At 36.0% G+C, this 123,392-nt stretch overlaps 1 protein-coding gene across 2 annotated transcripts; it reads left to right on the forward strand.

Moving 5' to 3' along the window:
• Positions 1–10,923: 10,923 nt before the first annotated feature.
• LOC145263832 (histone acetyltransferase KAT2A-like) lies at positions 10,924–121,657 on the forward strand. 2 transcript variants are annotated; one of them, XM_080120897.1, is made up of 17 exons: positions 10,924–11,608; positions 49,002–49,125; positions 51,946–52,091; positions 56,140–56,229; positions 56,404–56,585; positions 58,542–58,733; positions 61,972–62,051; positions 66,751–66,906; positions 68,450–68,592; positions 96,284–96,492; positions 100,108–100,234; positions 101,484–101,594; positions 105,546–105,689; positions 106,724–106,869; positions 108,826–108,892; positions 111,742–111,826; positions 120,806–121,657. In XM_080120897.1, exons 1-17 carry the CDS (start codon positions 11,267–11,269, stop codon positions 120,997–120,999), a joined length of 2,538 nt encoding a protein of 845 aa, XP_079977023.1. In that variant the 5' UTR covers positions 10,924–11,266; the 3' UTR covers positions 121,000–121,657. The 2 variants fall into 2 exon arrangements, with proteins under 2 accessions (XP_079977023.1, XP_079977024.1); XM_080120898.1 differs by lacking the exons at positions 96,284–96,492; positions 100,108–100,234; positions 101,484–101,594; ... (3 more) ...; positions 111,742–111,826; positions 120,806–121,657 and adding an exon at positions 75,371–76,397.
• The last annotated feature ends 1,735 nt before the right edge of the window (positions 121,658–123,392 follow it).

The raw sequence follows: 123,392 nt of genomic DNA on the forward strand, positions 1-123,392 counted from the left end.
CAGCACCTTCTCGTCGTTGACTTTCACACGTCTATCTTGTATGACACACACCTGGCTTCCCTCTTCGACTACGTGGTGTATTTTTCTCTCCATTTCTTCAAACTTATGCATACTTGCTAATTTGCATACATGCTTTAATGGATGCTGTTGCTAATATTTTCCTTAGCCAGCTATCCTTTGGCTGCTATTGATATTTTCACACATGCCCATACATGCACTGTTACAAAAGAAACGTTGTCCAACATCACAACTCAAAGTCTATTAACCTATACTATTGTAATCAAATGTACTGAAATTAGAAGAAAAAGCATATAAAATATTACACAGGTATACACCTCCACTTGACAATAAAAATAAAATCAGATCATTTACAAATTTTTTTTTTTTACATAGAAGTCACAACTTATTAAGGCCCGGAAGCCACTCGAAAGCCATTCATTCATACCGATGGGGTTGAGAGTGTTGATGATGTAAAGATAGAAGCTTGGTTTTAAATGCATTAAAATTAACCAGCCACCTCTTTCTCCATTGTACTGCGTGCTCAATACCAGAGAATAGAGTATCAGAGAGAACTTGATCATTTACGGCCTTTCAAGTGCCACCATAGATGGTAGTGACGTAAGCATAAATGTCTACCAATGATCGTAGGATGTGATTTTGAAGATAATTGATGTAGATCAGGAAGATAGTTGGGCCCAGGATGGGTACCTGAGAGACTCTAGCATTAATACTGTGAGCTTCCAATTTCTGCCCATCAACCACTACTCTTATGAACCCATCAGAGAGAAAGTCGTTCTTTTTTTTTTTTTTTTTTTGCATCCAAAACTATTGAAACGCATTTCGTTCCTATATTCCCATTTCGCAATTTTTGGTTTCCGCGTGATGTTAGCATCGGTCGGCCATCTTGGCTATTCAACCTACCAAAGCCCATATTGTCCAAAACATAATACGAAAATAAGAAGATAACTGTAAATTTAGGCACTATCAGGGTTCGAGGTGATAGCATGAAAAGATGTTTGTTTTTTTATGTGTGGCAGAGAAATTATCTCCTTCTCGTGAGTTTGTTGCCATTTGGAAAGAAGAAGAACGACAACAACAACATTCTTGTATTCTTATTGCGGACGATTATCTTTTTTAGTTGTTGTTTCACAACGTTTCGGCCAACTATTCCTCAGGCCTTCGTCAAGTAGTAACCGCGATGGGATAGGAACTCTGAATCTCTGAACTGCATCCTCAGTAATTACTGCCTTCCATAGTTGTTGTCGTCTCACCACGTTTTGGCCAAGTAAGCCTCTTGCCGGCTTTCGGTAGGACTGAAATCTGTGGCACAGTGGATGGAGACGTTGAATCTCTACGGTTCCAGGTGAGCATTGTCTGAAGAGAGCGGTTTCAATCCTACCCAAAGCCAGCAAGAGGCTTACTTGGCCAAAATGTGGTGAGACGACAACAACTATGGATGGCAGTAATTGCTGAGAATGCAGTTAGAAGATTCGGATTCCTATCCCGCCGTGGTTACCACCTGATGAAGGCCAGAGGAATAGTTGACCGAAATGTCGTAAAACAACAACTAAAAAGATGAGGATAATAGTCCGCAAAAAATAAATTAATAAATAAATTAATAAATAATACTCATCTCAATAATGAATTCCAATTAAAATAATATAAACAACATTCTTGTCTTGTTTTTGTTGTTCTTTTTCTTCTCATATGAGCGAGTTGTGAAAGAGAAAAAGCCAAGTACAACTCTGAGAGTCAAGAAGTGTTCCAACCTTTTTTTTTTTCTTTTTCTGCTTTCAGAAGAAGCGAATGCTTTTGTCGTGGGAGAAACACAAACTCAACTTCAACATCATTTGTTCTCAACTCAAAAGAATTTACGGGACTAAAAATAGGAATTAATTCTCAGGAAAAAAAAAAATTTCTTGGTCACAAAAACCTATATTATATTTTTATATAATAGAATAGCCTGGGTGCCCGGCATTGCCCGGGTGTTTGTAGGTGTGTAAAAAAAAAAAAAAAAGTTGTAGTAGGCAGGCAGGCTCAAACCCATGACGCAAAGGTGGAAAAGAAAGTGAAAGAAAACCTGACATCTTACCGCTACGCCATGACACGACAGGAAGTGTTAAGCATTCAAAGTAAATGTAGTCAATCAAAAAGATGACTTGCAAAAATGGCGTTGCTTTTAAATCTCCCACGAAGTTCGTTTTTAAAAAGCAGCTAGGCCAAAAAAGGGGGCACTCTGGCAGTATTTAAATAAATAGTAATTGTCTAAGTATAAAGGGTTTCCCCTACATTAACCAAGGACCAATTCCAGAACAGATACTACTCGGCTCGAGGGCCAGGCATTTGAATTCAAATAGTATCACTTCATTTATACGCAAAAGACAAGCAAACAGCTGACAAGACGGGACAGTGGGAATTTTTTAACTCAATCAAAAAAAAGATAGAGACAATGTCCATTTGCGGATCTGAGATATTATGATCTAGAAAGTATGCGAAAACTTCTCCTGGAATCTAATCGATTCGAGAACTCCCATCCAAAAAGCCTTTCATGGACATACATAAACGGGCATTCCTATTTTGCCTTTTATATATTAGAAGTTAATAAGTAGATTGGTTTTACAACTACTCCACTATCCCACCACCTCATCATGCACCGTGTAAACTCTAGCTTAATTTACCAGTATTTACAAAACCATAAATATTCTCCCTCTTGCCTTTGATTTTAGACAATTTTTAGTTAATAACATAAAATTAATACAATCTGAAGTCAATTAAAAGGAAATTTTAAAATAACTTGGAGATATTTTTATCAAAATGCAGCCAAAAAAATAACTAAATAATGTTTAATTATTTAATTTTGTCTTATGCTTTCCTTCTTCTGTGTGCTTAGCATCAGATAAAATTTCTAGAGAGCTTTTTTTGCAAGGATAAAATTTCCACAAGAGCTTTTTTTCATCTGTGGAACACACACACACACACACACAAAACCTTTTCTAGATAAGTAGAAGAGTAACTTTTCTTGCTTTTGGTAACATTTATTTGTTGTATATTTGTTTTTATGCTTCTTTTTTTGTTCTTTTCAGTTTGTTGTCTAGAGATGAATAAATGCACAAAAGGAAAACATCCTACAGCAAATTTAGAAAGCCATTCTTAACAGAGAGAGAGAGAGAGAGAGAGAGAGAGAGAGAGAGAAAGAGAGAGAGAGAGAGAGAGATAAGGGACTTTGTTGACTCGTCTCTTGCGTGGAAGTAACTCTCTTAAAATAAAAATTTGCTTGTGCATGTTAAAATGTACAAGTGTTGAGCCATCCCCTTAAGTAATCGGTCCTGGTTATGACCTAAAACTATATCCGATGAAGAGGCCCAACCTTGCGGGCCTTGGGGAGTGTGGAGCCACTCTTTAATTGCCATTGCTCCCAGGTCCACTCTGACCTGGAGTGGTAGTACCTGTTAGAGATGAAAAAGAGTTTTTACTGAGTATCGAATCTATATAAATCCTGGAAATGAAAAAAAATTTTCAGTGAGTAGCTGATCTGTATAAGCTTTGAATTTCAAAAGTTTGCAGACAAAGAGCAAAAAATCTTTCTTGTGTGGACATGAAAAATTATGTGCGGGAATTCTAAAAGATTCAGTATTTTGTGGAGTGATTCCGGTTTCTGAGGTCCTGGATATGACCTAAAACTATATCCAATGGTGAGGCCCCAGCTTGCGGGCCTTGGGGAGTGTGGAGCCACCCTTTAATTGCCATTGCTCCCAGGTCCACTCTGACCCGGAGTGGTAGTACCTGTTAGGGTGTTGGAATTTTTTTTGTACCAATAATGGTGCATCCCCCCTGTTTACATTTATTATTGTTTATCTGGTTCTTATCTATGATTTTTGTGTTTTGTATCCATTATGATTTTTAGTTTCGTATATTTTCGGTTTGTACGAAACTCCCTTTAATTTGGAGAAAAGGGAAATGCTAGCTCTGTGGTGACGTCACGAGCCCAGTGCGTATTTCGTGCTCTTTTGAAATTCTGCTGACATGGAAAGTGAACGTGTTCATTGCCCAGCGCTGAAAATGGAATTTTGAAGAGCCTCCTTCAAAGAAGAAAACCCGGCAAGAAATTAATACCCAGCTGTAACGAGACAAACTTCTGAAAATTAACTACGTGGCTGCGGTTTTGCACATATTTATTTTATTATTATTTTACAAGGAGTGGAATTATTTTACAGAAAATACCTTTTATGTGACAAGGAATTTAGGAATTTCCTATCCGGACAAGCGACGAGGTCTTGCTCCTGTAATACATGTGTGTCTCTACGGTTTGCATGCGAACATGGAGGGGAAGGAAGTTCTAAAAGGACTTTAAACAAAAAAAAGAAAAAGGCACGCGCCTGACTGGCTTTCAGTTGTGAGTACGCTCCTAAAATTAATTTCATATGCGAGTGTGATTAGGAGATACTACTATTTTGTACATTATTGTTGTATTCGTTTATGGATACACACAACTTCTTTATAAGAACCAGTGTTGTTGTTTTTTTCATTACATGTTACTCTTTTCATAATATGTTACCTTGACATTTCTTAAGTTAAATACCCGCAAAGGGAAAAATTTGCAACTTATTGTAAATAAAGTTTCTTCTTCATTTCAAAGCAAGACATTTATATTTTATTCTTTACCCCCTCCCCCTATTTTGTTTCATGCTTTTTTTTTCAGCTTAGTTACTTTAGCGTCGAATTTATCAGGAAGCAAGATAAATTCTGACATTTTGCAAATTTTTTCGTTTATTTAAAAGTAGTTTAGAAAATTTCTGCTTTTATTTGTGGGCATTTTGCAAATTGTTTTCCGACATTTTTCAAATTTTTCTTTGTTTAAAAGTAGTTGGAAAATTTCTGCTTTTATTTGAAAGCATTAGGCAAATTTTGTCCCCATATTAAATGCATTTTGCGAATTTATTATTCCCTTTTTCGGAACGCTTTGAAAGTAAAGTATATTCCCTTTTCATCGAGATACTTTCAGTAAATGCATTTTGTAAACATTGTCTCTATATTAAATACATTTAGCAATTTTTTACCCCCTCCCCCTATTTTGTTTCATGCTTTTTTTTCAGCTTAGTTACTTTAGCGTCGAATTTATCAGGAAGCAAGATAAATTCCGACAAGGGTCCCAACTATGGGTTAAATAGAATCCGACTTAAAAAACAAATATACTCCATTAAAAATCGTTCCTCAAAGTAACTAGATTCGGCATTAAATAACCTGAAAAAGGTTGATATGCCGTAAAACAAAAACAACCAACAACTAACCGGTTTCTGATTGGTTGCTAGCAGAATGTGGCTCCATTTGATTGATCAGTTCCTTTCGCCAGTGTCTATAAGTAGAACCTTTCAATTTTCTTTAATCATAACCTCTTATCATATCAAAAATATTGCAGTACTTATTAACCTTACCCTTGAGTTACTTTTGGTCTTTATAAGTGATGAACCATTAACAAACGCAAAAATATCAAATTATTTAATCTTGTCCTGTGGTGATTCGTTGTTTATTCTTGATTCTCTGCAACTTAAAATTCTTTCTCTACAAAAAATTAGTCGGCGATAGACACATAGAAATATTTCTACATTTAGAATTAATTTTATTTGTTAACAGACGATAAACTACTCTATCAATATTTTAAATGCAATATGCAGAAAAGATAAACTCCAATGCATTCCTTAGATATCAGTTGTACTCTGGGTGCATGTGATACTATTGGGGAAGCAACCCTCTAAGCACTAACATCCACATCTTAGTTGTCTGTTGAGATCATATTTATTAGTCGCTTGATCAATTCAACTTTCCTATCTCTTCTGAGCCACAACCTGCCTTCAACTGTCCTCAACTCTCGCAAGCTTAAGACTGTCCATAAACTATCCCTAACTGTCGTAAACTGTAAACTGTAGCAAAACTCACTAAACTGTTCACTTCTATCACATGCTCAGCTCACCTGAGAAGATAGCCTCTGATTGAGCAAACCAATACTGAAAGTTGAATGCTTGGATCAATCAGCGCTGAGTTTATAAACCAAAGCCAGATTGAAAATCGTAAACCACAAACTGATGTTGATGATGATGTTGATGATGATGATGATGATGATGATGATGATGATGATGATGAGGAGGAGGAGGAGGAGGAGGAGGAGGAGGAGGAGGAGTGGAGATGAAAAAATGGGTTCTTTACAAGAATACCCAATGCAAAAGAAAATGGTTAGACCGAAACCAAAGTCTACATCCTGTCCCAAACCAAGATTACACCCAAAGAAGGTTACATTCTCTTTATGGTGGAACATGAGAGGAATGATTCATTATGAGTTACTAAAGCGTAACTAAACGATCACAGCAGTAAAATATTCTTCATGGCTTGATGATCTAAGAACTGCTCTATCAAAAAAAAAAAAAATGGCCAGCATTATTCAATAGGAAAGGAATAGTGCTTCAACATGATAATGAGAGACCTCACATAGCGAGAGTCACTCAAGAAAAAAGTCATGAGTTCCAATTGAAAAGTTTTGCCTCATCCGCCTTATTCACCTACCATCCTACTACCATCTTTTCTGGTCCTTGCAGAATCACTTAAGCAATGAAATTTATGAAAATGACGACCAACTAAAATATGACCTGACTTTGTTTTTCTCTAAAAAACCAACAAAATGTTTGAAGAAGGCATCAAGAAGTTAAGTTAATCGTTGGACAGAAGTCATAGAAAATGAGTTACATTTTTATAAAGATTGAAAATGTTGTAATGTGAATATTTCAGATGAAATAAATTTGTTGGATAAAAAGCAACATTCTTTCCAACCTGATATATATATGAATTTAGGAAAACTCGTCCCCGGAAAACTTGTTCATTTTTGCTAGGTAGGAAAAGAGGCCTGATTCTGAGCATTACTAGAATGTAATCAAACAATCACAGCAATAAAATATTGTTGGCAGATGGATGATCTGAAAACTGTTCAATCAAAAAACAGCCCATATTACTTAATGGGAAGGGTATGATACCTCAGTATGATAACACGAAACCTCACACAGCAAGAGTCACTCAGGAAAAGGTTGTGGCTTTCAATTGAGAAATTTCGTCTCATCCACCTCATTCATCTGATATTGTCCCATCCGACTACCATCTTTTCCGTCCTTGCAGAATCACTTAAACAATGGAATTTATGAAAATGACGGCTAACTAAAAAATGACCTGAAAATTAAAGAGATTTTTTTGAAGAAGGCATCAAGAAGCAGGTTGATCGTTGGACAGAAGTCATAGAAAATGAGTTAGATTAAAAATGTTGTAATTTAAATATTTCAGGTGAAATGAATTTGTTGGATAAAAACAACATTGCTTTTTTTCCAACCTGATCAAAATAAATAAATGACCTAGATGTGTTTTATACTGTTTTGCTTGTTATCTTTGCTTTTTAGTGAAACTGGTTCTCCCAAACCTCATTCTTTGAATCATTTTCTGAATAAAAAGAAAAACCATTACACTATTTTCACACATTTCAATTTGAAAATTTTTCATTAAAATTTTTGATTTTATATAAGAGCTCCATAAGCTGGATAAAAAAACTTTGGTGGACCGGATTTGACCTGCAGGCCGTAGTTTGGAGACCCCTATTATAAGGTGATATAATATATTATGTATTTGCTTTACAGACTCGTATGCCACATTTTCGCAAAGAGAATCTCATGCCATATGCAAGTACTATTTCTTTGATACTTCTTACAGTATCGATCTGTTTCTCACTACTTATGTAACTTTCACTGTAAATAAATGTATATCGGTTGTATATTATAACCTTGGCGAACTTGTGTATTCATTTTTGGCTCAGAGGACCAAGCGATCTATTTCCATTATCCTCTACATAGTGGGTGACTAAAAGAAACTGATCTGGACATGTTCGATACTGTTTACACATTAGCTTTGCTTTTCATTGAATCTGGTTCTCCCAAACCTCATTCTTTTAATCATTTTCTGAACAAAAAGAAAAACCATCACACTATTTTCACACATTTCAATTTAAAAAATTTTTTTCATTAATATTTTTACATCTATAATATAAATCTCACCTGTCTGTTTAAATGTATGTTTGGTAATAGGCAGGCAGGCTCAAACCCATACCACATAGAGGAAAAGAATGTGAAAAAAAAAACGTGATGTCTTTGCTGTTGCACCCATCACCAAATCGGAAGTAACGTAGGTTTAAATTGAAAAGAGGGTTGACTTTCGAAAATATTGTCGAAAGAAGCGACCCCTTCTTGTAGCAAAGTGCCCACTTGAGGGTTAAGGAATTAATGTTTTTGGTCAATTTTTCGATATTTGTCGTCCAAAGGGTCAGGCTTCAAAACGATACCGATATTGTGAAAATCTGTTGTCTCTGTCAAAAGTTTTAGGCAGACATACATACATACATTTAAACAGACAAGTGAGATTTACATTATAGACTAGCATCGCTACTCGGCGTTGCCTGGGTGAGGAAAGGTCGTATTAAGAATATTGAGCAATACAGCCCTAAAAAAATGTTTCAATGAAAATAGCAGTGAGTGTCCGTGCGATTGCAAAAAAAAAAAAAAATAAATAAATTAGCTGCAGCAGGCAGGCTCGAACCTGTAACGCGAAAGAGGAAAAGGAGGTGAAAAAAACCTGACATGTTAGTTGTCTCAGCCACGGTGACTTATGATGTTACAGGCTTTCGAAATAACGTTTTATAAGCATACGTTGAGATTGGTAGGCATATGACTTGCAAAACTATTGAAACAAAAAGTGACTCCTAAAAGGGAAAATATATGTGTGTGTGTGCCAAAACTTTTGGCAGACACATCGAACCATGACAAAATTAGTATTGCTAGAAAGATCAATCTCTCAGATGAAAAATATCTAAAAATTGGCAAAAAGATTAATTCTATGCTGGTCAACTGGGCTGTTTTTTGCAAGAAGGGGTCATTTACTCTAGAACTTTTCTCAGAAACTACTGAGCCGATCTGACTGAAATTTTGTATGGGCCTTTGTTATGATGAGGTGCAGCGAATTAAGTATTATGGTATTTGTCTGAGGCTCAATTATGGATTAATAGGAATTATTTAATACAAAAATAAGAACAACTTTAACCATATTCAAACATCAATATTAAAAAGGCAAATTAAAATGTTATAGCCTTTTAACTTGAATGAATGCTTTATAAGCATTCATTCTAAGTCAACAAGCTATAACTTTTTAACGGCCTAAACAGTCTTCTATATTATACTTATCTGTCTCTCTATTTGCCTGTCTAACATGTTGTATGCTCAGTTGTAAATGAGACAAAGAATAGGAAAGAACTTCAACTCATTATTTTTTTGTACAACGAAATTCATTTCCTCATTGTTACGACCGTGATGTCACCCACGTCTCGAACATAATTCATGCTTGTAACGTGATCTCAAACGTTATTCAAAAACGTCATTTACACCTCTAATGTGATCTCCTTTTTAAAGTCTTTTTTTTTTACCTTCAAGTCACGTCATTCCACATGCATTTGCATAAGTGCATTCATGCTTTGTTTCTCTTATTTGTTCCACTTTTTAGCTTATTTTTAATGACGGAAAAATCTCATTATATTAATAATCCAATATAATTTATTTTTATGCAACTACGTACTGTCACTAAAGATAAATTGATTTATAATATTCTACTTAATAAATAAAAAAAGAAAAAGAATCGAAAATATTTATGCGATTTAAACTAGTCCAATATTTATGCGATTAAAACTAGTCCAATCGATTTTTATTGGAAAATTGATTTTTCCATTTTTTAATAAAAAGATATTCATTTATAAATGAATGTTAATAAACATTTATTTATAATTGAATATCTTTTCTTTTTTTTTTTAATTCAATTTTCACTCCAAACAAGGCACAGTGCCACTTTGAAGTAGGGAGCTACTATTGAAGACATATGTTGCAGGGATATTATGAAAGGAGATGAGCAGCAAGATGTCTGTTCACATTACACTTGAACTTCTGCATGTCAGTACAGTTGGGGAAGCACAATCTCGGAAGAGAGTTCCAAAGTCTAGCAGTTCTAGGAAAGAAACTATTGGAGTAGAAGGCTTTCTTACACCTAGGGATCTTTATTGTGTAGGGGAGGGTGTTAGCTGCTTGTCGGGTTTGTAGAGTTTGTCAGGAGTATTTATATTGCATCCCTTTGCCTGTTCTACCAGTACTTTAATGGTGAATGCTTTAAGAACTACAGGTACTTGTACCCCCTTGATGTAAATACCTCCGACAAGCAGCTAACTCCCACTCCTTCACAGTAGAGATCCCTAGGTGTAAGAAAGCCTTTTACTCCAATAGTTTCTTTCCCAGAACTGCTAGACTTTGGAACTCCCCTCCAGGATTGTGCTTCCCTAACTGTACTGACATGCAGAAGTTCAAGTGTAATGTGAACAGACATCTTGCTACTCATCTCCTTTCATAATACCCCTGCAACTTATGTCCTCGATAGTAGCGCCCTACTTCAAAGTGTCACTGTACCTTGTTTGGGGTGAAAATTGAATTTAAAAAACAATTGTCCCTCGGACTTAGAGTTAGTGGTTAAAACAAAATTAGAATTGCCTGGAAACTAATAATCATTTCACTATAAATTTATATACGAAACTGGCCTCCCTTCCACTGTAAATTCTATTTTCTCATCTTTTCTACTAGTTTTTCAGGCTGGTCACACGTAATCGCTTAAAAAAATAAAATTTCATTTTTTTTAGGAGAGTGTTAATTTACCTTATTTTCTAACAAAAAATAATTACTGGAAAAGACGAAAACATCTGTGCGCAATCAAAGTAAAAAAAAAAAGAAAAGAAAAAAGATACGAAAAGGAATTCCCGGGTAACGCCGAGTAGTTACATATAGTAATTATAATAATTTAGCTGCATCTAGCGATTGCTGCGTTCGCAAGTGGTGGAAAGCAAAAGGGGAGATAATCGCGTTGTTAATGCGAGTTATCGTTCTTGACTTGCGCCGCTGCTAAATCGAGAAAAGAACAAAGCAATTTCTGGGGGTCGCACGCGTTTTTTCTATAATCTGGTCCTCGACAATAACAAAAACAAACAACAATAAAAACAAAAGACAAGCCACCCAGCCGGAAACAGGACCATTCAGCGACAAACAAGGACCATACAGACACCCGCAGCTCAACCGATGATCCGTTCTTACAAACTCGAACACAATATCTTCTTTTTTCCAATGCGGCCTTACAAGCGAACGTGAGAATAGGTTCAAACATGGCGTCCACCAATGGCGACACAAGTATTAACTCTGCACCGACTTCTGCTTCTTCGACTTCGTCTAATTTCTCGTCTGTGGTGTCGTCGTCGTCCCTAGCCGTTTCGCAAACGTCGGCTCCCGACCCGAGTCTCCTTTCGAACTCGTCGGTCGTCGTGTCCAGCGGTGAACCTTCATGTCTGACGAGCTCGGCCGGTAGTCGCCAGGGCTGCCAGCCGACGGCTACGGGAGAGATGAGTCGCTCCAACAATCTACAGAGGATTGCACAGAAAAAGGCCCAAGTCCGAAATCACCCAAGACCAAAGAAGCTGGAAAAATTGGCAGTTTATTCATCGTGCAAGGTAACCCGCAAACGTTTTTAAATTAAAATAAATTATTCATATTTAAATCGTCTACGAGTTGCTTGGTTGTGTAAAAAAATAAATAAAAGATTAACAATTTCGTTTCGTTTATTTAAAAAAAAAAAAAAAAAACAACGAAACGAAATTGTTATTGTTTTAAAACTTTAAAATCTCACATCCTGCGAATTATTTTATTAAACGACTTCGTGCTTAATTAGAATTAAACCTTTTTTTTTTTTTTTTTTATGAATAAATTGGCGAAAAAAAAACTGTATGATGTACGTACACCAGTGACGGAACGAAAATGTCATATTCCAAAAATCACGTAAATTGCTCAAGTAGTTATATAAAATAATTTTTTATGATTCTTAATCGTAGATTGATCTCGATAGTACTAATTCAATTGTCTCCTCCTTTATTTATAAAACATGGCGGATCAAAATAATGTCTCGTTTCGTCATAAAATCTAATTTTCTTAGTAAAAAAAAAAAAAAAAATAAAAACAAACAAAACACTTTATCAGTCAAAGTTAACTAAAGACGCCTCTACATTTTTTCGATAACTCGACAACTTTTAAAGGTTTTTGGGTATGCTGAACACGAATATCGCAGGGAAAATTAACGCAGACAAATAGTTTTCGAGATATAAATACCTATCGTAATTTCTAGTAGTTTGAATTGGCTGCCATCCTTGTTGTTTCAATGAAATGGGATAGTGAGCATGCGATGTGTGTAAAGTCTACGAGATGCAAACGTTTATCCAACGTCATTTCTTTCGGAATACCCCCCCCCCCAAAAAAAAAATTAGTAAATCAGAATAAAAATAGGTAAACTTTTTTACTTACTTTTTCCACCTTAACAATCATTTTTTAAGTAACAATTTTATAGATTTTCGGGTATGCTGAAAATGAATGTCGCAGTTAAAGTTGCTGCAAACAAGTAATTTTCCAGATATTAGGCAATGTATTTCCTTATGTTAAGACAGGTTCACATATTTATACGTGTAAGCGTCCAAACTATGCGCGCACAAAAATGGCCACCTGTCTTAACATAAGGAATTACATTGCTTAATATTCGGAAAACTGCAGTAAATTCAAATTCGATATTCGTTTTCAGCATACTTGAAAACAACCTATAAAAGTCGTCGTTTTAAAGGTGATTGTTAGCGTTGAAAGTAACTAAAAATTTACCTAAAAACAATTGGTTTTGGTGTTATCTTTACGATTTCTGTTTCCATTTCATTTCCGGTTGCCTCCCCCGTATGTTAAGATTTTTTTTTTTTTTTTTTGTCCAAATATTAACGTTATTATTTAGGAAAGTCCTTAACATAGTGAGAGGTGGGGGGCTTCCTGTACCTATTCTATACTTTCATCTAACAATTTAATAAGCGAAAGATAATGTAAAAAACTCAATTAAAAACGAAGGAGCAACCGGAAGTGAAGAGGAAACAATGATCGGAAAGGCAACCAAAATAACTAATAAAAATCAAATCGTATTTATAAATTTTAAAAATAATAATGCTGAATCTTGAACTATTCAGCTTTCAGATGTCCATCCATCATTGAAACTAAAATCATCTTAATCAAATTAGTTGCAATTTTATTAACCTGTTGGTGGGGTTATGTCCAAAAATTCAGTACGCAAAATTAAGACGTTGTAAGTGACTCAGTGACTTCACTGACTCGGTTTACCTAAATATGCAATGGAAATTGGTAAACATTAAACGAAATACGAAACTATTTGGAAATAATTTATTTCCAAAAAATATTTTAGTTTTAACACTTTCGTGTGCTATCATGAAACAAAAAAAATAAACTTTCATTTTTTTATATTTCTATAAATAGTTTTGTTTTGTTTTTGTTTTAACACTCGTTATCACAAAAAAAAACCAAAAAACTGAGAAATTTTATTTACTATTTTCGGTAAATTTTCAGATTAGGCCCACCGCAACAATTTTCTTCTAAATGATGACTTTTATAGATTTTAGATTATGCTGAATACGAAAATCGCATTGAAAGTTTGCAGAAATAAGTAGTTATCGAGATGTAAAAAGTTGTATTATTGTATATGCGGCCATTTTTACGCGCGTGCGCGCGCCATAAACAAATCTACTCATCTATGACTGACATTGCACGCGCATAAAAAAGATGGCCGCCGAAAAATACAATGCATAATAAAACTTTTTATATCTCGATAACTAATTATTTCTGCAAAATTTCAATGCAATTTTCGTAGTCAGCATAGTCGAAAACCATTAAAAGTTGTCATTTAAAAGAAAATTGTGGAGGTGGACCTAATCTAAAAAAATATCGTATTTTTATTTTTTAACTTATCACGAAAAAAAATTAGGGGTTGTGTCGCTATACACATAGATTCGAAAAAAGTGATAAAAAAAAAGCATATAACAAATAAATGTTATCAAAGGCAAGATAAGTTACTCTTCTACCTATCTGCAAAAGTTTTTAGTGTTTTTACTCACTTTAAAACGTGTAATCGCTTCGAAAATCATACAGTTTATCGATATATTTTGAAAAAGCAAGATGGCGATGTGGCACATACCCCTAACACGAAACTGCGAATAAAATATAAAAAAAACTCGTAATTTCTTTTTTAAAAGTGGGTTGTTTATTTTCTTTATGGATTATACTTCCAAAATAAACTATTAAAGTTGTTTTAAAAGTAATAGAAATATTATTTTTTATTTTTTAAAAAACTAATGAATTTTACGAATTCAAAATTTTTCTATTGATTCTATTTTTACAATATTTTCAGGGTCAATGTGAAATTTTATGCTCTTTCCAATAAACCGAATATAATATTTTAGACAAACGTTTTTTTTTTTTAATTCACGCCCCCCACCCCATTTTCAAGTTTCTAATAAAAAGTAAATAATTAATTTACTCACCAAAGTGTTATATATCACAAATTGAAGAAAAAAGGTCAATAATATATTCAAATTTAAAACAACAAAAAAGTAGTGTTTTTTTTTTTTTTTTTTTTTTTTTTTAGAAATTTACCTGTAAAGTTCGAAGTTGAAAACCTTTTTTTTTTTTTTTTAAACGACGTTATTTGTTTTTTCTTTTCTTTTTTTTTTTTTTAATGAAACCTTAGTCCTTGCTCCTTTAATTGAAAAAAAAAATTAGGGCTTGAATTACATTTTTCGAGTAGTTATAAGCTTGGAAAGACAGGGGGTCAAATAATTCATGCCTCCCATTTTGAAATGTCTATTAAAAAGTAAATAATTAATTTACTCACCAAAGTGTTATATATCACAAATTGAAGAGAAAAGGTCAATAAATAATATATTCAAATTTAAAACAAAAGTAGTGTTTTTTAGAAATTTACCTGTAAAGTCCCAAAGTTTAAAACCTTCAAAAAAAAACAAAAAAAAAAACACGTTGTTTTTTTTTTTTTTAATGAAACCTTGGTCCTTGCTCCTTTTAATTGAAAAAAAAAAATAGGGCTTGAATTACATTTTTCGAGGAGTTATAAGCTTGGAAAGACGGGGTGGAATTATTCACTATTTTTCACGAAATTTCTGACACGTGCTCGCTGTTGAATACGGTAAGTTTGGGAAGATGAGTTCAAATTAAATAATTATTCAAAATACTGTTAGAAACTCACTCAATATATGTTACCGTTACTAACAGTATTTGTGTAATTTAGTTTGAACTCATTTTCCCAAACTTAACGTATTCAACAGCGAGCACACACACCGCCATTTTGCTTTTTCAAATATACCGATAAACACTATGATTTTCAAACACGTTTTAAAACTTTTGCAGATAGGTAGAAAAGTAACTTATCTTGCCTTTGATAACATTTATTTGTTATATATTTGTTTTTTGACAACTTTTTCGAATCTGTGTTAACTGAGAAATTTTATTTACATTTCTTTCTTTTTTTTTTGTTGCTGTTTTAACACTTGTTATCATGAAAAAAAAAAAAAGAACCTGAGAAATTTTATTTGTCTTTTTGAAATAATGCTTATTTGAAATAAAATGTGAAAGAAACAAGTTATTTCTTTCACAAGTTTTATCACATGATTTTGTCCTGAGTTTTTTTTTTTATTAACACTTCTGGTGCTATCAAAAATAAAATAAAACTTAAACATTTATATACAAAAAAAAAGTTTCTTTGTGGAAATTTTAAATCATTTTCATGTGAATAAATTAAATATTTAGAAAAATAGTTATAGAAATGTAAAAAATGAAAGTTTTTTTTTTTTTTTTTAATTCGTTTTGTTAAAACAAGAAATGGTTCCATATGGTTTCGTTTTTCGTTTCGTGCTTAGTGACTTGCATTTCATATTTAGGTAAACTGAGCCCAATCTCAGCGTCTTAACTTCGTGTACTGCATTTTTTTTAGCATAACACAATTGGATTCAATTAATAATTTAATGACCAAACATTGCCATAGTTAGCTTTAAAATCAAAATGCAATGCTATTAAAATCCTTATCAAAATCCATTACATAATTTCTATTCTATACAACAAGCCAAAAAAAAAAAAAGAGAGAAAATGTCTAAAATTCATGTTTAAGGAGAAATTGAAATTCAGGTAATCTGACTAAATTCATGACTATGGATCCAATTTAATGCAAATCTGAAATATTTTAAATACGAGGTTGTTTCCATATGCACCTTTAAAAAGAAACTGGAATTTGGGAAATGTATTTTTAAATTTCACAATCGGATATCTCTGAATTTTCAGAGTTGCTATCATTTTTTTTCTTCTTTTGCATAAAAATTGTAACTAAAGCGAAATTCGAAATTTTTTATATTGAATATCAAGGCAAACTAATGATCTCTACTTAATTGTCATGTTATAGTAATAAGCATATCCAAAAACGACGAAAAACGATAAGGTAGAAAAAATTATTTTTTTTAAATATGTCGTATTAAGAAAAAAATGTTACGTACTTTTCATGTCGAAAATAGTAATATATCAAGAAATTACGAAAGTAGAACTGCTATTAGGGTTTTAGTGAAATAATCACTTAGACAACAAATATTGCAGCCATGATCAAGTAATTATAATATTCGTTCTGAGTTATGTCCCTTGTGTGTAGATTCTTACTGTCTACTTTTATAACGTATAAGAAACATCCAATTTCACTAATTTTTCGTAAAAATTACTTTGAACTATAAATAACTTTCTACTCAATAAATTTTCGTGATTTTAAATTTTTTTTTATATAGTACTATTTTCGACATGGCAATTAAGTACGTAATATTGTTTTTGTGGTGTTGCTGAAAACGGCATATCATTTATAAAAATCGATTTGCCGACTCTTTAACAAGCATCAAAAGATTAAAAGATCACGTGCTTTTTTTTTAGCGTGCTTTTAAAGCTTGACACTTCCGGCCAGATTCAAATTCCGTGTTATTTTTATTTTTTTACCTCTACTCATAAACTGTTCATACTTTCACCATTTCGCCTCTGTGATTTTTTTAGACTATTAATCGAATATTTGTTGAAATAAAAATTCGAAAAATATAAAATAAAATTAAGTTTTAAAAATCCTATTAAAAAAAATTAATGACGGACGAACTCGTATTCACTAAAAGGCAATTTATGATCATTTTGCAGTATAGGAAACAAGACGAAAAAGTGGTCAAAACAACAAATATATAACAATCAAATGTTACCAAAGGCAAGATAAGTTACTCTTTTACCTATCTGGATAAGATTTTTTTAATGTTTTAACTAATTTTAAAACATTTCAGTTTAAAACAGAAGTAGTGCCGAATCTTAAGTTAGAACACAAAAAAAAAAAAAAAAAAATGGCCGACATGAGATGGTCATCAGTGGATTCTTGATAATTGCTCAAAAATCGAAAAGTAAAGTACTAGTAGAAACCCACTCAATAAATGTCACTGGGTCTGTATGTATCTATTTTCGTTCTCTCTCTCTCTCTCTCTCTCTCTTTTATATATATATATATATATATATATATATATATATATATATATATATATATATATATATATATAAATTCCGGAAAACTGGTCTCTTATTGAATAAATATCGATTGAAAACACATTTTATAACCGTTCTTGAGGGAGATATTGTCTTTAAAAGAGAATACACAACCCATAATATTTATTTTTTAAGTTTTAGTTTTCTACCTAGCTTTGAAAGTTTTTGGTCTTTCAACTTATTTTAAAGAGTTTATTAAGTTAAAAAAAAAAAAAGAAAGTAATGTCGAGTGTTACTTATGAACAAAAAATGTCCAACATGAGAGGATCACGCCACGTCTTAGGAGGATAATTGCTCAAAAATAGAAAATTAAAGAAAATATTAAGGTAGATATAGTTTTAAAACGAGCCCCCCCCCCCCCCAAAAAAAAAAAGAAAATAAATCTGTATATTTTTAGGTAATAATGCACATCCCATAATATTTTTTAAAATATTTTACATGTTTTTAAAAAAATTAAATTGATTTTTCTAAGTTTTCGTTTTCTACCTAGCTTTATAAGTTTTTGGTGTTTAAACTTATTTTAAAGAGTTTATTTAATTAAAAAGAAATAAGAAGTAATGTCAGACCCGACATAACTTAGTAAATAATTTTTAACAAAAAATGTCCGAAAATTAAAGAAAATACTGAGGTAGATATAGTTTTAAAACGAGCCTCCCACCTCCAAAAGAAAATAAATTTGTATATTTTAAAGTACTGCACAAGTAGGTGTGTCAGAAATTTCGTGAAAAATATTGAATAATTCCACCCCATCTTTCCAAGCTTATAACTACTCAAAAAATGTAATTCAAGCCTTAATTTTTTATTTTTATTTTTTTCAGTTAAAGGATCAAGGTTTCATTAAAAATAAACAAAAGAAAAAACAAACCACGTGGTTTAAAAAAAGGTTTTAAACTTTGAACTTTAAAGATAAATTTCTAAAAAACACTACTTTTTTTTGTTTTAAATTTGAATATATTATTTATTGACCTTTTCTCTTCAATTGTGATATATAAAACTTTGGTGAGTAAATTAATTATTTACTTTTTAATAGACACTTGAAAATGGGGTGGGGGCGTGAATTTAAAAAAAACGTTTGTCTAAAATATTATATTCGGTTTAGTGGAAAGAGCATAAAATTTCACTTTGACCCTGAAAATATTGTAAAAATAGAATCAATAGAAAAATTTTGATGGATTTTAAAAGTTTAATAATTGAAAAATATTAAGTTCGTAAAATTCATTACTGTTTTTTAAAAAATAATATTTCTATTACTTTTTATACAACTTTAATAGTTTATTTTGGAAGTATAATCCATAAAGAAAATAAACAACCCACTTTTAAAAGAGAAATTACGAGTTTTTTATATTTTATTCGCAGTTTCGTGTTAGGGGTGTCAAAAATTCCTACAAAAATTCTGATACAACTACTGCACAAGTGCCCCCGAAATGACTTTTAAACGATACCCTCCTCTCCCGATGTTAAAATGGCTTTCGAAATAACGTTATTATTTCAGCGCGGTACCAAAATTACATAAGACCGTGTTTTCTTTGTTGTTTTGTAATAACACAAGAATTATTTAAACTGAATTAATTCTTCTAAATAAAATAATTGCTTTCTTTGATAATACGTGTTTTCCTTTATTTTTGTTTTGTAATGACACAAAAAGTGTTAAAACTAGAGTATTTTTTAAATAAATATTTGGTTTCGTTTTTCGTATCTTGACTCCGTAATCAAGTTTATTTTTTTAAGCAAGAGTTAAAAATAATTAAAAAATATTATGGGGGTGCATCTCCTTCAAAAACGGTAATAAAATGTGTTTTTAATCGATATTTATTCAATAAGGAACCAATTTTCTTACCTAGTAAAAGGGGGGGGGGGGTTCCGGGGACGAGTTTTCCGGGCACTATAATATATATATATATATATGTGTGTGTGTGTGTGTATCAATTTTTGTAGGAATTTTTGACACCCCCTCACACGAAACTACGAATAAAATATAAAAAAAACTCGTAATTTCTCTTTTAAAAGTGGGTTGTTTATTTTCTTTATGGATTATACTTCCAAAATAAACTATTAAAGTTGTATAAAAAGTAATAGAAATATTATTTTTTATTTAAAAAAAAACAAAAAAAAAACAAACAGTAATGAAATTAATTGAATTTTACGAGTTCAGTATTTTTCAATTTTTAAACTTCAAAAATCAATCAAAATTTTTCTATTGATTCTATTTTTACGATATTTTCAGGGTCAATGTGAAATTTTCTGCTCTTTCCAATAAACTGAATATAATATTTTAGACAAACGTGTTTTTAAAAATTCACGTCCCCCTCCCCATTTTGAAATGTCTATTAAAAAGTAAATAATTTGTGCCAAAGTTTTATATATCACAAATTGAAGATAAAAGATCAATAAATAATATATTCTTACTTAAAACAAAAAAAAAAAAAGTTTTTTGAAATTTATCTGTAAAATCCGAAGTTTAAAACCTTTTTTTTTTTTTTTTTTTTTTTTTAATGAAACCTTGGTCCTTGCCCTTTTAATTGAAAAAAAATTAGGGTTTGAATTACATTTTTCGATTAGTTATAAGCTTGGAAAGACGGGGTCGAATTGTTCAATATTTTTCACAAAGTTTCTGACACACACATATATATATATATATATATATATATATATATATAATGGGGTAGTTAAAGGAATAGAATAAGATCAGTTCTTTAAGAGGAAACTTATCAGGAAAATACAAAGCTCAACAAATATTTTTTAAGCTTATATAGAAATCGATAAAGGAAGAAAGCGAAAATATATATATATATATATATATATATATATTTATTTATTTATTCATTTGTTAAAAAAGGATATACATCAAATTAGGGGTGTTAGGTAAGTGAGAACTCTTTATATCACATGGTATAAAGAGTAGCGAAGATGCTAGGTAACATAATAGGGATGCAATGACTAGCAATAGTTACATTAGGAACGGTATAAAATATTTAGGCTGAAATTGGGAAATTATATTGATCTGTGATATAGAAGTATAGTTTTTATTATATAATTCAGGTATATTGTATATCTGTCATAGCAGGAGTATGTGGACAGTATATGTGCTTAAATTTTTGGAGAGAATATAGGGTAAGTTACTTGAAAGGGGGTTCTCATTTAATCAATTATGTAGATGAGTTGTAGCTATGGAGGGGGTATATATATGAGATACAGGGTTTATGCTATGCCAGTATATTTTAGATGGGGTATCTGAAATTGTAAACAGTATTTGAAAGATGTAAATTAGGAATAATAGTAATTGGTGCCTTGACAGGGGGGGGGCTGTAAATTCACCCTTGTCTGTTTGTTTGTTCGCACTTTTCTCAATAGCTACGCCTTGGAATTTTTAAAAATCTTGCAGAAAGTTCACAATATCATTTCGATGATAGTGAACTGAAGCAACAGTCTGCAAAAGGTTGTTAAACCTATTCCTTCTAAAACTTGTTATGCTAGAATTTTATGACTGAAGGTGACAATAGGCTTCCCAAGAGGCTCTGCCTCCATTTTTTTTTCATCACCTTTTGGTCCCAACACATAACAAGCAGTTCTGATAAAGCAATATGCTGCATTTTCTGAACTTAAAGAAAACCTTTTGAATTTTTCAAGACCATCTCTTCCGATTTTCTCATTCAGATGTTGTTCCCATTTTCTAAAGACTTTTTCGGATTCAGAACTGAGGCCAAGAAAAGTGAGCATTACTATGCAAAAACTCCATGTTTTCATCAATGCCAAGTGTATTCCTCTGTATGTTGAAGGCTTTGTTGAATGACTTCATGACACTTGTTCTGTTACTCATAAGACTAGTCAGATTCTGTAACATGGACCGGAATACAGTATCCACTTTACAATATATTGTTTGGCGAGAACATGCCTTTGTCAGCATACCTTAAAGGTGATCGCTCTGATGGCAGGTCCTTTGAATCTATAACTGTGAAACATTTCTTTTCTCGGCCTGATTAAGAAAATAAAATTTCATCTGTTGAATTTTCAACTCCTTTTTCTCTTTTTTGCTTTTCTTGCGAAGTTGTTTTGAATTGAAAAGGAGAGTTTGGGTCTTTTTGAGTTTTAGTTTCAACTTAAAAATTTGTTTTAACAATATTTGATTGGGCAATCTTTCCATCTTTTCTTTCTTACTCAATCTTGTTCTCCATCTTTTCAAACACTTGTAAAATGCTGAGTGTCTAATTTTTGAAAGCTCCTGGTTTCTTTGCTGCAGGTTAGTCAAGGTACTTTCAAGTTTAATTTGAATTTCCTCATATTGCTGTTGTAATAATGACAACAAATCTCTATTTTGTCTTAGCTCTTCATTTTTCTGCTGCAAATCGTCATTTAGAAAACCACTCTTAACATGTGAATGAAAGGGTGTGTTTGTGTTGTTTTTTCTTTTTAATTATGTACTTTCAGCTAACAATTTAATAAATTATACAAAAATGTTAAAACAAGAGAAAACAATATAAACTTATGAAGTGAACTAACATGTGGAAGAGGTGTGTTTTTTTTTTTTTTGTTTAGTTTAGTCTGTACTTTTGGTACTTATGCACTGAGCGAACCGTGTTGAAATATTTAGAAAACCATGCTTAACATGGAGAGTGGAGGGTGTTTTGCAATGCTTTTGAACTTTCAACTAACAATTTAATATAAAAAGTTATCGTAATACTTTAATTTAACTTGAAAATACTATTTAAAAATAGCGCGGTTCGCTAAGTGAATAAGCACCATACTTTAATCTATAGACGGCAATAGTTTTTTACACTTATTCAAACTTTAATTTTATGCAGTCGCATGCCTTGAATTAAATATCTACTATGCACCATATCATTTTCAAATAAATACAAAATGCTAGAATCGTGCCATTCAATTTTCTCCTCGTCTATCATTTTTTTATACTCCTTTGCCAAGTTTGTTTACTTTCAGGAAACTGGGTTAAAACGCAGAATAAATGAATATTTCGATACTCAAACGTGTTAAAATTAAATTACTAGTTTTATAAATGGTTTATTTTAAATACTCCCTATTTGTTTCCCCTCTAAAATGATACCATATTAATTTAATTTTTGAAAAAAATCCAAAATATCACTCATTTGTTTACGTTAAAAAGCTGAACACGTACTAACTACATGTTGCAAAATACTTCTGAATTTTTAAAATATTCAAACGTAATTTTTATGAATTAATGTACAGAGATGGTTTCTTATTGCTTATATTGAAATTGAAGCAGTATAGTTACCTCAAAGTCAAACAATTTTCATCCATTGACACGCTCATTTTCGCCGTGTTCATGGTTCACACAATTTTGTCCAAAAGACTAGGTGCAGCAATTTTCTTTCGCCTTGCGCATTTTTGCGAATAAAGCTAGGTACAATTTCTTGGCATCATTTTATAAGAAATTGAATAAACTTCAATTTAATATCACATTTGCCATGGTTATTGTGAATAGTTAATTCACTAGAAGCAAATTAAATGAGAAAATTTTTTAAAAGCAATTAAACATATTTTTTTTTTTTTTTCTTTTTTAATATTTGTTGTAATTTTTATATGTAAATAAAGATCATTCTTCACTTAATTTGATGCTGTTTTTATAGTTTTTTGTATTGGTTGAACGGCAAAAATTTGTGAGTTTTAAATAAGGGGTATGATTTTCTTGATTTTTAAAAAAAAATTAGCAGCTAGCATTTCATATCAAAATTTTATCGCTTTTGTTGGTGCTATTAAAATAAATCAGTAAAATTTGAACTTCTGTTCAATAAATACAAAATAAACACCACACAAAAGAGAAAGGTTTGCTCTTTCATGGAATATATATTTTATCCAAAAGCAAATTCAACCAAATGAAATACAGGTTGGTGAACATAACCTAAATTTGACCATTTTTTTTTTTTTTTTTTTTTTTTTTTTTACAAATTCCACTCATTTTTCATGCTGCTGCCGGTACCTAATATAAAAGCATAAGAATTATAGAGTAATAACTGGGCTTTGAAATACCATGGTATAAAGTGTTCTCAATTACCTAATGCCTCTAATTGATATATACCCATTTTTGAATGAGTCTATATACATATTATATATATATATATATATATATATATATATATATATATATATATATATATATATATATATATATATATATATATATAATTTTTTTTTTTTTTTTTTTTTTTTTTTTTTTTTTTTTTTTTTTTTTTTTTTTTTTACCCCCAAACAAGGCACGTTGCCATTTTGATGTAGGGAGCTACTATCAGGGACATAAGCTACAGGAGTACTATGTAGGGAGTTGGACAGCAAGATGTCAGTCCACATTACACTTGAACTTCTGCATGTTGGTACAGTTGGAAGCAGGGACCCGGAAGGGGATTCCAAAGTCTAGCGGTTCTGGGGAAGAAACTACTGGAGTAGAAGGCTCTTACATCTAGGGATCTCTACTGTGAAGGGGTGGGATTTAGCTGTTTGTTGGGGGTATTTACATCGAGGGGGTACAAGTGCTTGCAGTTCGTCAGAGCAAGGACCGTTAAAATACTTATATATATATATATATATATATATATATATATATATATATAAAATTTCAAATTTTAGTCATTCAATAAATTTCGAAATTTATGACGTGATTTGGTTATCTTTCAAATCAAAAGATTTTTATTATTCTATGTAAGACAAAGAATACATTTGAAATATTAACTCTTGCATATCGAGCAATTGTTATTTAGGTGGGATAGTATTTATAGAATATTACTGCCAATAATATTTTGTAAAACTTATAATCATAGGTTTCCATACTAGTTGATTGTTAGATAATTTTATTCACCTCAGACAATGCACATTGCCACTGATATATGTAAACGGCCACTGTGAATTAGTGGTCAACTTTTAGGAGCATCATAATTGGGGAGTTGTGCAACAAGATGTTTGTTCACATTACATTTAGGTTTCTGCATGTTGGTACAGTTGGAGAAAGGAGATAATTCCAATGGCAAGTGGTTCAAGGAAAGAAAAATTAAAATAGAAAGCTTTCTGGCATCTGAAAACCTCTACAGTGAAGGGATGAGATTTTGTTGCTTGTCTGGATTATTTGTGTTGAGGGGGCACATGTATAGCAAGTTCATTGGAGCATATTCTGTTGAAATACTTGTTCTTGATTTGTAAGCCATGTTTAGTTTCAGAACAGTTTCCGATGGTTAGTTGTTCTATACAAGTCTTGGAGATAATGAGTTCTCAGTGGACAGCTGTTCTGTACAAGTTCCGGACTTTATACTTTTGTAGTCAAAGAACAAAAGATTCTTCCCATGTTGACACGAAGAAAACATATGCAAGGGTGCTAAAGAAAAGATCTAATTTTTTTTTTGAGCGATTTTGGTTTCTGATTGGTTGGAAGCAGAATGTGAATTAATTTGATTTGTCAGTTCCTAGCAGCAGCGTTTATAAATAGAATCTCCCAACTGTGAGAGACTATACCCTACCCCCCATTACGAGCCAAAAATATTGCAACACTTGTAAAACAAGCACATGGATGCAACATGACAGTGATGTGACAGGGGCTTGAACTTGATAGACAGTGCGGGACCTATTAGGTTATAAACTTTTTTCCAGCATTTCCTTTTCGGTTGTGTAGATCTCTACTTAGTGTCAATCAGTGCTCTGCTTGCGTATGTTACTGGTCTGCCTTGTTGTAGTAATTTCCTTTTCAATTTGTGTATTTCTTTGCTCAGTGTCAATAAAAATTAAAAAAAAAAAAAATCACTTGCATGTCATGAGGAGGTTAATTGGAGGAGGGTTAATTTCGCTTTTGATTTGCGAAACCTAGGGGGACACTCTTGACTCGAGCTTTATACCTCCTGCATACAGGAAGTGATTTGCTTATGCATTGGTTTCTGGTTATTTGAGAGCATCACTTCCTTCTATGCATGTCTTTGAGAAAATTCTGATGACGGTTATACTTCTAGAGGACCTTTTTGTTAACTAAACCAGCGTTTATGCAGTTTAGTTTATAGTTTTGTGTTATTTGACCCCTGACAGTTGAGGTCGCGATTTACTGATATTTCACAATCTTTGCACCAGATTGAATGGAATTTGGATTATTCAGGAGCACAGCTCAACTAGAACTTGTTTACATTGGACTTGAAGGCTACCATGTTGTAAGCGGCTGGGAAACAGGCCAATGGAACAGTGTTCCACAGGTAGGCAGTTCTATGAAAGAAGCTTTGTTCATGGAATCTGCATTTAGATTTAGACACAGATAGAGAGTGGGAAAAATTGTTGATAATGATTGTAGCTAGTCGGGTGTTTTTTGTGAAAGTTTGGCTAGGTGGGATCATAGATTGGAGCTCAGATGAGCACTTGCCATGAAAATAATGATAGACCAGAGACAGGCTTGCAGTGTCTCTTCTGTGGAAAAGAGGTTACAGAGAAGAGAAAAGGGGTATCACCTATTAAGTGATTCCGATACATGTTACTGGTTTGCTTTGTAGTAATACTTCCCCAAGTCCCTCCGTGCTGGGGTTATGCTCTATTGCGAGAGCTGCTTTCAGATCAGTGCAGGTGAGAACTGGTGCTTCTGTAAACATTGCATTCATTTCCATAAATACAGTATTGCACGATTGAGACAATATCCAGGAAACATGATTGTATGTCCGTTGCCGTATCGACTCCATGGTCAACAGTCTTTCACCTTGCAAGGTGAAATATGAAGCTTCTGGTAGTCTTCTTCATTTCTGCTTCTTTTACCTCTGCCGAAGAGTTTTTCATTCGAGTTTGTGTACAATCTAATGTCTCCATTACTTGACCAATCGTTACCAAATTTGACCAAAATGTCTGTTATAGCATTATTTAGAACTGCTTTAATTTGGTGATACCAAAGAAAAAAGGAAAGGCATAATTTTTGGCTATAGGTTAAGTTTTGTTCATTGTAGAGACTCTCTGTTTGGTCCATACTGTAGCTAATTAAGTCCCATATCTTTCATGACCTTGACCTTTGAAAAGTTGTCAAAATGAAATTATGGAATTTTTGTTTTTGAATTTATCAAATTTAATGTATGAATCTGATCGTCTTTGATAACAATAACCACGTTGCAAAAATTCAACCTGATCAGATAGTTTTTTTTTTTAAATATTTATCAACGTTTCTATGGCATAACTTTGAATAGTTCATACAATATGCAAGAATAAGGCCTAGATAAAACATTGGCCCATCCTTACGTTGTCAGACAGAGGTATACAGTTTTATGACTGACATGTTCTTGTCTCTGTTTAGGTTCATTCCTTTTTCCCAACACCGTTATAGAAGTTGCGTCATAGTCTGCAGATGCTTGGTCTTCTGAACAAAATGTGATATTATTAAGCACACATGCAACTCTGTCTAAATCAGAGGTGTGCAACAGGCAGTCCGTGGACCACAACCTGTTAATGTGGTCCTCAGATAGTTTGTTTTTGCTTTTTTTTAATTACACACTTTAATCTCGATTTATTTTTATTTTTTTAATACCGAAATATAACTGTATGGCATAATCACGTTAAAACACTGGTTCTCACCAGATCACTGAAATGAAGCAACGATGAGCCTGGCCAGTACCAGATGAGTGAATATTGGGAAGGCTCGGCACTATATGTACTGTGCCGAGTCATAGAATTTCCAGGTTGGTATCTGGAGACACATTTAACTCATTATGGGAGATGCACACCCCCAATCAAGACGGAAAGCAATGGAAAACTACTGTCTTTACTCGTCTTCCTGAGGTTACCATGGCTCTACAATTTGGAGTGCTGTGGTCGCTGACACTGTTAAAACAGGACCACTGATGTATGTAATACTAGTTTTATTGTTTGGGAATTGACCTCACAAAATATCATTTTTATTCACAATATTACTTAATTATTTAACACTAGTTTTATGTCGACATAAGAGTTCATTTTTTCACGGTAACTGGCCCGCATTGTTGTTACAAAGTTCAAATGTGGCCCAATATTAGAAAATGTTGCACAACCCGACGGTCTAAAGGATCTAGAATTTAATGGAGATGTTTTTTGAAATATCTGAGAACTTACACAAATTCCGAAGAGGAGTATTGACTAAATCCTTTTCAGAAAGTTGTAAGGAGTCTTGACTAGCATCACTTGCTACAGGATGGAACGATAAAGTTGTCACCCTAAAGAAAACAATGCTACAGCTTTATTTTTAAACTTTTATTGAAAAAATAACTTGATTATGTAGTAGAGCTGACATCTATTAAATGTGATCATCTTCAGCCTCAATCACTGCCTCTGTATGAGTCTGGAACTGGGGGCATGCTATTTCCACAAGTGCCGGTGGATGATGGCGATAAGGCTGGCTTTGGTGTTTTTTCTTTTTTTTCTTTTTTTTTTTTTTTTTTTTTATTACATTTTCACCCCAAACAAGGCACATTGCCACTTTGGTGTAGGGGGCTACTATCAGGGGAAACATCTACTGGGGTACTATGTAGGGATTAGGGCAGCGAGATGTTGGTTCACGTTGCACTTGAACTTATGCATGTCAGTACAGTTGGGTAAGCAGTGACCTGGAATGGAATTCCAAAGTCTAGCAGTTCTGGGGAAGAACTACTGGAGTAGAAAGATCTTTTACATCTAGGGATCTCTACAGTGTGGGGGTGGGATTTTGCAGCTTGTCGGGTCTGTCGAGGGTGTTCACGTTGTGGGGGCACAAGTGCTTGCAGTTCTTCAGAGCATTCACCATTATAATACTTGTAGAACAGGCAGAGGGATGCAACGTTTCGACGATGGGACAGAGGCTGAAGTTTAGATGCCAGTTTAGGGCCTATCAGATTTGCGACTCTCTTTTGAACCCTGTCAAGGAGCGAGAGACTAGTAGCCGATGCACCGGCCCAAATATGACAGCAATACTCCATACATGGGCGAATAGTGGCCTTATAGAGGTACAGGATACTTTCGGGTGTTAAAAGTTTTCTAGCACGGTAGAGAGAGCCCACCTTCCTTGCAGCGGCCCTGGCAATGCCCTCGATGTAATTGTTCCAACTCATGTTTCCTGTGAACGTTAGGCCAAGGAGCTTGAGAGACGTACTCTCAGAGGTGGCATTGAACGTTACCATCCATTTTTGTCCCCATTCCACTACTGATTGGAGGTCATCCTCTAGTGTTTCTGCGATTACTTTAGATATATGTTCGTTTGTTTTCCTGTCGTGCCTGCTATAGTGTGGTGTCATCAGCATATATACCCATCTCAGAGGCAATCTTGTCGGGGAGGTCATTTATGAATATCAGGAACAATAGAGGTCCAAGGATAGATCCTTGGGGCACTCCCGCATTTATATCATATTGTTTAGATGTACGACCGTCGAGGACAACCTGGATTTTTCTCTTATCTAAGAAGGATTTAATTATGTTAAGTATTCTACCAGTGATACCGTAAGATCTAATCTTCCTGAGGAGACCCTCATGCCATACCCTGTCAAAAGCTTTAGATATATCTAGAGCTACCGCTCTGCCCTCTCCGGCTTTGTCCAGTGAATGGTATATGCGTTCAGAGATTACAGTGAGGATGTCTGCCGTTGTCTAAATCCATATTGATGGTCGGTCAGAAGTTTAGCATCTGTAAGGTGCTGGACTAGAGCATGGTTAATTAAGGTCTCAAATATTTTGGCAAAAGGTGGGAGGAGGCTAATAGGGCGATAATTTAATGGGTCAGTTCTTTCGCCAGAATTCTTGAATACTGGTACTACAGAAGCAGTTTTCCAACAGCTCGGAAAGCAAGATTCATTAAGGCATTTGTTGTAGAGTTTGGAGAGAACTGGAGCTACTTCGGCTGAGCACTTTTTTAATAGCACAGCTGGGATGAGGTCGGGTCCACATGCTTTGGAAGTGTCAAGGTTTTTTATGATAGCATGCACCTGAGCAGGGGTGATTTTCAGATCGTCTAGCGTGGCGTCTGTCCGCATAGGAAATTGAGGTAGGGGGTGGTTTAGAGGGTCCAGTATGGAGTTTGAGGCAAACCGACTGGCAAGCATGTTAGCCTTCTCGGTTGCTGAGCAAAGAACCTCGTGATTGTTGGTTAGTGGGGGAATTGTTGATTGCCCATTATTTACTACACTGTTATAGATTTTCCAGAAGTCACGAGTTCCTAGTTTTTGTGCTTCGATGCGTTTTTTAGTGGTTTCCGTAAATTCCCTCTTAGCTGTCGCTATTTCTTTCTTAACGTTACTTCTAGCTTCTATGTACTTCTGTCTGTTTGAACTGGACTTATGTCGATTAAACCTGCGGAATGCATGCTGCCTTTGAGCAATGGCAGTTGCGCAAGTCGAAGTAAACCATTGGGGAGAGTGGGGCTTGCTATAGAATTTCCGCATGGGAACATGCGCTTCGATTGCAGTTTTGAACCATTCAGTGGTCTCGGTTGCACACTGTTCAGCAGGAAGAGAAAAAATATTTCCCCATGGGGCGTCTCTGATAAGATCTCTGATAGCTTCCCAGTCAGCCTTTTTATAATATCTCGTTGTTTTGAGCACTGGCTCTTCAGTTTTGGGTCTAGAGTTTAGGGCGATTTCAACCATTATCACCGCATGATCAGCGTTCCCAAGTGGGCTGTCGGCTTTCGTTACACAATCATCAGGAACTGTGGTCAAAAACAGATCTAATAGTGATGCGTGTTGTTCTTCCTGATCAGGGAAGCGGGTTGGAAAAGTAACAATTTGCGATAGGGAGTGAGATACAGAGAAGCTATGAGTTGCGCTGCCTGCTGCATCTGTGTAAGTAGAGAATCCAAGCCAGTTTTTGTGATGGACATTAAAGTCGCCAAATACATGTACTTGGGCGCTAGTGTCGAAGGAGAGTGCTGTGTCTATGCTGTCAGATACTTTGTTTATTATGGTGCAGGTCTTGGGTCGAGGGAGAGCGGTAGAGAAAGTAAAAGTAGCTAATGTTGTGTTGCTTGATTAGTCTAAAGCACATAAAGGCTTGATCATCCGTTTCTAGGTTTGTTTCTCTAGTCAAGGGAAGGGTATTACGAATGTAAACTCCAAGTCCGTGCATATGTCTGTCAGAGTCCTTACGGCAGAGTGGGAGATATCCAGAGGAGGTCATGTTGGTGATGTTCTCAATGTATGACCAAACGAAATAGTCCAGCGGGTTCAGGTCGGGGGAAGAGAAAGCCAGTGAAAGAAGAGTACAAAGTCGTAGCACTCCTGAAGTAATTTTATTGTTCCACCTTGCAGTATACTCATGCAACATCTACCATGGTAGATTATTTTTTGCTTGTTAATTTTGTCAGAACTTCTTCTTTGGTAGTTGGTCTCCCTCCTGCTTCAGTGCTTTGTTTATTGGTCTTGGATTAATGCAGATACAAATATCTCCTGACTTTTTTTGTTTCTTGGTTCATTGTCAGACGTGCTAAATATTGTATTCTTAATTTCTCTGTTACTCGAGGGATTCTTAATACTGGTATACAAGCAATATGGGGTGTTAAGATGGAGCCCATTTGTAGATCCTCCTAACCATGCAGTAATCCTAGTTCAGTGTTAAAAACATTTAACCAGCAGAGCGTTACTATCAATTCCGTGAAGAGTCTATCAGGTATGTGTCAAGTGTGATGATGTATGGAAGTAAAACCTGGCTAGTGAGAGTTGAGGACATGCGTTGTTGCATGGAAAGAAATTATATGAGATTGATGCAATGGATGTTTTTTTTGTTTTTGTTTTTTTTTTTGTTTTTTTTTTTACATAGGCATCACCACTTACCAAGGCCCAGAGGCCACTCGAGGATAAGGGTTAGAGAGTGTACAGTAGTCAATTGGACATTATAGTAATCAGTAGTAATGGAAATTCAGTAAATTTGTTAACTTAAGTGGAACGGCTCATCAAGAACTTGTTTACATTGAACTTGAAGACAACCATATTGTACCTATTTACAATGCCTCCCCACAGGACAGAGTTAGACACCAGAGTCGTTTTTTAACGTGGAGAAAAGGTACAAAAATAAAAAATTGCCTCAGTTGTGAAGGGCTGCTCCTCCACCAAAAGAGAACAAGAAATGGAAGTGCAGCATCTGAAGAACAGATGGTATTTATTTGCTCCCCCACCGAGCAAATTAGGCACAAGGCCAATTTTTAATGTGAGGAGTGAAGGGAGGGAGAAGGGAAAAAGGGGACCAGCTCCCGAGAGGTGGGAAATGGGAGTTGGTTAAAGGTCAGACATGTGGGGTTGCCCCCACATCTGGTCTTTGCTAGTCATAGCTAGTAGCATCTGAAGAACAGGTACTACACTTTGAGATATTAAATCTTTTATTCATGTTAAAAAAATACAGAAAAAAAAATCAACGATGAACAAAAAACTTAGGCACATGGCCAACTCAAAAGGGGGGATTTTGGGGGTCGTTGGTCATCCTTGTCACTCCAGAACTAAACAAAGTCAAAAGTTTCTCCCAGCTAGTATCTTCTTTCACCATAATACCGCATTCACCCTTTCATATTGGGGGACGTCCTAGTAACTCCCAATTTTTAAAACATTTTTTATTGACGTGTAAAAACAAAAAAGATAACAATAAAATGGTAACAATAATTCATTTGTGTCGAGGGAGGGGGAAGAAAAAACAAAAGGTGATTAGTAGGACCCTCCCAACCCCGTCTAGTTGATAGACTGCCCGTTCCACTAGGTTTGTAAAAGGAACCTCGCTTCTGCGGGTCAGTCTCTAGGTGGGGATGCCCTCTAGATGGGGGTGAATGGAGAAAAGAAAATTTTGTGGGTAAGGGATGGAGGTTAGTTTGTATTTCTTTTTCTCCAAGATGGGTAAAATTTAGAGGAAGGGGTGAAAACAAAAATTGCAGGTAAGAGGGGATGGGGATCTTGGAGGCTTCCTAATCGGGGAGGGATGGAACACACACTCAGCTAGCTGAGAGACTACTTGTTTAATTTAACTTTACAGAACTGCGCGTTCCACACCTAGGCGGGGAACACGTATTCAAATTTGGCTCCTCTTCGTACACACAGACTTGCCACATGTATCCATCTTCTGTCAAATGCCGCGCGATGCAGCCTTCTTCTATCACATCTGATCTTCACCCGTAGTTGGTGTTTAAAGAACGCGATCAGATCTTGATCAGAAAAAGACAACACCCCCCGGCAACCTTGCAGACGCGACGTCCAAATCACCATTCTCGCCACGGCCAGAATCGTAACGTAGACCATTTGTCTTTCCCGGTCCCACGGCGGCCTCACGTTGTCCACAACATTGGATACAGTAATTGGGCGAGGATGCTCAGGATCGATGCGAGCCGTCACCCCACTGACATACGACCAGTACTGGCGGAGTTCGCGGCAATCGAAGAAAGCGTGATCCGTAGTTTCCACAGCCGTTGTCCCACAACGGGGACAATCAGGCGACTCCAGAAACCCAGAACTGCATTGTATGTTGTTGAGTGGAAGTGCATTTCGGGCCAATCGCCAGGTCAGAGAGAACTCCGAATTGTTCAGATGACTCGAACCTGGCGCCCAGCTCCACGCGGAGCGGATCTCACTCTGCTGCCACCCCAAACGCGCGCATAGCGGGTCGTCAACGGCCCCCTTCACTAGATCCCTGTGGAGTTCCCTACGGGTAGCAGTCACAAGGTCACTGGACCTTGGTAGTCGTTTTAGCGCGGCTCGGCACTCTTTCATGTAGGCAGATTCTCCCCGCGGCCTGCGACGGCTCTCGATGGAAGGGTCGAGAACGAGGTCGGGGAAGGCGGCAGTAACCACGGGGTGCCACGGTTGGTCCTCCTGCATATAGTGGCTCAGGAAGGCCAGCCTCTCAGCATCTCGATGACACTTCAAGTCCGGCATTCCCAAGCCTCCCTCACACGGACGTTGAATACAGACCTGTCTGCTCACCCAGTGTCTTCCTCTGTCCCAAAGGAGCGAGGACAAGAGTTCGACAAGAGCTTTTAGGTGTTGTGCAGGCAGGGGAAGTACGGCCAGTCGGTAAAGGATGAGAGGAAAGACGTAAGTGGCGCACGCCTCAGCTCTACCCTTTAAGGAAAGTTTCCTAGGAAGCCACGAATTGACTGCAGCCTCCACCTTTGACCGTACCTCCAACCAATTCTTGTCAAGCTGGAGACCCGGTCCGAACCACACGCCGAGGATCCGGACCGGGCCATCTGTCCAGCTGAAGGGCGCAGGGAGGTTTGCGTTGCCACTCCATGCGCCCAACTGCAGTCCTACCGACTTGTTGCGGTTTATCTTGGCCCCTGTAATTCTTTCGTACTGTGTGAGTGCCTCCGACACGACCTCAATGTCTCTGAAGCCCGACACGAAGATCGTGACATCATCGGCGAACGCGGATACCTTGGCAGCTGAGCCGCCAGGCAGAGCCATTCCGCGCAGGGCCGAATTTGCCTCCCCATGTCTCAGCTTGCGGAGAAGAGGCTCCAAAGCCAGGACATAAAGCAGGGGCGACAGCGGACAACCCTGACGAACCGACCGAGAGATAACAAAGGGTTTCGAGCGCTTTCCGTTGACTTGCACGACAGCCATGGGCTGTCGATAGATTATGGAGATCCACTTGCAAAAGTCCGGTTTAAAACCGGCGGCCTCTAAGACAGATGCCAGGAAACGATGGTCGACCCTATCGAAAGCTTTGGACTGATCTAAGTTTATCAGCGCGCCTTCGTGTCGTCATCTATTCCCCCCTCTAGGATCATGCGGATCAGGTGCAAGTTGTTCTGAATCGATCTCCCCTTCACAGCGTAGTTCTGTTCCGGTTCAACCAACTCGTCGATAACAACCTGCAGCCGATTCGACAGGACCTTGGCCAAAATCTTCAACTCTGTGTTTAGCAGAGTTATGGGCCTGTAGTCGTCTAACTCTTCCCCTCCATGCCCATCACCTTTCTTCAGCAATGTGATCACTCCCTTGGTCACCTGCCCTGGGATGGATCCCTGAGCAAACCAATGGTTGAACATATCCGTCAGAAGAGGCAGAAACATGGGCGACAGCCTCAAGTACAGTTCGTATGGCAGACCATCAAGTCCTGGCGATCTGTCACAGCTGACCTGCTTCAGCGCAGTAAAGACCTCCTGCTCCGTCACCCGGCCCTCGCAACCAGCCGCTCTAGCCGCCTCGAGGCGGGGAGAGTCGGCCAAATAGTCGCTAAACTCAAGGACCGGAAGATCGGGCTGCTGCGTAAAACGCTCCTCGAAATGTTCTCGAAACCCCTCGCAGATCTCCCGAGTCGATTCCAGGGTGCGTCCATTCGGATGTTTGATTTTTGCAATGTATTTGTCCGAGCCACGCCTAGAAACCTCACGGCGCACGTCTGCATCAGAATTGACTGCTTCGTTGCCTATCTTTCTAAGCCTAGCTCTAACTACTTGGCCTTCGTAACGCTCGCTAGTCTCGCGTAGAAGGTCCTGCTTAGCTAGTTCCTGACTAACCCTATCACCCTCCCCCGTAGCCTGGGCTAGTTTCTGCTCTAGCTTCTTCTTCGTCTTGGCCTCATCTAGTGCGAGGCGCTGGGCATACTTGACGGAGAAGCTTCTGATCTTGGCTTTGAGACCTAACCACCACTTACTCCCGGTAACCGCCCCCACTAGTGCCTTTTTAATCAATTCTCTTAACTGATCTTGGAAGTCTTGTATCTCCAGAAGGGAGGTGTTTAACTTCCAGTACCCCGCTAACTTAGGCCTATTTCCTAGCTTCAGCCGGGCCATAACTAATTTATGGTCCGTCTGGCCTAGCCAAGTGAACGTGGGACAAGATAAGAAGTCTACTTCGCCTCTCCTAACTAACATCCTGTCCAAATAAGTATTTGGATAGGAGGAAACACTATTGGTCCACGTCCACATCTCCCGCCCTGGATGCTCGAACCGAAACCTGTCGACCAGACCGCATCTAGCCATCAGATCAGCCAGGCTGGACTCGCATCTCTCCGATCCTCTAGCTCCGCCTCCTACCTTATCTATGTCGGGGTCTAAGATGGAATTCCAATCCCCCATTAGCACAACCCGCTTCCGACAATCTACAAACGCGTCAAGCTGACTGAAGAATGAGACCCTCTCACGAGCGGTGCTGGGCGCATGAACCGCAATCACCCGAAACACAGAATCTTTTACGGCAACATCGGCCACAACCAGCCTACCCACCGCATCTCTATGGACAATGTCGACCGTCGCCGACAGGGTACATTTAACCAACACGGAAACTCCCTTCCCCCGCGGGCTGCCATATGCTGAGAAAACCTCAAAGTCTCGGGCCAGCACCTGACAGTCCACAGAGGAAACGAAATGCGTCTCCTGAATCGCAGCAACATCCACTCCCAGGGACAAGAGGTCGTGCCGGAGGCGAGCCGCCCGGCCCGATGATCTCAAGCCCCTCGCATTCAGACTAGCCAAATTCAAAGCCATGGTACCTACCTTAAGGTGTGTTACACTCAGCTCCGAAGTCAGCCGGGGAAAGGACACCGACGTTGTGTGCAATGCTCAAGGTGGTCAGGTTTTTCATGTCCTGACCTTCTCTCACAATGCCGCCGACATCCAAAGGGTAAGTCAATTTAAGGGCCCTATAGAGTGACGGATGGACCAACACTGGGACCCTTCCCTTGCATTGTTTTGCGAGTTCCTCAAGGGAAGGGTCATTTTTCCTAATCAGTTCAATTCCCGGACCAGCCCCTTCAGCGGCTTCCAGCATTGTCCACACGTTGGTTTTGCAGGCCTCAGGAAGCCTGACGAAAGTTGTTAGCCGTGGGGCGTCCGGGAAATTAGAGGGGACGTTAACGTCTTTTCCCCCTATCTGTTGGAAGTCCAGCAGAGGTTTTAAATTTTTTCTCTGCCGGTGTGGTAAGCCCATTGCCACAGACAGGGGGTCTACAAAACAAAGTTCCTCTCTCGTTTTGAGGGCGAGAGTCCCTGTTGGAGTGAGTCCGTAAGTGGGAGAATCTGAAGGGTCTCTCCCCCTCCCGGGTTCATTCTTTTCTTTCTGGGATGGCGGCTCAATTTGCATTGGTGTGGGGACGAGTGTCTGTGTGGTGTCTGGTGTTGGTGTTGGTGTGGTGTCTGGTGTTGGTGTTGGTGCGGTGTCTGGTGTTGGTGCCGTGTCTGGTGTTGGTGCCGTGTCTGGTGTTGGTGTTGGTGCAGTTTCTGGTGTTGGTGCAGTGTCTGGTGTTGGTGCGGTGTCTGATGTTGGTGTTGGTGTTAGTGCGGTGTCTAGTGTTGGTGCAGTATGTGGTATGGGGGTGGAAGTGGGTTGTGTTGTTGTTAGAGGTGGTGTATGCTCACAGGGAGTGGGGGCTGCCTTTTCTTCCCCTTTCCTTTTCTTTTTTATTCTTTTGAATGAACCGGGGAGTGGTGAGGTTGAGTTCCTCTCCCTCTCACTAGCAGATTCATCCTCAGAGGAGCAGTGTTTTCTTCGCTTGATCCCCGTCTCAATTGGTGTGGGGACCGTTGGTTGTTGCTGCTCCTCTAGTTGTTGTTTCTCCGGTTGGTGCTGTTGCTTTTCTGGTTGCTGCAGCCGTTTTTGTTGCTGCTGCTGCTGTTCTGGCTGTTGCTGCTGCTGCTGTTTTTGTTGTTGCCGCTGTTTTCGTGGCATTGGTTGTGGCATTGGCCGCGGCAGCTGATGTTGTTGCTGCGGCTGGTTCAATGGCTGGTTTGGCTGCTGCTGCTGTGTCTGCTGCCATGGCTGTTGCTGCGGCTGTTGTGGAGGCTGCTGTTGTTGTTGCTGCCTCAGTTGTTGGGTTGGTTGTGGGACGGTGGCAGATGGGATTGTGGGCTTCCATTTCCGCCTCATTACCGTGATCCATTCCTCCCCTTTGGCCTCCTGCACAGTTTTGGGTTTCCTCGGTGCTGGGGTTGGTGCTCCGGTTGCAGGAGTTGTGACAGCCTGTTTGGACACTGGTGCTGTCTCAGAGGTTGGGACCGCCTTTAGTGTCACTTGAGTAGGAGTTGACCTTTGAGGGCAGCTCTTGGCCATGTGACCCTGTTTTTGGCAGAACCAGCAGTGCGGATGACGCCCCTCCACTACTACTGTCATAGTTGCCTCCTTAAATGTCAGCTGTGCTGGTATCGCCTGGAAGCCTTCTTTCTTTAGCCTCATGGCCACAGTGTAGCTGCCCAAGTGCATGCCGGTTTTCGACCGCACTGGGGTTATTTTTTCCACCTCGCCGAACTGTGTGAAGAAGGATCCCAGGATTTCTGCTGATATTTGCATAGGTACATTGAATACCTGCACCCGGGTCCTTGTCCTGCCCTGGTATTCGGGCTTTAGTTTTATTCTCCCATACTTAATTTCCTGTAGGGAGAGTCTCTCCGCATCTTCCTTGGTGGGTAGGAGGATGTCCCACATGGCGTAGCTCCTCTGGTACAGGTATAATACCGGGATGTTTAGCTTGTGTAGGAGCCCTGCCATGTCTTCCTTTTTCATCCCTAGGAGGCGGTTTTCCGGCATATCCGAGATGATGAGGGAGAGCACTCTGTCTTCAATTGCCTCCCAAGCGCCTGGCACTGGTTTAATTTCTGCCCCCTCTATGTATTGTCTGTACTTGGTCAAGTACAAGTCTCTATACTCTTGAGGGGACAGTTGCTTCTCTACAGTCTTCCCCCATGCCGACCCTCTTGTTGGTGTTGGATCTTTGGTGAGGTTGGACTGTTTTTGCTGTTCCTTGGCGGAAGGGTTGCTATTTTGAGGGGCATTTTCCTTTCCGCTTTCCTTTGGGACCGACTCTCCCTGCTCTATACTTCTTCCAGGAAATACTTCCCTTTTTGGGGAGTCGGCCTCCTGGGGAGCATTGTCCTCTTTATTGTCCTTGGGAGCTTTTGCCCCTTTTGTTTTGGGGAGGTCTAGGCTGTATGCCCCCTCGTTTTCTTGATTTGCTCCCCTTTTGGGGCAGTAGCCCTCCTGGGGAGCACTGTCTCTCTTATCGTCCTTTGGGGCTACTGCCTCTTGATTTTTGTTGTCGGAACGGGATGCCCTGTCCAACATTGTTTTTTCTCCCCTTTGTGGGGAGTCGCCCTCTTGGGGAGCTGCTGGTGAGTTTTCTCCCTTCTGGGGGGCGTCCTTCGGTTTAGTGTCCGGGCGGTATGCCCCGTTGCTTTTTGCTTCCCCTGTTGGGGAGTCGTCCTCTTGGGGAGCAGTTTTTCTTGTGGTAGCCCCCTGGCTGGGGGTATCGGTATTGGTGGTCCCCGGGCTGGGGGTGTCCATTTTTGAAAAAAGCTCTCTTCCCTGTATAATTCACCAAAATGAGTGACGTGGAGTCGGCGTCCAAAGTGGGAGCCGACTTTGGCGCCAAAAAGAAGTGGCGCCAAAGGCGGCAAGAGGGGAGATAGAACTGAGAGAGGGAGTGGGAAGTTAGTGGAGGGAAGAGAGAAAGTGTTTCCGACCCTCCCTCGCGGGAAGGTCGTAAATTATCAGCTCGGATCCCCCCGTGAGGGGGGAGAGCAGAGAAAGACAGACCAAGTGGGGGTGCGGACAGAACGCTACCCAACAAGCTCGCCGGGCACGAGAATGTGTCGCCAGAACAACACTGCCTATCGCTGTGTATGTATCAGAGAAAAGATACTACACTTTGATCTTGTTTATATATTTTATTGAGAAAGAAAAAATTGAACATAAAAAACGTACAAAAAATTCAATTCAACAAAATTAGGCACAAGGCCCTACAAGAAATTGGGAGGGGGAGGGTACAGGGTCTTTTTGACTATGTAACAGATGAGACTTTGAAGTCTTACTATTGACTGGCAACATTTACCAAAATACTTCAATCACTCTGTGGATCCTAATCTAACTAATAACCCCAGCGTTCAATGTAAAATTTAACTATGTACAATTTGTATATTCATTTCTGTATGTTGTGTTATTTTTTTTTTTTTTTTTTTTTTTTTTTTGTGTGTGTGTATGTGTGAGAAAATAAAGTTCGATTTCATTAGAAAGAGTTCTTGAATTAATTGGCATAAAATGTTCGTGGAGTGGGAAAAAACTAATGAAAATGTTCATTTCAAAAATAAGGAAAAAACTACTAATGTGTTGTTAGTAAGACCCCCCTGTACTATTCTATGTGGCTAGATCCCCCACTGTTTTCCGGGGAACCGAAAACAAGCAGAGCATCCCTAATGGGGTTTGGGGAAGTGGCCTTAATGGAGGTGGGAGAAAATAAAGCAACGGATGGAGGGGGTAGGAAGGTGACCTCTGAGTAGGGGGATGACCGGGGGCATCAGAAAATAAAGATGAGGAGCAGGGGGGTTGGGCAGACTCAGAGGTTCTCTAATACCAAAAAATAAAATCAGGAACAGGATCTCATTTGTACCACCAGTCAAGAGTTACTTTACTGAACTTATAATGCTAACCTAGGCGGGATGGGTTCCGTAGGACCCAGCACCGCCCATGCCATGCCTAAGGAGGGAACACGTATTGAAACTTGGCTCCTCGACGGATGCACAAACTAGTGCTGTGCACCCACCTCTTGTCAAATTCCACTCTAGGCAACCTCTTCCAATCGCATCTGATCTTTACTTTAAGCAAATGTTTAAAGTAAACGATCAGATCCCGATCAGGAACAGATGTCCCTTCGTGGACCAACTTGAGGCGCGCGATCCAAATGGTCATGCGCGCTACTGCTAGGATCGCCAGGAAAACCAAACTTTCCTCCCTGGGGAACGGCGGCTCCATGTTGTACACAAAAGTTCCTACGTCGAGATCGAGCAGACACTCGGCATCGATGCGAGCTGTTACCCCCTCGACGTACTTTAATAGGGGCTGTATCCGGCTGCAACTAAAAAACGCGTGCTCGATTGTTTCGGGCTCGCGTTCGTCACAGCACGGACAGAAGCGACTGGTATGTTCTTTATACCGGAAAAGTACGTCGAAGAGGGGCAGCGCATTTCGGACCAGTCGCCAAGTCAGGGAGAATTCCGAGTTATTCAGAACCTCCCGTCCCGGCGCCCAACACCATTGAGAACGGACAACCTCCATCGACCATCCCATCCGCCTACAAAGTGGATCCTTCGCGGTCCCCTCCACTAAATCCCGATACAGTTTCTTCCTTGGCTGATCGAGGACATTGGTCCCCGGCAAAGCTCTAAGAGCGGTTCGGCATTCGGAGAAGAACTTGGACTCCCCCTTCGGTCTACGACGACCTTCTACCGAAGGGTTGGGTTTGAGATTGGGAAACGAGTTCTCAACCACAGGGACCCAAGGAGCGTCTCCTTCAAGCGAACGACCCAGGAAAGCCAATCTCTCAGCGTTTCTATGACACAAGAGACTGGGCTGACCCAGGCCTCCCTCGCTCGGACTTTGAACACAGACCTCTCTGCAGACATAATGCTTACCCTCGTTCCACAAAAGTGAATCGAGGCGCCCTTGTAAGCGGGTTAGTCGTTCTGCAGGGAGAGGAAGTACAGACAAACGGTAAAGGATGAGCGGAAAGACGTATGTAGCACACGCCTCCGCCCGACCCTTCAAGGACAATTTCCTTCCAATCCAAGTCTTTACTGACGATTTGACCTTAGACTGTACTTCCGACCAATTCTTTTCCAGCTGAAGTCCCGGTCCAAACCAGACACCGAGAATGCGGACCGGTCCATCGGTCCAGCTGAAAATACCTGGAAGCGAGTTTACCCCGGTCCAGGCCCCCAACCGCAGGCCAACAGACTTGCTATGGTTGAAGATGGCCCCTGTTACTTCTTCGTATCGAGCGAGCGCCTCGACCACCGCTTGAACGTCCGTGAGGCAAGACACGAACACGGTGACGTCATCGGCGAACGCGGAAACCCTGGCTCGTGTGCCTCCAGGGAGAGCTATTCCGCGCAGGACTGGTGTAGCCGCCTCGTCCCTTAACTTGCGAAGGAGGGGTTCCAACGCCAGGACATACAACAGAGGCGACAGCGGACAACCCTGTCGCACCGACCGAGAGACAGCGAATGACTCCGACAGCTTACCGTTGATCTGCACCGCTACCGTCGGCCTGTCATACAGAACAAAGATCCACTTGCGGAAGTCCGGATTAAATCCGGCGGCCTCTAGCACAGATCCTAGGAACCGATGGTCGACCCTATCGAATGCCTTGGACTGATCCAAACTGATCAGCGCGGCTTCGGCGTCGTCTTCTGTCCCCTCTATGATCGAGCGTATCAAGTGCAAATTGTCTTGAATCGATCTCCCCTTCACAGCATAAGTCTGGTCCGGTTCGATCAAGTCAGTGATGACAACCTGCAAGCGATTCGCAAGAATCTTTGCCAAAATCTTTAACTCTGTGTTTAGCAGAGTCAAGGGCCTAAAATCATCAAAGTTTTCCCTCCCACCATGCCGTTGACCTTTCCTCAGCAATGTGATCACACCCTTGGTCACCTGTCCAGGGATGGAACCCTGGGCAAACCAATGGTTGAACATATCCTTCAGAATAGGGACCAACATGGGCGACAGCCTCAAGTAAAACTCGTAGGGTAAACCATCAAGCCCCGGGGATTTGTTATAGCCGACCTGCTTCAACGCAGTAATGACCTCATGTTCAGTAATAAGACCATCACAGCTAGCCGCCCGAGCCGCCGTGAGGCGGGGCGAGTCAGCCAAATAGCTGCCAAACTCATCAACCCTGAGTCCGGGTAGTTGGGTGAAGCGCACCGATAGATGCTCCCGAAACCCCTCGCAGATCTCCCGAGTCGATACTAAGGGGTGTCCTTCCAGGTTATGTACTTTACGAATGTACCCATCCGAACCGCGCCTTACGCTCAACAGCGTCAACATTCACAGCCTCGTTAGAAACTTTGTTTAACCTAGCCCTAACTACTTGACCTTCATACCGCTCGCTAGCCAAGCGGTTGAGATCTTGTTTAGCTAGTGCTAACTCTAGGGGGTCCTCCCCCTCCACCGCCCGGGTCAGCTTATCCTCTAAACGCTTCTTTGCCTTAGCCTTATCTATCGCGAGGCGTTGGCTATACTGGACAGAGAAGCGCCTAATTTTGGCCTTGAGACTAACCCACCACTTACTCCCTGTAACCGCCCCCACTAAAGCCCGCTGAATTAGCTCAGTGACCTTCAACCGGTAGTCCTCCAGCTCCAACAAGGTGCTGTTGAGCTTCCAGTATCCGGCCAGTTTAGGCCTAGCGCTTAAGCTCAAACGGGCCATAACAAGTTTATGGTCCGAGTGTCCTAGCAAGTGGAACGTGGGGCAAGATAGGAAGTCTACATCGCCTCTTCTAACTAACATCCGATCCAAGTAAGTGCTTGGATGGGAAGGCACTACAGGATGCCACGTCCACATCTCCCGCCCCGGATGATCCAGACGAAATCTGTCGACGAGATCGCACGAGGCCATCAGGTCAGACAGACTGCTGTCACACCACGCCGACCCGCTAGTCCCCCCGACCTTATCTATTTTGGGATCAAGGATTGCATTCCAATCCCCCATTAAAACTAACCGTTCCGGATCCACTAAGAAGCCCTCCAACCGTCGAAAAAAGGTTGCCCTCTCTACAGCAGCATTGGGAGCATAAACAGCAACAATCCGAAAAACACTACAATTAACAGCAACATCAACAACAAGCGCCCGCCCGTCCTCGCCTGCGTGAACAACATTCACCGACGCTGACAGGGTGCGACTCACTAGCAAGGAGATTCCACGACTATAGGTATTGCCATATGCTGAGTAGACATCGTAATCGTTTACCAGCACCTGACAATCCCCGTCACAAACAAAGTGGGTCTCCTGGATAGCGGCAATATCTACCTTGAGGGACACCAAGTCTCTCACAACGCGCGAGGCCTTGCTTCGACACCTGATGCCCCTCACATTCAATGTAGCCAAGTTCAAAGACATGATCACTTACCCTAAGCACTGTCACAGACGGGTCTGAAATCCTGGGCAGTGAGGACATGGCAGGCCTGGCCAAGGCTGCCGGTAAGTAAATCCGATGAAGGTGATCCATCCTTGGCCACGCCCCCCACGTCCAGGGGGAAGGTTAGTTTGAGTGCCCTGTATAGCGATGGGTATACATACATGGGGATTCTACCCTCACATTTAAAGAAAATGTTGGTCAGTGAAGGATGGTCCCTATCCACCAGCTGCTGGCCTGGGATCGCATTCTTCGCTGCCTTAATCATTGCCCACATTCCTCCAGTCCTAGCGTCCTTGTCGACCCTAACGAAAGTGGTCAACAAGGGAGCGTCCTTGAATTTAGTGGGGTCTGTTACTAGGTCTCCACCGACTTTTTCAAAGTTTTTAAGTTTATTGTACCGGACCTTCTGTTGTCCTTTAAGGTCCGGAGCCGGTTGGAGAGGGTCTGTTTCACAAATTCTGCTTCCTGGCAGGAAGGGGAGCTTTTTGGTCCGTTCAGTGCGGACTTTGGGAGTGGGGGAGGGGACCTCTTTTGGTTGATGGGGAGGCTGAGCGCTTGGGGAGGGGGTAGCCTGCTCGTTTTCTTCTTTTTGGCTCCTGTCACGGGATGAGGGGCGGGAAGAGTTTCTTGGGGCCTTTATAGGAGAGGGGGAAGGTTGTTCGGGTTGCTGGGGTGTTGGGATCACAGGGGGCTCATCCTGTGTTGTTGTTGCGAGGGAGTCCTTCTCAGTCTCAGTGGGGGTAGGAGGGTTTGCGCGTGTCTTGCGGCTTTTCCTCCTCCTGGCCCTCCTGATCTCTGTTGCGCTCAGGGCCATAGAGACTGTTGTTGTCTCTTCCTCTGCCTCTGACGCGGCCTCCTCCTCAGATTCTGGTAGTTTCCTCTTGTTTGAGGAGGAGGGAGTCTGTGTGTCCATTTTCTCCGTCTCGCTCTTCGGTTGTTCTTGGTCTTGGGTGACTGTCTGCAAGGATGGCTGTTTGTTGATCTTGCCTTTCTTTACGACCGTCACCCAGCCTGTCGGTGCCTCTGGAGGATTTGCGGCCGGCGCGGGAGCAGCGGCTTGATTTGTTGTCACGCTTGTTCCCGCCGCTTTTGTGGGCTTCTTCCCTCCATTCCTCTTCGGACAGTCCTTCGCCATATGCCCTTGTTGTGTGCACAGCCAGCAATGGGGCCTCCTCCCTTCCACTATAAGGGAGAGTGTCCACTCTCCGAACTTGAGTGTGGCTGGGATGGCGTAGAATCCAGCCTTGTCCAGGACCATCTGTACTTTGTAGTCCCCGGTCATGATGTTTCTTAATCCGCGGACCGGGGTGACTTCCTCTACGTCCCCATACTGGCTTAGGATAGCCCCCAGTTGTTTGGCCTCCATATAGCAGGGGACGTTTAGAGCAGAAACATTTGCTCTCCTCTTGTTCATATAGATGGGTTGGAGCTTTATGTTCCTGCTCTGATGGCAGGTCCTGGACAGCCTGACTGCGTCTTCGGAGGTGGGGAGCAGAACATCCCACTGTGCGTAACTCCTTCTACAGATGTAGTTGGCGGGAATGTTCTGTTCCAGCAACACGTTCATCATGGTGTCCTTGTTGACGCCCGTCAGACCCCTTGTCTTGGTGTCTGAAGTTATCAGCGAGAGCACTCTTTTCTCCAGAACTTCCACTTGACCCGGGAGGGGTTGGATGTTGTTCCCCTGGGTATACTCCTTGTAAGTGGAGTCGAAGAGTGCTCTGTAGTCTTCGGGCGTCAACTTCCCTTGCTGCTCTTTGGGGCCCCATGCCGGTCCTCCATCCTGGTGGGTGTCAGCTGGACTCGGGTTGGGGGGCGTAGCTGGTGTTGTGGGGCTCTCTCTTGTTATGGGCATTTTTGGCTTCGGAACTGGGCCGTTACCAGGCAAAGTAGGCCATTGTGTCCTTGGCGTTGTTTCGTCCTGGCTTGGTTTGCTCTCCGGGCCGCTCCCCTTTCTTATTTTCTTCCTTTGCTGGGTGGCTGTCCCCTTGGGGGATGGAGGTGTCTCCCCTTCTGGTGCCGTGTTCCCAGCTGGAGCCTTGGTGGGTACTGTCAAGGGTGTCTCTCCTTCCAGCTTGCTTTTGTTACCACTGGCCGGAGAGTCACCCCTTTTCCGTATTTGGTCCTCTTGGGGAGTGTTGGGGGGCCAATCACTGTCTTCCCCGCCGAATAGTGAGCAGATGGAGGCTATTACATCTTCGTCCAGCGCCTCGGTTTGGTCCGCGGTGCTGTTTTCCTCCTTTTCTGTTGGGGAGTCGCCCTTTGGGGGAGCGGGGGATGGGTTCCCCGGTCTTCCTCCCTTGGTTCTGCCGTCCTGGGGTGCAGCTGGTTGGCTGGGTTCTGCACTTTCCCCAGCTAGTGAGTTAACGGCAGCTTTTTCCGCTGGGTTGCCCTTGTGGGGAGCGGTTGCAGGTGCTTTTTGGGGGGTCGCCGCGGGCTGCGGCCCTACCCTCCCGCTTTCTTCCAAGGTCGCCGCGCGCCGGGGCCCTACCTTGTTTCCTGGCGCCGTCTCGCCGGGAGATGCATCAGCTCCCTCACATAGGGAGTCGTTAGCAGTTGAGATGCTGCGCATTTGGGGTGACGTACCCCTCCTGCCTGGCATCGTGGCGGTTGCACTGGCCGCTGGCGCGGACCAAAGTGTAGTGGGGGAAAAGAAAACCCAGGGGAATGGAGGGGGAGGAGCGGACTTTGAAGAAATTAGAGTTTTTGACTTCCCCTCACGGGGATGTCGGGTTAGCAGCTCAGATCCCCCCGCGAGGGGGGAGAGCAGAGAAGAAAGACGCAGTGGGTGCTAGCGGGTCAGAGTGCCGCGTCGCAATTAAGAGAGAGAGGGGATAGGCATCCCTGCCCACAGAGGGGAGCAGAAACGAAGCACCCGCCCTACCCCACGTCACCCTACCCATTAACTTACCCCAACGGAAGCGAGAAAGAGAACCCTGTCTGCTCGATCCACTGGGAGAGCAGCGAAGATAGACAAAGTTTGGGCCTGGCAGGTCAGAGTGCTGCTCAGGCAATTAAGTGTGGAGAAATTAGACCATCCCCTGTCTCTAGAGGGAAGAGACCGGAACGAAGAAGAAACGCATGCAAAAAAAAAACAACAAAAGCAGGTCTCAACTACCAGCTAGTGGTGTTGGTCCCGAGATTACTACACTTTGATCTTGACCAAAAGGCCAAGGCAAACAGAAGAGAGACCTAAAGTGGATCTAAGGCCACAACAAAACGCAGTATACATTGTTCAACACTGTTGGAAGATCATGTTGGATTTTCTGTTAATGTTTGTACTTAATGCTATTATTATTATTATTATTCTCTATATATATAATTATTTACTTGTTCGTATGTCCAGTGTCACAAAAAAAAACTATCATCATCGCAAACATTAATTAATGAGAAACGAATTACCTCCCTTTATAGTCGCCCTTTTATCAGTTAAAAATCATTAAAACTATTTCCTCTACAAATTAAAAACAAAAAAACTGGCTGTTTACAATTTCAAATTGGCTATTTAATTTTATAATTTTAAAAAGAAGTCATATTGAGAGGAGATTGTAAGTTTTTTTTATTATTATAGTTTCTTTTTAAAATTTAATAAAAAAAAAACGTGAAAATTTTTTTAAACGGTTTTCATTGGAAAAAAAGGGCCGCTAAGGGGTCAAAATTGAAAAATTGATACCGGGGAGTCATCGGATTTTTATCTGTTTAACTGTTTCATGACTGCGCATGCATGAATCGTTCACATGACAGCTTCCTAGTGTTAAGAATAAGTAGGTTTAAAAACACATTTAAAAGAGTGTGGAAAGCTAGTCTAATGGTTATACTTGACTCACTGTCTTTAGGTTTGGGTTTAGATCTCAGCTTGAGTTTTTTTTTTTTTACAAGAAGTGAACTGTTTAGAAAAACATAATACTTGCATGCACATGTCTCAGTTTCTTTTTGTTTTTATTTTACTTTATTTTTTTATTTATTTTTTTTTTTTTTGGTACTTGTACAGTTTAATAAAGACATTAAAAAATGAAAATATTGAAAAAAGGTTATATCGTACATATCTATTTTGGACTAATGATCTCCGAAAAAGATTTCACTTCATTTGATTGAGTAGTTTGTTTATTGTTGTTGTTGTTGTTTTTCTGTTAAAAAAAAACAAAAAAAAAACGTTTTTATGAGAGCGCAATGAAGGTAGCCATCTTTGAATTTTTTGAACACGCCACGGGGACATAACTCAGTTTAAAGTGCCGACATTCCTTCCCCATCTTTAATACTAGCTTTTCTTCCTAACAATTGAAACATGACTACCTTTTGCTTAGTATCATAACAAATTGTTTTTTTTGCTGTAAAAAAAAAAAAAAAAAAAAGAGTGATTTTTTTTTTTTTTTTTTTTTTTTTTTAAAAGGAATTTAACATTACAATCAATACCGGGCAGCGCTGGGTACATTTGCTAGTGTGTGTGTGTATATATATATATATATATATATAATTCAAGATTAAATAAACATATATATATATATATATATATATATATATAACATAGAGCGTGTGGGGGAAAAATAGCAACAGCAGCGAAGGATGGCTGGCTTTTGAAGAGAGTAGAAGCAGCAGCCGAAAATACGCATATGCAAATTAGGAAGCGTGTGCGAGAAGAAAAAGGGGAATAAAAAACAGAAAAAGGACACCACGTGCTCGAAACAGAAAACAAAGTCGACGTTGAAGAAAATGGACATGTCAAGTTGAAGGCGAGAAACGGTTGGCTACGGCTAGTGTGAGATTAGAGAAAAAAAGTGTACACCAGGCGAGATGGATAATGAGAAACTTTTAAATGGTGTCAACGCAGGAGAGTACAGTAACGAAAACTTATGTTAAAAAGAGAAAAATGCCAAACCAGATTTTTATTTATTTCTTCCCAGTTTTAATTTTATGAATTACTAAAGTAAAGTGTAATAACCACGTTACATAATAAACCGGTGTATTAACATAATTCTCAAGCATAACAACCTGGACTAAGTAAAGATTAGATACCCTGTAGCAAAAGACGAAGATTGGCGAACATTTCAAGTGACACTGGTTGTTCGACCTTGACGTTGCCGGTGGTTGTTTGTAAACGTGTCAAATAGCAGACATGGTCGAATGTTCGCGAGCAAGATTTTTTAAAATATATTTACAAAACTTGAAGATTTAAAAGAAAAAAATATATATTTACAAAACGTGTTTTTTAATATTAAATATTTACAAAACTTTTAAGGATATTAAAACTTTTTTCTATTTACATAAAACTTTTTAATGTAAGTAACAAAACGAACTTATTTAAACAAAATATATTTAAATAAATGTTTTGTAAATATATTTTAAAAAATCTTGCTGGCGAACATTCGACCATGTCTGCTATTTGATGTGTTTACAAACAACCACCGGCAATGTCAAGGTCGAACAACCGGTGTCACTTGAAATGTGCGCCAATCTTTGTCTTCTGTTACAGGGTATCTAATCCTTACTTGGGCCAACATTTTACTAAAATAAATGGAGTTATTAACTTGCTCCAAAATTGTTGATATGCCGTAAAACAATTTATCGATATGAGTTTGCAAAGGTGTTTGATTCATCTGAATTCATTTCTTATTTCTTTTCAGACTGAGGGCTGTAATTGCAATGGCTGGAAAAACCCGAACCCCCCTCCAACTCCACCAAGAGTGGATGTCTCTCAGCCTCTCGCCAGCCTCACTGACCCCTGCCGTAGCTGTAGTCACACTCTGGGTAAGTATTTTTTGGAGATTTTAATATCTGTAGCCTAACATCATTTCTAAAAAAAAAAAAAAAAAATTTGTAACTTTTCGTGAGGAATTCTTTTATTGCCACAGATTGCTTGTCTTAATTGACTAATGGATAGCGGCGTCTCTTTTTTTTTTTTTCTTTTTTTTTTTTCTTTTTTTCTTTTTTTTTTTCTTTTTTTCTTTTTTTTTTTTTTTTTTTTTTTTCTTTTCTGTTGTCGTGTAGTCAGATTTTGAAAAGAATTGAACTTAGATTTTTTAATCTCCAAAGACTAACGAATATAAGTTGAATATTTCCAAATCCTACAAGCCAAAATCAGAATATTTGTGAATCCCGGTATCCTGGGTCACAGTATTTGTGAATCGAGGGTCGCAATATTTAGAATCTGGGGAGCCTGGGTCAGATTATTTGCAGCCCTAAACAATGACGTATGCTCTTTGATGTCTCATTCTTTTAACTTCACTATGAAGTTATATATTACCATTGCAATGTAGTGCGGCGAGCAAAGATGAAGCTTAAAAAAAAAGATGTCCAAATCTTTTCAAATTGTTGATAAATTAAAATATAAAATTTAAAAATTTTTAATTTTATATTTTAATTTATTAACAATTTGAAGTTATTTTGGAGTGGAATTTGAACCTCATGTTCTATAATTATATAAAAAAAATAAATATATCAATTTATATATTTTAATTGGAATTCATTATTGAGATGAGTATTATTTATATTAATTTATTTATTGTGGACTATTATTCTCATCTTTATTGGTTGGGGCCCGTGGCGCAGTTGACAGAGATGTTGAATCTCTATGGTTCCAGATGAGCATTGTCTAAAGATAGTGGTTTCAATCCTACCCGAAGCCGGTCAGAGGCTTACTTGGTGAGACGACAACAACTCCAGATGGCAGTGATTGCTGAGAATGCAGTTAGGAGATTCGAAGTTCCTATCCATCACGGTTACCACCTGACGAAGGCCAGAGGAATAGTTGGCCGAAACGTTGTGAAACAACAACCAATAAAGATGAGAATAATTGTCCGCAATAAATAAATTAATATCAATATATGCTTATTAATAAACAGATTCACCAGACGTGTGTGTGTGTGTGTGTGTGTGTATATATATATATATATATATATATACACACACACATTCTTTTACCGGATGCATTACATAAACAAAGAAAATTGCTCCAGAGAAATGCCTACTTCGGGCCATTACCTTGTGATGTGGATTACTCAAAATACAGTTTGGATCATTTTACCACACTGCTATCAAAGACATTCACTTCGGATTTTACCATGCAATTTGGATGTGAATTTTTATATCCTTTTCATTAACTTCCCTCACTCTATGACATTTAAATAGTTAAACAACTTTTAATTGTAATTTTCCATGTGTCACTAACTTTAGCAAATAAGGTGTAAACCATTATAATTATTTGCTAATATCTTCTCCCCTGAAGAGATGGTAGACATCGAAATCCTATAGGATAAGGAGTTATAATATTTCAAATGTATTCATTGTCTTACATAGAATAATAAGAATCTTTTGATTTGAAATTCAAACATTTCACGTCATAAATTTTTAAATTCATTAAATGACTAAGATTTGATTTATTTGCTCTATCTTGTATATCGAGCAATTTTTATTTAGGTGGGATAGTACTTATAGAATATTACTGCCAATAATATTTTGTAAAACTTATAATCACAGGTTTCCATACCAGTTGATTGTTAGATAATTTTATTCTGAAGAATGTGTGTGTGTATATATATATATATATATATATATATATATAATGTACAATGTTGTTAAAGTAGTGCATATATAGACACTAATGTGTATCTTTACATGTATGTATAAAATAAATAACCGTCTATGTAACATTTTGCATATCAACATATAAATGTATCAATGCATATGCGTATATGCACATATAACATGTATCCATAAACAGTTCAATAAAACATGGCTGTTGGTAAATGAACTACTAACCCCAGAAAATACCTTATGCATACTTAGCACACAGACAAAGGGACATTGTATTCAATGGTTTCTTTTGTTCGCTGATGGTTTGCACTCAACTTGAAACTCTGTAATAAAGATTCTTTCAACTTCCAATGTATGATGCCGTTAAACACACAATAAATTCTTAAGCTTTAAGTATTTCTTTTTAATTCACTTCCATGTTCCATTGCAGTGCTAAGTTTTTGTTTACTAGTTTTTACATCTTGGGTTGTAATGATCTATTTGCTTCTCAGGACATACCAGAATGATCTATCACCAATCGAATATGTTAGTAACTGACTGTGATTTTACTTGTTACTTTTATCCAATTGTTTGTTTATTTATTTATTTTTTTGTTTCAAGTGAGTTTTTTGTTTTTGTTTTTGTTTCCAGAACCTGATTGTGTTATCGATTTGCATTTGCAAATAAGGCCAACTTTTTTTTATTACAAATTCTTCATTCAGATCGATTGCCATTTGTTTATAATTCCATTCTTGACACTTCTGTTTATTTTCCATTTGTTTCAAATATTTAACTTTTTTTTTTATTATTATTATTATGATTATTATTACAGACATTCCATTATCTGTCCAATATTTTTTAACCGTCCATTATTTGTTTAAAATATTTAATTTGTTTTTTTATTATTATTATTATAATTATTATTACAGACATTCCATTATGTGTACAATATTTAGCTATTCAAACTGCCTAGCTAAACTAGCTACCATACTCAATTATTATAGGGTCCCAATCTGTTGCAATATATCCTGTCATTTATTTCTCATCTTTTTTCAGGTGCTCACGTGTCTCATTTAGAGAATGTCGCCGAAGAAGAGCTGAACCGTTTGCTGCGGATTGTCGTTGATGTTGAAAATCTTTTCATGTGTGTCCATAAAGAGGAGGATTCGGAGACAAAAAGAGTTTATTTCCATTTATTTAAAGTAAGACTTGGCATTTCTTTCCATCGAGATTATAAAAGTCCAGTTAAGAGTACAGAATAGTTGAGAACTTATACGCCCCCCCCCACTTCCAAGACGCCAACACATAATTTTATACAAAATGCATTAGAGTAAAATTTATGTTTTACATATTAAACAATATGAACCACAATGAGCTGATTGATGAATTTGACAATTATTGACAAACTAGCAGGGAGTTCCAACATTGCCTGGAATTAAATGATGATCAATGAATGTTTCACACTCCCATAATTTTATTGTCATTGAAATCTGTGAAATCGCCCATTTTTCAATCAAATCGACTGATTGCCTGCTCTAATTGGAGACCCATCACTGTGCACTAGGAGGAAGCTTCACTTACCTCTCGTAGCGACTAAGTTCACAATACACTGTAGTCTACATTGCACTGTAGAGAACCTACTGTTGATTTTAATGGTCTGAATTAAAGTTTAAAATGCAAAAGTCAAGTATCATACTTCAGTTGTGCTCTAAAAAGAAACCTTTATTTCTAACACACCCCTGTCATATCAAAGAACTTACTGTTGATTTAACATGTGAAGCCTTTCGGCTGCTGTGGTAATAAAACTTTTCAAATGCACTTGTGATGTTAGGTTGTGTAAGGTGTTAACTTTGGTCAAAATCCCCGGTTCCTTCTTTCATTGAATTATTTTGATTATCAATACTTACCAAAGACGTTTCAATACAAAACCTATCTAAGAACACTACCAGGCACATAAAGTACCTTTGTGTAAAATTCCATAAAACTTGTCCGAGCTGTTTTGTAGTCAATAGAGAACGAACAAACATGCACACAAAGTTCCTTTTCTATAATAGAAGAGATAGATTACTATAAACAAAGGTACATATAACTTTGAATAAACAAAATCATAAAAAAATGAGATTAAATAAACGTCAATACGAAAAGAAAACTTAAGATAACTTGACGTTTTTTTTTTTTTTATAAAATCTATAAAACTAACTCGCATATTTAGCTTGAAAAATTAAAACGCTTTGAACAATTGTTTATAATTTTCTTAATGATGAAGAAATAGTTCTCAGTAAAATTTGATGCCACTTCTACACTATTGGGACGAGATTTTGTAGTCGAAAATGGAATATTTGAATAAAAAACAATGATTTCTACTGATTTTTTTTTTTTTTTTTTTTTTTTTTTTTTTGCCAATTCTAATAAGTTACAGGGGTAGTTTTTAAATTATGCAGTTGGAATTACCTCAATATTACTAAATTATTAAAAAAGAAAAAACAACTTTAATCGTGGTAGTAGGTGAAAAATTGCTGCCATCTTGGTTAAATCGAAACAGAAAATTACCTCCCCTTTGAACTCTCCTGTGTCATGAGGAATACATAGATACCATTGTTTTTATGTGAAGTTTAGTATTACAATTTCCGAAATTTCATCCCGATTGTATAGCAGCGCCAATTTGATTTTTGACTGTGATAGATATAGCCTTGAAAGAGCTATATAAACAAACAAAAATTTGTCCCTTGCTTTAAGTTAAATCCTTTTATTTAACAGATGTTAGGGAAAAAAATTGGCATTCACTGGCCCTTTATGATAATGGTCAGGGTACTTTCATAGTATAGGTGTCGAGGTTCACACATAGACAATCACTCTGACAAAATTTTGGCCATTTTGATGACTTTTTTGCTGTCGGATGTTCTCTGTAGCCCTAGGAAGTTCACCTTTTCTGGCCTTGCCTCCCAGCTTTCAAGAGGAGCGAGTTATCTGTGGCGCCGTCACTGGGGAATGCCGACTTGGCGACCCAGACTTATTTTTGCAGAGCCAGAGTGCTCCTGCTCTTGGCACGCTGGCCCATTTTCCCACCTTCCTTTCATGGTGAGAGAATGGTAAATATTGGCTCCTTTGTGGTAGGATCGAAGCGTAGTATCTAGTTGGATAGACACCTTTTAGGTATAGTGACACAGTGACCATTGACACCTATTTTTTTTTTTTTTTTTTGAATAGCATTGTGTCTGATTTGTTTAAAATGTAAATTTTTATGTTTTCTGCAAATAATTCAAAGTGTAGTATCTGTTTGATCTCTAGTACATTTTCTCAGACATTCTGTCCAAATTTCAGACGAGTAATGGAGTTAGCGCTGCTTTATTGTGACATTTTATTCTTCACTGTCTTGGAGTCTGGATTTTTTTTTTTTTTTTTTTTTTTTTTTTACTTCATCCCACAAAGGCAGATGGTCTCCCTTTTTGTTCCATATGTAATCAGCCATACCCAACTTATTGATTTTTCTGTGCATTATGCTTTCTGATATCCTTCTAGTCTTACTTTTAGTCGGCCACATCTCTTACATTCATATATTTTTCTATGCTTACATGGTATATACATACAGTTTTTGGCCATAATGTTTTTTTTGTAAGAGGCTCGACTCTGACAAAATGTTTTCGGAAAGTTAAGTGTTGTTGTGTTTTAACATTTGCATAATTAGGAAGCTGCTACCAATTCTTACACCTTACCACGTTCCTTCAAGATTCAATGCAGTTTTCTCAGTCTGCGTTTGCTCTGCTAATCTTGCATGGCAATAAGAAACGGGACCCAAACACTTCGAAACTGCAATGGCTTCGGTATAACAATCATGCTATGATCAGATCTATGTGCAGCTGCAAACTGCAAGAAAAGATGCCACGGCTGTGCTTTATTAGAAACTTGGTATTGATGGGATTATGGATGCCTTATGTGCTTGGCATCTCATATAAATAAAGCCTGGCATCTATGGCATCAACTTTGTTTTGACACCACGTGGCCCCAGCAAGAAATTACTGCTGGCCTCAATGTTGTGTCAGTTTTTCTCCATCTTTTGTTTTTATGATCGTATCGTCATAGTTTCTCACACTAGTGGCCATAGACAAGAGCACATGAGCTCAAAAATATAAACATGTAATAAAACACAGGTCACAAAAGAAAACACAAACTCTGATGCTTTACATATAGTCATTGAACTCTGGCGGCTGCGTGTGTGACATCCTTGACTCTCTAAATGCTAAGTTCCACATGTATGTTCTGTCGAAGCTGTCTGTTGATCAATTCATCTCTCAATCTGCTTTAAGCCACGATCTGTTTTCAACTGCATACTGACATCAAAGTCTAACTTACGACTCTCAACTCTTACTGTCATAAACTGTTTTTTTGTCCATAAATCATTTTTATTGTCGTTAAAACTCATCGACTTTCATACTCCATAGTTACTCTCCAAAATCTTAAAACTCCTTGTCAGTCCCTGCAAATCAAATCTAAATATATCTCGGATCCATTTTTACCATCACCTTGACCAACCATCGCATGTCAAGTTTCTTTTGTCTACCTTCCTATCTATTCTCTAGTGATAAATCATATTTCCTTAATTTTTATTTTATTTTTATTTTTTTGTTATACATCTTTCTTTTCTTTCCTACCTCCTAACATTTGAGGTAGACTATAGTATCGCATCATAACTTGTATTGATATCCCAGACATTTGAGTGTGTATTAGGCTGAGGAAGATGTAGTTTGAGTCCATAAGAAATAGTATAACTGCATTCAACATGACCGCAGGAAGGGCAGATGAAATATGTTGCCTGGTGTTCCCTAACTCGGTCTGGATACTTTGTAGCATCCTAAATACCCAAATTTGATAATAAAAAAAAAAAAAACACCATTACTGTTTGGCAATTATTAATCATTTGGGAATACCAGGCACTGTATGTAAGAAGACCTCGATGCCTCCTTGCTAGAACTGCAAAAATCTAGTTTTATCTCCTCTGATCAGGATATTCATATGATTTGGGATTGCTTGTGAATTTATTATTTTTATGACACTTTCTCCTTTGGAGGAAGTGGATTCAGCCTGCCTAGGGTGAATGCTACTGCATAAACCAATTACATGTTTTAGAAGTTTATAATTTATTTTAAAAAATGTCTCCATTATTTAATGCAAATTATATCTAGATTGATTGCTTGTAAACTATTAAATGTCTCTATAAGAATTTCTTTTTAAAAAGTTGTTCTTTTGTTTCAGCTTCTGCGTAAATGTATAATGAATATGTGTAAACCTAATATTGATATGGCGATTGGAACGCCTCCTTATGAGAAGCCCAGTATAGCAAAGGTAAGTTTGATGTTTTTATATATTTTTTTTTCCTCCCTTAATCTGCATGGTATTTTAAAAAAAAAAAATAAAATGAAAGATTTATATATAATGAAAATCAAAATTTTGGTTTGAGAGCTCTAATTTATTGTTTTTTATATATATATTTTATATAAATTTTTTCTTTGCTGACAGGGGGTGACTAATTTTGTGGTCTATAAGTTTGGTCATTTGGCCCAGAAAGAATGGCAGACAATGTACGATTTGGCAAAAATGTTTCTTCATTGCTTGAATCATTGGAAACTGGAGACTCCCACTTTGCACATGCAACATTCCCAACTGGATGACTTCCCCAATTACCAAAGTAATTATACAAGGTACGTGATCACATCCAAAGTTAAAATAGAAAAGAAAGGACTCTGATTTGATTGAGAAAAATTATGTGTTAGAGGAAGGATACTTAAAATAGTTCAGCTGTTGTGCATTTTTAACGGCTATTAAGTTTCCATGCTACTTTGTATATCTTTTCATTACCAATAAAAAATAAACATAAAAATAAGTCGAGATTTATTTGCGGACTGTTATCCGCATCTTCATAGTTGTTGCAATTACTGGAGATACAGTTACGCGACTCAGCATTCCTATCCCATCACAGTTATCACCTGAAGAAGGCCAGAGGATGAGTTGGCCGAAACATGGTGAAACAATAACAATTATGAAGATGAGGATAAGTCTGCAAATAAATAAATACACCAATTACTCCTCTCAAAGGATTCCAATAATAAAAATAAGGTAAGATTTTTTTAGTTGAATCATTATACATATTTGACACCCTTTTTTATTATTGTAATGATTTTTTTTTTTTTTAACTATTGAATTATTTTAGATGCCTATGCTAAACTTTTTAAGCATTATATGCCGGTCAAAAAACTAGTCAAACAAATAAAGTAGAGTCGGTCTATTGTTTGTTTTTTGTGTAATTAATAAAATATTACATAAATTCTAGTATTTAATTCTGTTTTAATATAAAAACATGATTTCATCCAACTATGTTCTTAAAAATAAAAATAAAAAATTTCAATCGAATTCATTAATTACATACTATATCCAGACTGACATTTTCAATTTGCCTAGTGATAATTCAGAGACGGTAGGAGGAGTTTTAACTCGGTAACATTTAGCAATCATTAATACTCTTGAACAAATAAAAAAAAATAGCTTTATCTTTTTTATTACTTGTATTAATCGGACTGTTGTTCTCAGCTCGAGTGTTATTTGTACAATGTTTCAGTCGGATTGTCCTTTGTCGGTTGTTGTTTAGAAAAGAAAAAAAATTTGTAACTAAAGCCATAAAATAGATATTGACTCTAACTCACAGAATATGAAAACATCCATGGAGCCAATAACTTTTCTCTTTTCTTTTCCATACAACAACTAACATGCCTAAAGACGGCCGAAGGACAATCCAACCGAAACATTGCACAAATAACACTCAAGATGAGAACAATAGTCCAATCAATACAAGTAATATAAACAATCAGCCCTAATCTAAAAAATTATGAGCTTTATCTTTTATTTAATGATTTGGTTATGCTAAAGAAACTCCCATTGTAATTGTTCCTTATTGACATTTTTTATAATCTTGTTTCCCCTCCACCCACCCTTAAAGTATAAAGATAATTAATGTTTTCTTTTTCTTGCGCTGTTTTCAGATGGTTGAGTATTGTCCCCACCTCCCTTACCGAAATGTAATTAATGATACAGCGTGTTCAATAATTAATGTTACAAAGTTTTTTGCCCATATTTATTTAATAAATTAAACAATACAGATCATCCAAACATACTAGATTTAAAATATCCGAACTTTATTCAATGTAACCGCCCTGTGCATCAATAACCTATTGCAAACGCATGGTGAATGCTTTACACGAGTCATAAGTTATTTATCTTTTTTGTGTGTGTGTGTGATTTTGACCCATTCCTCCAAATTGAGACTTCACTTTCCAAGATAGATTAAATATTTTGATCTCATTAGTGGATTTGAAACGTTTTAGTGCTCTCCACACTAACATTCAATTTTACATTCAAGGTTTTTGCAACATCTCATGCAGTCTCTCTGGATTTGAATAGCTCTACAATAGCAATTCGTTCCACTAAATCATGGGACATATTGTCAAAAGTAATCTTCAAGTTAAACTTCATCCATATACACCTGCCAAAGATAAAAATTCATGAAAACTCACTAAATACAGAAAAAAAAAAAAAGTTGTAACAGTAAATATTGAACATCTTTTAATAATTAATGTTTTATTTTTCTTTTCTTCTGTTTTCAGATGGTTGTGTTATTGCCACGTGCCTGCATTCTGCGACAGTCTTTCTCGTTATGAGACGACCGTGATATTTGGTCGCACTTTGCTACGTTCAGTATTCCAGACAATGAGACGACAAGTTCTGGATAAATTCCGTGCTGAAAAGGATCTCATGCCCCCCGAAAAAAGGACCCTGGTGCTAACACATTTCCCCAGGTGAGTCCATCTTATTACTTTTGTCCTTTATATTCATAGAATTAAGACAACTTCATACATTTGTATTCGGTTGAAAATTATCACTTTTAATGAGATGCAAAAGGGGGGAGGATATAATGTGTATAAAATCATAGAAAATTTTTTACACACAAGATTTTGATGCATTGATTGATAATTTGAATTTTAATCATCAAATTAGGGCCTAACTTTTATTCGGTGTACGTACAAAACGTAGCCAATCAGAATACATCTTTCATTTACTTACTACAATCATTGTGATTGGTTGATTATAAGTATGTATTAAAAATCAAGATGGTGGTGCCTAGTGGAAAGAAACTATGTAAACAAAGACAAAACTATTTTCGATTTCATATTGGCTAAATAACATCTCACATTTCCTTCATTTTATTTTTTGCATTTTTTTAGATCAGGACTTAATCTATTAAAATAAATATTATTAGAATTAAGACTACTTCATGTATTCATATTTTTTGGATTCTTCAAACTACTGTTCTTACCTTAAGTGTTATTTGCACAGCGTTTCAGTCTACATAACCTCCGAACTTTAAGTGCATTTTATTGTACTCTTTGAATCTTTGTATCAAACTCGGGAATCTGCACAGAATTTCAAACAGAATCCATGGGGGTAGCATGCTTTCGTTTCGTCAGTCATGACCAGGTATAAATCCTAAGATAATTCCCAATTGTATTTTCGGTCACTTGCATTGAGGATTAAACCTTCGACCTCAAAGTGTGTGACTTTTACAACTGAATTTTATCAAGTACTCTATTGACTTCCCCACAGGTCCTTGCATAGTGGATAGAGTACTTTAAGGTTCAATCCTCAGGGCAGGCAATCCAAAATGTAATTAAGAATTACTTTACACTTTTACTCCGTTATGGCCAATGGAATGAGAGCATGCTACCTCCATGGATTAAATAAAGGGTTTTGTTTAAAAAATTTTGTACATTCACAAGTTCACAGGATACACCTGAAGATGAGGTTACATCAACCGAAACAATGACTATATAATACTCCAGATTAGAATAGTAGTCCAAAGAATCCAACTAATATGAATAATCAATTATCTAAAAAAAACTTCAAAATCGTAACGTGCGTGTATTAGATTGACATCATTGTAACGTTGATAATTAGACATTAACTTTTTTATCATGAATCAAATATTCATTGACATCAAAAATGCAATAGCTTCAACCAAAACAAACTTCTTAAAAATAAAACATTTTTTATTTCACTATTGGCTCACCAATTATCAAGGCCAGAAGTCATTCAAAGATAAGTGTTGATGAGGCTGAAATGATTATCAGTCTGAAGATAATAATCACGAGGAGCACCAACATTGATCGATTACTTCTGGAATGTTTAGGACAAGAATTTGTTGTCACCAGATTTGAAGATGACAATGTTTTAATCTGCAGGGAAGCAGTTTCATTGTAATGTGTTCCACAGGTGATAAGCCCTTGTGAAGAAGCTCTGTGCATGGACATTCTGCCTAATATTAGTGACATGGAAGGAAAAGGGCAAATTTTATTATTGTTATGGTAGAAGACAAGATCTTACTGTGAATGTTTAAGATGGAACCAAAGATTGAAACTCTGTTGAGCAGAAATAATGGGACCGAGACTAGCAACATCACTTCTGTATAAAAGGAGCTCTAGTGAGAAGAGGTCTTGTAGTCTGTGTTGTATTACTCTAATGAAGTAAATAAAAGATGCTGTTCGAATTTCCGTCCAAATTCCCAAGTTTGACTGAATCATTTCCTAGTTCAACAAGATACACCTGAAGGTCAGAGGTTACTTCTACCGAAACATTGTGAAAATGACACTCAAGATGAAAACAGTAGTCAGATGAATCGAAGTAATACGAATTCACAGGCAACATGAATTGGAGCAAATACATTGAGAATATTACCAAAGCTGCTGCAAAGAAGGTGGGCTCTCTCTACTGTGCTAGAAAAATTCACATCAGAGAGTATCATATATTTTTACAACACCACTATTCACCCATGTGTGGAGTATTGTTGCCATGGCTTGTCTGGTGCATCTACCACTAGTCTCTCATTCTTAGACAGGGTCCATAAAAGAGTGTCGAATCTAATAGGCCCCGTACTGTTGGCCAAGCACCAACCTCTGCCTCCCTGCCGCAGTGTTACATCCTTGTGCCTGTTTTACAAGTACTTTAATGGAATACTAACTGGACCTGTGGAAATTCCACAGGGGACTCCTTCATATGTAATATATTGATATGGCATTCTTTAGATGTTCAGTGTAAATGGAGACGCTCTGATATTATTGTAGATTTTTTTGTTAAAACTGCAAAAGTATTTATCTAAGCCAGCACGAACGCCCGACACAGCCCGGTCATAAATTAACCATAAATATGATATTTTAATTTTTGCAGATTTCGTATATGTTAATGTTCTTTCGATTTTTTTTTTTTTTTTTTTTTTTAATATATATATTATAAAGTTGCGACTTCAAAAATATATCCATATGACTTGGGTGTATAAGCTTGAGTTGAAACTGAAATAAAAACTTATGAAAAAAAAAATATATATATATATATATATATAACTTGAATTCCTTCAGCCATAACCAAAACTTATGAAGAATTCTTGATAAAATTATTTATAAAAAAATAGATGACTTAAGTGCCATCAGCTATGATTGAAACCAAAACTTATGAAGAATTCTTGGTAAAATTATTTATGACAAAAAATGGAAGTACATAACAATTAAACAACCCAGATGTAAATGTGACACAGAAAATAACACCCACGCTATCGTATTAATATAGAGATACTCTTATTCCCGACTAACCCAACAAGCAGCAACCCCCCCCCCATCACTATTGAGGCTCCTAGATGCCGGAAAACCTTCTATTCTAATAGTTTCTTCCCTTGGACTGCTAGACTTTGAAATTGCTTCCCAGTTTCCTGCTTCCCTGGCTATAGTAACCTGCAGATGTTCAAATATAATGTAAACACATCTCTTTGCTCCTCGTTCCCTTGTTTGATGCCCTTTACATTCCAAGTTGCAATATGCCTCGTTTCAGGTGAAATCAGTAAACAAAATAATAAATAAAATAATGCTGAGCCTGTCAAGAAATTCTTAAAACGTGCAGCTTATTTTTAACTTTTACTTTTTTTTTTCAATTCCTAGCTTGAGACACTATGAAAATTTGACATTTTTTAACGTTTTCTTTTTTCATTTCTAGATTTTTGTCCATGTTGGAAGAAGAGGTTTATGGAACGAGTTCTCCGATTTGGGACCCAGATTTTTGTCAGACCACAAATGGTAGGTGTTTTTTTGACTGAAAGTACCTCTTTTCCAAGATCTTGCTTTCTATAGCCAATTGTTTTGTTTTCTATTATCAAGGATGTTCAGGAATTTCACTTATTCAAATTATTATGTTAACTGATCCGGCATTACCATACATGTTCAAAATTAATATCTTTCTCTCATCTCCATAATATTCTACTTGTTCTTTTCTTAGTTAGTTTAAACGTTCCACTTTGAAAAAAAGACAAATATAACTTTTGAAAGACAAACTGTTTCAAAAAAGACCAAATTTGTCAAAATTTGGCTTTAAAAAATGTCAATCTCACAACCCTGGACAAGAATATGACAGTGACCTCCTTTGGATATAGCCTCATTTTCGAATATGATCATTGTTGTGATGGTGTGAAAAGGGAACTTGTAATTGCAATGTGCAGCAATTCTTCATCAAAGAAAGCCAGGGAAACACTACATAAAAAAAGGGAATATTAGAAAGAAGTGGGGGAGGGGACGTCTGTCAAGAAGTGCTGGACTGAACGAGATTGTCTCTTACAATACAATTTTATTTGTAGTGAACTATGTAGCATATTATTTTCTGAGTATTTATTAGTACTTATTAATTTATTCCTCTCTGCTTCTGACGCACATCCATGAGTTGCTTTCAGAGTTTCACACAATCAATATCTGCAATGCATAAGTTCAGTCATCATAACAATACAATTTGCAATCCCCTCTGATCCATTTAGGCAAAATAAAAAATAAAAAAATAGGTATAGATTTTAGAATCCCCTTCATATATGATAGTAACACTTGAACTTTTACCAAAAGATTGGAGAAAATTGGTGTGTACACTAGAATGCGGAGAACTGATTTTAACATCTGGTGGCAAAAGAACAACTTGGATATTTGCCTTTTATACTGAGAGAGAGAAGAATTAGATTTTCTGGAGAATGGAATTGTCAATGATGTTTTTTTGTTGATGCCAAAATAAGAACTGTTTCAGTAGAGAGACCACATAAAACCTACGTCAAGTAACTAACAGAACTTGTAATGTACCTATGAAGTTTTACTTAGTGTGATGGAGGATGAAGCAAAATGCAGCCAGGAAGATTCATGATACTATAAAAACTAGATGATGGTATTAAAGGTTTTTAAATTAAATAAATATAGAAGCAGCCATTTTTTTTTATTTTTGTACCTTTTCTCCACGTTAAAAAACGACGCTGGTGTCTAACTCTGTCCCGTGGGGAGGCATTGTAAATAGGTACTCTTACAATTAATTTTTTAATACAACATTCAGGGATATGAAAAGCCAATGACAAATAAAAATCTGAACTTCTCAACCTGGAGATTCTACCAATTACTCAACCTAGAAACCACATCTATATAAATAAGCCAGATAACAATGTGTGTTTGTGTTTTTCTCAAATAAATTATCATAAAGAATAAATAAGCTTTCCACTTATAAAAAAAATCAGGTTCTGTCTTTTTTTATTTATTTTATTTCTATAATATTAAAATATGAAACCATGTTTTCCAAGTGGCAATACTTTTCTAATTAACACATAACATGCACCGACGCATAGCACAAGACATTTAAACCAATCGTGACTAAGACCTCCATAGACTGCTATCCAGAAGGGATTTTATATTGCTGACAAAGATAATTTACAGTGAAAAATGTCGGAACCTGATCAAGACTAAAAGTTGAAAGCTAGTTCATTCTTTAAGATTAATGATTTATTTTCAAGACAAAACACAGACATCGTTATTTGGTTTTCTAATTTTTATAATATAAAATATATAATAATTCAAATATGAAACAATGTTATATATATATATATATATATATATATATATATATGCTAGATTTTTTTTTTTTAGTCTGATACATGGGCAAAAATTATAGCTGTTGATTTAGAATGAGTGCTCTATGCCAAATTAATGGTTGAATATGATAAAATTTGTGCTCATGTATGCATTAAATACTAATCCCTATTAATCAAACAGATACCATAATACTTAGTTCACTGCACCTTATCATAACAAAGGTTCATACAAAATTTCAGTCATCCTAGTAAAACCTGGTACTTTCAGAGGAAAAGTAGGATGGGTGAATGGACAGACAGAAATATATATATATATATATATATATATATATATATATTGGGTTATAGTTAGTTGAATAACCACGTCCCTTGTTCAGTATGAGGTAGGTTCATTCCACTATCGGATCTATGCCGTGGGTTGCTTGATCGGAGTAAGTTAATAGGTATTCTTGTGTGTGTGTGGCGTGTTTGCTCAGTTGTTAGAGTGCTCGCCTAGCATGCAAGAGGCTCGTTTTTCAAATCCCAAGTTGGGATGTGTCTAACTGATGAACCCAAATGAGGGCGAAACTCGAGTCTTAGACTTTCACTTTGTTGGCTTTCTTGGCAGCGGCGACGTTGTCTGGCTGTGGAAATAATTATATATTCTCTCACATTCTGAAAATGTATGTATATATATTTGTACTTTGGCAGCAAGTCCTTATTTATGCATGTCTGATTAAAAATGACAGTTTCTTTTTCCCAATTTTGTTGGTAAAATGACTTTTTGGATCTTAATAAGCGGTGGCCCATTTGTGCAAGGTGACGTCACGTCGAAGGAAAAGATTATTAAAAAAATAAATGTGACCCAGAGAAGGGTAGAGATAGACTGGTTACACATGTGGGCTGAGAGTGTCAGAAAAAGACACGTCTTAAACATGGTTGGACAAAGACAGAATACCACATGTTCAACACAGCAAAGTTGGAGTATGAGAAGACTTTTGAAAAAGAGACAAGGCATTATACTAGAAAGTACCTGTAAATAAATGTCTGTTTCGCTGAAAAAAAAGAGCGAGTCGAATTCTTTCCTTGTCTTTGTTTCTTTGCAACTGTCTGCATACGTGTGGGTCTTGAGTATTGACATGTAACGACGATTACACAACCCCCCCCCCCCAAAAAAAAAAAAACACAAAGAATAGTCAGTTTTGTATAACCATTCTAACAACTTTTGGAACCCCCCCCCCCCATGAAAGTCCTGACCCTTGCTCAATTTCTTTCATCTTCTCAATTGTCTCATAACAACAGCATCTAAGGTTTTCCTTGAGTTTAGTGATTAACCAAAAGTCAAAGGGAGCAATGTCTGGATTATAGAGAGGGTGAGGAACTGTCTTGATGCCCATGACAACGTCTTTCTTTCTGATCTTCTGAATACCCTTGGGACAAACTTTGTGCAAATCTTCTGCATCTTCAGGTCCTTTCAAATAATTGTGTGTACAGTTCCCACACTGACATCAAACTGTGCACTTATTTTCTCTATAGACACACGACCGTCTTATCCATGAAATTCTTTATTTGGCCAATCAACTCTGGTGTTCTGACTTCCTTACTGTTCCCTCACCTATCATCATCCCTTACAGACTACCTGCCTTCCTTAAATCTCTTATGCCACTCAAAAACTGATGCTCGATTCATGCAAGATGGTCCAAAAGCAATCTGAAGCATTCCATATGTTTCTGTGGCATTTTTTCCAAGTTTAAAACAGAATTTTATTGCATAATGTTCTTAAGTGTCCTCATATCCAGATTGCATTTTTGAAATTCACCAGTTGTGATAATCAGGCTTTAGTAGGGTGTATTCAATTCCTGCTGTAGCTATTCATATAAACCTGAAATCCCCAAAATTAGTCGGTCATCTCATAAGATGTATAGCAATAACATATTGAACTTTCAAGTGACAATTTTGAATGTCTGTACAAAAAAAGTCTGGAAACTTATTTAAGGCACCTCATGTATTCTTTTTGGGAGGACGGCAACAATTTTACTACGAAAGTAAATTTAATTTGTTTTTCAACTCTATTTAGTTAATTTCCAAAAACTTCCAACTCAGCCACTTTGCTCTGATTCATCATTGTATTCAGTTTAATGTCCATTTCACATGACATGTTCGATAGTTTTCACAAATTGATTTCTAAACAGCCTTATCTCTACCCAGTTCTTTATCCTTCTTTCTCTGAAATCCATTCTTTTCACATCCTTTCCCATTTTCCTTGGCCTTCCTTTGCCACCTTAAATTGTTCTCCACCTACTGCATTAAAAACTCTCATTCATACTTATTCACCATGATCAAACCAACAAAGTCTCCTATACTGTGAAGATTTAATGTTCCTAAGAATTTTTATCTTCGGACCCCAAAATCAACAGATTAAACCATTCCTGTAATGACCTAGTCCATGTTTATTGCGGTGTAATGCTGGTTCCGTGCAAGTCTTGGATGTCCCTCTCCCAAGCCTAACAATCTCTTTTTGAGAAGGGGTTAGTTTATTGCTAATCGCTTGATACACCCTTACTGAGGAATGCTGATGGGGCTGCCCAGGCACCTTTTGCAGGTCAGTATCACTCTTCGAGGACACTGATTTCTCAATTTCACTTTCCGACTTTGGTGCCACAGTCCTTGCAGTGGGAGAGAACTTTAGTCATCATATCTTTAAGACTCCCATTATTTAGAATTCTTATTAAACACAAGTGAAATATTTTATAAGTCATGCTCAGACTACAGTGACAGTTTTCCAAAGATGATTGCCAAATGGAATTGGCAATAATTTTCTATTTCTAATCCAGATTCTTTGAAAGAAAACCAATTTCTTTTGTTGTAATTAGCAATTTATTTTTATTTCTTTTGTATTCTTGTTTCAGCATCAACCACTGCATTAACTCCTGGTGTCTTCAACCGTTTCACAAACTCTGGCACACCTGCTGCAAGCGCAGCATCTGCAAATGATGGTGCCAATGCAATTAAACCAAGTTCGACTCTGGCGCCAACCAATAGTCACCCAGTAAAAACCAAAGAAGGTAATCATTTTGAAAAAGTCCTTTCTATGATAACTTTTAATTATTGATAATTATTTTGCCGCACACAATTTTTATTTTGGTCTACCTATGTATCATGTTCGTTGATGCTCATCTTTGTGTGGGTAATACCATTAAATATATGCTTGATTACATTCATGGGGTTGTGGATAAACAAATAAAACTCGAAAGTGAACATATGGTTTGCTTCATATATCTGTCTTTTTTTTTTTTTTTTATTGGAATCCTTTCAGTAGTAATTTGTATATTTATTTTATTTACAGACAGTTATCCTCATCTTCATAGTTGTTGTTTCATGTTTCGGCCAACTATTCCTCTGGCCTTTTTCCGTCATGGTTAACCACCTGAAAAATGCCAGTGGAATAGTTCGCCAAACGTGATGAAACAACTATGAAGATGAAGATAAGTCTGCAAATAAAATAAACATGTGGTTTGCTTTGTTTATTCACAACCCTGTGGACTAAGTTACTCATTTATTTAATGGTATTATGTATGCAAACATGAGTATTTTAAAAGAAAATGATACATAAATTTTGATATTGTGTTTGTGTAGAATCGGTCGATGAGAAAATCTCCATATTATTTTGATTATCCAGACTATTGTTCTCATCTTGGACGCTATTTTCACATTTTTGTCGACGTAATATCCGACCTTCAAATGTATCTTTCTGTCAAACCTAGGAATCTGCAATGAATTTCGAACGGAACCTTTTATTTAATCTACAGCCATAACTGGGTAGAATTTCTGGGCAATTTTCAATTATGTTTTGTGTGTCACCAAAACTGAGGATTAAATCATCAATCGCTAGAACAGTAACTTATTACTGAATTTTGCCAAATATTTTATCCACAAGCAAGAATAACAAGAAGAAAGAATAACAATAAGAAATGGATAAATTTGATTGTAATTGATAAAATTCAGTTTATTATATTTAGTTTAATATCCATTTCTTCTGGAGTTTGAGGGTTCAATACTCAGTACGGGCGATACACAAAATACAATTTTGAATTACTTAGGACTTCTATCCAGTCATGGCTGATGAAACGAGAAGAGTTTGTTATCCCCATGGATTAAATAAAAGATTTTGTTCTAAACTCTGTGCCAATTCCCAATTTAGACAGAAACATTCTTCAGTTTGACAAGATATGCCTGAAAAAGGTCAGGGAGTTACATCGACCAAAACGTGAAAATAATACTTGAGATGAGAACAGTAGTCTGAAGAATCAAAGATCACCAGAATATTTTTGAAGAGTTGTTTTTGTGTCAATGAACAGCACTTTGTGTCTTCTGGCCAAGTGCAGATCTGTGTAAAGTAGGTTTTATTTCTATCAAGTGCCATTTTCTAATATTTATTTATTTATTTATTTATTTTTTTTTAAATTTTATTCAATTTAAAAATTACACTAGTTAATTCACTTGTAAATGGTATTTGTTTTATTCCGCTAAGAAAAAATATATATCAAAGGGGGGAGGGGCAATTTTCTTTTGTACTGTTTTTGAAAAATGTCATAATTGACCTTCCAGCTGCTGGAGACAAACGTCTGCTCGATGAAATACAAGGTGCTGGAGAAAACAAAAAACGTAAAATTGAGGGAGACGTCAAAGAAGAACTTGTGTCCGAAATACTCACCTTAATCACTGATCCAGAACAGATGGTCGGACCAGATGTAAGTAATACCTATCATAAAACCCCACACCTACCTCGACTGTTTTAGTATCATTAATATCGCAGAATATTTATTCCGATGCTCATCGTTTATTATATTTTCACTTAACGTCCATTTTTACACGGTGGCATGCAGTGGACAGATTTTAGAAATTGACTTCCAAACTAATTTAATTCAGGGGGGTAGCATCCCCTCGTTCCGTCGGCTAGATAGAGGTCCTAAGTAATTTACAATTGTATTTTCGGTCGCCCACACTGAGAATTGAATCTTCTTCAGGAGAATATCACTTTTACAATTGATTTTTCCAAGTACTCTAACCACTGCACCTCGGGTCCTTGCGTTTTGAAAATGACACTCAAGGTGAGAACAGTAGTCTGAAGAATCCAAATCGTACAAATAATCAATCCACATCTCAAAAATTCAGAAACATAAAAAAACGTTTGTTTTAATTATGTAAAAGTTACTAATTTTCAATTATTTTAATTTTTCAAATTTGTGATTTATTTAAAAGCCTTGATAATTTTTTTTTTTTTTTTTTATGCTAGCATGCAACATGTATTGTCTTCATGAACACAGGATTGGAATTACTAACTGCTAGATAATCGCACAAAAATAATATCAACAAATCAGAAGAAAAAAAAAACAATGATACTTATGTAGAGAAGATGTCATGTTTTCGTCAGCAACAGCTGGTAGAACCTGTAAACTGCTGAGAGGTGCTGAAGGAAAATTTTGTAAAACTGCCGACACGTTTAAAACCTTGACTAAAATAAAAATGGGCAAGTTTTTACTTTAACGGCAACTCAACATTCACCTTTAAAATTACAACTTTTGTAGGTTTTTGAGTCTGCTGAAAACAAATATTACATTCAAATTTTGGGCAGACAAATAGTTTTCTAGATATTAAGACTTTTTTTTTTTTATTACTTATTGAATGTTAGTGATGGCTGCCTTTCTTAACATGGAGAGGAGGGGGGGTTGTAACACTCATGCGCATGGCTGCCTGTGAAAACACGAGAGATTACATTGAATGGTAAACGTCTTAATATCCAGAAAACTATTTGTCTGCCCAAAGTTTAAATGTGATATTCGTTTTCAGCATATTTGAAAACTTATAAAAGTTGTCAATTTGGCGGTAAATGCTGAGTTGCCGTTAAAGAAAAGAAATACCAAAAAAAAGCAAAACCTGTTTTTACAAAGAAAAAAAACAAATGCATTTTTTAATGGATAATGTTACTAGAAAAGGCATAAAAAAACGCTCAATATATAGCAGTTTTCAAGAATGAATTAAGAGAAGGGTGAATAGACAGCAGATCATATACTCCCGAGTGAACAGGGTCGCGGCAGAGAATATGTATATATCTGATGACACGACGCTGTAGACGCTCAAAAGGATCAAAGAACACTTTGCCAACTCTGGCGACTACTAGGGGTCTGTATTCCAAGTGAAGACGAATCATTGCCTTGTAAAAGCTCGTCAGCTATTTGCCATTCATGAGGAATTTTGTAGCTTAGGACACGCAGCACGTAAACCTCCTTATTAACCCATCATGAGAAGACCATCGTCCCCCCTCGTGACGACGACTGGTTCTACGCATGCGTCATATTTTTTTTTTATTCTCTTAAAGAAATACATGAGTTTTTGATTTAAAATATTTTATTTCTTCTTTATGCAATAAATTGTGTGTTTTTTTTTATTTTTATTTATTTTTTTTTTGTTAATATCTAAAAAAAAAAAAAAAAAAAAAAAAAAACCTTGAATGAAATAGAAAAAATTTAAGTGTCAAATATTTACTGGACAATATTTTCAAATTATGAAGTTCCACTTAAAAAAAAAAAAAAATCAACTTTTTTTTTTTTTTTTTTTTAAGGTTTTAAACTTTTGACTTTCATGTAAATTTGAACAAAATTGGTTTTTTTTTATTTTTAAATTAGATTATTTTATTTATCGATCTTTTATCTTCAATTTGTGATATATAAACCTTAGGTGAGAAAATTATTTTCATTTTAATAGACATTTCAAAAGGGGGGCTGAATTTAAACAAAAAACGCTTGTCTAAAATATTATATTCGGTTTCTTTATTTATTTTATTTATTTATTTTTTTGCATGGTAGTCACCACTTATCAAGGCCCGGAAGCCACTTGGGGATAAAGGTAACAGCAGTAATCAATGGGATAGTATCATAGTAATTGTTAGTATTGGAGATTTGATAAAGTGTCTTAAGAGGGTGGTTTGTCAGGAATTTGTTTATGTTGGACTTGAAGACATCCAAGTTGTAGTCAGGTGGGAAACAGGCAGACGGAAGAGTTCCACTGGCATGCAGTTCTAAGAAAGAAGCTTTGTTCATGGAATCTACGTTTTGGTTTTGGCACAGATAAGGAGTGGGGAAAATTTGACAGTGGTTTCAGCTAGACAGGTGTTTTTCGTGAAATATTGGCGAGGGGAGACCAGAGATTGGAGCTCAGACGAGCACTTGCCATGGAAATAATGATAAAACAACACTCGCAATGTCTCTTCTGTGGAAGAGAGGTTGCAGGGTAGAGAAAAGGGCATCCCCCACTAAGCCACAAAGTCTATTTTGTACTCTGTCAAGGCAGGATAGGCTGTTTTTAGCAGCTCCTGTCCAGATATGGCAACAGTATTCCATCCTTGGACGTACTTGGCTTTTATATAGATAGAGAATTGCATCAGTAGTGAGATATCTTCTGGAGCGGTAGAAGGATCCCACCATCTTTCCAGCGACCTTGGCAACAGACTTGATGTACGTGTTCCATTTCAGATCAGGAGTAAAGGTCAAACCCAGGAGCTTGTCAAAACATGGGGCCTCACCTAGACGAGAGCCATCCATCACAATTGATGCCAGATGGGGATCAGAGCATTGATGATGTAAGGATAGGAGTTTGGTTTTGGATGCATTAAAGGTAACCAGCCACATCTTCCCCCACTGAACCACGCGCTCGAGATCAGAGGAGAGAGAATCAGAGAACTTTGTCATTTACGGCCTTTGATGTGTTCTCATAGATGGTCATGTCATCAGCATAGATGTCAATGAATGATTTAAGGATGTGTTTTGAGAGATCATTGATGTAGATCAGGAAGAGAGTTGGGCCCAGGATGGACCCTTGAGGGACTCCAGCATTAATACTGTGGACCTCTGATTTCTACCCATCAACCACTACTCTTATGAGCCTATCAGAGAGAAATGATTTAATGATTGAGAAAACATTTCCAATTATACCGTAGCTGGAAATCTTGTGAAGTAGGTCTTTATGCCATACCTTATCGAAGGCCTTTGATATGTGAAGAGCAATTGCCCTAGAAAGGAAGCCTTTGTCGAGAGAGTCACTAATTCTATGAGATATAACCGTTATCACATCTGCTGTAGATCTAACAGAACGGAAACCATATTGCATGTCACTAAGAAGGTTATTTCTGCTGAGGTGGTTGTGGTTGACTACTTCTCTATTAAATATGGATTCCAGCAACTTGCTCATGAAAGAGCATTATTGGAAAGAGCATAAAATTTTACATTAAACCTGCAAATATCGTAAAAATTGAACCAATAGAAAAATTTTGATACATTTTTTTTTTCAATTTAAAAATCTAAATCGTATACTTCAATTCATTTCATTACGTAGGGAAAAAATGGCTGAATGAGCGCGTGCGTGCACTTTATAAACGCTTTTTTTTTTTTTTTTTAATTTTAATAGTTTATTTTGGAAGTATATTCCGTAAAGAAATTAAACAACCCACTTTAAAAAGAGAAATTGCGAGTTTTTTTATAGTTTATTTGCAGTTTTGTGTTAAAGGGTGTCAAAATTCCACCAAAATTCTGACACAATGAGCTCAACAGTCAACACATACCTCCAAACACCTCGGGCAACGCTGGAGTGCTGGAGTGGACACTCAGGCTAGTTCGGTATATTTGCAAATCCTCAAAAAAAAAAAAAAAAAAAATAATAATAATAATAATAATAATAATAAAAAATAAAAAATAATAATATGCAAAAATCAAAAAATAAATTTACATTTGTAAAATTAAGAAAAAAAAAAATTTCGGAAAATTTAGACTTAATAATAGTGGAAGTATTTGCTCTGTCACCGTTTAGAAAAGCGCTGACCTAATTGGTAAAATCTGGCAGGCTTTTGTGGAGATCATTACTTGATTATAACCAGTGAATTGAATTTAAAAAGTTTCCCGGTCAACGCCAAATAGGTGATACAGGCAGCAATTTATATTTCATTTAACGAGTTGAGAGCGTCTGGACTCCGAGTAGAAACTCTTCTTGCTTTCCATCCGGTTATGTATAGAAACTGAGACCGGACCGGAAGTGACATCATAAACGGAGAATGTTTTGGTTGGTTGTTTCCATCCGGGCATCTGCTGCCGGTTATTATTCTCAACTACAGCACCGACCAATATGGCGGGATTGTTTTGATGAAAGCTTCTTCTCCAAATTTTCAATTGATTCGCTTTTGCAATTGGATTGGAATTTAATTAAAAGAAAAAAAATCGATGATAATGGATACCGCGAAACGACTAGAGGCTCGCAAGTCTAAAATATTTGGTAAAAAAAGACGTATACGTCGGAAACGAGTTGTCCTACGATCCAACTCTCCTCCGACCCTCCAAGACTTACAGGTTAGTTAAAAATGTTTTAATTTTTAAAACATGAATATATTTTATTTGATTTTTTTTTTTTTTTTTTGTTAATTTAAGAATTATTTGATTTTTTATATTTGCCATATTTAAGAACAAGAAACAATCAATTGTAGAATAAGGTTTTTTTTTGTTTGTTTGTTTGTTTGTTTTTCGCGCACATTTGAGATAACATTGTTTTAAAGTGTAGTTAATTTTTATTCCTAAAATAAAAATGTAATTTTATTTTTATATTTGAAATATAATTTAACGCAATGTTTTAATCGCGGGCTGCAATTTTTATTATTGATTATTATTATATTATATTCTGCTTGTGGCAAATCATGGGTTTTGAAGCCAACGCATTTCGAATGTCGAAATTAGTATAAATTTTTAGAAAATTACGAAAAATGATCCAGTAATAAAATGTATTTTTTACGACCTGTCCCCCCCCCCCGTGTTGAGAACGGCTTTCGGGGTACCCCACAACCTCCCCATGGTTAGAATTCCAACGGCTTTCGAGGTTGGGGGGGGGGGTATTCCGAAAGTCGTTCTTAACATGGAGAGGTTATTTATAATGCGCTGCGCTGCGCTACGTCGTAAAAATTTACCAAATAAAGTAAAAAATAATATGGTACTAATGCACTTACTGATCCGCGCTATTTTTTAAGTCGTATTTCCAAGTTTAATTAAAGTTTTTTTTTTTTTTTTTTTTTTTTTTTATTCAATTGTAAGGTTAAAGTACAGAATAGGCACAAAACACCCCTCCCCCTCCCCATGTTAAGAATGGCTTTTTAAATAACGTTATTTCAGCACGGATCAATAAGTGCATGAGTACCAATAAAATTTATCGATTTATGATTGTGTGTGGAAGAGTTCTCAAAATCCAGGGAAGTAACTGCAATCGATCAATTTGACAGTCCGCCATTTCAAAATACAAAATGTCAGACCGTTGTTGTGGATGATTTTTATAAAAACTGGATCTAACCCGATGTATAGCCGTGCCCGTGATCTAACACCTTTTTTCTGGATCATTTTTCATGATTTTTGGAATTTCGGTGTTTGTATTACAATCCACAGATGTACAAAAAAAGTTGTCAAAAAAAACAAATATATAACAAACAAATGCCATCAAAGTCAAGTGGCTGACGTACACGAATGAGGCCCCCATTGCAAAATACGTACTGACTACAATGTTGTAGGTAAGCACATTGCAGAGAGCGTTCCGTTTTTGCTCTGAAAAAGGGGTATCTATTTGAAGTATCCCTAATTGTATATGACTGGATGAGGGGGCGGGTATGAGCACAAGTTCCAAACAATTAGAAACATTTCAAATATTGAGGGAGGCACTTAAACCATTTTTTTTTTTTTTAATCATGGTAACATAAGTGCATAAGCACCAATTTTTTGTTTTTGTTTTAATTTTGTTAAATCCGGTACTGGTCGCGATTTGAGTTCCCTGCCGAACATCATAAAAAAACACTGACTTCTCCCTACGCATGAGCAAAGGAAAGGACATGTTTTAGTTGCCATAGTAACTAAACGATCATGAATTTTTATCGACTTTTTTTTTACTGTTTATGAATATTGAAATAAAAGAAATTACTACACATTTATTAATAATATCTCACTTTTATCGCCTTTGTTTTTAATCACTTTTATCGACTTTTTCTTTTCTTTTTTAAATAGCATTTTCTTTTTAAATGACGATGTTTTTACTGTTTATGAATATTAAAAGAAAAATAATTACTAAACATTTATTAATAAAAAAATGGGTGCTAGTGCACTTATGGTCCGCGCTATATTTTAAATCGTATTTCTAAGTTTAATTAAAGTTTAATGTTTTTTTATTCAATTGTAAGGTTAAAGTAGAGAATAGGTACAAAACACCCTCCCCATGTTAAGAATGGCTTTTTAAATAATAACGTTATTTCAGCACGGATCAATAAGTGCACTAGTACCACAAAATAGTGATAGAATAATAAATTTACTTACGTTTGTTTATTTAATCAATGTTCGCACCATTCATTCACTTTTATCGACTTTTTCTTTTTTTTTTTAAATAGCATTTTCTTTTTTAAATGACTACGTTTTTTATGTCTCACTTGTATCGACTTTTTCTTTTCTTTTTTAATAGCATTTTCTTAACATGAATATTCAAATAACCGAATGGACCAAGGATTTTGAATCCGCATATCAGTTCCTTAAGGAAAGGAAGATAGTTGCTTCGAAAATGAACTGCATTGTATGTCAGCAAGAGATGACAGTCATTAAGTACCGGGGAACGAGAAGATTCCGTTGCAAAACGCACAAAACTCAAACAGCAAGCCTAACCAACGGGTCATATCTGAAACGGTCAAAATTGACTTTCTCAGATTTTATCAGAGTGGTATACTTATGGTCTAGACAGTTACCTGTGTTTGTAGCAACTGATGTGTGCAAATTACACAAGAGTACCGTTATTCAATGGTATCAGTATTTAAGAGACATTACAAGTCACCATTTGACGTTAAACCCATACCAAATTGGTGGACCAGGACACATAGTAGAAATAGATGAGTCATTAATGACCGAAAGAAAATACAACAGAGGGAGACTTCCACAACAACGGTGTGTTTTCGGTGGCTGGGACAGAAATGATAAAATTGGTTTTTTAGTTTTTGTCGGTGACCGTTCAGCCGAAACGTTGACACCACTTATTAAAAAATTTATTAAGCCGGGTACAATTATATACTCGGATTGCTGGAGAGCATATGCATCGATAACAGCAATTAACGTCAATCCGCCATATGAACATCAACAGGTGAATCACCAACAAAACTTTGTGGATCCACTCACCGGGATTCACACAAATAACATAAAATGCTTTTGGAAAAATGCTGAAAGGAAATTCAAAGCAATGATGGGCGTACAGTCAACCACGATGGAATCCCATTTGGATGAATTCATATGGCGGGAAATTTATGGCAAAAGCGGAAAAGAAGCTTTCGACAATATTTTAAAACATCTATCAGAGTGGTACGTCGTGTGAAATGCTCCTTGGTCGTTGAGTTTCATGGCGACCAGCAGAAAAACAGTTAAAGTAAACATTTACCCATAAATTTTTTTTTTTTTTCAATTTTGTTTGTAAATAAATATTGTAGTTAAAAAAGATTATCAAAAAATTGTTTAGTTACTTTTCTTTTTAGTTTATTTTAATTTTATAATTTATAAATTTTGAATGGTGTGAAAATAACATTGATTAAATAAACAAACGTAAGTAAATTTATTATTCTATCACTATTTTGTGGTACTAGTGCACTTATTGATCCGTGCTGAAATAACGTTATTATTTAAAAAGCCATTCTTAACATGGGGAGGGTTTTGTACCTATTCTCTACTTTAACCTTACAATTGAATAAAAAAAAAACCCATTAAGCTTTAATTAAACTTAGAAATACGATTTAAAATATAGCGCGGATCATAAGTGCACTAGCACCCATTTTTTTTATTAATAAATGTTTAGTAATTATTTTTTCTTTTAATATTCATAAACAGTAAAAATGTTATTTAAAAAGAAAATGCTATTTAAAAGAAAAAGTCGATAAAAGTGATAAAAAACAAAGGCGATAAAAGTGAGATATTATTAATGTGTAGTAATTTCTTTTATTTCAATATTCATAAACAGTAAAACAAAGTCGATAAAAATTCATGATCATTTAGTTACTATGGCAACTAAAACATGTCCTTTGCTCATGCGTAGGGGAAGTCAGTGTTTTTTTTTATGGTGTTCGGCAGGAAACTCAAATCGCGACCAGTACCTTAAATCCAGTAATCAATAAATATAGTTGGAAAATGGCAAAGTTCAAGCCAAATTGAAATTTTTATTTATTTTTGAATAAAAAATAATTATTAAAACATAAACAGTCGTGTTCTCATCGAGTATTCAAGAAAATGTCAGCGTTTTTCGATATGAGAAAAACAGCCCCCTCCCCCCCCCCCCCACACACAAAAATATATATATATATATATATCCGGGAAAAAAAAAAAAATGTATAACAAAATAATCTGAAATGCACAAAGTTCAAGGCAAAAAAGGGGGGGGGGCACACAAGCCAAAAAAACGGAGCGCTCCCTGCAACAAGCTGCGTACAACATTGTAGTCAATGCATATTTCGCAATGGGGGCCTCACTCGTGTACGTCCGCCGACTTTAGAAAGAAAATTAAAATTTTATTTCAAGACTAAAAATAGAAATTAAGACCAATCGTTATTTTTATTACGCGTCTCTGTTCTACGATTGAACCAACAAGGTTTTTGAAGCAGGAAATATTTTGTTTATTATGTAAGCGTTTGTTTATTTAACGCTCCGTCGAATTTTTTTTTCTTTAAAAAAAAAAAAGGGAAACTTTAATTTATGATAAAGAAGCAAAGAAACTTTGCTTTAATTTTCAATTATTTCAATAATTTAGATCAAAATAAATAATTTTGTTTATTTAGCATCTTGAAATGTGCGCACTGAGCGTTCGTTTTACTGTACTGGGCAACAAAGGTGGGAGTGTAAATGCTAATATTGGTCACATGAATTTGAAAGAAAATTCAGTTTAAAAATGAATCCAAAAAACGTAAATCCGTTACAAATGAGAAATTAAACGAGTAAACCCAAAGAATTTTTTTTTTTTTTTTTTTTTTTTAACTAACTTCGCAATTTTTTTATTGTATTAAAAAGTTGCATTGTGTACCGTTCAAAGAGAAGGAGAGGAAGGGATGAAAAAGGAACAAACCAAGTTTTATGTCCATCAACGTTTCGTCTTTATTGTAAGACTTCTTAAAGACGAAACGTTAATGGACATATAACTTGGTTTGTTCCTTTTTCGTCTCTCTCTCTCTCCTCGGAATATTATTTCCATTTCTCATATCTATATACTAGCATAGGTACCCAGCGTTGCCTGGGTTGACATAAAGTTCCGTTTGGAACACACCTGCTATACTAATCATTTAAAAAATCTATGTTGGAATAATAATTCTAAATAAATTTAATTAAATATATTATCAATATAATTGTTTCAAATTTATTAAATAACAACTTTAAATAGAACCCTTATAACAATTCTTTCACTATAAACATTAACTAAGATACCGCTATTTAATAAAAATCGATTTTTCTTAATATAATATACAAATGAGATGATCTCTTTATTGTATCTTGTTTGCAAGAATCATACTATATATAGAAATAAATGAGTAAAATAAGGGAGCTTTTGTATATATTAATCAAATTGTGAACAAATAAAAAAAACGGGAATACAAATATATGTAGGTGTTTAAGATAGTCGACAGATTTCTTTTTTTTTATGTGGGTTTAAGCCAAAACAACAGTACTTACTTGTCATGTCGAAAATAGAAATATCTTTAAAAAATTACGAAAATTCATGAGGTAGAACACCTGCTATTGTGTTTTTAGTTTTTTAAAAAAATAATCTATCCGTATTGGCTAAAACAATACGTCGCCATTAAAGTAGCGGAAAGGGAGGTGTGTTCTCTGTATTCGCAGTCTTCAAGGTATTCACATCTAAGGAAAATGCGATTTCCCCTAATTTTCCATAAAAATTACTTGGAACTATAAATAATTGGTCAATGTGCACTGTTTGTCCAATCTGCAATGGATTTTTTTTTTTTTTTTTACATAGGAGTCACCACTTATCAAGTCTCGGAGGCCACTCGAGGATAAGGGTTAATGAGTGTACAGTAGTCAATGGGGTAATTATCGTAGTAATCTTGGTAGTGGAATTTTGGTAAATTGGATTACTTAAGGGGACAGTTCATCAAGAATTTGTTTATATTGGACTTGCAATTGTAGTCAGCTGTAAAGCGGGCACAGATAAAGAGTGGGGGAAATTATTTATAGTAGTTTCAGCTAGACGGGTGTTTTTTGTGAAAGTTTGGCAAAGGAGAACCATAGATTGGAGCTCAGATGAGTACTTGCCTTATAAATAACAAAGCAGAGACAGGCTTGCAGCGTCTCTTCTGTAGGAAAGAGCTACAAAGTCTATTTTGAACTTTGTCAATGCAGGATATGGTCTTTAAGATGTGGCAACAGTACTCCATCCTTGGACGTGCCTGGCTTTTATATAGGTAGAGAATTGCATCAGCAGTGAGATATCTACTGGAGCGGTAGAAGGATCCCACCATTTTTTCAGCAACCTTGGCAAAATGATCCAGTGCGGTTGAAAATAAGAAAATGCCTTTCGGTATAAACACTCCCAACCTCCCCATGTTAAGAACAGCTTTCAGAATAAACACCCTTTACAGATTAGACAACCAGTGCATATTAACCAAATTTTCTACTTGATTAATTTTCGCAATTTTTGACTATAGTACTATCGACATGACAAGTAAGTACTGTTTTTTCTTAAAACATTTTAATAAAATCGATCTGTCAACTCTATATTAACAAGCACCATATCTATCTCTCTCTCTCTCTCTCTCTCTCTCTCTATATATATATATATATATATATATATATATATATAGAATGTGTGTGTGTGTGTGTGTCCAATCTGGCTGAAATTTTGTATAGATTTTATTAGAAGATGCAGCGAACTAAGTATTATGGTATCCATTTGATGCAGTTATTAATAGACATTAGTATTTAATGCCAAAATTGAGCACAAATTTAACTGTACTCAGTCATCATTTGGCATAAAGCACTCATTCTAAGTCAATGGCTATAACTTTTGCTCATTTTTAATAGCCTAAAAAGTCTAGTGTATATTATATGGTTCTTATGAACATTTTGTCTCCCATGTTTATAGCTTCGTTTTTTTCTTGCCTTATTCTGAACTTGTAACTGTGGACTGGCAAGTGGACTTATTTCAAACTGATAGTTTATTTCAAACTGATATAAATTATTGCACAGTAAAAATAATTAAATTTAAACAAATTATTTTGGTGTTTGTTTTTTTATTACTTGGTGGATAGTAGCGATCAGGCTGGCTTTAATGTTGAGAGGTCATTTTGGTGATGTTCTTGGCGTATGACCAAACGAAGTAGTAGGGTTGAGGTTGAAGGAGGAGGGGGCAGTGAAAGAAGGGCACTCCTTCTGAAGCCAAGCCTGGGTCTCTTTGGATTTGTGGGCCAGTGTAGTATCTGTTTTGATGTTACACTTTACCTTTTCTGTCCTCGGTCGGTGGAGGAGAAATCTTTCATGACTGAGATTATTTTTGTTCCTATCCAGAGTGCCCCTTATTGGGAAGCTGGATTTTCCCCACAAGATTATATGTTGAAATATTTAAATAACTATTACTTTTAATACAGAAATTATATTTAAAGTTTTGGTTTTCTGTTCTTCTATGTCCATTTTTTTTTTTTTTTTTTTTTTTTCCCCCCCCATGTTTTTCATTAAAATGTGTAGCATATTAGTTGTCTCACAGGCCATCATCAGTGATCGCTCACTGGCAGTAACCTGTGGTGTTCCCTGGAGACCAAGTGACAACAAGTCTCCCCAGATTTCCAGTGTTCTCCACCTCTTGACCACTTGTGCAGATGATTGCATGTTATCGCAACAGCCGTTGTCACTGATTTCTCGTTAGCATCGGCCATTAGTGTTTCCTGGAGTTTAGGTGACAAAATGCCTCCCCAAGGTACCAGATTTGAACTGCACACTTCCAGTGGAGATTTGGTCAGTACTCTCTCACCTCGGTCTTTTCCATCCTCTCTGACCCTTTACAACTAGTTGGTGTGGTGTGGTGCCAGTCCATGTCATCTACACAAGTTTTTTATTAATATTACTATTATTATTATAATAAGAGTGCTTGTGCAGTGTACGCACGTGTATTTTAAATAGTATTTTCAAGTTAAATTTTGGGTTTGTATTACCATACACATAGTCGAAAAAGTTGTCAAGCAAATATATAACAAATAAATGTTATCAAAGGCAAGATAAGTTACTCTTCTACCTATCTGGAAAGGTTTTTAGTGGTTTTACTCACTTAAAACGTGTAATCGCTTCAAAAATCATACAATGTTTATCGATATATTTTAAAAAGAAAAATGTTGGCATGTTTGGTAGGAGAGTAACTTATCTTGTCTTTGATAACATTTATCTGTTATATATTTGTTTTTTGACAACTTTTTCGAATGTATGTGTACAGTAAAACAAACCCATCATGTAAATTATTTACAGTTAAAATGTTATAAAAAAACAAAAACTCAAAGTTTTAAATATATTTCAACGAAATAAATTACACCCGGTGCTAAAATATTGAGAATTCGCTGATTATAAAAAAAAAACTGCTGTGAAAAATGCTAACTTTAAAATATTTGAGAGTTCTCGGTGAAAAGTTTTATTTATTATTAAAAGAACAGACTGAAAAATATATAAAAATTGTTTGTTTCGCAGTAAAGAAAAAAGATAAATAAAATGAAATCTTCGACTTTCTCCGATAAAAATAAAAGTTCAAACACGAGTTCACTTATGATATTTTGATTAAAATTATCCCAATGTGCAATTATAATAATTATTACCCGAATGGAGAATTGTTCTTTCTCTTTAGAACATACATGGATAATCAGTAACACATTTGGTAGCCATATTTTTTTATGCCTGTTAGCATGACCACGTGGTTGAATACCGGAAGCTGTCTATACCTACAACTTAATCAGGAAGTGACGTTACGCTGTCATGTGCATTGGTCTTCTTTACTCTCGGTAGCTATGCCAGTAGCCACCTTACAGTATTGTTAACTTTCAGTGTGTTTTTGGATTATCATGCGTAAAATATATTTGATTTGGGTGGACGTCTACGAGATTGCCCCCACCTATTCCACAATTTCACTTTTTTAAATTTTTTTCTGATTAATCTCATATAAAAAAAAAAAAAAATTAGGAAAAAAAGCAAATAATTTTATGATCATCAGGGATCAGTTTTCAATTATAACGGTCTACTAAATTTAACCCCCACTTTGTGACCATCCACAGGAGGGAAGGGAGGTATAATGATTTTCTCGCGTAACCGGTGAATATTCCCGTCTAAAAACAAATTATTTCTTGCCTTTGGTAACAGTTATTTGTTGTGAACTTGTAAAAGTCATCATTTTTATAGGTGAGTTGGAAAGGACAGAGATAGGTAAATCTGGAGAGAGAATGGGGTAAAGAAAGTTCTCTTCGTAACCTTTTTTTATAAATGGAAATATTCACCAGTCAAGTGAGAGTCGCTATTTTTTCTCGTGGATGGTCACAAAGTGGGTGTTCAATTTAGTAGAACGTTATAATTGGAAACCGATCCCCCACGATAAATCATAATTTTTTTTTATCTGAAAGTTAAGTCTAATCGATGAAATTTACTGGGAAAAGGTTTTAAAAAAGTGAAAATTTTGGAATTTAGAGGGTGGGGCAATCTTGTAGATGTTCACCATAACTTGTTTAAACAAATAAAAATTCATGTTCATCAGAGAAAGATATGTAGTCTGTTAAATATTTAGAAAAACACAGGTTAACAAATTTCAGTCACCTGCGGCAATACACATCATCTCTCAAAGCATTACGCATCTGGAATACTGTGTGTAATGATCATGCAGCCATTCCTCATTTTGGAAATCTTAAAATGTAATGCTGATAGGAGGAATTGTAGATGTCCCACTTAATGGCATCCCTTTTATCAGCTTTGCAATATTCCTCAGTATCTCCAGATGTTGACACTGGAGTTTTTGATTCATGGTGGTGATAATGTTACGTGTCCTGGTGTACTTTTAACCCTACCTTTCTCCTTTCTTTTCTCTCTGCTGCATCCTCTGGGTGCTGCAATAAATCCCCTTAGCAGCAAATATCACCAGGAGTTTGTTGATACTTTCATCTGCTATGAGGTTCTCCCCATTACTTTTACATTTTCACCCCAAACAAGGCACATTGCCACTCAGGTGCTACTATCAGGGTCAGCAACTACTGGGGCACTATGTAGGGATTTGGGCAGCAAGATGTCGGTTCATGTTGCACTTGAACTTCTGCATGTCAGTACAGTTAGGGAAGCAGGATCCTGGAATGGAATTCCAGAGTCTAGCGGTTCTGGGGAAGAAACTACTGGAGTAGAAAGATCTTTTACATCTAGGGATCTCTACTGTGTGGGGGTGGGATTTAGCTGCCTGTCGGGTTTGTCGAGGGTGTCTGCGTCGTGGGGGCACAAGTGCCTGCAGTTCGTCAGAGCATTCACCATTAAAATACTTGTAGAACAAGCAGAGGGATGCAGCGTTTCATCGATGGGACAGAGGCTGAAGCTTAGATGTCAGTTCAGGGCCTATCAGATTGGCAACTCTTTTTTGAACCTTGTCTAGGAGCGAGAGACTAGTAGTAGACGCACCAGCCCAAATGTGACAACAATACTCCATACATGGGCGAATGGTGGCCTTATAGAGGTACAGGATACTTTCAGGTGTCAGTAGTTTCTAGCACGGTAGAGAGAGCCTACCTTTTTTGCAGCGGCCCTGGCAATGTTTTCAATATAATTGTTCCAGCTCATGTTTCCTGTGAACGTTAGGCCAAGCAGTTTGAAAGATGTACTCTCGGACAGGGAGTCACTGGCCATTGCTATTGGTGGCAGAGAAGGTTTCTTGTAGTTATTGAAGGAAACCAGTTTAGTCTTGGCAGCATTGAATGTGACCATCCATTTATGTCCCTATTCGACTACAGATTGGAGGTCATCCTCTAGTGTTTTTGCCATTTCTTTAGATATGTGTTCATTTGTTTTCCTGTCATGCCTGTTATAGAGTGTAGTGTCATCAGCATATATACCCATCTCAGAGGCAGTTTTGTCGGGGAGGTCATTAATAAATATCAGGAACAATAGAGGTCCAAGAATAGACCCCTGAGGCACTCCCGCATTTATATCACACTGTTTAGATGTTTGACCGTCGAGGACAACCTGGATTTTTCTCTTATCTAAGAAGGATTTAATTATGCTAAGTATTCTACCAGTGATACCGTATGATTTAATTTTCCTGAGGAGACCCTTGTGCCATACCCTGTCAAAAGCCTTAGATATATCTAGAGTTACCGCTCTGCCCTCCCCCGCTTTGTCGAGTGAATGGTATATACGTTCAGAGATTACAGTGAGGATATCAGCTGTGGAACGGGCTTGTCTAAATCCATATTGTTTGTCAGTCAGAAGTTCAGCATCTGTAAGGTGCCGGACTAGAGCATGGTTAATTATGGTCTCAAATATTTCGGCGAAAAGTAGGAGGAGGCTAATGGGGCGATAATTTGATGGGTCAGTTCTTTCGCCAGAATTCTTGAATATTGGTACCACAGAAGCGTTTTTCCAACAGCCTGGAAAGCATGATTCATTAAGGCATTTGTTGTAGAGTTTGGAGAGAACTGGAGCTACTTTGGCTGAGCACTTTTTTAATAGCACAGCTGGGATGAGATCAGGTCTACATGCTTTTGAAGTGTCAAGATTTTTTATGATAACATGTACCTGAGCAGGGGTGATTTTTAGATCGTCTAGCGTGGCATCTGTCCGCAAAGGAAATTCAGGCAGGGGGTGGTTGGAAGGGTCCAGTGTGGAGTTCGAGGCAAACCGGCTGGCAAGCATATTAGCTTTGTCGGTTGCTGAGCAAACAACCTTGTGATTGTTGGTTAGTGGGGGAATTGTTGATTGCCCATTATTTACTACACTGCTGTAGATTTTCCAGAAGTCACGAGTTCCTAAGTTTTATGCTTCGATGCGTTTTTTTTAGTGGTTTCAGTAAATTCTCTCTTGGCTGTCGCTATTTCTTTCTTAACGTTATTTCTAGCTTCTATGTACTTCTGTTTGTTTGAACTGGACTTATGTCGGTTAAATCTGCGGTATGCATGCTGCCTTTGAGCAATGGCAGTTGTGCAAGTCGAAGTAAACCATTGGGGAGAGTGGGGCTTGCTATAAAATTTCCGCATGGGAACATGTGCTTCCATTGCTGTTTTGAACCATTCAGTGGTCTCATTTGCGCACTGTTCGGCAGGAAGAGAAAAAATATTTCCCCATGGGGCATCTCTGATAAGATCTCTGATGGCTTCCCAGTCAGCCTTTTTATAATATCTTGTTGTTTTGAGCACTGGCTCTTCAGTTTTGGGTCTAGAATTTAGGGCGATTTCTACCATTATCACTGCATGGTCAGCGTTCCCAAGTGGGCTGTTAGCATTTGTTGTACAATCCTCGGGAACTGTAGTCAGAAACAGGTCTAGAAGTGATGCTTGTTGTTCTTGCTGGTCAGGGAAACATAACCATTTGTGATAGGGAGTGAGATATAGCAAAACTATGTGTTGTGCTGCCCGCTGCATCTGTGTGAGTAGAGAACCCAAGCCAGTTTTTGTGGTGAACATTAAAGTCACCAAATACATGGACTTGGGCGCTAGTGTCGAGGGAGAGTGCTGTGTCTATACTGTCAGAGACTTTGTTTATTATGGTGCAGTCCTGGGTCGAGGGAGAGCGGTAGAGAAAATAAAAGTAGCTAATGTTGTGTTGTATGTTTAGTCTAAAGCACATAAAGGCTTGATCGTCCGTTTCTAGGTTTGTTTCTTTAGTCAGGGGGAGAGTATTACGAATGTAGACTCCAAGTCCGTGCATATGTCTGTCAGAGTCCTTATGGCAGAGTGGGAGATATCCAGGCATGTTAAAGTAGTTAGAGGGGATGGAGGAGTGTAGGTTAGTCTCGCTTAGTGCTAAGATATCCGGGGTATTTGTTAGAAGAAATGCTTCAACATCAGCTGAATTAGTTCTAAGTCCACGGATGTTAGTGAATGCAAGCCTCAAGGGAGGAGGCAAGTTGGATTTGTTTGTCCCTAGACCTGGTTTAAGCTTATTTTTTTATTTTAGTGTCATCATGTTTTTAAAGAGTTTCAGTTAGGTGAGGGGGAGCTAAACAAGAGGTTATGCAGGATATCAGACATGCAACACAAGTAGACCAATTGGCTGACCTTTCTTCAACTAGGACTGTGGCCTCGGGAAAGCCCATCGGGGATGAGTGCAGGGTCCCTTTCCATGCGCGACATGGCACTACAAACAACCCGATATTATACAACTGTTGATGGAGCAGCCGCTCTAAGCACTACCAAAGAGTTAGGGCACCTGTACTACCAGTCGGAAACAGCAGCCAGGAACTGTCAATCCGGTACCCTCAGCCCATCAGAAGATCACCCAATCTAATTGCACAGGCATGCGTGGTACTCAAGCACTCTCAAGTGCCCAGTTATGAGGGGCGGGATGTGTCGGGAGTGGGGTAACGGCATTCAATGCCCTAGACAAGAAACAAGATCTACCACTAAGTGTTTTGTCGATTCACCTGTGATAGTGTCTCTGCGCCTGACTAATAGGCAAAGAAGGAGTATGGAAGCCGGCGATAGACAGAGCCTATCTACTCCTTAAGCAATTTAGGTTTGCAGACCGGTAATTTGTTTGAGTCACCAGCTCTAGGAAGGTTGTCGTCCAAGACTGGAGAAGCCTCCCTCCCCTTTGGTTTAGTTTCAGGGTTTTCCTTCTCTTAGACGGTGATCTGGGAAGATCTACTGGGTCCATCAGCCCTGAGAGGGTTTGCTCCGCGCCTGGGTCCTACTCCAGGTGTTATATTATATTGGAATCGTTGTATTCTGGCTGATCTTCCTCTTGCTGCAGATTGAAATTGGGGAATCGGTTATTAGTTAGTTTTTCAATGAGTCAAAGAAGATGAAGTTTGAGCTAGGACAACAGATACTATACTTTCATTATTCATTTGCAATAAAAAGTTAACAAATTTTACAAATTTAGGCAAAAGACCATCAAAACTGTGAGGAATGGAGGGGGAGAATCGTTGGTCATCCTGTGGTCATCTACCATCTATCATACTCTTAACTATACACATTCTAACCCATTCATCCGAGCACTGTTCCTTCCATTCTTTTGCTATTTGTCTATCACCTTAACTTTAGCACCATAATACCACATTTACTCTATGGACTTTAAATATTACCAATGATTTTAATTGCATTTTCTTATAGCTATTATATATAAATTTGTACTTCTTGTTGGATAATTAAAAATTCTGTATACATCTTTTACATGTTTTTAATATATTTTTAAAAAATTAGAATTAATTTTCAATAAGATTTTTCTTATATATTATAATTGTTACAAATAACATTGTTCTGATCAACTACTGATACTTGTGGTTTCGCAGAGATATTGTAAATCCAGTCTGTGAAACCGCAGTTATCAATGGCTGATCTGAATGTTATTTGGGTGCTAGTGCACTTTTTGATCTGCACTATTTTTTAAATAGTATTTTCACGTTTAAAGTTTTGATTTCTGTTTTTATTAACTCGTAAGGTTAAAGTATAGGATAAGTACAAAACATCCTCCTTGTTAAGAATGGCTTTCTAAACAATGTTATTATTTTAGCACGGATCAATAAGTGCACTAATACTGTTATTTGTAATAAAATATTATGCTCTTATAGACGCAATTGAGCACTGGTCATTCCTACTATGCAAAAACACAGCATAATAATTTTTTTAATCATACATTTTGACTACATATGTGCAGACATGTTTCGGTTATTTTGGTTAAATATGTAGTTCTAGTTAGTGAACACAATTACGTCAACATGGTAGATTCCATAGAACACAAAAAAATACCAGAATTATTTCCTCTTTTATTTCATTTTACTTCAAAGTTGTCAGAAATCAAGGTTAACAACACTTGATCTTCATATGAGATACATAGATATTCGAATATACCTTAAAGTTCTCCTTTACGTCTCAAACATAGAAGTAGTAAAGTGGTAAAGAACATTAATTGGTACTTGTGCATTTATGTTACCGTGCTGAAATGTTATTTAGAGAGCCATTCTTAATATGGGGAGGGTATTTTGTAATTCTGTACTTTCAGCTAACAATTTAATAAAAAAAAAGATATTGTAAAACTTAAATTTAACTTGAAAATACTTTTTTTTTTTTTTTTTTTTAATTAGTACGGTAACATAAATGCATAAGCACCTATTAATTTTCCTCTTTCCACTTGACGATTTAAATATGTTATATTATAACTTTCTTGTGATGCTTTTTTTTTTCTTACAGAATTCATCTAGTCTGGTTGAGTATCCATTTTAAGTGTTGTTACTTAAGGTGACATTACTTGAAAAGGTGCACCATTCCTTGTATGAACCAGTGAATAGACATATGAGATGCCTTCAATAAGTTTCCAGACATTTTTTGTATAAGTACTTTAATTGATAATATACACCTGAAGCTCGAGACCCTTTCAAAGTAATTTCCAACTGCAATGTACTTGTACCATTCCAACCACCTCATGGAAGTCCTCTTTTGTGAGCATGTCAGTGATGCTTGTCATAGCCTCTTTCATCTCCTCAATTGTCTCATAACGACAGCCTCTAGGGTTTTCCTTGAGCTTAGGGAATAACCAAAAGTCACAGGGAGCAAGTTCTGGACTATAGGGAGGATGAGGAACTGTCTTTATGCCTATGACTTCTTTCTTTCTGATCTGAGAACCCATGGGACAAACTTTGCGCAAATCTTCAGCATCTTTACTTCCTCATAAATAATATGCGCGTACAGTTCCCACACTGACATCAAACTGTGTCTCTATAGACACAGGACGGTCATTATCCATGAAACTCTTTATTTGGCCAATCAACTTTGATGTTCTGACTTCCTTACTTCTCATACACCTCTCATCATCCCTCACAGACTCTCTGGCTTTCTTGAATCTCTTATACCACTCAAAAACTGATGCTGAATTCATGCAAGATGGTCCAAAAGCAATCTGAAGAATTCCATACATTTCTGTGGCATTTTTTCCAAGTTTAAAACAGAATTTTCGACTAAATTTTGCATCCCTCTGCCTGTTCTACAAGTACTTTAACGGTGAATGCTCCGAACTGCAAGCATTTGTACCCCCTCAACGTAAATACCCCCGCCAAACCTGACAAGCAGCTAAATCCTACACAGTAGAGATCCCTAGATGTAAGAGAGCCTTCTACTCCAGTAGTTTCTTCCCCAGAACTGCTAGACTTTGGAATTCCCTTCCGGGTCCCTGCTTCCCCAACTGTACCGGCATGCAGAAGTTCAAGTGTAACGTGAACCGACATCTTGCTGCCCAACTCCCTACATAGTACCTCTGTAGCTTATGTCCCTGATAGTAGCCCCCTACCTCAAAGTGGAAATGTGCCTTGTTTGGGGTGAAAGTGTAATTTAAAAAAATAAATAAAATATTATTCTTCTGAAGTGTCATGTCCAGATTGCATTTTTGAAATTCACCAGCTGTGATAATCGGGCTTTAGTAGAGTGTATTCCAATTCCTGTTGTAGCTGTTCATTTGAACCTGAAATCATTAAAATTGGTCAGTCATCTCATAAAATATATAGCAATAACTTACTGAATTTTCAAGAGTCTACGAGAATTTTAAATGTCTGTACAAAAGAGTGGAAATTTATTTAAGGCTCCTCGGATCAAAATCTTATTTAAGATTCGAATACTATATTTAAAAATTTGTTCAAGATTTAATGTTCTGATAAACCCTTGTACAGCTAGACCAAACACACTCGAGAATTATCTGGTATAATTGTCTGTATGTATGTGTCTTTGAAATATTTGGTTTGATTCTAAGTTTGAAGGCTTGTACTTTTTAGTTGGCTAAAAGCTTGACCCCCCCCCCCTCATGTCATATGAAAGGCTATAAGTCAAGTCATAGTTACCCGGCTAGGGTAGTATTAAGACCATAATGCTAAGGTTTTGATCCTCTTTTGTCAAAGAGTTTCAAGTAGCACTAGTAATTCTCATGAAAAATATAAGAGTAGTTTGATAACAGTAATATTATCTACTACTCTTCCCTCTCCCCTCCGCTAAAAAAAAAAAGAAAGAAAAAAGTGTGGCGGCAGAATAAAATCTTCGTCGTTAGTAATGTTTGCTTTTTCATGTCTGTGTCTACCGGCAAATATCGATTTTCTTTTAATGTTTTATGCCTGCGAGAAACTAAATCTCTATAAATGTGTTAAACGAGGTGACGTGACGCTCAGTCTCACCCTTCTCAACTTTACAAAAAAATCATTTAGGACTTTTTTTTTTCTTTTTTTTTTTATATATAATGATGTCATCAACAAGATATCTCCCCCCCCCCTCCAGGAGAGTATTTATTTAAAAAGTGATTTTTTTTTTTTTTTTTTTTTTTTTTTTAAACATGAAGCGATTATTTGTGCGTGTCATTGGTTGTAATGATGGGTTCCCGTTATTTGAAGTTGTAAAAGAAATAGTTTATGGGGTTTTTTTTGGGGGGGGGGGGTTAACTGCTTTGATCAGAGAAATCATTTGTGAAGCGATTAGTTCAACATTGAAAGCAAGACGCAAAAAAAAAAAAAAAGTAAAGGTCTTGCAGTAATCTTGTCGGTGACCCACATGTATTTTATTTCGTTTCAGTTTCATTTATGTCGTTCGAGCTTTACATGAACACGAGTCACATGACCCATCGGAGGCTATAAGTCAACATCACCAAGTTTTATTATTTCAAAATTTGTTTTTTACGCCTTTCACTTAGCTGAATCTGTCAATCAAAAAATGATGCTAATTTCAGTTTCGGATACCAAATCTTCATTAGTATGGTGCTTGTAGAGGAATAGGGTCCCAAATTCTAGCCTTGCTTTCAGTTTGAGAAAAGTTAGGTCACGTTGTACTCCAACAAATAATATATCGAATTAACAATATGTGCATTATTTTTTCGATACTTTTTTTTTTTTTTTTTAATGTTTTAATTATTTATTTATTGTATTTCCGTTATGCGCAGCATTTAAAAGTTACATATTTTTAGAATTGAGTTTGGAAAATGCAAACAATAGTTTTCGTTTTGTGTGAAATATGGAAGGTGTTTCACCAATCCAATTGATCCCTCCCCACAAAAAAAGTTTCGGAGCTAACTGAGCACATAGAACAATTTGTCATCTTTTAAGTTGAGTCATATAATCTTAATTACAAAAAGTCCCCTGCCCGATTTTTTTTTTTTTTTTTCTTCCATTAAATTTATTTTTAGCTATCTCTTTCCCTTGGGGAGCGGGGGTTAGTGTTTTTTCTGGTTTATCAAAGTCAAGGTTAGACACTGTGTCAGTTTTGAAGTTGGGATTCTTTTCTAAAAGAAAGGAGCGACCCCTTATTGTTTGGGATGACGTAAACGTATCATTAACTCTCCCATCCCACCACACACACGCTGTTGTCATGGTGACAAAAACTTTGATATTTGTAATTGATTCGCTTTGTTTAATGTATTTTATAAAAAAAAAGGGCATTGTAGTTTTTTTTTTTTTTTTTGAGGGAGGGATATGTAACAGCTGTGTTGACCTCCAGAGGTAACAAAGTACAGTAATACAGTAGAATATGAATGAACTAATACAACTCTTTTCTTCTTCTTTTTTTTTTTTTTTTTTTTTTTTTTTTTTAAATACGACGATACATTGTATCTATATTTACGCCCTGTAGGTACCTCCAACGCGAGACACAGATTTATCCCCACCCTCGTATGTAACATGATGTAACTGTAATTGGTCCCCAGATTTATCGGAAAGGGACCTATATTTTCAGTGGTGTCCGTTAGTCCGGACTATTGACAGATAACCGTACATTAGTTTTTCCTGAAATTTTGCCACAAGTTGTATTTCAGATGTGCACAGTAAAAGAAAATTTTTGCGAAAATCGCCGTTGCGTCCCCAGGGGAGGTTAAAAAATGGCCAAAAATGACAAGTTTGGCCCCATAACTTTGATCCATCCATTAGATTTTTCTGAAACTTGGCCAAAATGTGGAGCCTATTGTTCTTAATATGAATCCAGTATGTATGACCCTGGCAAAATTCTGGTTCGCATCCCCGGGGACATTCAGTGCTAAAAACGCCCCCTTTTGTGGCTCTTCTTTCATATTTCTCAACAAAAACTTGATATGTTTGACTGTATAGTGGTTTTTCATGGTGGTCATCAACCGAGCGTTGTTCAAATGTTGAAATACTAAATCAACATTTTATTTATTTTTTTGCATAATTAATTAATTAATGATGGAGTATTTTTTCTGTTTATTTTAACATCTGTTGACAAAAAAATAATTTATATATTCTTGGAAAAAAAAAAATCAAATTTTTCTCCACTTTCACCTAACTATTTACAGTGTTCATATAAAGCACTCATCTGTTCTTTTTATAATAAAAAATCCGTTTTGAAAAAGAAACGTTTACTGCCAACTTTCTTTTAAAAAAAAAATGCAAGTTTTCCTGAAAAAACAAAACTTTCACCTAACAATTTATGGTAAAAAATTAATCTTTTTTTTTTGGGGGGGGGGACAACTTTTATTGATAAAAAAAAATTGGAAACAAAATAAAAGTAAATAAACAATACAAAAATGCAATTTTTGTTGAAGAATGTGTTCCATTTTAACAAACTGAGCCACAGCAGTGTGGCCGAGTACAGCTAGTGTGTGTGTGTATATATATATATATATATATATATATATATATATATATAAAAAATAAGATGGGCACATACTTTTTGAAGACACTTATTTTTAAATAAAATTTAAATGAAAAATTTAAAAAAACTTTCAGTGTCGAATGTAATGATAAAATCGTTTTTTATTTATTTTTTTGGCCAATATTTCGCTAATAAATATCCTCATCAAGATAGGAAGTTCGATCCGAAAGTTTTGTTTTTTTTTCATTTTCATCTTTTATAGCAGAGGCAAAAATAAATAAATAAAAAGTGACTTTATCATTACATTTGACACTTAAGAGTTTCTTCAAAAAGTGTGACCATCTTATTTAAATTACCACTCGAAAACCAGGGCATAACACACATGGATCTACATAAACAATACGTACATTTGTATTCTCTTCTACTCCGAGACATTCCCTCCACCATAGCGCCAAAATGAAGAACTTAGGGATTAGACTTCCTACTCAGATGAGGTTATTAACGACGAAATATCAGCCAAAAAAATAAAAATGATTTTATCATTACATTCGACACTTTCAAGGTTTTTCAGATTTTTCATTTATTTATTTATATATATATATATATATATATATATATATATATATATATATATATTAATTAAATACCTACAGACACTAGCGTTTTATCCTTTCGGGAATCGTCAGTGCAGAGTGTCATGATTACAGCCAAAGCTATCTCTGACTCCCTTAGTAAGGAACTAACCTTAAGGCCAATCTCAACAGCAAGAAATATCATCGATGCAGGGTGTCACGATTAACATCAGTTGAGAGATTCGCCCAGTCATAAAATATGCTTAAATATGATATTTTTATTTGTCCCGATTTTGTATATATTTTTATAGTTGTGATTTCAAAAGTTTAAAAAAATAAAAAAAGTATTTGGGTGCAATCATCTAGAAATGAAGCCGAAAGCAAAACATTTAAAGCTGTTGACATTCCCACTGTACCAACGTGGAACGCATATGAACTGATTAAAAATAAAATAAACTAAGATGAATGTACAAAATGTATAACGATTTTTTTTCAATTTTGACCTCTTAAAAACTATTTAAACCTGCTAAAGAATGGTCTGTAAAAAAATCCAATCATTTGAGGGCCCTAGTGCTGCTCTGCAACTTTTAGTTTCAGAGGCGATAGACTTTGAAAATATGGCGAAAGGGAGACACAGACACATATATATATATATATATATATATACACACACACTGGCTGATTTCGGTGGAAATTTTTTTTTTTTTTTTTTTTTTTTTACTGAGCTGGGAAGAGTTATTTAAAATTTCATACTGAGGAGGAAATGGAGGATTAGGGTTTTTTTTTTTTTTTTTTTTTTTTTTGTGATTAGAGTTAATATTGAGTTAAAGACTGTCGAAATGTTTAAAGTGATATTTGGTTACTGATAGGTTTAAATGGGTCTGCTAAATTTCCCCAAATTCTGTGAAGTGTCTTCTGAGAAAATCGTTTCTCGTTTATTTGAACTCTTTCCATATTTTTATCTAAATCGTGTCGACACACCAGGATTTTTTTTTTTTTTCAGATTATCAAAGTTAAGTTACAATAAGCCTTGTCAGTATTTAGATGGATGACCAGGAATTGAAATGAATGACTCTCTCCTTTAGGAAGCCCCTTGGATATACTCTTAGGACTTCCATTCCACACTTGGTGGGAGACCGGCATCCAATTTGTTGCTAACGTTGGTTCATTGTATCAGTCCAAAACACTAGGTAGATCCTAAAATGAGTACTGCAGATGTCATTCAGGACTTGTTCTTGCCTTGATAGAGTACAAGACCAATTTCACAATCTAGTGGAAATGATTTCTCTTACCTTCAGCTTCTTTTACATGTAATGTTTTTGGTCCCCCGACAAAAGGAGGGTGGACCTGTAAATTCGCCCTTGTCTGTTCGTCCGTTCATCTGTCCGCACTTTTCTCAATAACTACCCTTGGAATTTTTTTGAAATTTTGCCAAACATTAAACATGATGAGTAAAAAAAGTAACAGAACGGATTTTCCGGGAAAACTCCGGTTGCCCCCCTATGGGTGCCTTTCAGGTTAAAATTGCTAAAGTTGACATTTTTGTGCTTAATGAAATAAAAATTGGTGCCTTAGATTTTTATAAAACTTTCTGAAAAATTGTAACCAACTGATTTCTATATAATAACCCTTGGTGTGCCCCAGAAGCTTTTTTGGGGCTAATAAAAACACTCCATTTTTGGGACTATTTCATCATATTTGTCCAAAATTTTCTGTGTATGTCTATTTATCAATTTTGCATGGTGCTGAACTCTAATTCTATATAACTCTACATGTTAAGGCCTTTGGGATTTTTGGGGCTAAGGGAGGGGGTAGAGGGAAAATGATCTAAGTTCATTTAGTCATTTCCTTTTTTTTTTGCATGGTGCAGAACTCAAATTTACATATGTTAAGGCCTAAAACTGTACTGTTTGTTCATTTTCACCAGGATTTGACATCCCCCGGGGACTTTTGGGGCTAAATGGGGGAGGGGGAGCAAATACTGAATGTAATCTTTTTTTTTTTTATGCCTCGTTCACTGTGCACTCACGGGGGACCATGCATGCTTCACTTGTTTTTGTTTATTCCCCCCCCCCCCAAAAAAAAAAAACTAGGCATAATGCCACTTGTATGTCAGGGTTATTATTTAGGATCATATCTACAGGGAGCTGTGTGAAGGGATGAGCAAGATGTCTTCACATTAGTAACATGCAGAAGTTTAAATGTAAAGTCAGGGAAGCAAGAAACAGGGAGGGAATTTCAAAATCTAGCAATCTGGGGGAAGAAACTATTAGAATAGGCCTTTTGGCATCTAGAGACTTCAAGAGTTAAGGGGTGGGATTTTGCTGCTAGGCACATATCTATGTCAAGGTAGGTACAAGTGTAATGCATTCATCAAAACACATTCTAATGAAGTAGTTAGAGAAAAAGGCATAGAGATGCAACATTGTGACGACGGGGCAGACGTTTGGGTGCTTTGTGACCCTGTTTGAGAGGAAGAGACTCGTGGTAAATGCACTAACCCTGATGTGACACCAGTACTCTGTGTATGGGCAAATGATGGCTTTGTAGAGATGCAGGATACTCTCAGGTAATTTTCTAGCATGGTAGAGAATCCAGCTTCTTTGCAGCGGCTTTGGCAATGTCCTCAATGCATTTGTCTTAATTCATGTTGCCTGTAAATGTTAAAAAAATAAAATGAAAAAAATGTTGCTAGTTCTTCTCTACTCTATCGTTATTTCCGTAGAAATTGTTCACCTTGGCTCCAATTTCTGATTCCTCCCTGTAAAACATTCGCAGCAAGAACTCTTCTTCACACATTCTCTCAAAGATGTCTACTAAACAAGAAAACCTTTGGGTTTTAGTTCTTGTTTTATAACAATTTGGTTTAATTAATAATTTAATGGCTGAATGATGGCATAATTAAATTTTAAATTTCAAAATCCTATTCAAAAAGAAAACAAAGTGACCATTCAACTTTTTAGCTTTCTCTGTTAGTGATGCAGTCATTTGAACACTTCTCACTTTCATGTTTGTTGTATTTTTTTTTTTTTTGTTTTGTAGAAAACGCTGTTTCCTGCTCACACTGCCCGTGATGAAATTGCTCGCCAGGAAGAGATGAAAGGCGTCATAGAATTCAAGGTTATGGCCAATACATTCAAGGAACGCCCAAGTCGCGAGCAGCTCATCTGGTTAATTGGTCTGCAAAATGTCTTTTCACACCAACTTCCTCGGATGCCCAGGGAATACATTACACGACTTGTTTTTGACCCGTAAGTGACTATTTGGTTTACAATTTATTATTATAATTGGGATGTGAGTTCTCTGCATAGTTTCTTTTTTTTTTTTTTTTTTTTTTTTTTTTTTTTTTTTTTTTCAAAATCAGCTTGGGGGGAAAAATTGATTCCTGCCTTTTTTTTTTTTTTTTTTTTTTTTTTTTATTACATTTTCACTCCAAACAAGGCATATTGCCACTTTGTTGTAGGGGGCTACTATCAGGGACATGGGTATCAGGGGGTATTGTGTAGGGAGTTGGGCAGCAAGATGTCGGTTCACATTGCACTTGAATTTCTGCATGTCAGTACAGTTAGGGAAGCAGGGACCCGACAGGGAATTCCAAAGTTTAGCTGTCCTAGTGAAGAAACTACTGGAGTAGAAGGCTCTCTTACATCTAGGGATCTCTACTGTGAAGGGGTGGGATTTAGCTGTTTGTCGGGGGGTATTTACGTTGAGGAGCCACAAGTGCTTGCAGTTCGTCAGAGCATTCACCGTTAAAGTACTTGTAAAAAAGGCAGAGGGATACAACATTTCATCGATGGGACAGAGGCTGAAGTTTAGATGACAGTTCAGGACCTATCTGATTGGCGACTCTCTTTTGAACCTTGTCTAGGAGCGAGAGACTATTGGTAGATGCACCAGCCCAAATATGACAACAATACTCCATACATGGGCGTATGATGGCCTTATAGAGGTATAGGATACTTTCAGGCGTTAGTATCTTTCTAGCATGGTAGAGAGAACCTACCTTCTTCGCAGCGGTCCTGGCGAAACTCTCAATGCAATTTGCTAAAGCCTTACGTTTTTATTTGGCTGCGTTTTCTTTCTTTCTCTTTTTCAGGTGTTCCCCCCCCTCCCCTTCTCTCTCTGTTTTTGTCTTGTATCGTCTTCCTTTTTCCTGTTATGACAGTTCTCTCTGAAAATGTTTTTTGCGTGAAGGCTAAGAATTAAAACTATTCAGGAATGGTGTAAGGAAGTTGGATGATATTTGGTTCGTAAAATTTACCCCCCCCCCCCCACACACACACACAGTGTTTTTCTCTTAACTTCTTATTTACCCGGATTAGTATTTCACTACTTGAATATCTTTCAAATTGCTTTAAATTATTTTAAATGTTAAAATGAAATTCATGTATTATACGTTTTTGAAATCGTATTACAATGTAATGGTTTTATAAAATAAACATTTGCTTAAAATTATAAATAATTTGGATGTAATTCGTCTTCAAAATGTTTTTATTTTCTTGCTGTCTGCCATGTTATTAACAGGAAAAAATTTAGTCGTGAAAATCTGAGTAGCTACAACGTAAAGGTTTTGTTAATTTTACAAAACCTTTTGTGTTGTAATTTGATTTCAAACATAACGTGCATACAACTTTGACTATTTTATTTTTAAACATGTTTTACTACTCATTAGTAGCAGTTTATCTAAGTTTTTTTTTTTTTTTTTTTTTTTTTTTTTTGCTACTTTACATATACAAACAAGTTTTGTCTATTTTTAGGCAAAACTGTTGTGTTTCTCTGAACACTTTCCTAACACGTTTGAATTGATAATTTCTTATTTCTGGAATACAATGCTCCCAAATATATACTAGTATATTGAATCACTCAAATTTCTTCATAGCCCCCCCTCCCCCCCGAATCTTGTCATGTAATACTCTAAAGAACAAATAAAATCTGCTCGAGAAACTTTAAAAAAAAAAAACTTGAGTGCATTTGTGATAATTTTTTCTTAATGATATTTATGAGAATTGTTTTTATAAATCTTCGACAGAGAAACAAAAATTTAAAAAACACAAATCTGGGTTCTTTTCCAGAATGCCTTCTATATTCAAAAAAAAAATAAATAAGTCTTTATGATGTAGGTACTCATGATTAAACACAAATATCATATTCCAAAAATTATGTAAATTAACCCTTTATGACCTGAATTATGATGTAGATAATTAAAAAAAAATATTTGTTAATTTTAGATAGCGGCATACTGAATATAAGCAATGGACAGGTATCTGGCATCTACCCAGATATTGAACTAATACGTACAAGGCGTGTTTGAATCAATTCCCACTTTATTTATGCCGTTATATTCATTTATTTACAACTGAACAAATTAGTTCAACAAAGTCATAATGGGTCAAGTAATTTTAGTCTCCCGATTTATCGGAGAGGGACGTATGTTTTCAGTAGTGCCCATTAGTCCGGACGATTGCCAGATAACCGTCCATTAGTTTTTCCTGAAATTTTGCCACAAATTGTATTTCATTAAATAGATGTGCACAGTAAAAAAAATTTTTTTTCAAAAATTCTCGTTGCGCCCCCAGGGGCTCAAAAGAGGTCAAAAATGCCCCAAAATGGCACATTTTCCACCATAACTTTGATCCATCCATTAGATTTTTTTTTTAAAACTTGATCAAAATGTGGAGCCCATTGTTCTTAATATAAATCCAGTATGGATGACCCTGGCAAAATTCTGGTTCGCGTCATCAGGGACTTTCTGTGCTTTTTGTTTTTTTTTTAATATTTCTCGACAAAAACTTGATATGTCTGACTGTATTGTGGTTTTTCATGGTGGTCAACTCAAATATGTGTTATGGCCTGAAAGTGCACTGTCATCCATTTACACTGGGATTCGGTGTTCCCAGAGGCTCAAAATAGGTCAAAAATACCCCAAAATGGTAAAAAATTACACTTTTTTTTTCCCCCCAATACCGTTTGATCCATCCATTATATTTTCCTGAAACTTGGCCAAAATGTTCTTAATATAAATTCAGTATGGGTCGCCTTGGCAAAATTCTGGTTCCCATCCCTCTGGTACTTTTAGGGCTAAAAAAACATGCCTTTTTGGAGCTCTTTTTTTTTTTTTTTTTTGCATATTACCCAAGAACTTGATATGTATATCTATATAGTAGTTTTCCATGGTGGTAAATTCAAATATACATGTCTTAAGACGTGAAACTGCATCGTTTGTCCATTTTCATTGATATTCAGCGTTCCCAGGAGCTCAAAAGTGGTCATAAATGCCCCAAATTGCAAAAACTGACACACTTTTTACCCAATAATTTTTTGCGCCATTCATTAGATTTTTCTGAAACTTGGTGAAAATGTGAAGGCATCGTTGGCCCTTCACACTTCTCACATTCATCATTTCTTCACTATTTTTTGTGGCGTCATCTCACATGCAACACAAGCGGGGAACCACGGACACGCGGCTTTTTATTCTTATAAATAAAATCATTTTTAAGCAATTAATGGGAATTTCTAGACATTACCATCAAAATCTAATTTGAATTATTGTTGAGTTATTTCCCTTTGGTACTTAGATTGTTTTCAAAATGCCATGCAAGATAGTTGTTTTTATGGTTACTTATAAAATTTGATTTTTTTTTTTTTTATTAAAAATTAAAAGTTGATCAATTTACATGATTTTTGGAATTATTTTTTTTTTATTTTATTTTCATTATAGCTACATACATCATACAATTTTTTAATTTTTTTTTCTTTTTTTTTTGATATAGGAGGAATTCTTGGCAACAACTGAAACTTTTCTTTTTCAACAATGTGTATTTTGTTATCCTTAAAAATGCCTTTTGTTTTCTTTATATCTTTATCAGCAAGCACAAATGTTTGGCTTTAATCAAAGAAAACCGAGTGATAGGAGGAATCTGCTTCCGAATGTTTCCAACGCAGGGGTTCACAGAGATTGTGTTTTGTGCTGTCACCTCCAATGAGCAAGTGAAGGTAATGACTTGGATATTTTTTTGTTCAAATTCAAATTTTTGACTTTATAAACAATCAAGTCAAAGGAGATAATCCTCCTTTTTAGTTTATAGAGTGCTCCACAAAATAGTTGGAAATTTAGATCACAATTTACATTTGCACTTCTGTAACTGTTGAAATTAAAAAAAAAAATTTAAAAAACTTAACAGAATCCTAGTTAAAATAGAAAAAAGGCACAAAAATTAGGGTGCAAGTCTAGAATTTAACTTAATAAAAAGAAAAGAAAAATCTTTGTACTCATCACTGAATGAAAATGTCATATTCCAAAAATCTTATGAATTGATAAAGTAGATTTTTTTTACAGATAACTTTTTTATGATTTTAATAGTAAATTGTAGCCATTACAAGGTTAATTTTAATCTTAGTAGTTGAGTTACCTCCCTTTACTAAACATGGCAGATCAAAACATGGGGTTTTGCTTTCTCATAAAATTTTTTTTAGTTAAAAAAAAAAAGAAAAAAAACTACTTGATCAATTTACCTGATTTTTGGAATATGACATTTTTGTTTTGTGACAGTGTACGTCATGATTTTATTAACAATTATGTTGAACTCCGGATGTGCATCAAAATTAGATATGATTTGAAATGTTCTTTGAGAAAAGTTTTCTGTTGATTATGTCTAAAAGTTTTCATACAGGCACAGATCTTTGCAAAACACGAACAATGGTATTTGGGGAATATGACACTTGTGAAAAAAAGGCAATTCGCTTATTTGGGGTGCATTTCTCGATTATCATATGCAGTGAATGTTAAAGATGTTCAGTGATTTTTGTGAACAATTGTATGATGACCGATGGTCTACCCAACTGCTGGTCGCTTTTTGAATAATTTCAAGTGAGATTTGTTTCCATCAACAATGGTTGTATAAGCATGAAACACTAGCGTTTGTAGGTAAAAATAATATTTATTTGAAAAATATATGTATACAGTAGAACCCTGGGATAGGGTGGCCCTAGGATACAGTTTTTTCAGATTATGATGTTGAATACAATGTTTTTCCGACCCCTGGTTACTTGGTATTTGCCCCACCTTACTGTGTTATTTATGTGTATTATATACTGTACTGTATTTTGTTACTAATTTTTAATGCTATATCCTGTGGTTCTACTGTATGAATGTATTTATTTATATATATATATATATATATATATATATAAAAAATTTCCATTATAAAGTTTTTTTTTTTTTTTTTTTTTTTTTTTTTTTTAGGGATATGGCACACACATGATGAACCACTTGAAGGATTATCACATCCAGCATGACATCCTCCATTTTTTGACATTTGCAGACGAATATGCCATTGGCTATTTTAAGAAACAAGTACGTCTTTTTTTTTTATTATTATTATTTTTTAAGCAGATTATTAATAAAACTTTTTTTTTTATTATCCATTTTCGACATGCTAGCAAAGCTACGCAACATTACCCTGCATCCTTACTGTAGCATAATTCAAAAACGTATTAAAAATGTGAATGCCTTTTTACAACTTCCTTCTTTCCCGTTAATTTTTAACCGTATTGCTCCTTCTGAATGCTTCCCCAATTCATGCATAAATTTTTGCAACTGTTTGAATTTCTCAAGTTTTGTGTATATGTCTATATGTACAGGATTCATTTCTAAACTAATTAACTAAGCATTATGAGTTTTAAAATACATCTGTTAGGCATACGGGTGGGTACTGTAGCCTATATTTTATGCAAAGTGTCAAAGAGAGGGTTGAAGCCCTTTGTAAAAATTGAGATATCTCTGATTTTTATGGCCCTTTTAACATTTATTAGACATCAATTAAATATTCCTAAAATTTTAGTTTCTTTAGAGTAATTTAAAGTTTTGTTTGTTTTCTTAGGTCACAATCATTTAAAAATCTAAATATTTCAATTTATATTAAATTTTGTTCATAGTTGTTCAACACCAATTAAGTAAGATTTCCTTAGTTTCAATTTCTGAAAAATGCTTAATCTTTGAATTTTAGACATTCTCTTGAATCAAAATCCTAGGATTTGGATCAAAATTCAAAGAAGAATTCTAGGCATAAGGTTTAGTTTCATTATATCTTGATTTTAATCTTTGTAAGAGGGTATAAAAGTAGTGCAAAATTGTCCAGGAAATTCAAGAAAATGTCTAAAATTCAAAAAAAAAAAAAAAGTTGACTTTTTGGTTTGCACCACGGAACAGACTGTCAAAAGTTATGGTCAACCTGCAGGCATCAAAACAGTTCAAGGCCACTTTGTATGATTATTTGGCAATTGAGTAGCATGTTTCTATTCTTTGCAACAACTTAGAAAAGGTTTGAGATCGCCTTCAACATTCAGATGATATTCTCTTTTCTTCTTCATGACTTGTTGTGTAAGACTGTGTTACCCCATTTGGCAACATCACCACTGACCCAACGTTGTGTGCCATGAATTTTTCTTTTCATCTTAACTGGTTCTGGCAGCGTTGTAGTTTCCCATGCATTGGTGACTGCCATAAAGAGGTGAACTGGCTCATAAGTATATATAAAAATAAAACCATTCAACACTTTTTGTAAATATCAGTTGTACTCTGGATGTGTATCCGACACCATCGACCGTCTGAATGCTAAGATCCACATCTACTGTCGAGGCTGTGTTGGTCAGTTGGTTGATCAATTCATTTCTCTATCTCCTCCGAACCAAACCTGCCTTCGACGGAGTCAAACTTGCAAATCTCAACCGTGTCCAACTGTTACCGTCATCAACCGTACACTCTGTCCTCAACTCTGACTTGAAGACTGTCATAAACTCCTTGCCAATTCTAAAATAACCCACACTCTAAATATGTCTGTTCTTTTGCTTGCTACATCTTGACTAACAATCCCATTTAGTTTTCTTTTGTTTACCCAGTGAACAACTTCTTATCCATTGTTCTACCAATAAACTCATTTCCTCTTGGTATTACATAGGATAAACTTTAGCATAGACAAAAATGTTTCTACATATCTACCTACATTTTTTCTTTTTTTCTTCCTTTTCTTTTCCTTTTTTTATTTTTTCCTTTTTTTATTTTTTCCTTTTTATTTTTTCCTTTTTTATTTTTTCCTTTTTTTATTTTTTCCTTTTTTTATTTTTTCCTTTTTTTATTTTTCCTTTTTTTATTTTTTCCTTTTTTTATTTTTTCCTTTTTTTATGTTTTCCTTTTTTTATGTTTTCCTTTTTTTATGTTTTCCTTTTTTTATGTTTTCCTTTTTTTATGTTTTCCTTTTTTTATGTTTTCCTTTTTTTATGTTTTCCTTTTTTTATGTTTTCCTTTTTTATGTTTTCCTTTTTTTATGTTTTCCTTTATGTTTTCCTTTTTTTATGTTTTCCTTTATGTTTTCCTTTTTTTATGTTTTCCTTTGTTTTCCTTTTTTTATGTTTTCCTTTATGTTTTCCTTTTTTATGTTTTCCTTTTTTCTTTTTTCCTTTTCTTTTTTCCTTTTCTTTTTCCCTTTTCTTTTTTCCTTTTCTTTTTCCCTTTTTTTTTTTCTTTTTCCCTTTTTTTTTTTCTTTTTCCCTTTTTTTTTTTTCTTTTTCCCTTTTTTTTTTTTCTTTTTCCCTTTTTTTTTTCTTTTTCCCTTTTTTTTTTCTTTTTCCCTTTTTTTTTTCTTTTTCCCTTTTTTTTTTCTTTTTCCCTTTTTTTTTTCTTTTTCCCTTTTTTTTTTCTTTTTCCCTTTTTTTTTTCTTTCTTTTTTTTTTTTTTATTGCATTTTCACCCCAAACAAGGCACAGTGCTACTTTGATGTAGGGAGTTAAGCAGCAAGATGTCTGTTCACATTACACTAGAACTTGCATGTCAGTACAGTTGGGGAAGCAAGAAACCAGAAGTGAATTTCAAAGTCTAGCAGTTCTGGGGAAGAAATTATTAGAGTAGAAGACTTTCTTACACCTAGGGATCTGTACTGTGTAGGGGTGGGACGTTGCTGTTTGTCGGGTTTCTCGGGTATTTTCGTCGAGAGGGGGAGTACAAGAGCTAGTAGTTTGTTGGAGCATCCACCATTAAAATACTTGTAAAACAGGCAGAGGGATGCATCATTTTGTCGCTGGTACAGAGGTTGAAGCTTAGATGACAGTTCAGGACCTATCAGGTTGGCGACTCTTTTGAACCTTCATTGCAGCAGCCTTGGCAATGCTCACAATGTATCTGTTCCAACTTATGTTCCCTGTGAACATTTAAGGCGAGGAGTTTGAAAGAAGTACTTTCAGGTAATGCGTCTTTAGCTATTGGTGGTTGAGAGGGTTTCTTGTAATTATTAAAAGAAACAAGCTCAGTATTGAATATTTCGTCCCCATTTCACTACAGATAGGTTTTCCTCTCGTGTTTCTGCTCTTGCCTTAGATATGTCCTCGTACGTTTTCCCCTCGTGGTGTCATCAGCAAATATATCCATCTCAGAGACAATTTTATCAGGGTAGTCATTTATTAATATTAGGAATAATAATGGTCAAAGGATCGACCTCTGAGGTACACCCGCATTTATATCATATTGTTTAGATGTATGACCGTCAAGGACAACCTGGATTCTTCTCTTATTTAAGGATTTAATTATGTTAAGTATTCGTCCAGTGATGCCGTATGATCTGATTTTCTGAGAATACCATATCTATCTACCTAGTAATAATAATTAGTAATAATGATATTTACAACTAGAAATAAAATTAAGTCCAAGGTTCCTAAAATTTGTACTAGAACAGTCTGCAAGGATCCGTGGCGCAGTGGTTAGAGTACTTGAAAAAAATCAATTGTAAAAGTCGTCTGAAAGTTGAAGATTCAATTCTCAGTGTGGGCAATTGTAAATAAAAAAAAAATACAATTGCAAATTATTTAGAACCCCTATCCATTAATGGCTGACGGAATAAGAGCATATTGCCCCTGTGAAGTAAATAAAGGGTTCTATTCGAAATTCTATCCAAATTCCAGAGCTCAACAGAAACATTCCTGAGTTCGACAAGATACACCTAAAGGTCAGGTTACATCAACCGAAATATTATAAAAATAACACTCAAGATTGGAACATTGGTCCGATGAAACCAAATATACGAATAATCAATCCTCAGCTAAGAAATTCAGAAACGTCATTTCCTCTTGTCCTTTTTTTTTCCTAACACTTTAGGTGCGAAAGGGAGTAACTTTAATAGTATCACAGTTGCACTGAATAATAAACAAATTCTTTTGATTAACATTCAAATTTAATCATTTTCTTTTCAATGGATAAAATTTGTGAAAACTTGTTTTTGCTTTTGTGCTTATGCAATTTGTAATTGTGTTTTTGTAGGGCTTCTCGAAGGAGATTAAGTTGCCCAAGTCTGCCTATCTGGGCTACATAAAGGATTATGAAGGAGCCACGTTAATGGGCTGTGAATTGAATCCACGCATCCACTACACCTGTTTCTCTCAGATTATCCGAAAACAAAAAGAAGTAAGTCCGCAAATGGAATGCAGAAATGAATTCAAATGAAGATATGCAAAAGTTTTTTCTTTTTCCTTTTCCTTTTCTTTTTTTTTCTTTTTTTTATCAAACCTATATTGCTATCAAAACGATTCATTGTGATTTAAGTCGATAATGTGATATAGTCTTCTGAAATACTATATGCATAGTAAATCAAAGCTTGCATAATCAATCTATAAACAGTTTGTAATAAATTAATGTTTGATGTTATTCGTTTGTAGTTCTGTCGTCTTATTTTTGTTATAATAGATCTGTTGATATTAACATTAGCTAAAAAATACTGAATCTATAGTAGTTAGAAATGGTCAAATTAAGCCTTGTCTTTCGACTAAGAGCAAAGTGTTGTATCTGTTCTGATGTTACAATAAAGTAGAAATCCTTTTAGACTGAGGCAATTTTAATGTTTTCTAATTCAATGTGTCTCTTTTTGAGGATCAGGATTTTCTCCATGTTACAAACTAATCTTGTGTCTAACGAAAGATTCAGTTTAAATTTCTGTACAAAGCGTAAATACTTGGGATTGTAAAAAAAAAAAAAAAAAAAAAAAAGTTTAGAATTCTTATTCTATGAATATTTGGGATAAGAAAGAAGTTGAGTTCAATCAAACGATGCCTATATCTAAAACCTGATCTATACTCGTACCATTTAACAATACTAAAATGGACTCTTTCAGTCAAAATATTAATTTGAAAATTGAGCTTAAACTTTCACTTGTTTTTAGAAATCCAAAACAAGGCAGATGTTTTTTATTTGCGTTATTATCCAATTATTATATTTGAATTTGACAATGATTTTTATAAAATTATCACTATTTTCAAAGTCATACATGTTTGAAGTTTATCTTATCTGGAGTATTATTGGTATATTTTTTTTTCCTTTTTTTTATCATTATCCAAAACCAAACCAAGATATTTGCAAGATGATTTTTTTCAAATTAAGTTTGTTTCATTTTTTTTTCCCCCTAATTTGGGATTTGTTTTATTTATATATTTTTTATATTTTAGATTGTCAAAAAGATATTGGAGAAAAAACAGGAACTACAAGATAAAGTTTACCCGGGTGTGGCCTGTTTTAAAGAAGGTGTTCGACAAATTCCAATTGAAAGTATTCCGGGTCTACTGGAGGCTGGCTGGAAAGTAGACAATACGAAGTGAGTAGCCATCATCAATAAATAATCTTGGATGTGATGTCTCATCATCACTTAGTGCTATTGGTATTCTATAATTGTTACAGCTAAATCATGCTAAAATACTAGTTTCTGTCTGTTCATCGAAATTAAGCAAGGTTAAACCTGATAAGTACCTAAATGGATAACCATGTGAATATATTAGATGCTGTATTTACAAGATAGTTCCTCTTTGCTAATTCATTAAAATGTGATTTTCATAGTTAAAAATAACACTACTTGATGAATTTACATAGTTTTTAGAATGACATTTTCGTTCCGTCACCGATACAATATATCTTATGATTTTTTTTTTTTGTTCTCCGAAAAAAGGATGGAACCTAGTAATTCACGCCTGTTCATCCGTTCAAACTTTTCTCAATAACCACGTCTTGAATTTTAAAAAAAACGTCAGTCAATGGTGAAAGTAAATTTCTACCAGAATAAATTTTCCGGGATAACCCTGGTTGACCCCCTCTGAAGTATGGAGTGACTTAATCTTTTTTTGATTAATTATGAACAAATTCTTTCATACCAAATAAAAACACCTTTTCTTGTGCCTTAACATTATCAAGGCCCAGAAGCCACTCAAGGATAAGGGTTAAAGAGTGTACAGTAGAAATTGGACAATATAGTAATCGTTAGGTAATGGAAATTCGGTAAATTTGTTAACTTAAGTGGAATGGCTCATCTAAAACTTGTTTACGTTGGACTTGAAGACAACCAGATTGTAGTCAGCTGGAAAGCAGGGAAATGGAAGACAGTTCCACAGGCGTGCAGTTCTAAGAAAGAAGTTTTGTTCATGGAATCTACGTTTAGGTTTAGGCACAGATAAAGAGTGGAGGGAATTATTGATAGTGTCTACAGCTAGACGAGTGTTTCTTGTGAAAGTTTGGGGGGGGGCACAGATTGAAGTTCAGTTGAGCACTTGCCATGAAAATAACTATAAAGCAAAGACAAACTCGCAAAATCTCTTCTGTGAGAAAGAGATTGCAGGGAAGAGAAAAGGACATCTATGAACCTACAAAGTCCATTTTGAACTCTATCAAGGCAGTATAAGTGCTTTCTAGTAGCTCCTGCCCAGATGTGGCAACAGTATTCCATCCTTAGACATACCTGGCTCTTACATAGATAGAGAATTGCATCAACAGTGAGATATCTACCAGATCGATAGAAGGATTCCACCATTTTTCCAGCGGCTTTGGCAACGGATTTAATGTATGTGTTCCATTTAAGATCAGGAGTAAAGGTCAAAACATGAGGCCTCCCCAAGACAAGAGCCATTCATTTCAATTGATGCCAGATGGGGATCAGAGTAGGAACCGATGGTGTTGAGAAATAATGAAAAATCAAGTTTGGTTACTTCCTATTCGGTTTTAATAGAATTTTACTAATTGACTTTCAAGTTCAATTCCTTGCTAATTCTTTTTTTCAAACTATCCTACTTCTGGCACTACCAGATCAGGCTGTTTGAAGATATTGACTTCCTGACCTAAAATACATCAAATATTGATTTCTTTTTTTTTCAAAATTTCATTATGTTCTACAAAGGTAAAAATAAAAACAATTTTTCTCTACAAAACAACCAAACACCATGAATAAATATTTGAAAATATAAAAAAAAAAACTTGAAGCATAAAAACTTGTTCCAAAATTATTGAATTTGAAAGAGATTGATGTGCTATGAAACAATCGCATCTGGTGTAGTTCTTGACTTTTATTTTTCATACGATGCCTACCTCGATTTGACTTTTGATCTCATGTAATCAAACATCAATTCAGAGCAGGCTTGTTGCACCTTTTCCCTCCACTTCCCCCTTTCCCACCACTTTTCTTTTCATCTGCCTCACCTGTTACCATCTAAAATACATTCAGTGTGCAAACAAACAAGCTAGGTCATCAAAGTTTTATTATTTTACAATTTTTTTTTGTCTCTTTCAGTAAAGAAACTGAAATGGACTCTGAACAGCTGCACACGACCCTCAAGAACATTTTGATGCTGATTAAGGTACGTGGATATTTCAATCTCTTGCATGAAAACTTTGAAAATCTTAGGCCAATTTAGCAAAACTCAATTTTCACTAATTGTCTTACAAAACTGTTTTCAGTAATAATTAATTTTCTACCGTGTTGTTTTTCGTAATTTTTGGATATGTTCATTACTGTGACATGGCAATTAAGTAAATGTCATTGGTTTTACTTAAAATTCTATATTTCAAATTCTGCTATTATTATGAAGAACCACTCATCTTTTTAAAGTGTGTTAGATTTTGGATATGTAGGCATTGTCAACAACTGTCAAAGGGGTTGGGATATCGGATCTGACATTTGGACATTTCGCCGCTCTTCTTCCTGCGGTCTGCATCACTTCAACACAACTTTTAAGGAAATAGAGAAAACTGCGCCCATCATCTTGGAAGATGTCAATGTCCAAGTTTATTTTACTCATCAATGATGACATGCATCCTTACCGCCTTATTCAGTTGTGTAGCAGAATTTAATCCCCCGGAAGTGACATTGAACGATAAATTTGGCCAGAAAACATGACCGAAGGTTACATGCTGGGTCTTTGTGTGGTCAAGTGACAGTAAACAAAAAAGTCCATGCAGGGCCCGGAAGATGATATCAAAGTGAGGTCAAATTTTAGGACGCAAAATCTCTGGTCAAATTTTAGGACGCAAAATCTTTGCGAAACAATACAGATCGGCATGTCGTCAGCCTGGCCAAACAGAAAGAGATACAAAAGAGGGGAGACAGTCAAGACAGTGACACGAGAAGGTGCTAGCAACACATTCTTTTCTAGCACCACCGCTGCCAACCCAGTCATACACACCATTAGATTTGTCAATCTGCCATAGAAAATTTACATTTATAAATGAACGACATATTTCTATAACCAGCTGCGTATGTTTTTCTATTTTCGCCAACAAGTGTTTAAGTGAAGAAATGACAAAGATTTTTTTTTTTTTTTTTTTTTATTAAATAGACTTAAACACATTTGACAATTCGGCTATCAGAGATAACTATAAGTCGATAGGGTAAATATTAACCCTTTATGACCTGAATTATGATGTAGATAATTTAAAAAAATATTAATTTTAGTTAGTTTAAAGGGTAATGATACTATGATTGTCTTCAAACTGGAAAAAGTTAAACTACCACTGAGAATTTTTGCATTTCGTAAGCTTACCTTGATTATTATCCATAGTGCTTGAAAAAAGTGTTTACGATAACAAACAAAATCCTCTACTCTCTGAGACAGATGGCGGCATACTAAATGTAAGCAATGAACAGTTGCAATCTGGACGTATCTGGCATGTACCTAGATACTGAACTGATATGTACAAGGTGTGTTTGAATCAATTCCCACTTTATTTATGCAGTTATATTAACTGAACAAATTAATTCAATCAGGTCATAAAGGGTTAACAAGGCATATTTTAGAATATGACTTTTCTAAGAGGTCGCCGCCACCAACCTATGCGTATTATGAACAAAAAAAACCTATGCGCATTATGAAATCACTCGAGCAGTTATTGAGTTATCCATCCTCTCTGTTATCTTCTGAAGTAGATCTCACATCTACGGTCTGAGATGATGGTCCTGGATGGAGGACCGTGTTTTCTTTATTGTTGCATACATCGTATTTGATGTTTGTGTTATATAATTTTAAAGTATGTGGTAAAGTTGGAGATCATGGGAGACTCTTAAAACTGATATATCCGTCTTTTTTGTGTGTGTATGCAGGGGGGGGGGCTGCCGTGTTCAAACTGACCAAACGGGTATCTTTGAACAATTTCTTTGAAATGAGGTGGTTGGGGTTAAGCCATCTCTTGTATGGGTTGACTTGTTGGTCAGTAAGGTATTCACTGACCTTTGTGTTAGGGTCAGTTTTGGGTCGTATTTCCTGAATCTTTCATTTAATTTGCCTGCCTGCAGAACTTCTTTTTTAGCCACAATAGAGTCCCCTTTCCAAACTGATTTTTTTTACAGCTCCATTATTATTTTCAGTTCTTTGATAGTAAAGATGCAATGTGTTTTCATCGCCCTGCTTATTGCTTGGGCAATAAAAGTAGTCATAGACTTCTTGATGAACAAAAGATCATGACTAGGGCTAGGACAACAGCATATTCTTTTCATTGTTTTGACTCTCGAGTGTGTATCTGTTGATATCTGATATGCTTTTATATAGAGTGATGTGGTTATCAGTTGGTTAACTCTGTCAGATATATACTTGAGAATCAAAACAATAAGAATATGCTGTTGTCATGACCCTAGTCATGACCAATTTGACTTATCGATTAGTTTTGTCATTTTCTTTTTCTTAGCAATGGAAAGAGGGGAAAGGAGGTGTCTTTCTTATCGATTAATTTTATCCAATTATTTTAAGTAATGAGTAAAATTGTCACATACCTTGTTGCTGGCAATTTACATTCAAATCTAATCGTTTTTGTTTTTGTTAGATTTTTTTTTTCTGCCAGCTACCAGACAGATTATGCCAACGGCATTCAGCCATCTAGTAGAGGAAGTTTCATAGAAATATTACATTTACAAATCGCATGTATATTACAGTTAAGAGAGATGACGTTAAGTTTTTAGTGTCAACATCCTACTATATACATCGCCTGGTATTCTCAAATGGTCACCCATCTGGTACTGACCAGGCTCAGCATTACTTAACTTTCGTGATCTAATGAGAACTAGGTGTGTCAACTTGATTATGCCGTATGCAGATTTGGGAAGTGGGGGGGCAGAGAAGGAAGAAAGGAAGATGTTATACTTGAAATATTTTTCTTGTGTTAAAACCCGCAACCATTTTATATTTTAATCTGATGTCATTTTCTTCCTTGTCCCCAGAATCATCAGAGTGCATGGCCATTTCAAAAACCTGTTGATAAAAATGAAGCCCCAGACTATCTTGACCACATCCGATTCCCAATGGGTAAGTCCGCCATTTTGTGGTTGCTTGTTTCATCTTTATATAAGAAGCTAAAGATTTGACCTCATGTTTTATTTTTATACCGATATACAACCGCCATTAACAATGGCAGGATGAAAAAATTATGCTTCGCCAGTGTTAGCACTAATTTATATAATTATAAAACTGTGGAGCTTGCATCCTTGCTTGACTATTGTCTTCAATCAGGTGATTCCATCGTTTACAAAAAGGAGAACAGGTGAATTTATATATATATATATATATATATATATATATATATATATATATATTTTGGTTTCAGTTCTAGCTGATGGCACCAAAGTCATATTTATCTTTTTTAGTTTTGATCTCACTACTATATATTCAGTTCAATATAATAATCTACAGAGAATTGTCTCTATGAAAATAAATACATAATCTGCATGAATTATAATATCATCTTTAAGCATATCTTACAAGTGGGCAATGCCGAGCAGCCTGCTAGTATAGATATAAAATCATAGAATTACAACAGTAATTTTCCATATGTAAATTATCATTTCTGATGACCAACAGAAAAATGACCAGTTAAGTCTTCATTATAGAGCAGAAGATCATTTATTTTTATTTGCTTACACACATAATCTTTTGTAAATTGCACATAATTTATACTTCTCCACCTAGAAAAAATGGCCGACTTTTGTTCAAGGTTAGAACATGATTTCATTTGCCGCCATTTTGAATAGCCTCAAACCAAAGATTTCTTAATTAAACTCATGCATTCTTATGGATTGTTATTGTAAAACTATTCACCGCCGGGTTAGGTTGAGTTGGTTTCTTTCTTAGTCTGCATCATATCCCAAACCTTGGTGGCCTCTGCATGGAGGTTCTGAGTAAGGATGCATGAAACTGCTAACCACTTGCAATTCCACTGTTGAAGGGTGAATATCTACGAATCTAAAAGCTCAGCCCACATCAACCTTCATGCTTGTGATCCTTGGCTCTCAATCAATACAATGCTTGTATCATGCAGGCAAAAAGGTGGGGGATACATTGCAGATTAATTCTTCTTTTTTGCCCCATGAGCTGCCTATCCAGAATACTTGGAGATGTTCCTGCAACAAGAAAGGTGGCAAAGACATCAAATTGAAGTGTTGGTTGAGAAAATCAGTTAGGATCACATTTATTTTTTTTTCAAAGGACTAAATATAATAAAATGTAAGAATTTCAAGTAATAGTATTTTCTCTTTTACTTTAAAATGAAGTTTTTAGCTTTATCTCTACATTAACGAAATTGTGTGACCATTTTTCGCGTGTCTGTGTTTTTCACCTGTAGTGACTTATGCAATTATTTTATTCACTATTGATTAAATAAAAAAAATAAAAAAATTTTTTTAAATTGAAAGTCTTTAAACTTAAGTAGAAAGTAATTTAAATTGGTGTTAAAATTCTTAGTAAATCCTCATACATTAAAAGATTGGAAGTTTTTGTAGTTATTTACATACAATAATTTCATAAGGAATCACTTAACAAAATTAGTGATAGTTTTATAACATTAATTTAATGACCAAACGATCATAATTAAGTGCAACTTTCGAAGCCTTACTTTAAAAAAAATAACAGGAATAGAGGTAAAGGTAAAATGACGGGTAACAGGTTGGATTTGGTTAGTTTTGAATAAAGTTATATATAACTATATTTTTTAAATAAAAAAAAAAAAAAAAATATATATATTTCATTTAAAAAGATAATAAAATATATATTTCAGTTTTTTCTACAAGTTTTGCTGAATGAATTCCTAAGCTTTTGTAATTAAAGTTTAAAAAAAAAAAAAAAAAATATCAGTCGTCATCTGCTTCTTGTTTAAAAGAAAACTTTTAATACTACTGCTTTGAGTGTAAATAAATAGTTATTGAGTGAATATATAATATAATTAAATAATAATTATTCTTTATACCTACAGACACTAGTGTTTCATATTTATGCAATCATTGGTGTGTGTGTGTGGGGGGGGGGTGACAATTCCAGCTGGTCATGAGATTTAGTCGACCATGATGCTATCTTCTGCTCCATTTACTAAGCCTTTATTCTAGGGCCACCAAACAATTTCCATGGAAATGAAATGGAATTAAGAACTATTAAATGTCAAATTCTGGTGCTACCAGATCAGGCTGTCTACTGACTTCCTGAGATGAAACGCACCTACATAGATGTCTTTGTTTTTTTATTCCCTTTTGCAAAACTTAGTCATGTTCTGCGAAAACAAAAACAAAAACAACATTCTCCTCCCCCTCCCCTCCCTCGTTTTCTTTTTCCTTCACCTCCTCACCTTTTTTTTTTTTTTGCCTAGTTGGTAGGGCGATAGAACATACCAACTGCCCCCCTGCAGAGGGTAAAAATCCTTCAATGGGACCACCAGTTGACCGTTGGTGGCAACCCGTAATGCATTAAGAACGGGATCCTGGTGGTTGAGTGGAACATGCCTAGGAAATAATAACATGATACTACAACACACCACTTTGGCCCTTACTAGGCTAGACGGGAGGTTGGATAGGCCCGATCCAATCAATCGGTTGGTCATGACAAGCACTAATTCAGACAATCCAAACAAAAACACACTAACACTCAACATAAACAATAAACTGAATTAATAAGCGATGGCTGAAGGGTCAATCAAGCTGGGAAAAAGGTAACCATCAGGAATAATAAAAATACAGGGAAATCCCATACTTGGGTGGGCATAACCATATATTGTGAATGCTTGGAAACCTCCCCATGTTTGAGTATACCAGCTATGTAGCCCTGGAGAACCGAGGCGAATGGGATTTACCCCCTCATAGTTCTTCCCCATAAGGGGCTCCGAGGAGGGTGGGGAGCATGGCTGATGAATTTTTCAAAAATTATTATGAATACCAAAAAATCCAAGAGACCACACACAGAAATTGACTCTGACAGCGACAATGAAGATACAAACTTTCCAAGATTCATCGTGCTAGAAGCAACGTCTAATATACCGTTAACTAAAATGTCACCCTTCATTATCCAAAAGGTAATATCAAGCAAAATAACACCTAAAAATGTCAAAAAATTAAGGAATGGTACCATATTGGTAGAAGTACTAAATAAAAAACAGGCCAAAACTCTACTTCAACTACAAAAATTGCATGAAACAAACATCAAAGCTTATCCACACCAAACACTAAACTACTCCAAAGGAGTCATAAAAAACCAGGAAATCTCCGTCTGCACAACAGAAGAAATCAAAACAGAACTAAAAAACCAAGGGGTCACAGATGTAAAAAGAATCACATTTAAAAAAAAAGGAGAGGTAATATATACAAACACTTATATATTAACATTCAATTATCCTCAAATACCAGAGACCATCAATATAGGTTATGAAAGAACGAAAATAGAACAATACATCCCAAAACCTTTACAATGCTACAACTGCCAAAAGTTTGGACATAATAAAGACCAATGTCTAAGATTCTTCACATGTGGAAACTGCAGTGAAAAAAACCCAGACCACGATGAAGAAGACTGTCCAAATAAAACCAAATGCACAAACTGTCAAGAAGAGCACCACTCTCACTCAAAACAGTGCAAAATATATAATCAAGAGAAGGAAATAATAACAATCAAATATCAAAAAAATATAACCTTCCAAGAAGCCCGCAAAGAAGTCACAAATCGCACCAAAAACTCATATGCCACAATAACCCAACAAGCAAACAAAATGTACAACTACAATGAACTAAACCTTGCTCCAGAAATTGCAAACCTAGCAAAAGAACTAAAGAACATACTTGAAGAATTAAAATCTTTTTTATCAGAACTGAAAATAAACTCCAACAGCCAAATAAAAGTCAGAAACGAACAACCCAGTATAAAAGAAAACGAAACAAAGGAAATCAGAAAAACTTCCATCAATATTGAGGAATCAATCCCTAAAGAAATGAAACCTCCTCAATTATCAAAACGTGAAAGATCCAAGTCACAAACAAGGACAAAAACAGATGTTAAAAATAAACACACAACAACAGAAAAAATGGAAATAGAACAGAACAACAAAAAAACTACCCCCCAAAAACAAAATGACAAACAAAAAACAGAATTAGTATTAATTGAAAATGAAAATAAATTTGAACTAGTTGAAACTGATAGCCAAAAAAGACAGTCAAGACAAAGTAAATCTAAAAGTCCCAGACCAAAACCCAAAAAAAGCCTCTCACCAGAAACAAGAAACAGACCATCCACTTCCAAAAGAAACACCCAAACTAACATCGAAACTATGGACGTAGACATAAACACCAACAGTCCAAAACCAAAAGAAAATATAAACCATGACTAACAAAATCCTACAGTGGAACATAAGAGGATTAAAAATTAATATCGAAGAAATGCAAATACTTATCAAATCCTTATGTCCTGCAATAATTTGCCTACAGGAAACACACTTAAAAGAAAATGACAAAATTAACATAAAACACTACTCAATATACAACCACATAAACAAATTATCATGCAAAGCCACCGGTGGATCATCAATACTGATAAACGAAAACATTCCACACAGCAAAGTGAACTTAAAAACAAATATGCAAGCTGTTGCAATAACTGCAACACTACACAAAACAATAACCCTATGCTCACTCTATATACCACCAAATGAAACAATAAACGAAACTGAATTAAACAATATAATCAAACAACTACCTAAACCTTTTCTACTGTTGGGAGACTTCAATAGTCATAATATATGGTGGGGCAGAAAAAAAAACAACAAAAGAGGCCAAACCATAGAAAAAATAATTAACCAAAACGATCTATGCCTACTCAACAACAAAGAGAATACATATATGCACCCACCAACGGGAACCCTATCAGCAATCGATATAACACTATGTGACCCAACTATATACATGGATTATAGCTGGAGAACACATAAGGATGCATGCGGAAGTGACCACTTCCCAATCATAATAGAAAACGAGAATCCCAAGCCAGAAGACAAAACACCCCGCTGGAATTTACAAAAGGCAAATTGGGAAAATTTCCAAAATACATGTCAATACAGATTAATACCTGAAGCGAATCCTGACTTAGAACACATCACATATTTCAGCAACACCCTACTCACAATAGCCGAGGAGAACATACCAAAAAGTTCCACTACTACAAAATATAACAAACCCTGGTACAATAAAGAATGCAAAGAAGCTATAAGAGCCAGACGTGCAAACCTAAGGAAATTTAAAAACAGTCCAACGAAAGAAAATTTGGACACCTATAAAAACAGCAAAGCCAAAGCACGGAAAACTATCAAAGAATCAAAACGGAACTCGTGGAAAGATTATGTAACAAAAATTAATCAAAACACAAAACCCAAAAAAGTATGGGAGATGGTCAGAAAAATAGCAGGAAAAAATACAAAGAACCCTATTAAACACCTTATATGCGACAACACAAAGATTACCGACAAACAAAATATCGCAAATAAATTAGCAGAACAATTCTCAATGAACTCATCATCAAAAAACCAAAATAAAAAATTCCAAGCTATAAAGAAAAATGAAGAAAAAATAAAAATAAACTTCAAATCAAAAAATGAAGAAAACTACAATCAATTATTCAACAGTGCAGAACTAGAGGAGGCAATAAACAAATCTCCCGATACAGCAGTCGGCCCCGACGAGATCCATTATCAATTCCTCAAAAAACTACCAAAACCATCACTGGACTACTTATTACAAATTTACAATGAGATATGGATAACTAACAACATTCCAAAAAACTGGAAGCAGGCAACAGTAATCCCAATACCCAAACCAAAAAAAGACCATACAAACCCAACAAACTACCGACCCATTGCACTAACTAGTTGTTTGTGCAAAACTTTTGAAAGAATGATTAACGAAAGATTAAATTGGTACTTGGAAAGCAAAAATCTAATTACAGAAAGCCAGTCGGGTTTCAGGAAAAATAGAAGCCCCACCGATCACTTAATAAAACTGGAAACACGCATAAGAGAAGCATTTGCAAAAAAAGAACATCTAATAGCAATTTTTTTTGACATGCAAAAGGCGTATGACACCGCTTGGAAATACGGAATCCAAAAAGACCTGTATGAACTAGGACTTAGGGGTAGAATGCCAGAAATTATCAGAAATTTCTTAACAAATAGAAACTTCCAAGTACGGATGGACAACACTTATTCAGTCCAAAAAGATCAAGAAATGGGGGTCCCCCAAGGCAGTATCCTGTCTGTCACCCTCTTCAACATTAAAATAAACAATATCATAAAAAACATAGACCCAGGAATTGAAAATGCCCTATACGTGGACGACCTACTTATATACTACCAATCTAAATATATACAAACAGCCGAACGCAAACTACAACTCTGTCTGAATAAAATAAACAAATGGGCCATAGAAAATGGATTTACATTCTCAGAGGAAAAAACTAAATGCATCCACTTTTGCAAATTACGAAAATTCCACCACGACCCCAACCTGAAACTGGATAACAAGAACATCCCACTTACCGACCAACATAAATATTTAGGTATTATATTTGATAAAAAATTGAACTTTATACCGCATATAAAATATTTAAAAGCAAAATGCCAAAAGACAATGCAATTGATCAAAGTCCTAGCACACACCGATTGGGGTGCAGACAAAGTCACATTATTAAAATTATACCAAACTCTAATCAGATCTAAAATGGACTATGGATGCTTCATCTATGGAGCAGCAAGGAAGTCCTACATAAAAGAACTAAATACAATCCACCATCAAGGATTAAGATTAGCCTTGGGAGCATTTAGAACCTCTCCAGTAGAAAGCCTCTATATAGAGGCCCACGAGCCTCCACTGATTCTAAGACGACAGAAGTTAGCGCTACAATATTACCTAAAGCTGGTATCAAGTCCAACAAATCCTGCATATCAATGTACCCTTCACCCACAATACACACATCTCTTCAACAAGAAAGAAGATATCAAGCCCTACAGCCTCCGGATAAAAAACCTTCTCACAGAAGCCCAAATGGACATTACAAAAATACATAAATATAACAAATCAAAAACTCCACCCTGGATGATCAAACAACCACACATAATATTAAAATTAAATAAATATCCCAAAACGAAAACCCACCCATCAACCTTCCATGAAGAACTACTTATCATCCAGAATACATACAAAGAATATACACAAATTTACACTGACGGATCAAAAGATGGAGATAAAGTAGGATGCGCAGCCATCCACAAAAAAATAAAACTAAAGAAAAGGCTCCCAAACGAATCTTCTATTTTCAGCGCAGAAGCAACAGCCATAGATTTGGCACTGAATATAATAACCAATGATGACCATCAAAAATATATCATATTTACTGACTCACTTTCAATACTCATATCTCTAAAAGAAAAAAAAATGACAAACCCACTTATTACAAAATTGCTAAACAAAATAGATGCCATAACCATGAAAAAAAACATTATCTTTTGCTGGATACCAAGCCATATCGGCATATACATGAATGAACAAGCAGATAAGGCAGCAAAGGAAACTCTGCAACAAAACCACATAAGTGGAAAAATCCCCTATACAGACCTAAAGACTAAAATAAACACATTTTTGAAGAGAAAATGGCAAGAAAACTGGAGCTCATGCACCAAAAACAAACTATTCCAAATAACACCAAATATTGGAACGAGAGACACCAAAAAGTTAACAAGAAAGGAAGAGGTAGTAATGACCAGACTGCGAATAGGTCACACTCACATCACCCACTCACATCTACTAAAAGGGGAGGAGACACCAAACTGTATAACGTGTCAAGAACCCTACACAATACACCATATACTGACAAACTGCATTGACCTTGAACAAATCCGAACAAAGTATTACCAAGAAAAAAATCTGAAAACAATATTAAACAAGATTGATCCCCAAAAAATTATCAATTTTCTGAAAGAAACTAAAATATACTCAAAAATATAAGGAAAGACCCCCCCCCCACAAAAAAAAAAAAAAAACCTTAAGAAGAACAAACCAATATTTAACACAACATAACGAACCTTTCGGCATTAAATGACCCCAAAGTGGTTGATATGCCGTAAAACAAAACAAACAAACAAACAAACAAATGTCAAATTTGGGTGAAAACATTAGACAATTTAGAGTGTTCAAACAAACGGAAGTCGTGAACATTGCGTATACGTTAGTTGAGCTGCCTTTTAGTTATTTTTTCCACAGATATTCATATCTATACTCCTATAAAAAAATTTTTGTTGTTTTTTGTGTGTATTGATATTCATATTAAAAACCCTTTTTTCTATTTATTTAAAAAGAAGAGACAACTTTGTTATATATATGGGTCGTGGAATTGCATTCATCTGTAAAAGATCTAGCTAATTTGCATATTTTTTTAAAACATTCATTTTAATTAATTCTCTATTAGTTTTCTTGGCTTTCTTATGGGATGATCATTGTTAGTTATTACATGCAGAAATTATACATGATTTATACCCGTGTAATATTTGCGTAAAAAGTTTATAGTAAACACAAAACTCTTTCTATATATACTTATGTATGCGTATATATATTTGTTTAAAAAATTTTGCCTACCAAACTTCTGTCAGTTTTTTGTCTACAGACATGAAACTTAATATATAGAGTATTCAAACCCATGTGAAACTTTATATTTGGGTTTTAGCCACGGAAAATCGATACAAAAATAAAAATTAAAAAAAAAATTTTTAATGGAATTTGCCAGGTGATGGTCGAACGATAGCATTATGAATATGCATGCGTAACGGTTCATGTTTTAATTTTTAGCCTTGCATCAAATGTCTTCACAGCTCAGGCATTAACGTTAACGGAAAATGTAAATCGTAATATAATAATGATATAATAATCATATTTAATTTTTTTTTTCTCTTTGTTCTAATTTAAGTTCTTTCATTTTTATTTTTTTTTCCGTTCACAGACCTGAAGACTATGATTGACCGCCTGAAAAATCGTTATTATTGCAACAAGCGACTGTTCATTGCTGACATGAATCGCATTTTCACTAATTGCCGTGCATACAACCAGCCAGACACAGACTACTACAAATGTGCCAACAGCCTGGAGAAATTCTTTCAAAGCAAAATGAAGGAGCACAATCTATGGGACAAGTGACGATACTGACAACTGTTGCAGCAGCCCTATCTGGATAGTTAGCAAAACTTGAACATGAAATGGAAACCCTCTCCAGGGAGGGGGGGGGGCTGAAGCTTAAAATTCTGTGCCGCCGCATCGTCTTTGCAGATAGCATACGCGACCTAAAAGAGGAGGTGAAGGAGGTTCTTTTTCTTTTTTTTCTTTGTTGCCTTTCGGAAACAATGATTGCTTTAAAGCAATAGGAATATCAAAAAAAGAAATGATTTACTGTTTTTCCCTCCTTTTTCAATCAGCCCCCCCTCCCCACCTTAATCCCTTCGCTTTTTATATCCCTTTTCTCTTAATTGCATTTTCTTCTTTTCTTGCGCGCTTTCTTCTCACTTGTTTTTCCTCAAACTGACGTTTCCTTTCCTCAATTCTCTATCCAATCCGCTGCTGTAATGAAGTCGATCTCACATACAAGACAAAGTACAAGGAGGTGTGTGCCTTTCAATTTCCACTTTTGGCAAATCTTTTTTTTTTTTTTATTTAAATAAAACGAACTAAAAGGAAACGCTTTTTCCTTCATCATCATTGTTTAACAATGTTGGTGACATTTTTCAAATCGTTCTGAAAAAAAATCAGAAAATCACGATTCTGAAAATCTTGGTTTAAAAACTAAAAAAAAAAAAAAAAATTTCTGGCTGTTTGCTATATGACGAGTTGACTGTGTGTGTCTGGGGAGGGAGAGAACATGTACACCACCCAGGCGTAGCGCGTCCGCCCACCCATTTATCATTGCTCAGCCATCTACTCAAATCATCATTATCATCATCATATTACCCCCTCCTTTTTTTTTTTTTCCTTCACATCTTAAAATGTTGACATTCTGGGACATCATTTACTATTTAAAAATAAAAAAAATTTAAATAGTAACTTTATTTATTCAAGAATTTATCAAGAGAAAAATAGTCCTGCTCAGTGGAGAAAAGTTGATGGTTCAACCCAAAAAAAAAAAACTTTTTTTTTTTTTTTTTTTTTTTTTTTTTTTTCCAAAACTGATCCATCTCAACATAAAAACAATGTTAATCCAGGTGTTCTCTTTTTCATAATATTGACTGATCTGTTCACCCTCCCCCATCATTATTGTCCTGGGTGTGCACGCACACGCATGTGTACACTTTTCCATTGTACATGCATTCCCAGAAGAAAAGCAAAAGATATGTCCATGCGTCTAGAAGAGCCAGGTTGGTCCATACAAAGATGCCACTCCCACACTTCGATGCTTTGTCGCAATCACAGCCATTTTTTTCTATTTCTTTTATTTTTTCTATTTCTTTTATTTTTTCTATTTCTTTTATTTTTTCTATTTCTTTTATTTTTTCTATTTCTTTTATTTTTTCTATTTCTTTTATTTTTTCTATTTTATTTTTCTATTTCTTTTTTGTTTCTCCTTTTTCTTTCTTTTCCTTTCTTTTTCTTTTCCTTTTCATTTCTTTTTTTTTTTTCATTTCTTTTTTTTTTCATTTTTTCATTTCTTTTTTTTCATTTCTTTTTTTTTTTCATTTTTTTTTTTTTTTTTTCATTTCTTTTTTTCATTTCTTTTTTTCATTTCTTTTTTTTTCATTTCTTTTTTTTTTTTTTTTTTCATTTCTTTTTTTTTTTTTTCATTTCTTTTTCATTTCTTCATTTCATTTCTTCATTTCATTTCTTTTTCTTTTCATTTCTTTTTCTTTTCATTTCTTTTTTTTTTTTCATTTCTTTTCATTTCTTTTTTTTTCATTTCTTTTTTTTTCTCATTTCTTTTTTTTCATTTCTTTTCATTTCTTTTTTTATTTTTTTTCATTTCTTTTCATTTTTCATTTCTTTTTTTTTTTTTTCATTTCTTTTTTCATTTCTTTTTCTTCATTTCTTTTTTCATTTCTTTTTCTTCTTTTCTTTTTTTTTCTTTTCTTTTCTTTTTTCATTTCTTTTTTCTTTTCCTTTTTCTTTTCATTTTTTCTTTTCATTTCTTTTCCTTTTTCTCTTTTTTCTCTTTCTTTCTCTTTCTTTCTCTTCCTTTCTTTCTCTTCCTTTCTTTTTTAGATTTTCCTTTCTTTTCTAGATTTTCTTTTATTTTTTAAATAGATCAAATTTATGAAGCAATACTCCAATACTCATAAACTCTTAAAATTATATTTTGATAGCGAATGAGTAAATGTTTTGTGATTTTATTTACATTTTTGTTTTTTAGTTTAAGATGTTATTTATTACATGATGTAAATGTTGCAATCTTGCCTGCCTCTATATGCGATTACTGCAGCACAAAAATGGTCACTATATTTACGAATAGCAAAATAGTTGGTGAGAATAACCACCAAAAACCTATGTCCTTTTTTGTACTTGTGATGGTTCTGTCACTCTGGTTGGGTTGAGCCACCTTTCTTATAGCA

This window comes from Euprymna scolopes, chromosome 39 (assembly GCF_053919585.1).
Source record: "Euprymna scolopes isolate OS-2025 chromosome 39, ASM5391958v1, whole genome shotgun sequence".
Classification (NCBI taxonomy): domain Eukaryota; kingdom Metazoa; phylum Mollusca; class Cephalopoda; order Sepiida; family Sepiolidae; genus Euprymna; species Euprymna scolopes.

Excerpts from the sequence above, each read along its gene's own strand:
- LOC145263832 (XM_080120897.1), top strand. The coding sequence starts at position 11,267 with ATGGCGTCCACCAATGGCGACACAAGTATTAACTCTGCACCGACTTCT. Across the intron at positions 49,126-51,945 it reads TAGCTGTAGTCACACTCTGG|GTGCTCACGTGTCTCATTTA; the intron begins GTAAGTATTTTT and ends ATCTTTTTTCAG. Across the intron at positions 66,907-68,449 it reads CCCAGTAAAAACCAAAGAAG|CTGCTGGAGACAAACGTCTG; the intron begins GTAATCATTTTG and ends TTGACCTTCCAG.